Source organism: Erpetoichthys calabaricus, chromosome 3 (genome assembly GCF_900747795.2).
Source record: "Erpetoichthys calabaricus chromosome 3, fErpCal1.3, whole genome shotgun sequence".
Taxonomy (NCBI): domain Eukaryota; kingdom Metazoa; phylum Chordata; class Cladistia; order Polypteriformes; family Polypteridae; genus Erpetoichthys; species Erpetoichthys calabaricus.
In genome coordinates, this window is record NC_041396.2 from 240,695,321 (window position 1) to 240,838,415 (window position 143,095).

A 143,095-nucleotide genomic window follows, 5' to 3' on the forward strand; every position below is an offset into this window, starting at 1 on the left:
TTCTCACATCCAGTCATTTCAAAATTTTAGTTCCATGTGATTTCCGTTTCCTGTTTATGATGTGCACTTATTTTTAGGGAAGAATGTATTTAACAATATTTTAGCACTTATATCATGTATTTTGCATGTTATGGAAAAATGGCTAATTAACTGATATGTGCATCATGCAAGACAAGTAACATGCCATTTTATTTTTTTTCCTTGGATGCCTTTTGTATTGTTTACAGTTGTACAGCATTGGGATTGGTTACATTATGTTGTAAACATTTTTATCTTTGTTCTCCATGAAAAGGCTTTTCTCAATCATCACTCCAAAAAATATAATTTTTGGATGGAGTATTCCTATAATATGATCGCTAGTGAACAGAAGATAGTTATTAATAACAAAGAGAAAGACATGTAAGAAAAAGCAACACAATTTCCTTTCTAGCACCTACTTCCTTTCATTGACTCAATTTTTGTTTTAAATTGCAACTTAATTTTAGAGTTTATAGTCAAATGATGCCATGCCACCCTCTGCTTTCAATCTTTGCAGTGTCATCATTTTATAACGTAATACAGCGTTTCTCATCCTTTAAGTATTTGCGACCCGAGTTTTCATAACAGTTTTAATCACACTCCCTAATGTTTTTTTGAAACCCTAATAAAATTTATTCCTAGATTTTTTGCTGCCGATACACTGCTACAAGTTAAAAATTTCCCTACGAATAGCGAAATTACGCCACATATGGCAACATTCGCGCCCCCTTTTTTGTTACTTCGGGGGCACGCCCCACAGTTTAAGAACTGCTGACGTAATATATGGCCATCTTCCCTTCAATATAAGCAAGTTTGCAGTATATCCAAGTTTGCTTCAAAAAGGATTAGTTAATAAATATTGGAATAGTCTGAAAAAATTAGAGCTTGTGTAGGAAATTCATTTCAACAGTATTTTTTGTCAGACAGCTGAAAAGTTCACCACCTATTAACATCTTGTTTATTACTTCCCATTAAGCTGCCAAAGTTGCTTTTAAAAACATCTCCTTATAAACTTAATCCTCAAATGCTGAAACTGTTCAGAGAATGTCTGCGGAAAAAGGTTCAGTACAGTATGCCGTGGACATGAGTTAATTTGAAAAAGGATGTCTTTATCCAAATGAATTTTAAATCCATCCATCCATCCATCCATCCTCTTCCGCTTATCCGAGGTCGGGTCGCAGGGGCAGAGATGCCCAGACTTCCCTCTCCCCGGCCACTTCTTCTAGCTCTTCCGGGGGAATCCCAAGGCGTTCCCAGGCCAGCCGGGAGACATAGTCCCTCCAGCGTGTCCTGGGTCTTCCCCGGGGCCTCCTCCCGGTTGGACATGCCCGGAACACCTCACCAGGGAGGCGTCCAGGAGGCATCCTGATCAGATGCCCGAGCCACCTCATCTGACTCCTCTCGATGCGGAGGAGCAGCGGCTCTACTCTGAGCCCCTCCTGGATGATTGAGCTTCTCACCCTATCTTTAAGGAAGAGCCCAGACACCCTGTGGAGAAAACTCATTTCAGCCGCTTGTATTCGTGATCTCGTTCTTTCGGTCACTACCCATAGCTCATGACCATAGGTGAGGGTAGGAACATAGATCGACTGGTAAATTGAGAGCTTTGCCTTATGGCTCAGCTCCTTTTTCACCACGACAGACCGATGCAGAGCCCGCATCACTGCGGACTCCGCACCGATCCGCCTGTCAATCTCACGCTCCATTCTTCCCTCACTCGTGAACAAGACCCTGAGATACTTGAACTCCTCCACTTGGGGCAGGGTCTCGCTCCCAACCCTGAGAGGGCACTCCACCCTTTTCCGGCTGAGGACCATGGTCTCGGATTTGGAGGTGCTGATTCCCATCCCAGCCACTTCACACTCAGCTGCGAACCGATCCAGAGAGAGCTGAAGATCACAGCCTGATGAAGCAAACAGGACAACATCATCTGCAAAAAGCAGTGACCCAATCCTGAGTCCACCAAGCCAGACCCCCTCAACACCCTGGCTGCGCCTAGAAATTCTGTCCATAAAAGTTATGAACAGAATCGGTGACAAAGGGCAGCCTTGGCGGAGTCCAACTCTCACTGGAAACGGGTTTGACTTATTGCCGGCAATGCGGACTGAGCTCTGAAATCGATCGTACAGGGACCAAACAGCTCTTATCAGGGGCTCCGGTACCCCATACTCTCGGAGCACCCCCCACAGGATTCCCCGAGGGACACAGTCGAACGCCTTTTCCAAGTCCACAAAACACATGTAGACTGGTTGGGCGAACTCCCATGCACCCTCCAGGATGTAGAGCTGGTCCACTGTTCCGCGACCAGGACGAAAACCACACTGTTCCACCTGAATCCGAGGTTCAACTATCCGACGGACCCTCCTCTCCAGAACCCCTGAATAGTCTTTTCCAGGGAGGCTGAGGAGTGTGATCCCTCTGTAGTTGGAACACACCCTCCGGTCCCCTTTCTTAAAGAGGGGGACGACCACCCCGGTCTGCCAATCCAGAGGCACTGTCCCTGATGTCCATGCGATGTTGCAGAGGCATGTCAACCAAGACAGCCCTACAACATCCAGAACCTTGAGGAACTCTGGGCGTATCTCATCCACCCCTGGGGCCCTGCCACCAAGGAGTTTTTTGACCACCTCGGTGACCTCAGTCCCAGAGATGGGGGAGCCCACCTCTGAGTCCCCAGGCTCTGCTTCCTCATCGGAAGGCATGTTAGTGGGATTGAGGAGGTCTTCGAAGTACTCCCCCCACCGACCCACAACGTCCCGAGTCGAGGTCAGCAGCGCACCATCCCCACCATACACAGTGTTGACACTGCACTGCTTCCCCCTCCTGAGACGCCGGACGGTGGACCAGAATCTCCTCGAAGCCATCCGAAAGTCGTTCTCCATGACCTCCCCAAACTCCTCCCATGCCCGAGTTTTTGCCTCAGCAACCACCGAAGCCGCATTCCGCTTGGCCTGCCGGTACCTATCAGCTGCCTCCAGAGTCCTACAGGACAAAAGGGACCGGTAGGACTCCTTCTTCAGCTTGACGGCATCCTTCACCGCTGGTGTCCACCAACGGGTTCGGAGATTGCCGCCACGACAGGCACGGACTACCTTACGGCCACAGCTCCGGTCAGCCGCCTCAACAATAGAGGCACGGAACATGGCCCATTCGGACTCTATGTCCCCCACCTCCCTCAGGACATGGTCGAAGTTATGCCGGAGGTGGGAGATGAAGCTACTTCTGACAGGGGTCTCTGCCAGATGTTCCCAGCAGATCCTCACAACACGTTTGGGCTTACCAGGCCTGACCGGCATCCTCCCCCACCATCGCAGCCAACTCACCACCAGGTGGTGATCAGCTGACAGCTCCGCCCCGCTCTTCACCCGAGTGTCCAAGATATGTGGCCGCAAGTCCGACGACACGACCACAAAGTCGATCATCGAACTGAGGCCTAGGGTGTCCTGGTGCCAAGCGCACATATGAACACCCCTATGCTTGAACATGGTGTTCGTTATGGACAATCCATGACGAGCACAGAAGTCCAATAACAAAACACCACTCGGGTTCAGATCGGGGGGGCCATTCCTCCCAATCACGCCCTTCCAGGTCTCACTGTCATTGCCCACGTGAGCATTGAAGTCTCCCAGCAGTACGAGGGAGTCTCCAGAAGGTGTGCCCTCCAGCACCCCCTCCAGGGACTCCAAAAAGGGTGGGTACTCCGAACTGCTGTTCGGTGCATACGCACAAACAACAGTTAGGACCCGTCCCCCCACCCAAAGGCGGAGGGAGGCTACCCTCTCGTCCACCGGGGTAAACCCCAATGTACAGGCTCCAAGTTGAGGGGCAATAAGTATGCCCACACCCGCTCGGCGCCTCTCACCGGGGGCAACTCCAGAGTGGTAGAGAGTCCAGCCCCTCTCAAGGAGATTGGTTCCAGAGTCCAAGCTGTGCGTCGAGGTGAGCCCGACTATATCTAGCCGGAACCTCTCGACCTCACGCACTAGCTCAGGCTCCTTCCCCTTCAGAGAGGTGACATTCCATGTCCCAAGAGCCAGCTTCTGTAGCCGAGGATCGGACCGCCAAGGTCCCCACCTTCGGCCACTACCCAACTCACACTGCACCCGACCTCCTCGGCCCCTCCCATAGGTGGTGAGCCCATGGGAAGGGGGACCCACATTGCCTCTTCGGGCTGTGCCTGGCCGAGCCCCATGGGTGCAAGCCCGGCCACCAGGCGCTCGCCATCGAGCCCCACCTCCAGGCCTGGCTCCAGAGGGGGGCCCCGGTGACCCGCGTCTGGGCGAGGGAAAACGCTGTCCAAATTTTGTATTCATCATGGAGGTTTTGATGAACCGCACTTTGTCTCATCCCTCACCTAGGACCCGTTTGCCTTGGGTGGCCCTACCAGGGGCATAAAGCCCCGGACAACAGAGCTCCTAGGATCATTGGGACACGCAAACCCCTCCACCACGATAAGGTGGCGGTTCGAGGAGGGGCAAATTTTTTTTTTTTTTTATAAGAGATGTTATAAAATTCATCTAATTATTAATAAAACTGGCAATGGTATATCTGCATCAATAATGAAAACAATAACAGGTAAGTAGTAATATAAAAATACTAAAAATGTCTAAAAAAACAATAGTAGCTAATAATAATAGCAAATAAGTAAAGAAAAGTGTAACACTGCACAGATATTGCATAATCACCTGTAGCTCGCAAACCGTATGAACTATTGACCTGAAATTTGGTACACATATACTACATGACATGTACTATCCACTTTCATTGTGATGATTGACCTCCAAGGTTATTCCTCTTTTTTATTTTTATTTTATTTTATTGTAGAATCAACTCTCAGCAGCGGCCAGCAGGGCAGTCATACAACGCACATGCACGGTCGCCTTTCTCATCCCTACCACCTTCGCCATCACTTCCCCTACCTCTTCATATCTTAAATCATTTTTGAGGCAGATTGAAGACTTAAGTACCAGCTTAAGTGAGAAATTAGAGAAAGCATACCAAGTAATTAGAATGCAAACACTGACACGCGAAAAGATGCTGACGTAAGAAGGGAAGAAGTGGGCTGCTAGGGTGGAGAAAAGAAGAGCTGCTCAGGAAGCAGCATGCACATCAACCTCTGAGCAAACGAATGCCAAACATACAGAGAAAGAAAGAGTCTGAAAACTAGAAATGTTCAAGTCAAGTGTATTCACTGCACTTTATCATGCAGAACCCCGTTACTGGTTACATATATTTGATGTAATGCATTTGTTAATAACTTATTATCTTAACTTACAGCAAGAGTGTTAAAAATGTTATATTAAAAAAAGAAACAAGGACAAGAAGGATAGAATAATGATAAGAAAATTATTAAGCCCATTGTGCAGGAGTTAGCCAGAAAACTTTGCAATACCCATCCTATTCATCTTGTAATAGGAAATCATGGTCCACTTTCTACTTGTTGGAAGTGAAAGGGTTACTACAAGAGCCATTTCAGTATTGTTGAACCAACAGACTCCAAGAAAAAAACAAATGTTTCAGTACATACCAATTCTGAAGTCTTTGAAACAGGTTCTCAATTGTAAACCTATCGTGAATAAAGCTGTCACCTTTAATGAAAATGCATCAGAAGTGGAAAGTGGAGAGCCAGCGTAAAATTGTTCCTTGATGGCATAATTTTCAAAGAGAGCCCATTACATGCACAAGATTTTGTTGTTTCTTTGATACATTATTTGGACAATTTTGAGATTTGTAATCCAATTGGCACATCAAAGAAAAAACATAAAATTTCTGGCGTTTACTGGTCGCTAGGCAGTCTTACCCTTGGTTGCCATTCATGTTTGTCATCAATATATTTGGCTGCTTTGATTGAAAGTGATGATGTACAGTGTTATGGGTATAACAGAGTGCTGTAATGTTAGAACAGCATGGAATTTATGTTAGCAAGCTGGGGAAAACTGTAAAAGGTACAGTTTAGCTTGTCATTGCAGATAACCTTGCTGCCCATGGTATTGCAGATTTTGTTGGAAACCTCTCTGGAACATATGTGTGTAGATATTGCACAGCAGAAAAGTCAGACATTCAGTTGAAAGAAGTTAGGGGTGGTGCATTCTCTCTTAGGACAGAGGAGATCCATGCAGGACATCTTAAAACAGATAAAGAAAATGCAGTGACCAGCTACTGTGGTGTTAAAAGAATCTGTGTTTTATCCGAGAAGCTCTCCTTTTTCAGTGTAAAAAGGGGTTTTCCACCTGATATAGCACATGGCGTGTTTGAAGGAATTGTTCTAGTAGAACTAGCTCTGTGGGAGATCAAACAAACTGCCCTCATGCTGTTCCTATCAATTTTGCATCCAAAAAAACAGTTGGTAGGAATGCTCATGAAAATTGGTGTCTCCTGAGGTTTTTCGGTTGTAGAGATCCTACTGATGAACCAGCTTGGCAAATACTAACAGACCTAAAATTTATTGTTGACCTAGTGGTAGCTCATGTTCATATTGAAGATTCTATAGCCTATATAGAGTTCAAGATGTCAGAATATATAGTAAGATTTAAAGAGGTGTTTCCAGATTTAGCTATTTTGTCTAAACGCCACCACTTCTTGGAGCACTATCTCCAACTCATTTGTCAGTTTGGTCCACTAGTTGTTCTTTGGACGATTCGTTTTGAGTCAAAGCGTAGCTACTTTAAACAGGTCATGCTGCACATTAAATGGTTTGAAAATGTGCTGCACTCTTTGGCAGAGAGACACCAGTTTCAAATAGGTTATTACTTGCATGAAAGCTCTATCCCCAAACCTTGTTTAGAAATAACAGATATAATCAAACTTTCACTAGATGTCCTAAACAAGGTTATTGCAGAAGCTTTAAGACAGAGCTATCCCGACATATATGATGCATGCTTTTCAAAAAATGTTACTTACAATGGGGAGAACTATAGAACTGGGATGATTTTGGTACCTGGTTCATTAGGAGAACTCCCTGAGTTTTGTGAAATTGTTCAAATGGTTGTTCAACAAGACAAATTTTCTTTTGTTGCAAGGAAATTAAGTGCGTAGTAGTTGGAACCCTACAGAGCCTTTGACCTTTAAACATCACCTGGTAGAGAAGTCCTTCTTGTACAGCCTCATGAGTTAATGGACTCATACACACTTTCAGCCTACTTTGTTTCAGGCATGCGGCTCATAACACTTAAGAGATACATTCATTCATAACAGATACATTTTTGAATACCTACTTTGATAAATTTAGTTTTACCATTCTTTACATTCAATAAAATCTTTTTTTTTTTTCTTAGACTTTGTTGGCATGGTCAAGACTGAGGGGATATGTCTTAGGGTTGTTTTTGGCAAAGATGATGCCAGTAAATTAATCTTACTAGTTTGTGCACGTTCAGTAGACAAATTTGTTGAAGCTGTAAAACAGACCTTCCAGATCAAAGAAACCATAAGATTACAATACTTGGATAATGATTTTGGGGGTTTTGTTAACATAACAGACATCTCAGATATTCAAGATTTTGGAACCTTAAAAGTGATTCAATTGTAAAGTCTAGATTCTGCAACTCTAATGTTCAATTTACTTCAAGACCTTCAAGTGATGATTCCTTTTCTGTGGTGTCAGCTGATTCAGATGAAACTCTGATCCTTCAAAAAATCTGAGTCAATTTCATCTTGAACCTTGCCATGGCCACACATTTTCCCCATCCCTCATTTCTCTTATGAGACTGAGTTTCAATTGGAGAAAGGAAATGCACAATACATGCCCAAAAAATAATGTTGATGAATCCATCCATCCATCCATTTTCCAACCCGCTGAATCCGAACACAGGGTCACGGGGTCTGCTGGAGCCAATCCCAGCCAACACAGGGCACGAACCAATCCTGGGCTGGGTGCCAACCCACCGCAGGACACACACAAACACCAAGCACACACTAGGGCCAATTTAGAATCGCCAATCCACCTAACCTGCATGTCTTTGGTCGGAAACCGGAGCGCTCGGAGGAAACCCACGCAGACATGGGGAGAACATGCAAACTCCACACAGGGAGGACCCGGGAAGCGAACCCAGGTCCCCAGATCTCCCAACTGTGAGGCAGCAGCGCTACCCACTGCGCCACCGTGCCGCCCACAATGTTGATGATCAGCTCAAAAATGAAATTAGCTAAGGAGATTTTCAAATTCAAAGCATATCCATTAGATGCTGACTTCTGTGAGGTTTCAGAAGCCCTAATGCAGTTACATTCCTGTTTAAAGGAACCAGGTTCGTACAATGGTTGCTATGGATGGAAACAGAGACAAATGTAAAATGGGTAACTATAGAACCCAACTTAAGTGCTGAGCTTACTGTCAATTCACTCAAGATCAAAGTTGATGAAGATGCTTATCTTGCCAAGAATATAAAGAAGCAGAGACGGGGTGAAGCAAACTACTACCCTCCTCTACCAAGTGGTAAAACCAAAGAAAGCCTTGAAAAAGAAAGAACATGGCTACTGCAAGGTGTGAAGAAGAGTAACAATGAAAAAGTGATTTGATAAATGATGGCAAAGACTTTTGCCTACAGGAGACAAGAAGTGGTAAATGAACACCCAAGGATTATGGATTTTGTGAAGAGATGGCCTACTCTCTTTCAAAAGAATGAGGTATGTTTTGAATTGATTATATTAGTACATTTTACTCATACTTTCACTTTAGTTTTGCCACAATTCTGTTTTTTGTGTGTGTGTTTCAGATTAATGCAGAGCTTCTTCTAATCACAATTGTTCCCTTTGAGTCCAGTTTTTTCAGATTTAGACAGACACTCCAGCTCATCAATCTCATTGGCAGCAAATGTGGAACCACAAGAGCCAAAACTAGAAACTACATGACTGCTTTAAATCAGGTACAGTGAAATGTGGCCTTATCTGAAAAGCTTCTAAGCTTGTCATGAAACAAACCATGCAAAAACAAGACGGTATTTATTTAAAAAAATTATATATAAATATACATTAAAATCATAGTACTGTTCTCATTTTCATACCAGTGACATCAACACAAGGAGAGAATTTGTGCTTAGATCCCTTATGCTGTATCTTGGTGAAGATGACAAGTTACTAATAAAACACTATCTGGTAAGTACAAATAAACTCATCTTTTCTACAGTAATTAATATTGCTCTATAAAATTTGCCTCCTACTTAATGACAGTGTTATTCATTCTAGTGAAAGTACAGTTCTAACATCTAGGAGTCAAACACTGATGATTTTATCATTCAACGTGCATCCACAATAATTAATATGGCTTAAACATTTGGCATGGACATCTGGGACATAATGAAAAATTCTATTGTTTTTCTAACCAATGTTCTGATCCATTTTCAAGTTATTGGCATTTTTCTGACCAATTTTTGCCTTTGACAAGTTGAAATGTTCAGCAGCAGGGTCGGCTACTACCAGTGTAGTATCACTTGTGCGGTATATGCATATAGTTTACTTTCTTTCTGGAATTATGTCCCACAGGATTGTCAAGTTGAGATGCTGAACAAGACATGAAAAGAATGACCATGGGTATCTTTGTCATCCGGAAGGAGAGAGACTAACTTTTTAATTCACTTGCAGATGTTGGGATCATCATTGAAGGTGTTGAGGTGATGAATGAACTCTCTTCAGTTGCCTCTGCTTGTGCAGCTATGTTTGGACTAATATACACAATAACTTAAGTTACCCAAATGAATTGAAAGTGACATTCGAGGTGTTTCAGAAAATATTCAAGAAACAAGATGTACAGAAAAAGTCATACATCTGTTACTTATTATTATAGTTATTTATACCTATGTCCTGGTCCTAAAATCTTAGTATGCTATTATATTTTGAAGTTGGCACATATCTCACACTGGTAAAGAGCTGTTCATGTTTGAAAGGGTAAAAATCTTCAGGACAGGCTTATATGAACTTTACTTAAATGGAAGAAACAGTTCTTATGATGCAGAAATAGTAGAATTTGTATTAAAAATACATTAGTACCATATGCAGATTATAAAAGCAGCTAACATATGCTATAATTGCTCAAAATTAATATATGTGCATCTAAAAACATTAAAAACAGGATAAAAAAAAATAATACATATTGTGGCGTGATGTCTATATACCTGGAAGGACCTGGGGAGAGAACTTATGCAGGGCATTACTTCCCCTGGAGTGCCAGATGGGTTGCTACGGCACTGTGGATTCTCACAGGACTACATGATAGTTGGACTTTGGTATAGCCCTGTTGGGTTCCGTGGGTGCCACCAGGGGGTGCAGCAGGGGCTGCAGAGCCCTACCTCACTGGGCTTCCACCTCATCCGGAAGTGCTTCTGGACCATGCTAATGGGTCACAGGAAGTGCTCCCGGGTACAACATAAAAGGAGCCAGATGCCACTGACCCAAGAGGAACTGGGACAAAGCTTGCTGAAGGAGGAGTGGAGGCAGAAGAAGAGAGACAGACAGACAGACAGAGAGAGAGAGAGAGACAAGGAGAAGAAAAGACAGAGTGCTTTATTATTGTGCTTGTGCTTTGTACTGGGGCTGTACAAAGGAAACCAAAGGAAAGAGTTTCCCACAGCTGAGTAAAAGCATGTGTTGTGCTTTGTGTTGTGCTTTGTGTCTACCTGTGCTGGGTTTGGGGAAATTGGGTTTGGGGAACTGGTGTGTCCCTGCAGGCCACAGTACAAATAAGAAACACACTATACATAATACACTAATATTGCATGAAAAACAGAAAGCAAGGACCGAGATTATAATTGACTACTGCATGACAAAATTTAACATTTGTCTGTACTAATGCATATATTGTAACCAGTTTATTATGAAGAAATACAGAGGGCCTGTTTATTCACTTATATGCAAGTATATTTGACATGAGCATTGTCAAATTATTTTGTTGTGTTTGCTTATAAATGCATTCAAGCTCACATTCATTTAATAACAGCGAGTAAACAATTTATATATGCAGCAAGGTAATAATCGTAAACTAAAACGAAAACGAACACAAACTATTAATGAAAAAACATTTTCATAAACTGAAATAAAATAAATAACAAATCTGAAAAACTAAAACGATACGAAACGATTACAGTAGCTTAAAAGACTAACTGAAATAAAATAATAATTTCTAAAAAAAAAATCAGTTTTCGTGATCATGTCTGAAAGAACGCGGCAGTATCTATTTTTGCATTTTCATAAACTTCCGGTCCTGCCCTGTAGGAGGTGAAATTCAGTATATAAACTTTATCTGACCAGAGGGTATCAGCGATCAACATGTCCGGAAGAAAACGACACAGCGCCGTATGGGAGTTTTTCGAATATAATGCTGAAAGCAACAACAGTAAGTGCATAGTGTTGGAGCAGGGTGCATTGTGTGCTGTACAGATTAAAGGTAAAAACCCAACAAACCTGAAAGTGCACCTAAATAGCTATCACAAATTAGCCTACGACATATTTCTGGGTAAAGAAAAAGAAAGGCTGAAAAGCGAGTGCAATTTGAGTATACATGCAAGTTGTAGTACATATCATACAAGACAGCAGACATTAACATCATGTTTGCAGAGGACAGCAAATTGGGGAACAAACTCAGCTGAACACCAAAAACGCGAAGATGCCCAAGTAAACTTGTTTATTGAAACTGGCATGTCTACTAGGCTGTGTGACATGCCTTCATTCAGAAAATTTGTTTCCTCTCTTGATCCCAAATTTAGCATGCCACGTGCTGCACGAATAAATGCGCTCATAGTACATAAAATGAATACAGCAACACAGAGTATCAAAGAAATGGTCCAACAAGCTGGAAATTAACCCTTTGTATAGACGGATGGAGTAAAAAGTGTCTGACGGCTTCGTTTTTGGGAATTTCTGCATGCTTTTATCATTCACCAACAAACCAAGCACAGCATGCTTTGTTAAGTTTACGACGCATATGTCATCTGCATACGGGACAAGTTTTGGCAAACGCTATTGACGGTACTCTGGATTAGTGGGACATAACAGAAGACAAGGTTATGATTATAGTGAGAGACAATGGAGCAAACATAGTCAAAGCTATAGATATACTACGGAAAGTGTGGAGGCAAGGAGAATATTCTGCACAGCAGTTCATCGAGCTGGATTCAACTGAATCTGAGTCAGACTCGGATGTAGAGGAAGAAGAGATGAGCGTCTCTGATCAAGGTAAGTTGAAAAATATTGGCTAAGTAGCTTGGTATATTCTGCTTGATACTTTTTGTTTCAAGTAGCAAGATTGTGGCATGTATGATAAATGGTCAGCAAAAAATCCAATATGTATCCATTGTCTCTCTAGGCTGTTATATTTTGTAATAATATAACACATTAGCACATTTATACAGCACATTACATTTTAATTAGACTTGGTAAAATAGTAATAAATTATCATATTTAAAAATTATTTCTTTTGTAGTGTTATACTGTATTTATAGATTAAACTTAACAGATGATTCTGAAGGCTGTGTGTAAAATAAATAATAAAAACTATTATTTATTTCAAATGATTCAATGCAGCTTTAAGTTTTTTACAAGACTGAAAAAAAACAAATATATAAAATTGAATAACATGTAATAAATAATATACATAAAATCAGAAAAGACAAAATTGAACCAAGAAAAAACGTTTCCTAAAACACATTAAGCTGAACTGTGATTTATTTGATTACTTAACAGAATCAACAGACTTCTTTCAAGATGGAGACATATCCAGGTTTTGACGTATGCCTTGTATGGCACACACACTTCAGCTTGCATTGAAAGATGCCATGAAACAATCAGGAGCCAGTTCTGCTGTTAACAAAGCCAGGAACCTTATTCATTCTGTCAGGAATCTTCGGTAGCAAATGAGCAAATGATTAAAAGGTGTGACTTTAGCCTGTTTTATAATACTATCTGACTTGACAACAGGCTTGTCTTTATCTAAAAATCTGAGTTACAATATATTTAGTAAGTAATCCCATAGACAAATTGTTCTCAAACTCAATCCTGGGAACGCCATGTGACTGCAGGTTTTCATTACAGCCATGTTTTGTTTTTAATTAAATTCTTAGCCTAATTGAGCAGTTATTTTCCAGATTTGGTGTCAATATACAAATTATAAAACTACATTTGGAAAAATTTTATTACACTGCATCAGGCATTGGTACATAGTATGGTACACAGTAATAATTTAATTTTTTTTTATCTTGGTTTTTAAGAATTTTATCATTGTCATAATTTTTCATTTCCAGTTTTTCTGGTTATGTATTCCATTATTTACTATTGTTGGAAAAGCTGTGGCAGGCAGACAGCCTTTTAGCATTCAACATTGTTTGCCCCGGTGTCTGCTTATTATCATGGTACAATTATGGGAGTAAACTAGACAGAAAAAGAACAAATTAATTGGAAAATCACAAAGAATTGACCATTTGTACTATAGAAAAAGCCAATATTTCTAAATATTTTATTTTAGAAAATCACACTTTAAAGCTTTTCTGAATATGAGAAGAGAAAATAAGGCCAGCTTATTAAATGAGATCAGTTACAGAGGTAAGATGACTTTTTGACTGTGAAACTGAACAAAACAAAATCCTGCAACCACAGTGGTAATAGTGGCTTTGACCAAAATTATCATTTAGTTATTCTATGATGCACTAGGAATAAGTGATTATTTTGTTTAAACTTCTTACCTTTTCATTAGAATAACATTATTCTCTGTTTGTTTCTAAAGGTATGGCCGAACACTGATTTGTGACTGCCCCACATTGTGGAACAGTACACTTGACATGCTGAAGCGACTTCTGGAAACTAAAGCTACACTTAATGAGGTTCTTGATGAACTCGGGATAGATACACTGTTGACCAGTGATTGGGCCAAGTTGGAAAACCAACTTAAAGTATTGGAGCCATTTGGCATGCACACAGATCAGCTTCAAACAGATAGCCAGTCTCTGTCAGAGGTGATACCTTCCCTGCTAAACCGGGAGGCACATCTCCAGTCAACTAGTGGAGAGAAAAATTTGGCACAAGCTCTTCTCAAGTGTTTGCACCAATGTTTTACATGTCTGTTAGATCCCATTAGTGACCAATTTGATCCAGTCCCTGCAGCCGCATGTCTAATGGATCCAACTGTCTCTCTAATCCTAGTCTCTTGAACTAATATCTTTGAAAAGAACAGCACAGTTATTTGTATTGACTGAGGCAGTGAAACACAATCACACCATAGAAGCACAAGATGAGTCTACACAGACAGTAGCAGTTTCAGCAAACATCACAGTCCTTCAGAAATACAAGTACTTGGCTAATAAAATAATTAGCTTAAACCCTGAAAACCAGCCTTGGCCATCTGAAAGTGCTCCACATGAAATGCAGAAATATCAGGAGGAGGTTAGGCTGGGGGATTTTACTGGAGGGCGGCACGGTGGCGCAGTGGGTAGCGCTGCTGCCTCGCAGTTGAGAGACCTGGGGACCTGGGTTCGCTTCCCGGGTCCTCCCTGCGTGGAGTTTGCATGTTCTCCCCGTGTCTGCGTGGGTTTCCTCTGGGCGCTCCGGTTTCCTCCCACAGTCAAAAGACATGCAGGTTAGGTGGATTGGCGATTCTAAATTGGCCCTAGTGTGTGCTTGGTGTGTGGGTGTGTTTGTGTGTGTCCTGCGGTGGGTTGGCACCCTGCCCGGGATTGGTTCCTGCCTTGTGCCCTGTGTTGGCTGGGATTGGCTCCAGAAAACCCCCGTGACCCTGTGTTCGGATTCTGCAGGCTGGATAATGGATGGATGAATGGATTTTACTGGAAAACCTCTTCAGTTCTGGCAAGCCAGGGTGGCTGTGTATCCTAAACTTAGCCCTGTGGCTTTGGACCTTGTGTGTGCCCCGGCCTCACAAGCATTTGTTGAACGCATGTTCTGAGTTTGTGGACAGTTGTCATCTGGATAGCGAAACAGAATGACCACTTCTCTAGAGCACAGAGTTTTCTTGAAAATTAACAGAAAAATGTATAATTGAATCAGTCAGGCTGTTTTGTATCACTGTTATGGTGGGGCTTTAGTAAATTGTGCAAAGGAGAAAGAAGCATTTGTTGTTTCAATTATACCATTTAAATTAGGATTACTATTTTGCATGCAAAACTTCAGTGTGTTCCACAGTCAGTTCAAATTCAGTATCTGGGTTTATTTTTGTTTGTTTTTTAACAGGACATACCTATAGGTTTCTACTGACATTAAATAAATGTTATTTCCAAAATTATTAAGTCTACAGTTCTCTCATTGTGGCACAAAATTAACCTCCACAAAATTGCTTCAACCATACTATAATTACTAAAACTGATACTAATATATATAAAAATAGAATAAAAATGACCTTGTGAAATATAAACTAAACTAAAACTAAAAATATGGCATGAAGGCTAACTAAAACTAAATTAAAACTAAAATTAAGACCTGAAGTAATATAAAAATAAAAACTAGCAAAAAAAGTCAAAACTATAATAACTCTGATATGCAGAAAGTTTAATATCTTGATGTTGAATAATAATACATTTTTCATTGTATTTTGGTTAAAAAAGTGCACAAATGAAAAAATATATAGGTGTGTATGTGTAGTATTTTTTATTTATTGATTTTTTTTGTATATAAAATATATCATTTCTCTATCCAATGTTTTACATAAAATTTAGCTGAAATGCATTATTAAAAGAAGTATTAGAATTGGCCAAATTATGCTAATTAAATTGCTGTCTGTTTGAAATGTATATGCAAAATGTTATGTACAGTATGTTCATTGTATAAGAATAAAAATTGAGCAAACAAAAATTCCACATGTTCTGGCGAAAACTGTTCTATATGTAAAGTACTAAATCAGCAATTTTGGAGATTTTGATTTGAATAATACTGTCAATTTACATTTGGTAATTATCTTTATTTTTCAATAATATTTCAGCAATAAAATTAACACAACAGAGTGCATGGACCGTTTTCAGTTAACAATGCATTATGTTAAATCATCTCAATTAAATTCAGAAATATAAATCAAATAATTGTAGTTATGCTTCCTACAGAATTTAAATCAATGCAACTTGATTTTGATTGTTTAAATAAATAAAATTAAGTTAAATTAACATATATATTTGCATTGTTGGCACTTACTTTGTTTAGATAAACTATTTAATAATAATAATAATAATTCTTATTTGTATATTCTATTGATTTAACTTAAAAGTGGATTAAATTAAATGAACTCGAAAAGGTCCATGCAAACAGTTGCCTTGATTTTTTTAAGCTATTTTGACACTTCATTTTAAAAATGCATATTAACATTCATAAATTAGGGGTCTGTGGCTTTATTATTATTTCATATGGAAAATGTAAAGCAATATACAAGAACAACCTCAAGGCCAAAGAGGACATAGAGGAAGAAGGGAAGGAAAGAAGGGACTTTGTGCAGAAGGTCACCTAAGAAGACAAACCAGGAAAGAGGTCTCCAATAAAATTAGATCAGTTATTATGGACAAATTTGCACCAATGTACAATACAGTACATACATCGCTAACGTTTGACACTATAGTGGAAATTTTTATGTAGCAATTTTTGTCTGTTAAGCTTTTTAGTTATATTTTATTTTGTTAGCAGGATGAATTCATTTTAGTGTGCAGGGCTTCAAGATTGCTCCAGACTTAGTATGAAGTATCAAGAATCTCTATGTAACCTAATTACAGTTGACCTAATGTTCCATATATGGACCTGTTTGTTATTGATATCACATGTTATCAGCTATATGTTAAATATTCTCTTGTGTATGCATACAGTATAAATCATTTGCATTATAAAGATTAAAGCTATCATATGCAATAATGTACAACCTTAATTTAAAATTGTAAAATGACAACAAAAGTTCAAAGGCAATGTCCCTATGACCAAACAGTGAACTTTGTGAGCTGGAATGTCAAAGGTCTTTATCACGAATTAAAGTGGAAAAAGGTATTCTCTCACCTCTAAACACCAACATAGTATTTTTACAGGAGACTCACTTAATCAAACATTCCACTCCAGCTATACAAAGAAAACTACTATTCAGCTAACCTGCTGGATTTTCTAAAAAATTTTCAATCAAGTTAGCTCACCTTTTATTAGCAAAATTTATAGAAGGCAGAAACAATAAAATTCTAGCTCAAACTTTTCACCAAACATTAATTACTGTTTATCCTTGAAAAATAAGGACTTTTTACAATGTGCAAAATACAAACCAATATCACTCCTGAATAATGATGCTAAGATACTCCAAAGTCCTAGCTAGAAGGATTGAGAAAGTGCTCCCTTCAATATTATCACAAGACCAAAATGGATTTATTAAAGGTAGACATTTGGCTTCCAATCTAATATATTCACCCATGAGGGACAACACTCCAGAGATCTTATTATCTTTGGATGCAAAAAAAGCCTTTGATATATTTGAATGGGATTACCTATACATCACTTTGCATAAATTTGGGTTTGGCTCTAACATATGTGCATGGATCAAACTACTGTATACCAGTCCAGAAGCTTCAATTTGTATTAACAACACAATCTCAGACTACTTCAAACTAGAACGTGGTACTAGACAAGGATGCCCCTTGTCACCACTGCTATTTGCAATCGCCATTGAGCCATTTGCTGTTCACTTTTGAAATGCATCAGAGATAAAAGGGATTTTCAGAGAAGGGCTTGAACAGAAAATATCACTATATGCAGATGTTATGGTACTGTACATATCAGACCCACAAACTTCAGTGCTTGCAGCCCTAACTGTACTAGCAGAATTTCAAAAGATATCTGGACTCAAAATTAATTTAAACAAAAGTGTTCTTTTTCCAGTGAATTCTCTAGCAAACAGCATTAGATTAGACACCTTCCCTTTAATCATTGAAGAACAGTTTAAATATCTAGCAGAAAACATCAAAAGTAAATATAAAGCTCTTTTTCAACAAAATTTTGCTGTTTGAATGAACAAAATTAAACAAGACGTGCACAGATGGTCTACCCTTCATCTTAATTTAACAGGTAGAACTAACACTATCAAGATGGAAATCCTATCTAATACTGTATACTGTATCTATTTCAAAACATCCCCATATATAGTAACATATATTAAATTAGATTCAATCATAACGTCATTTATTTGGAATTTGAAATATCCACGCATCCAAAGGGCGACCCTACAACAACCTACTGTGAATCAGAAGGATTCATGGCTCTACCCAATTTTTAGTTTTATTACTGGGTGGCAAACATACAAGCTATAAAAAACCTGGACACTGACACAAATAGATGAACACATACTAGCTTGGTCTGCAATAGAAGTGAAATCCTGCAGTACCTCTTTATATTCCTTGCTTTGTACACCAGTGAATACAAGGTATCATCAATATATTAACAACACAATCGTCCTTCATTCACTCAGAATATGGAACCAATGTAGGAAGCACTTCAAGTTAGAGAATATTTTACCTGAGGCACCTCTACATGATAACCATCTGTTTCCACCCTCTCAAACTTACAGTTTTTAATGTTTGGAAAATGTATAGGATTAAATCATTTCTATATAAATAATGTATTTACATCCTATGAACAATTATACTCTAAATTTAGTTTCTCATCAACACAATTTTTCCACTATTTCCAAACTAGAAACTTTTCTTAACAAAATCTCATGGGTGGGTGTTGAATTGAATGTAGTTTTGTTGTTTGACTTGATTGTATAGAATGTTGTATGCATTAAATAAATTCAATAAAAGTTATAAATAAATAATTTGCATAACAAAGAATTGTTAGCACAACCCAATTTGTAAGACAAAAGTAACCTGTTTATACTTTTGTGCTCCAAAAGTATCTTTGTTTAAATTTCTTATATATTGCTGAAGTCTGCAGAACCGTGTATGCTCTTTCACTTTCTCCTTTTGCAAATTTAATTTCCTATACTGCACTTTACGGTCTGCAATTTTTTAAGCTGTGTGCTTCTTGAACATGTGAACCCCCAAAAATTACAATTACAGATAAGTGTCATGTCTGCTCATGTAAGAAAAGTTCAGCAATGCAAACATTTATCAGTGCTGACTAATAAAGATAGTTCTGTAATAGCAGGCTATACTGTAAATGGAGTTAGTGTACGTGTTTTGCAGAAGCTGTTTGATTAATTGCATGCACAGCAAAGATTAATACAGGAAAGCTGTTTTGGATTCTGTCTGTATATCAGAACCATTGTAGGACAAAGTGGGCATTACCAATTCTGCTAGGCTTTAGTGGCACAGCTAGTCTGTTAAAATAGCAGAATTAACAGGGATGCAGACTTCCAGTTTCACCTTACTCCTGCTTTTATTCCGAAGTAAGACACTGAACTCTTTATACCAGGAACAATCTGTATTTCATTTGATAACAAAGGTGTAAATCTGTCATGTTCAGCCAGCATTTTTCCCCTGGCTGGAGTTCAAAGTCATGTCTTGTGTCTATTGTGTCTAATTTTATGTCATTTTTGTAGTAATGTTTATTTATTATGTACATTTTTCTTTTTTTAGTAGTAATGTTTTAGGTTATGTCCCTTGTGTTTTGTGGGTGGTCCAACAAGGGGTAGGACCACCTGCCAATCACCTCCAGGAATGGCCCTCCACCCTATTTACAGGAGGACCTTCCATAATTCCTTGAGGTTCATTTTGAACACACTAGGGAGTGAAGATTTTATTTTGAGTATCCATGCCTTTGTTTTGCCTTATGATTTTCTGTATTTTTCAACCTCTGCTTTGTTTCTGAACATGCCCCTGGATTTTGCTTTGTGACTGTGTTAATTGATTTTTTGAACCTCACTCTGTTTTTTGATCATAATTTTTGGATTCTTATTTGGGACTTCTTTGCTGTGTTTGCCTTGCCTCTTCAGGTGTCTTCTTGTACTCTTAAGAGCATTGCGCGTGCATGGCCTTTGTGAAAATAAACCTTTTATTATTTATAAAGATGTGTCTCAGCCCTTTGGGTTTCTAGTCAGGGTTTTTGACGTTTTTTTTTCACTCCTCTAGTGGGCAATTTTTAATAGTGTTTTTGATATCTGTGCTCTTGAGACTCCTGAGTCACGACAATATCAGAGTTGAACTGATAATTTTGCAGAGGCCCCCCTGCAACCTTCTTGAGTCAGATGTCACTAAATACATTCAGGCAAGAACGAAACCCTATAATTTAAGGAATAACAACTGGGATGAACAGAATAATTCAGATATAAGCAGGCCCTGATTTTATAACTGGAAGTGACTTTAATCCAATCATAAGAGGTTCTACCTTTCTTCATAAACTAGTTACACTCATCCCACCTGGGTAGATTCTCTGGACACTCTCATTTAACTGTCTAGTGTTTCGTAAGGCACTCTCTCTGGGGCACTATAACCCAGGAGAAAACTATGCTCTCACATACTCCAAAATGACCTATTGCTGAAACTAGCAAGCTGATGATCCATTTTCTCTCTTTGTGGAGCTAAAAGCTTTGAAAATCTCTTCCTTTTTCTGGATCAGAAAGCTGAGATCCAGCCCTCCAATCCAAGCACAGTACCAGTGGTCTCAGAAGATTGAGAAACAGGTATCACTGCAAGAAGGGAACTTCAGCATCTAAACTCTTGTACCAGTAAGGTTAATGTTTTCCCTATGAAACTGCAGAAGACACAGCAAAGGGTCTAACTGAGGAAAGCACTGCACACTACTGACAAAGAGTCACACAGCAAACAGAAAGAGTTAAATCCTTCCCTTGCACCCAGAGCAGCAACAAAGCAACAGCTCCATGCAACACTGGACATCATCTTTAAAGACTTGGAATCATAAAACTATTTATTTTTGCCAAGATAGCAAGTAAACTTCCAGCCATTTCTGTGTTATATGTTTGTCTGTTTATTCTGTCTGTGTACAGTATTATATATCAATAGCAACATCAAAAGTCAAAGACCGAGTTTCTGAAACCAGAGTGAGCAATACTGGAGCACCACAAGGACCAGTCCTGACTCTATTTCTCTTCAACCTGTACATCGTCCACTATAAATATAGCAGCAGGTCATGTAACTTGCAGAAATTCTGAGATGACTCTTCACTTAATGTGGGGGATGAGACAGAATGCAACTTAACATCCGCAAAGCCTAGAAACTGGTTATTGACTTTCACCATAACAAACAGTCTCTATGTCTGGTCTCAGGAAGTGGATGTAGAGGCAATGCATCCCTTCAAGTACTTATGGGTTCACATTAATTATGGGCTGGACTGATCACTGAGGAATTATGTAAGAAAGGGCCAACAGTCACTTTTTACTTTTTTCCTTTAACGTGGGAAGTGACATCCTTCACATCTTCTACAGCTCTGTGATGGCCAGTGCGATTTTCTACGTTGTGGTAACACATTATTTTAACATGGCCTTCTCATAACTTCACTGTAATTTAATCCTGATACTCTGTATATCTAATTCATTATAATAACTATTCATTCAAAATCTGTACTAACCCCTACTCTCTCTTCTGTTTCCTTTTCCGGTGTCCTGTTCTACCCAAAACACCATGATGTTCCAACAATGATGGATGGATTAAAAGCCAGAAGTCTGTATGACCATCAGCATCAAGTGACTCCGTGAGAACCCTAACTACAAAGAGGACTATTTCATTTATGTTAGGCAGAATGCCCAGAGGGGACTGGGCGGTCTCGTGGCCTGGAACCCCTACAGATTTTATTTTTTTCTCCAGCCTTCTGGAGTTTTTTTTTGTTTTTTCTGTCCACCCTGGCCATCGGACCTTACTCCTTTTCTATGTTAACTAATGTTGTCTTATTTTAATTTTGTATTTTGTCTTTTATTTTTCTTTTCTTCATTATGTAAAGCACTTTGAGCTACGTTTTGTATGAAAATGTGCTATATAAATAAATGTTGTTGTTGTTGTTGTTGTGGTACACTGGATTGGCAACTTCACTTCAAGAGAAGCCCATCAAATCAATAAGCTAATTAAAAGGAAAGCTCAGTTATGGGACACTCTCTGGTCTCCCTGGAGGCAGTTTCAAAGAATTAAAACAAAACTTAGTGTTATTATTAAAGATGCTTTCAGTCAACAAATTATTTAGTATCAGTGTGTCAATAAATGTTACTGGGGTTCCTTTATACTGACAGCGATACACCTACATAATGTCTCACTGTGACTGGGACTCTCAAGTCAGAAGTTTTTCTTTTCATTTTTTTTTCCTTTTTAGTCGTCTTGTGTGTGTTCAAACTGTAGTGTGTATGAATACTTAAAAACCATTCTAGTTTCTGGTTACTTAGTTTTAATTCATTTTTAATGTCAATATATGGTAAACACATTTTATGAACCTTTTGGGACAAGCGGCAGGAAATTATTAAGACAAAAAAAAAAAACAAAACTGAATTGTTCATATGTTTTTATTATTGTGTAAAAAACAAGTGAATATCATCTAATAAAAAAATTAGCCTCATTTTAAATCTAGAGACATTTTCTACATTTGAATAATAATATCTAAACTAATGAACACTTATAACATATAATAAAAAATAACATTAATACAAATAAAACATGAATAATATCAAAGATAATTTATCTGTAAAAGAGAAAGGTGCAATTATTTTGCAGATGATATTGTTGAGGTAGGGTTTTACAACATCCTAATTTTGGATGTTATTGAGAAATACATCATTTGTAAATATATGTAAAATTAATTTGCAAATCTATATTAAAATAATTCCAGTTTGCTTTAAAGTAATATATTAAATGATTTAAATAACAGAGATATATAAGCGTAGAATGTGACAGTTGTAAATAATAATATTTAGCTGGCATTGCATTTACAAAAAATAATGCAACATTATGAAAATGCCATTTATTTGAATTATACCATAATGCTTACAGTTTTGTAATGGTACATCACATTCATTAATTGACAACTTTCATATGTCTATTATACAATACATAAAATGAAAAACACTAAAATACATGTCATATTTTATTAAATAATGAAGCCATCTAATAATTATATAATTACAATTCGATGTCAATGTGTTGCTCATCATTTTTCGGTAAAGTAATTTTTTTAATCTTTTAAACTAAAAGCAATAAAATCATATGAAGTGTTCCTTATTTGTGTGCAATTAATGTAGGGATTCTTAGTATTGATGTTAAATATTTTACAAATATTTTACCGCTTTCTGCTATTAGTATACACAGTGCTATTGGTGGAATAAGTTAATCATTTAAAAGCTTTGTCCTAGAAGAATTGGTTTCAAAAATTTTGCCACTTGTAATTAATTTAAGAGCTTTTCTGAACCAGCTGTAAAAAAAACCATAAATAAAAGGGTTAAATGTTGAGTTCATGTAACTAAACCAGGCTAATAGTTCCATAAATAAAGGTGGCATAGAATGATTTAAAAGGGGATCAATGATGTTGCACAAGAAAAATGGGAACCAGCAAAGAAGGAAAACTCCTACCACAATTGCCAATGTTTTTGTAGCTTTTGTTTCTCTTCTGCTTGTTGCAGCTTGTTTTTTTTCTTCAGTGGTCTGGCTTTGATGTCCTGTTTCTCTTATTGCCCTGGCCTGCCTTCTAGCTACTGTAAAGATTTTTAGATAAATACATATCATAACAAAACCTGGGATATAAAAAGAGAACAATGATGATGCAAGACTCGATGCCTCATTTTGCATCAGATAACAGCTCCCCATACATTTTGTACTTGTATATTGCTCTTCTATTCCTCTTAAGTTTAACTCAAGAAACATAATTACAAAACCAAGAACAGCTGACAGAACCCAGCTAATAAAAATAAAGACAAATGTTAAAACAATAGTAACAATATTTTTGTACCTTAAAGGATGGCACACAGCAAAATAACGATCAACAGATATTAGACACAGATGAATGATTGATCCAGTAGAAAGCATTATATCTAAACTGAGATGAAACTTGCAGAAAAAATCACCAAAATACCAACAGCTTTCAGCAATTCTAGCCATGAGAGGTGGCATTACAAAGCCCCCTAGCAGTAAGTCAATAAGTGCCAAAGAAAGGATGAGATAATTTGTTGGAGTATGAAGCTGTCTGAAGTGTGATATGGAAATCACAACCAAGAGGTTTCCACATACAGTCACAACAATGATGATACACATCATTATATATAATATTAATGAACTATTGACAGAATAGAGTTGTTTTGGACAAGAATTGTTAATTGAATCATAGCAGACTAGTGTATACTTAGGAATCCTGTTTTCATTCAAATTCATTTTTTTGCAGACTGGACTTTGAAGTGTCCTACCCTAAAGAAAAAAATAATAAATTCCACTACATGTAGAATATTAGATCAGCAAAATTAAGTTAATAGTATTTCACACAATAGATAAATTTCAAAAACTTTTAAAACAATAATTCATTTTTTCAGTTGTCAGGCTAATACAACATGTTGTTTATGATAAGGGTCCATGAGGATGACATGGTTTATGCTATAAATCAAGGCTGATAAGACAAATAACATTTGTCATTTTAAGAGCTAAATTGCTGTTATGCTAAAAAAAATTTCATTGCATTACACTGAATGTGATTTTAATCAGTCATCCACTTTATGAACCAAAACATTCCAGTTAACTGCCATGAGCAGTTTCTTAATTGTTTTCTCAAATTAACTGATCTCTTTTGAAGTGCCATTTCCAAAACATGTAACTTAATCTCCCAAAAAGCACATGTTTCTTATATACTGTTAAGTATTGTTTATAAATAATACTGACAGAGCATTTCTACAGACTAAAATGTGTAATTTGTAATATGTATAACTAACACACTACTTGCTGTTTTCTGATAATGGTCATCATTTGTACCTTCACTGAAAAAGACTAATTTATATACAAAATTTTAGGATTTTATAATTATTACTTAAAAACTGGAATTCCAAATTGTGTATTTTGTTAAGCAGTAGTATTACTGAAGCTGAATGAGTTGCATTTTTTTAATTTAAAAAGTAGATTACATGAATAGCTGAACCTCTCTTGTGATATACTGAAAGTAAAACATCATGAATTTATTTTTATGGTTTATCCTTGTAATTATACTTAAGTGCAGTTCAAGTAATGCATGCAAAATAATCACACATATAGCTTACTTCCTACACAAAACCCTACAAGAGTGAAACCAATACACAAAACAGAGAAGACTAGTCACATACCTTAGATCGAACCCTTCTGCTGCTGAAGCACTGCATTTTTTTATGAAAATGTTTATGTACTTTACCACAGCACAGCACTCATTAAAATCGATTACCTACATTTACCTTCTGGATTTATCACAGACATGAAAGCTGCTAATTAAACATGTTCTTATCCTGAGTTACCCAAAGGATTGCTTCATCTCCCTGTGGCCTTCAAAGTTCATCCTAGACAATTAGACAAAAATACAACAAAATACACATTCCTGAAAAATGGCATACATATTTTTCAATGGCACCATTTGTATATACATGTCAAACAAAAACAGAAAATAAACCCCAGTAGACAGTATGCTTGGAAGTATTTTTTCTAAGAATTATTACTGTTGTTGAAATGAAAATATATCTTATCCTATTAACAATATATTACTTTTCTTTTTTATTATTGAAAAATACTATTCTGGAAACATATGCTTTACAACAGAAGAGATAACACAGAAGTTAAAATGCACAATACTGTCACTTCAGTCCAAATTGGGGTCACATCCAGTAAATTATAGAAAAAGTGGGAGCTGACTCTAGAACATCAATGACAATTTCTTGCCAAATTCTAATGAAGTCCATCCATCCATTATCCAACCCGCTATATCCTAAAACAGGGTCACAGGGGTCTGCTGGAGCCAATCCTAGCCAGCACAGGGTACAAGGCACAAACACACCATGGACAGGGTGTTAGTCCATCGCAGGGCAAACATACACACAAACCACACACTAGGGCCAGTTTAGGATTGCCAATGCACCTAACCTGCATGTCTTTGGACTGTGGGAGGAAACCCATGCAGACACAGGGAGAACATACAAACTCCACGCAGGGAGGACCCGGGAAGCAAACCCAGGTCTCCTAACTGCGAGGTAGCAGCGCTACCCACTGCTATTCTAATGAAGCACTTCTAATGAAGTTCTTAAAGAATTTCTTTTCTAGTTTTAGGTAATATAAAATATAATTTTGCCATGGAATAACCGAGGGTGAATCTGAATTCTCCCAGTTGACCAAAATGAGTTGATGTGCTAAAAGTGTAGGAACTCACCATGACTTTATCACTAGATAGTCTAATTCTATCCGACAGTGCTCCATATACTGCTGAAATGACTGTAAATCTGACACTGTCTGATAGATAAATATCTTCAACCAAAAAAGTCTTAAATTGTTAAGTTTCGTATTTTTGAAGTCAGTTATTTTTACAGTGATGATGTATTTTTATTTGACCAATGAAAAAAAGAAATAGTGCTCTAAAGTGAAGCATTTTTTAAAACATTTTTTAAAATATCTAGTCCTCTCTTGCAATTTATAATGGATATGAAGGGTACTCAGGTCTGTGAAAACAAAAGTATTGAAACATATCAAAAATATTTTTTCAAGCCAGCAGTGTTATCAAATACTAATATGCACATTGAGATTGCACACATATTGCTAAATTGTGTGTCCATGTCGTTTTAATGAGGAAAGAATGAAAATCGTTTTTGTGAGGTTCAGCCTGGAGATCAACATGTGCTCATTTTCTTTCCTGATATCCTTTTTAGACCCACAGGCATGTTTTCACCCAAAACTCATCTCCAAGTACTCTTAATGGCATTATTGAATAGTGCTTACCAGATGTTAATCACTAGTAGTAGTTAACCAGACAGATACTGTCAAAGGAATGATTGATGACCTTAACCTGTCAAAGGGATGATCGATTGACATCTTTAAGCCCGCCCCCAAATATGACTTATGAAATATGAAAATATGAAAATATAATTTATAAAAATGACCCCACTCCAAATTATTATTTATGACCTCCTCCCCCCAATAACAGTACTTATAACACAGGGGAATCATTTTATAAACTATTAACATTAAGAAAATATATAGGTTCCTTAATTAAAATATAAACTTGTAATACAACTATACATTTCTAATGCTTGCATGCGTCTTTTTTAAAATTCAAAACAATTATAAACCCCTGCTCACTAATTTGATTAAGAAATATACCCAAGGACTTATCCGCATCATACTAAAAATTAGAATTGTTATAGAATTAAAGCATTTCTCTTGTTTGTAAGCCGGGGGAAAGCTTTTTGTACCACATGCTAAAACATTTAAGAGCGTGAGAGTGGTTCTTTTGACGCCAGGAATGGTGCCGTTAAACATGAAAAACAGTTGTTAAAACTGATTTAGCTTGATTAAATTAAGAAAGTATGTGTATCTTTCTAAAATTAAGAAAATATTAGAATCGTATTTCTTTTAAATTAAGAAAATGATAGAGGTGCATTGAAATATGCGTGTATCCTGTCTGCGTGTATTTTTTAAAATTAAGAAAAAATATAGAAATACGCGTTTAAGCGTTCTACGTGTGTCTTTTAAAAACATCTCTTTTTAAAACTTTTTGTAACACTTGCTAAAACATTTAAGAGCGTTTGAATGGATCCTCTGGCGCCAGGAATGCAGTCATTAAACATAAAAAACAGGCACAAAGGATTTAGCGCTAATTTTCCAGACATCGATCAAAACAGATTATAATCATGCGATTAAACATTAAAGAATAGAGTTATCTCTTAAACCTCATAAGTCCAGGCTCATTAATATTACAAGGAAGTATGCACAGTTTTCTAAAATTAAGAAATTACACATTTCCAAGGATAGCGTGGGTCTCTTTAGAATTCAAAACAAATATAAGCCCCTGTTCACTAATTTGATTAAATTAAGAATTGTCTGTTTCTTACTAAAATCAAGAAAATATGTTATAAGAATGTCTTTTAAAGCTTTTTGTAACACTCAGGAGTGTATGAATGGATCCTTTGGCTCCAAGTCTAAAGTAACAGATAGTTTAGCGCTAATTTCCAGACAAAGCATTGTCTATTTAATGAGAGCTGGGGTGTTATTATGTATCTCGAACAAATTATAATCATATGATTAAACATTAAAGATAGCCAAAACTCGTAAGAAATAAATCTGATAATGTCCGGCTCACTAGGTTGATTAAATTAAGAAAGTATGTGTATCTTTCTAAAATTAAGAAAATATTAGAATCGTATTTCTTTAAAATTAAGAAAATGATAGAAGCTTATTGAATACGTGTTTATCCTGTCTACATGTATCTTTTTAATTTAAGAAAAGCCCTAACATCCTTTTTTTAAAAAATGGTTGGTTGGAGGTTAATCATGGTAATGAATTTTAGACATATAGCAAGGTAAATGTCAAAAAGACTTTTTACATTCAGCTGATCTGAAAACAAAGTTATTAGATGAACTATTTCCTACTAACAAATCTCTCTTATATACTAAAAATACACAGTCAACTTTAAAAGATTGTAAGAAAAGTTATTAAAATACATGTAGCGATCTAAGAAATGGGTTCATACATAAAACGTCTGTGTTTAGCACAACGATTTCTCGGTAAAACAAATGAGATATAGCGGGGAGCTTTTTCTTATTGCTTAGATGTTATGTTTACATAAAGCGTCTGCGTTTAGCACAGTGGTCTCTCTGCAAAACAGATGAGACCAAATGGGGTGCTTTTTCCTATTACTTAGATGTTACTTTTACACACGGTGTAGTTGGAATGAGGATTCTTTGCCGCTACAAAGGAGTCACTGCCCCTTAGAAGAGGGACATCAGCAACTTTTCACCTACGAGGTTTCTACCAAACGTGCAGGGGCGTGTCGCTCTGCCTTCGAAAGACTGGGTCATCAAGACCGGCTGCATAAAGAGCTCTGCTTTAGTGGGCTATCGACACGTTAACTTTTTTCAACATACAAGTGCCTCTGCAATCTTTCCAAAAGGTAGGCAATTTCGCTTTTTTCTTCCACAATGGAAAACAAGGGAAAAAATACTTTTGTTGTTGTTGTTGGTAAGTTTAGATTAACAAAATATGTGTTGTTAATGATTGTCTCTCTTCAAACTGTTGAAATGATTGTTTTTTACAAATCTGTATTCAAATCAGATAGTTCCAGTAATGACGAGCAATCTCCAAGCCACCTCTCACCCGGAGGTAGGTTTTCTTATTTTTAATTGAAATATGAAAGTATTTGTAACGTTTAGATTTATAAATGAAGTATTTCCCTTATTTCAGAAGGTTGCAGTTTCTGGCCTGTTGGCAGCTCAAAAAGTGAGTCAATTGAAATGTTGTTTATAAGCACGTTCAGAATTATAATATTTTTAATGGAAATTTCTTTGCGTGTATATGCTAACTTGTTACTATATATTTTAATTGTAGAAGAATTGGACGCCGACCTGTATTCTTCTTTATTTCTAACTTCTACACAGCTGGAAGATCTAATCTCCACCACAGATAGTCTTTTTGAGACTAAAAATCCTGTCTCAGACAAGAAAGATAAAGATCCCGTAAGTTCTACTTTCACCTGAGGGTTCGGCTGTATGAAAAATATAGCGTTGTGAGTTGAATATATAATTTTTAACAGAAACCTCAACGCTTCCGAAGAGTGGTTATTCTTCCAAAGGTTCCAGCCATCCTCTAGAATCAGCACAAAGGCCCTTGGACAGCCTGTTATTGAACATCTCTTTCACGCAGCCTGGTAAGTTGAACTAATTGTGTGAGTGTGTGGCAAATGTTTGTTTTAAAGAAAACTTTGTCTTGTTTGTTTTTTTTCAGAAACACTGTTGCCAGGATTACTGACACAGATATTTCAGGATTTGCTGCAGTTTGTATCATCACCCAGACTTCTCACCCAAATAGTCCGCAAATCCGAAAGAATTGACGCCAAGGCTAAGGCTGCTGAGTTGAAGGCTGAAATCGATCAAGTTCTGCAGGAATTTCAAAGCGCCTTACCAGACCTTTTACCACTTTCTCCAGATTTACGTGAAAAGCTTATTTTATTGTACACTATTTTAGAAAACTTGTTCCCGAAATAATGACCAGCAATATGAGTTGTGAAGGTAAAAGCAGGAAAAGGTGTTCAAGTGAGGACTTGGAAGCTGGGAGCGGTTCTCAAAATGTTGGGTTATTGCTTGATATGGTGAATGAACTTAGTTACACTATTTGATCCCCAAAAATGCCTACTCCTCCTCCCCGATATTTTAATGAATTGGAATATATTAATTGGCAAAATCAAAACATGACCCAAATGAATAATACAATAGCTACCATGAGAGTTCCTTCACCTGTTACCACTCCCATTGACTTTGACAAGCTTGACTGCCTTTTAGAAACCCTGTGTCCAGTAGCTACACCAGATGAAATGCTGACATTACATAATTTGTTAGAAATGGTTCAGCGGTCTTTGACCAAAAATGTGAATGCTCAAAAGGGTCATGGCTTAACAAACAATTTGGGCTCTGCAAATGCGCCGCCTTTTGTTCCAACCACACAGAACGCTGTTGTCTCTCAGAGCATGGTTACACCAGTTTCAGTCATATCTTTTGTACCCTCTACTTCTGTCTCTTCCTGTGTCTCGGTCACTGTATCCTGTGCTCTTGTCATGCCGGTTGTACCTAACCCCTCAGCCCCTGTTTTATCTTCAGGATTCCCTGCTGCTTCAGTCATTGTAACCTCAGCTCCAGTCCGGCAATCTATACCTAAACCTTCTGCCCCCTCTGCCTCAGTTACTGTATCTTCAGTATTCCCATCTATAGCTAGCCCCTCTGCCCCCTCTGCTTCAGTCCTGCCATCTACAGCTAACCCCACTGTTTCAGTATACCAATCTGTAGCTAACCCCTCTTCCCCCTCTGCTTCAGTATCCCCATCTGTAGCTAACCCCTCTGCTCCAGTCCTGCCATCTATAGCTAACCCTTCTGTTTTAGTATGCCCCTCTGTAGCTAACTCCTCTGTCCCCTCTTCTTCAGTATGCCCCTCTGTAACTAACCCCTCTGTTTCAGCATTCACATGTGTAGCTAACCCCTCTGTCCCTGCTGCTTCAGTCCCTGGATCCTCAGCCCCTGTTGCATTGCCAGTTGCTGCTGTCCCTTCAACGTCCTCAGTCGTACCAGTTATGACTGGTGGTTCTGTTGTGTCTAAACCCTCAACCACTTCTACATCAGGCGTAGCAGTTATGGCCGGTTCCTCTGCTGTCTCTAGTGCTGATATTCAGCTCGACAGGCCATCGTTTAATAACACAGAAATAAGACACCCCTTCAATTTCGCTAATGCCTATGAACTAGAGTCTTATGAGGATGTGTTTAATAGTATTGATGAAACACTGCAAAGAATTCTGGATAGTTTTTTTGGCTACTTTAAATTCAAATGATGTTGTTCAGTTAGAATTGCGTGCTAATTAGTTGCCTATCAGTGTTTTTGTACAGATGACTGGAGCTAACATTAGTGTAGACGAGTTTCTTCAACAGATACAGAATCTTCTTCAGAGTCATGCAAGTGTATTAGCAGATGAGTCTCTGATGCTAGTGATACAGATTGTTCAGTCACCTAGCAGTGCTTGCAAGGTATCCGCTCTACTCAATCATGAAATAGTCAGAAAGAAAATGAGGCATTTAATTATTTCTTATAATTACGGGAATCAGCTCTGTTTTGCCTTTTGCCTGCTTACCCTAATGGAAGACCGGTACAGACAAAATCCGCAGTTATGCATGCGTGAAGCGTACAACCTTCAGAGCAGGGCTGGCTTATCTGAGCATGAAAAAGTGTCCTTTGCGGACGTTCATAAATTTGAAAACTTTCTAGATGTTAAAATTGTTATCTGATACAGATGCCCGAGAAATGAAAAATTTTTAAAATTTGAAAGCTCCCCCGGTAGAAACCCTAAAACATATTTTATGTTTTTGCATGACAACCATTACTACGGCATTTTGAATTTAAACGGTTTTCTGGGTGTGAAATACTTATGTGACTCTTGTTACACAGGCTACTACTCAAACCTTAGCCATCGCTGTGAAGGTCACTGCAACGTCTGTTTCTCCCCCGATTGCAGACCGACCCTATAAGAGCTTATCAAGTGTGTTGATTGCAACCGTTACTGCCAGTCCCAATTTTGTTTTATTCAGCATACGATTCCTAAATTTAATGACAAGACCAATGACATGGAAGCGGCCTGCGACACTGCAAAAATGTGTCCTCTGTGTTACAAAACTTACACATTGAATTCCGCCTCAAAACCCCATAAATGCCATCCTAAGGAATGCCGTGTTTGTAAATAAAAAATTGAAAATGATGCAGAAAACCATCAATGCTTTATAGAAACTTTGAAGTCTGGGGAGCTGTGTGACAAATATGTGTTTTATGATTTTGAAAGTTGGCAAGAAACAGGTGTGCACATTCCGAATTATGTATACTGTAAGTCCTTGCAGGGGAAATCCTGGTTCTGGGCGGATGAAGATTGCGTACACCAATTCTTTGCTAGATACCGTCGCCCCATGTATCAAGGCTATACCATCATGGCTCACAATTCAAAAGGTTACGATGGGTACTTTTTAATGAAGTATTTGATTGAAAACGGAGTGAACCCTCGGGTTACCACTCAAGGAAATAAGTTGATGTATTTCACAGTTGAGGGTTATCAATTACGTTTTATAGATCCTTTGAATTTTTTTACAATGAAATTGAGTGTTATGCCTAAAGCCATGAGGTTTGAAGCTGGAAAAGGCTATTTCGGCCATTTGTTCAATACGGCTGAAAACCAGGAATATATCGGATCATATCCGGAGCCTAAATGCTACGGTGTCCAGAGCATGACAAAAGAAAAAGAAGAATTTTTTACATGGTATGAGAGTGTCAAACATGGTGTTATTAATTTTTTGTAAAAATTATGTCGAAATTCTTAGAACTGCATGCATCAAATTTAGAGACGAGGTAATCAAAATTGGTAATATTGACCTGTTTCAATGTATGACCCTAGCCTCTCTATGCATGGCCATGTACAGGCAAAACTGCATGCCACCAAATCTATCAGTATAATTTATTCTGACCATTACAGCAGCAGTCTGAAAAACTATTCAAATGCATCTATTCAATGGTTATTGTATCTCTGTGATACAGAAAAGGTAAACATTCGGCACGCTCTAAACCATGGGGAAGTAAAGAAGGGCTCCTTTATTCTTGATGGCTATGCCAGAGTTAACAGTATTCCGACCGCATTTGAATTTGGTTGCTTTTACCAAGGCTGTCCAGAATGCTATGATTTAAACAGTACCCATCCTTTAACCAGCCTGCCTTGTGCAGTTATGTACCAAAAGTTTATGTGAAAATTGGAAATACTTAGGACAAAATTTAATCTAGATGTGCGTGTGATCTGGGAACACAATTGGGAGAGGATGAAAAAACACGACCTCAGGCCACAAACATTGCGATTTCCTTCAACTTATAAAGCCGAGGGATTCGTTGTTTGGCGGCCATACCAACGCCATAAAATTGTACCATAAGGTTGGGGGTGGTGAGCAGATTCACTATTATGATTTCACTAGTTTGTACCTGTATGTGAATAAAACAAAAATGTACCCGATTGGTCATCCCACCATCATTTTTCAGCAATTTGGGGATCTCGGTCAATATTTTGGTTAAATTAAAGCCACCGTCCAGCCTCCACGTGGTCTCAATTTTCCAGTCCTGCCTCTCAGGTTTTGCTTGAAATTAATGTTCACCCTCTGTCGCACCTGCGCAGAAACAGAATCTCAGACTGTGGGCTGTCGTCACACAGAGGATGAGAGAGCTTTAACCGGGACTTGGTGTAGTTTGGAAATAGCGAAGGCCATTGACAAAGGTTATAAAGTTTCAAAAGTTCACGAGATTTGGCATTACCCTGAACGTACTTCTGAACTATTCTCAAACTACAGTATATCAAGCTTCATCTAAAAGGCAAGCAGGAGGCATCAGGTTATCCTACCTAGTGTACGGATGATGCTTCCCGTGACCGGTATATTTTAGAATATTATCAGAAGGAAGTTGTACAAATGGATTGCAATAACACCGCCGTAAATCTGGCTAAAAGACAGATTTCAAAGTTGTTTTTAAATTCTCTTTGGGGTAGATTTGGGCAGAAGCCTCTCCATCTCACTACTAGCCTAGTCAAGGATGGCAAGGAATTCTTGCAGTATATTTTCTCCAAACAGTATAATGTTTCTTATTTTGAATTTATCGGCAATGAGATTGCTCAAATAAAATGGAAGTACACCAATGAAAAGTACACGCTACCTGGTAGCGTTAATGTCGTTATTTCTGCTTTCACAACTGCCTATGCCCAGTTAGAGTTGTACTATTTACTGGACAGTCTTGGGGAAAGGGTGTTGTACCACGACTCCGACTCAGTTATTTTTACTTCTCAACCTGGTCAGTACAGTCCTCCTCTGGGTGACTATTTAGGAGAGCTCACCAGTGAGTTAAATCCTGGTGATTATATTATGGAATTTGCATCAGGTAGTCCGAAGACATACAGGTATAAAACAGCACAAGGCAAAACATGTATGAAGGTAAAAGGCATTACCTTTAACCACAAAACCGGTAAAATTGTAAACCTTGAATTACTAACCAATCTAGTTCAGAATTTTGTGATGTCTCATGAAGCTCCTCCTTAAAAGTTACTGGTTCACAGTAGTCAGATCCATAGAAATAAAAAACGCTTCACTTTAGAAAACAGACCACTCTGGAAGAAATTCAGAGTGGTGTATAAGAAGAGGGTTCTCCTAAAAGACTACACCACAAGGCCGTATGGATACTAAAAGAGATTTTGATACACGCCTTCAACACCCCTTCGCTAAAATTATCTTGGGTCTGACAATTTCCGGTAAATCCTATTATGTAAAAAAATTACTGGAACATTCGAATCATGTTGTGTCTCAGCCTTTTCAAAATATAATATGGTTTTATAGTTGCTGGCAGAAAATGTACGATGAGCTTTCGGCTAAATTTCATCAGTTAAAATTTATTGAGGGGATCCCGAAGTCTTTATGTGACAACGAACTTCTCTCTCCTGAGAAAATAAAATTGGTCATTATAGATGATCTGATGGAATCGACTAGCGAAAGCCAGGAAATAGAAAAAGCTTTCACAAAATATACTCATCACCGGAATCTATCTATCATTTACTTGGTTCAAAATGTATTCTTTCAAGGAAAGAAAAGCCGAACGATTAATCTTAACGCCAATTATATTACTCTTTTTAAAAACCCCAGGGACAAATTGCAGATTACTACCTTGGCCCGCCAAATGTATCCAGGCTGTATTAAGTTCTTTTTGGAAGCTTTCGAAGATGGTACAAAATTACCATACAGCTATCTCTTAGTGCATCTGAAAGCACAGACACCCGATGAACTACGATTAAGAACAGGTCTGTTTCTGCCCGATTGGCCGGTTGTGTACACCATGAAAAGATAAAAAATCTGTTCTGAGTCAAAGTTCCATATTCTGTCAGCATGTCGACTAGAATAATCAGAAACTTACAGCCTCCCAAGGCCTTACTCCGTTGCTCTTGTTGTTGCCGTAAAATTCTTATAAATGCATCTTCTGACGATTTAATTAATGCTTTGTCTGAAATAGCCTATAATACTTTAAAAGGCAATATACCTCTTTCACCCAAACAGTTTAAACAACTCAAGAAGCATAAAACATCTGTCCGAAAAATGAGTGACAGAAAACTAACCTTAAAAAAGAAGAAAGCTATTAAACCAGAAAGGAGGTTTTTTGGGGGCTCTTTTAACACTAGAATTACCAGAGCCTACGAAAAAACTCATAGATCCAGCCCACCTTAAATCCGTTCGCACCTGTCCGTCAGTGTCTTTTGTCCTGTAATGTGCCGATAAAGACAAGCAGCAAGCAGCCTGCTATTCCATCACCCCACAGCCGCAGAACGTGCACAAAGTTCTCCCAGCTCCTGCCTTGATTGATTATCTGGGAGTGAAGTGCTGGAGTATTAGAGTGAAAATAATAGATTGTTATTAGGAACACATGCATTTCATGTGTGTTCCGTTTCTACAATAATCTGTGTAAACACATTGTTAAAATAGAAACAATTTTTATATTTTAGTAGTAAATAACAAAATGTTGGCATAAACTATATAATGTGTGAAGCCTGAAGTCCAAAGATCAAGTAAACACTTTCACAAAAGGTTCAAGGAGTAAAACAACAACTTCTGTGACGTAGCGGTAAGATTTGCTGACTTGTAATCAAGAGTCCCCGGTTCAATCCCAGCTGCCTCCTATATTTGCCATTTTCAGTAGTGAGCTGCTCTTATTGTTAATACTATATTATACAGTACACACATACATTGGGTTTGTGTCTGTAACAAACGGTGTACATTTATAGTACTTGTGAAAGTTTTATTTTCACTTTTAGTCTCTCAGTCACGATCATGATACATACTAAGGGATCTGATGCTGATAGTTTTTATTTGAAACTGGGAGTAACTGTAGATGTGAGTGGTGTTTTGAGGCAATGGAACTGGACGTTCTCTGATCTGGAGGGATAAAAGCTGACACATCAATGCTGGTGAATCTACCTTCTTCGTATCTCACCGTCACTTGATTTTTTTTTATTCAGTTTTATTGAGTCTTCCTGCTCACGCTGAATTAGTATGCACCTTATGGTCTATGATGTCAAAGACGCACTGACAAAAAAAAAAAAAAACAGAGACATAGGTATATATGATATTTGGAATTATTCATTTTATGACCTGTATAGTACATTTCGGAAAACATTGTGGCACAGATGCAACATTATTCATATTATTCATATTCATTTGCATAACATCTTGCGCTTGTAATCACAGACCACTTGTTTTTTGTTTTTTTTTTCCAATCTTGCCAGTCTCCACATTGCTGTATGCTGTTTCTTTTGTACTCCAGGATATACAGAGGAAAGAATAGTACAAAGAGGTAAGCTCAGCGCTATATGCAATCATCAAATTCAAATTTTAACAGTTCACACACACGCAAGGACCGTCCTTCCTACATTTATGACATGTGTACCTGTTGCAATGCGTACACTTCTCTCTATGTTTTGGTTCCTATTACACACCTGAAAGAAAGAGACAATATATGTGACATTTTGAAGAAATCGTTTTATGACCTGAATAGTACCAATCAGAAAACATCATCGCACTAATGCAATATTATTTGAAAACGAACAGCATCAGATCGGGTGTGAGTTTATACTGGCGCTGTTAGTTACAGTCAGATCAGGAGGGGCGGGGGGTACAGCGTGATCATGATTGAGAGAATAAAACTGAAAAAAGCTAACTTTTACAAGTACAATAAATTTATACCCAATGTCCCATATATTTGTCTCTTTCTTTTTTTCTCTGTGCTGCGTTGACCAGAATGCGTGAGCTTATTCAGTGCGCACAGGAACATGGATGTGGCCAGTTGCTGTGTACTATAACACGCTTGACCTGGTGGCGATCAACACACATGTACTGTGCAAGGCATGCATGGGGGCAACTGAGAAAAGAAGAGTGTTCATGGCTCACCTTGCAGAGGAACTTCGTCGTCACATCTTACTAGAAAAGGCGATGGAAAAAGAAAAGGAGGATTCAACATCGACAAGCTTCTGTTCCAAGACAGACACTTCCCCCAGAAAAGTAAACTGAGTCAGTGTCAGGTGCCCTTTCAATGTATTAGAAACCACAGCATAGAGAGAAGTGTGCGCATTACAACAGGTACACATGTCGTAAATGTAGGAAGGACGTTGTCCTTGGGTATGTGGGAACTGTTAACATTTGAATTTGATGATTGCATATAGCAATAGAGAACAGAGAACTGATCTCTTGTACTATTCTTTCCTCTGCATGTCCATCCATCCATCCATTTTCCAACCCGCTGAATCCGAACACAGGGTCACGGGGGTCTGCTGGAGCCAATCCCAGCCAACACAGGGCGCAAGGCAGGAACCAATTCCGGGCATACAGTGTCCATTTTAGGACATCCTCCTCCCTCTGAAAAAACTCCATCCTTCCTACTACCTTCAACAAAATATTCCTCTTCCCTGCGAGGAATCCCTCGTCACCCCTCCTCCCTCCTCCCTCCCCTCTCCTCCCACCACCGTCCGCTCTCAGTTCTCCGATGTCCGTTTTCCGTCATCCACCCTCATATCTCCATCATCCGCCTTCAGCTCTCTGTCAAACCCCACACTCCCCCCGCCCCCCATCACGGCATTTTCGTTAATGAAGTGACGTAATACTCCAGCTCCACCTTCTTCACAAGTTCATTCACCGAATTATTTGTCAATTAGATTTCACAGTAAGATTTTACAGCACGGCTCAAACGCAGGAACGAAGGTAAATGACGTTAATTGTTGAGTGTCTTTTAATACTATGTAAGCATACATATTAACACGTGTGCATTAAAACATGTGCATTTACGGGGTGATTTCTCAGGCTTAAAAGCTCACCTTTTATTAAAAGGTAAACACAAACTTTTTTCATTCTGATGGGCACAAACCACGTCGGATTTCAGGACTGTGGGAGGAAACCAGAGTACCCGGACGAAACCCACGCAGACATGGGGAGAACTTGCAAACTCCACGCAGGGAAGCGAACCTGGGTCTCTTAACTGGCACCTTTCACTGCGCCACCATGCCGCCCGCATACAAACTTAAAAGGTTTAAATAAAACAGAAATATATAACTTTTATTTTTACTTCCTCAACTTGTGGAGGGTGTATCCTGTAGCAAAGCTCTAACTTTTTTCATGAAAGCCCTTTTCAGTCAATAAGCCTTAAAAACAGGTGTAAAGATATTGACAACAAGCTACGCAAACCCACCAAAACATGGAATCGTTTAAATCAAGGCGCTGAGCTACCTTCTTCCAGATCGGTCCTAAGTAAGGCGTTTGTATTTTTCCAAAGCAGTTCAGGTTTCCATTTGCATCTGTAGCTGAGTCGAAAAATACCATCCCATACTATTAGTTAACGATTAACACATTTCTATATGTTTTGTAAGCATACAATACAACTGATAATATGTTGTGCTTATTTATCTGGTGTACCAAAATTTTCGCGCGTTTAACGGCTGAAATCCGACGTGGTTTGTGCCCTTCACAATGAAAAAAGTTTGCATTTACCTTTTAATAAAAGGTGAGCTTTTAAGCCTGAGAAATCACCCTGTAAATGCACATGTTTTAATGCACACGTGTTAATATGTATGCTTACATAGTATTAAAAGACATTCAACAATTAACGTCATTTACCTTCGTTCCCGCGTTTGAGTCGTGCTGTAAAATCTTATTGTGAAATCTAATTGACAAATAATTCGGTGAATGAACTTGTGAAGAAGGTGGAGCTGGAGTATTACGTCACTTCATTAACGAAAATGCCGTGATGGGGGGCGGGGGGAGTGTGGGGTTTGATGGAGAGCTGAAGGCGGATGACGGAGATATGAGGGTGGATGACGGAAAACGGACATCAGAGAACTGAGAGCGGACGGTGGTGGAAGGAGGGAGGAGAGGGGAGGGAGGAGGGGAGACGGGGGATTCCTCGCAGGGAGGAGGAATATTTTGTCGAAGGTAGTAGGAAGGATGGAGTTTTTTCGGAGGGAGGAGGATGTCCTAAAATGGACACTGTACGGGCAGGGTGCCAACCCACCGCAGCTCTGCATGTCCTGGAGTACAAAAGAAACACCATACAGCAACATGTGGGGACTGGCAAGACTGGAGAAAAAAAAAAAACACGCAGACATTGATTACAACCGCAAGATGTTATGTGAATGAATATACAGTAAATAATGTTGCATCCGTGCCACAATGTTTTCTGAAATGTACTATACAGGTCATAAAATGAATTATTCCAAATATCATCTATACCTATGTCTCTGTGTTTTTTTGTTTTTTTTTTGTCAGTGTGGCTTTGACATCATGGACCATAAGGTGCATACTAATTCAGCGTGAGCAGGAACACTCAATAAAACTGAATTAAAAAATATCAAGTGACAGTGAGATACGAATAAAGCAGATTCACTAGCATTTGTATGTCAGCTTTTATCCTTCAAGATCAGAGAATGTCCAGTTCCATTGTCTCAATACACCACTCACATCTACAGTTATTCCCAGTTTCAGATAAAAAGTAACAGCGTCAGACCCCTGGGGGGGTGGTAGTATGTATCGTGATCGTGATTGAGACAATAAAAGTGAAAAAAAGCTAACTTTTACAAGTACTATACATTTACAGTGGCTGTTACAGACACAAACCAAACATATGTGTTGTTGCAAAAACCAGACACAAGAGTCATAAAAAGGTTTGGGGCAGCCATCCGTATATTGGTATCCTGGCTGCAAACTTGCAAAAATGTCAGCAGACTATCCAAAAGTATCAGCTGGAGATAAAAGGCAGACGTTTAGTGTCCATGCTGTGCTCCAGCTAAGCTGCTTCATGTTTTCATAACTCTCATAACATTGGGTACGATTGTTGCAAATGTAATTTTAGCCTCATGGATGGAAGTTGCAGATTCTTTGCCTTCTAACTACTGGAAGTGCCCTTTCTATAACTTAGCATTGTTTGAGCTTTCTGTGCAAAGATTTTGGAGCCATTTGGATGTTAGTCTATACGAGAACCATGTAATTGTGTGATATTTCATTTTCAGTTAATATTATTTTCCTTTCTATTTGTGGGCTATCTACACACTAATCTCTCTCTCTGAATGATGTGCACAGCATTGTTTTACTGAAACTCCCAGTGATATTTTCTCACAGCAGAGTGTAAGTGGAGGTGGGTATTTGTGTTGGGGTGTTTCTTGTCTTACTTAAGACATTAAAAAATAGAATGTACTGTTTTCTCATATCTACTTCAATAAAAATGTGATAATGACAAAAATATGAATGCCTTCTATTTTTCAAGGCAGGTAAGTGTTGCAGAGGCCATAGTATTTCCTGGCTGGAACATAGATAAGACAGGAATTAATTGAGGGCAAAACACTAGTCCATCAAAATGTACACACATAGAGATTCATACTTGGATTAATTACAATATATTCATCAGGTAAATTAATACATTTGTGTGAGATGTGGAAGGAAATTCAGAGTACTCAGAAAGACACCAAGCAAGTCCAATACAGGGTTGGAACAATAATTTTTTAATCAAAAATAAGACACAAGGGGAGGAGGGGATAAGAATAGAAGGAACACATAAACAGTGAAGGGAACAAAATAACTAAGACTATGCCCTTTTCAGGACATCCTAAACACAGTCATGACAACTAGAGAACAGCAGCAGGTACTATGTTCTTCCTACCTCTCAGGCTTCTCCTTTCTCAGTATACTAGACTGTTCTTCCTCTTAATCAGACAGGTTCTTGTCTCTGGTCTTTGCCTAACTGCAAACTTCTCTGAAGTTGGAAGCCTTATAAGACTACTTCCCAGAGGACTTCTGGTACCATTTAAGTCCGCCAAGAAACACTTATGAGACAGCATTCTTCTGACACAGGCCCAAGGAAAAATTACTGTATCTAACAGCCTTTGTGGAAAGTTGAGAAACAAATAGTGAGGTATTTCTGCCACCACTAGAAGATTCACATTTTTTTTATTTATTATCTGACCAAAACAAGCAGATGAGGATCCTATCTATGAATAAACCTTCCATCCTGGATATGTCCTCTCACATTTGTTACTGAGGCCAACAGAACTATTAAGATTTCAAATTCACTTCACTTTACTGGGCAATAATAACTAATTCTACTTGTTATCACTGTAAAATAATAAATAAATTATGTTAGATGTTGACTATGCATGAATGTAATATATGGTTATGTGTGCAAATACTCATACATAATTAGAAAAATGAGACAGAAGACTGAAGTGGGCTGAAATTGTCACCTCTGAAAACAACTTTCACAACCTTTATGCTTTTTATACTGTGATCAAAATGATTAATCAACTAAAATTTTAGAGCAGTATGAGGCCACTCCACCCATCTACTGTATTTAACAGGTCCATCACCCATAATATTCTGTCTGTATTTGCAAATCCACAGTCGTAAGCTTTAGAACTCAAGCTACCTGACAGAATCATTTCCTTGATTTTGATAACAGTATTTATGGATTTAAATACCCATACAGCCATCAGCTTCTATGACTCCAGTCTGTCCTCCAAGGTACTTTACTCTTAACAGCAGACCATGAAAGAAATTTTATGTACATTAATTTTATTTATTGTAGTTGTGATTTTTACTTTTGTACTTCTATGACAATTTTGCAGCACCTGGGAGATTCATAACTTTCCTAACTTTATTTGTGGTCTGAACTTTATTTTTAACCTGCATTCCATTTTTAGCAAAAACATCCCAATGAGAAAATACAATCTACCAAATCACATTTTCAAAATCAGGAATACAAGGACAAGTTGGTCAATGGAGATCAAACATATTTCAGATTAAAGTTTAAGGCGGCACGGTGGCGCAGTGGTAGCGTTGCTGCCTTGCAGTTAGGAGACCCGGGTTCGCTTCCCGGGTCCTCCCTGCGTGGAGTTTGCATGTTCTCCCCGTGTCTGCGTGGGTTTCCTCCGGGCGCTCCGGTTTCCTCCCACAGTCCAAAGACATGCAGGTTAGGTGGATTGGTGATTCTAAATTGTCCGTAGTGTATGTTTGGTGTGTGGGTGTGTTTGTGTGTGTCCTGCGGTGGGTTGGCACCCTGCCCAGGATTGGTTCCCTGCCTTGTGCCCTGTGTTGGCTGGGATTGGCTCCAGCAGACCCCCGTGACCCTGTGTTTGGATTCAGCGGGTTGGAAAATGGATGGATGGAAGTTTAAAGCACAAAGTTCAAAAACAATTTAGTCAATAGAAAACAATGTATCATACTTCCCATAATGGCTTTGATCTCAAGCCACTAGTTTATTGTCGAAAGTCTACAGTAATGGTAAAGGATTCTCAATGGAACCATGAACAAAGCTTCGTGGAGAGAAATCCATGACAACAATCTTATAGAGGAGCTACTGTACAGTATGAGTCTACCTTTAACTTTTCCATGTGTTGCACAAAAAAATCAATCATAACCAAAGAGCTCATTATACAATGATTTAGGATGCAAAAGCGCTGATAGATACCTGACTCCTCCGAGAGATAATAGGGAAAGACTGATAAGTTTAGTATACAATTGTCTTTTAAAATTGTGTTAAATTGGTAAATAAAAATTGGTCAGAAACATCACAAGCATTAGGATATGATAAATAGCCCAGCCGAGTTTTTATGGGTGCATAGAATTACTGTCATTCTACATAAATGTCTGTTGCATGTTAATGGATTTTAAAGGCTCATAAAACTGGTGGAATTTATTATATTTTTCATTACAGTCAAGTTTTAGTTTTTTTTGTTTTGTTTGTCTGTGCAACTGTTGCACCCCATGTAATATACTTTTAAAACTGCTTCATCACATATAAACTTAGTATGCACCTTTGACCTTTTTATTAACTGTGATATTCCATAACCCTTGAAAATTTCAAGGAATGAAAGACTTTTGGTCATGGGATGTACAATCAACCCAAGAGCTTGTAAACAACACCAAAGAAACATGTTAATCCTCATTTATTAAAATATCATATCCTTCATTTTCTGAACTTGTTTATCCAGGCGAAGGTTGGGGTGCCAGAAACAATGCAGGGAATATGAAGCACATATCAGCCTGGAACAGGGAAGTTTACACATAAATGTATTGTTTTCTGATACCGAATTTAATGAAAAAGTTAAAAAAAAAAAATCATTATGCAAATCTATGTGAGATTATTTTGGGCTTTCTAAAGTTTTGAATAATTGTATTTTCAATGCACACTTACACTGCTCATATAATTTATTAAGAAAATATTTAATCATTATAGAGTTTTGTTCTGGAAGAATCATTCTGAAAGATCTTTCCATTTGCTATTAACTTAAGAGCTTTTCTAAACCAGCTGTAAAAGAAACCATAGACAAGTGGATTAAATGTTGAGTTCATGTAACCAAAGAAGGCAAGGGTTTCTATAAGAATCTGAGGAGCTGGGTGATTTAAAACAGGATTAATGATATTGCACACAAAAAAAGGAGCCCAGCATAAAAGAAACACCCCCATAACAATGGCTAATGTTTTTGCAGCTTTTCTTTCTCTTGTCCTTGATGCTGCATTTCGCTTTTCCTCGGCTGACTGGTTCTGCAGCACTGTATCTGTAATAGACCTGGCTTGTCTTTGTGCTACACTGAATATTTTCAGATAAATACAAATCATAACAAATCCAGGTAAATAAAAAGTAAAGAGTGATGAAACCAAACCTGATGCCTCATTTTGCAATAAAACACAGCTTCCTGCACACTTAACATTTTGGTAATAAAATTCTTCAATTCCTTTTAAATTTAATTCTAGGTATACAATTCCATATCCAAGTACAGCTGACAGAATCCATGAAAACAAGATCAGGTTAAGCGTTACAGATACAGTAATCTTAGCTTGATACCGTAGAGGGTAGCATATAGCATAATAACGATCAATTGATATAAAAGAAAGATGTATTACAGAAGCTGTGCAAAGCATGATTACTGTACTGAGATAAAATTTGCAGAAGGCATCTCCTAAATACCAGCAAGTTTCAACAAGCTGAACTGTTATAGGTGGCATCACAAATCCCCCTACCAGTAAATCAGTGACTGCCAAAGACAGAACAAGACAATTGGTTGGTGTATGAAGCTGCTTAAAATGTGCAATGGTGATGATGACCAACAAGTTTCCAAAAACAGTGAAGACCACCGTTGCCCAGAGTACTGTGTACAGCAAGATATGACTTTGGAGAGGAAGAACTTGCCTGCGACACGAATTATTTACAGATGGATAACAGTAGTAGACAGTTTGTGAAGTTTTGCTTAGGTTGAAATTCATCCTGCAATAATAAATGCAAAGAAACAATATTAAAGCTTTATATAATTTAATATAGTTCTTGCAAAGAACACTGTTAATTATAACATTATCTTATGTGCTATTTAAAAAAACACTACTACAGCTGAAACATCATAAAAAGTAGTTTTATTTCATTGTCAATCATAAATGCATGATTAATTTGGTGATTGTTTTACAAGAGAAAGTTATTAATTGTATTTGTTGAACTAATTATGAATTATTTTATAATACTATTTTATTAAGTTAATTTACATTTTATTTTATTTCTTTTGCCATCCTAATAAACTGTTATCATCACATCACTTTTACTGTATGGTAACTAAACTAAACTATTTTAAGTAACACTTCTCAGAGCACTTAAAGCTTTTTAAATTTGTACTCTACACTAATTTGATATCACCTTATCACTCTACTATGCATACAAAAAATTGTTGTGTAATTATATGAAGAATTCATTGGAATTAATTTTAATTTAACTGAAAAGTAAATTAGTATTTCCTAAAAAAAAACATTTTTTTACATATTAAAAAGCAAACCGAAGAATTGACCTGTATAAATAATAACTGTAGCTGTTTTACCAGTGTCAATGTAAGACAATATAGTGTGCTAGTTTAGAAATTGAAGTTTACCTTAATAATGGTGTTCTGTAATAGGTGATGTAACAGGTAAGTATTTATCTTAGTAAAACAGTACCTTGCTCACCCCAAAACATTCCTCTTTTTATTGCTATTTGGTTTGCTTTTCTCCTTATATGCTCTTCAAAGGTTCAGCACAAACACAGTGTCCAATTTATCATTTTTGTGCTGTTGTTTAGTTTGTGTGAATGTGAAAAAAGAACAACATTATACATTCATTTACTCTAGGGCTTACTCCTATTGGTAAACAGTTTACCTTCGTCACAGACCAACCAGTCTAAATCTCATGGTATATCACTAAATTGCCCCCTGGGCATAATGATTAGGCTATCTTAATCAAGGAAGCCTAATAGTCCAGCGTCTAAAGGTGACAAATGCTAAAACATGGCATCACAGAACACAGACATATATAGCAAAGACATTTTTGTAAATATTAATAGTATTTGTGAGATTCAGAAAATAAAAAGGAAAGCACTTTAACTTTTAGGTTTTTTTGAACAATTTTCTTTCAAAATAGACTTGAGGCACAGATAAAATTAACACTCTTTATATAGTTTATAGCAATATCTAACATCTTTTGTTTTGTTGGTTTATGTAGCACATAATTTATTGCACTGAATTATTTTTCAGACTAATTTTCTTGAGCAGATTATTTAATCATTGGTTTTCAGCATATATTAGCACTTTGGGCCAAGAAAACTGTGTCATAAATATAATGTATTATTATTATTATTATTTTTATTATTATTAATATTATTATTATTTTAAACCTAAAAAAATGTGCTAACGTCCACTCATATGATGCAGTATTCTCCCCCTTTGAAGCTGTCACATTTTATTATTCTACAACATTGAATCACAGTGGATTTAATTTACCTTTTGTGGCACTGATTATCAAAAAAGACTCATTATTGTAAAATTGTAAACAGATCTTTACAAGGTGATCTAAATTAACTACAAATGTAAAACACACAAAACAAATATCAGTGCTTAATAGATCAAGTAATCAAATAATAAACAAGTGATTCCATGTTGTGTAACAATAAAATGTAAATACTTCCATGGTGTGGAATAATTTTTAATAAGCACTGTATTTGGTAAATTTTACTGCAAGGTCCTGACTATCATTCTACTTATGGCTAGGTAGTCATGAATATTGTATTACCACCTTGGTGCAGTATGTAATGGGATGCACTGTATCCCATTTATATTAGCATTGTCTCTTTTTCTCTCAGAAAAAGTCCCAGCTGAAGCACGTATCGTGTCTCTTTTTGTAATCCCTCTTTGGATCTTCTCATCATCAGTAGGAGCAAGAGATGAAGACTTTAGTAGCCAGGGTCCTGTCTTCCTTGACTCCTTGAATGAGTGATTCAAATTATTTCCTCAGCACATCTGACTGGTAGTATTGGATGTCATTCAAGCCGGCACAGTCGCAATGTCTATAATATAAGACTTCTCAAAAAATCTAACAAGGCCATCCTTGCAATGTCCATACAACAGGTACCAAGGAAACTATATAAAAATATCTTTTGTTTAGAAATTGAAAGTTTCGGGTTCCGCACAAAAGTGTCACCATTAATTTGAATGTTGCAATGGTGAGCAGAGATCGCTAGATGAGCTGAATGGATTTGAGTGAACAGACTGAGAAAGTGGATGTGTGATGCCCATGTTGCTCGCAGCTGGCATTACCTTCTTTAAACCAGAACTTCGATAGTCATGTATCGAGGATTTATGGAGCAATGAGGAAATATACACAGCAAAAGTGGTGAAAGTACACAGTACTTTCATAATTATAGTGTTCCAAAAACACAAAATGCAATGCAGTTTTTTTCAATAAATAAGGTAAAAACAGTGTTCAAGTTCCTGTTCATGTCCCTGCTACCATTACATGCAGGCCCTCTTCTATTCTTCTGCAACAATCCCTTGACATTCAGGTTGGTTGCTCCTGCTCCTTTGGCACTCAATAGGAGTGACCTTGCTCCATGACTGCCATACTCTATGTCTTCTTGGGGCCACACAATCTTCCCTCTTCTTTCTTTCTTTCTTTCTTTCTTTCTTTCTTTCTTTCTTTCTTTCTTTCTTTCTTTCTTTCTTTCTTTCTTTCTTTCTTTTAAACTCTGGGCTCATTCTTTCTTGATTTGTTTCTTGATCTCCTCTCTCTGTCTTACTTGGGCTCCTTTTACGCTTCACTTGCCACAGGTGTCTAATTACGGACCCAGAGCACTAGTCACAAAATCGCCCCTATCAAAACCCCAACACCACTCATCCAATCCACTGCATGCACTTATGCCCCCACATAGCCCAAGTACACTGGTTTTTACAGCAACTGCATACTGCCATGCACCCCTAACGTTCATCACCAAAAGTGGTCAACCGAAAATGGTTTTCTGGCCCTGGCAATGCAGTAGTCAATAAGCTTTACATGTGAGAGAAGGGATAAAACACAACCAGGCTTAGAATATGGTGTTGCCGGCTCAGATTCTGCAACAGAAACCGATGTGGCAGACGACTGTTGGACCCTCTGTAAATGTGCTTTATCTTCTGTAAGATTTTTTTGGCATGCTGAAGGCATCTGAATCTTCTTCAGTGCCACACAGCAGGCATTGTGGTGCAGTGGTTAAGGCTTTGGACCTCAAACCCTGAGATGCTGAGTTAAAATCCCGCCAAAGACAGTATGTGTCCCTGAGCGAGTCACTTCACTCGCTTGTGCTCCAATTGGAAAAAGAAAAGAAATATAACCAGTTTTATCTTAGTGTAAGCATCAAATTGGGAGCCTTGATTAAGCTGACGGAAATTGTTGCAAAATCTCCAACTCCCATCGGGCATAGGCAACATGACTGGACCAGGGGCTTTAACTCTTCTCTATCATACCTATGTCCAGCTTTCACTTAATCTCAAGTACCACTTCTGCCTTTTTTTCATCGAGAGGTCGACAGGGGCATTCCCTGACGATCACCCCGGGTTCAGTAATAATGCCATGCACAATCAGGGAGATCCATCCAGGTTTTTCACTAACCACCTCTTGCATAGACAGGATTACTGTTTCTTGCTCCTGCTTTTGGTTGGGCATCAAATTCCCATCAAAGGGTCTGATTGAACAGCTCCACAAGACCATCAGTTTGAGGATGATATACTGCAGTCTTTAAGTGCTTGATTTTGAGTAATTTGATGATGTTCCCTGGTCTGTTAAGACCTCCTTGGGGATGCCAACACGTGCAAAGACCCCTATAATTCCTGTGGAATATTCTTGGACATAGCTGTTCTCAATGAGATAGCTTCTAGGTAATGAACAGCATAATCAATGAGGATCAAGATGTACCTATGTCCCTGTGCCGAAGGATCAAGGCCTATTACCCTTAGGTGTTCAAAAGGGATGTTAACCAGGGGATTGGGAATCAGTGGAGCACGGCCCTTCCTAGGAATCTGTCGCAATCCGGACATGAAGTACAGAGACAACGGATCTCTTCATTGATTTTATGTACTCTAGGGTTTTGGTGGTACCCAAGTGGGCACCTAGGAGGTGGGTATGTGCAATTTCACAGACGTGGAAAGTCCTTGGGACTAGTAGCAGCAAACTTACGTCCCCCTCGTGCCCAGTTAACCTATATAACAAATCATTCTCAATAACAAAGTGGGGTCCCGATGGCATGGGAAGGTGCGCTGGCCGTTCATGAAGACTACTGCATTTTTGGCAAACTTTAGGGAGTCTGCATTACACTGTTCTCTTTTAAAAGAGTCCAGTGTTTGCCAAAACTGGTAAAGTAATAAAGATAGAGGTGACCTCAATGGGCGGGGTTTCTGATTGCGGTGGCTCAGCATTAATTGATGATGTTCCTGGCTGAGTCATCTCAGTTTCCACCATGTCAAACTGAGCAACCCTGATTCCCTGTGTCCAGCTGTATACACGGCGTGGAGACAGTTTGGGGCATATCAACACCATCCATAACCAGGCCCAAAGATTTCAATAAAGGGGATTGAATTTTACCGCTTTTAATGTTTGACCAGCACAGAGCTGAACTTCTCCTTAGACTTGGTAGGTGATACGTCCCATATGGGCTTGGTGAGCAGACCATTCTGATCACTCAGATTGCTAAGCCGTGCCATGTCTCTCGAGCATTTCCACCAAGGCATCCAAGTTTTTGTACGTCTGTCGGTGGGGGGAAGGGGGGGGAGTTTAATAAAAGGTCGCAGGCTACCTATTCAATAACCTGTTTGTAATATCTGGTCTCCGCCAGCATCCTGCTTTACCCCAGATGTCATAAGCCTGTGGGTGAGATGGCCACTCTGGGTCAAATCTGCATTCCCGATAAAGCCTAGCCTGCTGGTTCTCTGGAACACCGTAGTTCTTCACCTCAGCCTTCAGGGTATCATAGCTCTCAGCGGCTTCCTCCTTTATGTCATAATCAGTCTTCTGAATGTCACCTTGCAAGAATGGTCCCAATATTTTGGCCCATTCCGCATGCTCCTAGTGTTTTTAGGTAGCTGTATGTTCAAAAATGAGAAAATAAGTTTCAATATCATCATTTTCTTGAAGCTTTAATAGTACCTAGGATGGATCCTGTGACCAATCCTGTTGTATGTTGAAGTGTACTTGAGGTCATGCTTCGGATTCCGCCAGTTATGTCCACGTCTCACCTAGTTGCACTTTAAACCTCAGTAGCTTGGTGACTATGTTGTTTTAGGACAATGTTCAGGTCTTGTTCTTCTGACATTTTCGAACAAAAAATCCTGCCGACTATGCCACTATAAAATAAACAGAGCAAACACAAAGGTTTGGGGTAGCCACCCTGTATACTTGGCAGTATAGGTAAATTGAGTAGTCAAATCACAAAGGTCTTTACAGATGTGAGTCCAAAACAGAACTGAGGTATAAATGAAGAACATGGCCATTATATAGATAGATGACAGGAAGAAGAGGGTTCAAAGGGACCAGAAGCAGAAGCGATGTCTTTAGGAGGCTGGTTGAAAGGGACCGGAAGTGGAAGTGGCATCTTTAGGAGGTGGGCTTTTCTTTTTTTTTTCTTTTTTTTTTAAATTTTATTGATTTTATTGTAATTATTCCATACAAATAGATCGATTTTTTACAAAAAACAGGATTGAAAACAAATCAACCCCCACCCCTGAGAAAGAGAGCATGGCCAACGGAATAAAACTTAAAGGTAGTAAAAATAAATAAGTTGATGAGTTTAATAGGCGGAGAAAGATAAATGGAGAAGAAAAAGAAATGGGAAGAGAATCTACTTCCTCAGTGCTTTAAGAGCTAATTCTAAAATATTATTGATTAGATCCTGCCAGGTTTTGAAAAAGTTCTGCACAGATCCTCTAACTGAGAATTAGATTTTTTCCAATTTCAAATAATATAAAACATCAGTTACCCACTGTCTTAAAACAGGAGAGTTAGGATTCTTCCAGTAAAGCAAAATAAATCTGCGTGCCAATAGTGTAGTAAAGGCAATCACAGTTTCTTAGTCCTTCTCCACTTTAAGCCCATCTGGAAGAACACCAAACACAGCTGTTAATGGGTTAGGATGGATTGTGACACCAAGGTTGTCTGAAAGGCACTTAAAAATTTTTGTCCAGAATTATGTTAATTGCAGGCCCAAAACATGTGATCCAGTAAGGCTGGAACTTGATTGCAGCGTTCGCAGGTTGGATCTTGCCCTGGAAACATTTTGGACAATTTTACGCGAGACAGATGTGCTCGATACTGTATATAATTTTGAGTTGAATAATTGTATGCTTTGCGCATATGGAGCTGGAATGAATTCTCTGCATTGCTACCTTCCACTCCTTTTCTAATATGTTGAGTGAGAGATCCTTCTGCTATTGTCCTCTTGGATCTTTGAAAGGGAGGGACTGTAAAATAATTTTATATATTGCAGAAATGCTGTCTGAGTCATCAAAACTGAGCAATATTTTTTCCACCATAGAGGAAGGTGGGAGATGGGGAAAATTGGGCAGGTGCTGTTTAACAAAGTTTCTAATTTGAAGATAGTGAAAGAAATGTGTTGCTGGAAAATTAAATTTAGAATGTAATTGTTCATAGGATGCAAAGATGTTGTCTATATAAAGATCTCTAAGCAATTTAATCCCAAATGATTTCCAGATATTAAAGACTGCATATGTTTGCGAGGGTTGAAAAAGGTGGCTCTCATGCTTTCTACATTGGTTCCATATTCTGAGTGAGTGAAGCACAATTGGGTTATTAGTATATTGGCGATAACTTTCATTTATTAGGCCACAAAGCAGAGTCACTCTTTGGATACGTGGATGTTTTAAGTTCCAAATAAATGAGGTTATGGTTGAATCTAATTGCTTAAAGAATGATTTATTGATGTATTGGAATGTTTTGAAATAAAATGAGAAGCTTAGGAAGTATATTCATCTTAACAACGTTAATTCTTCCAGGTAGAGTGAGATGAAGGGTTGACCATCTATGCAAGTCTTCCTTAATTTTTTCCATACAGATGGCAAAATTTAGTTGATAAAGAGCTTTATGTTTACTTGTGATATTTACCCCTAGGTATTTAAACTGATCTGCAATGATAAAAGGGAAGGTGTCCAATCTAATATTGAATGCTTGAGAATTCACTGGAAAGAGCACACTTTTATTCAAATTAATTCTGAGACCAGAGATCTTTTGCAATTCTGTAAGTGCTGTGCTGTGTAGAGTGCAGGCACAGTATTTTGTGGGTCTGATATATACAAAACCATATCATCTGCATATAGAGAAATTTTCTGTTCAAGTACTTCTCTGATAATCCCCTTTATCTTATAAGCATTTCAACAGTGAACTGCCAAAGGTTCAATGGCGATTGCAAATAGCAGTGGTGACAAGGGGCACCCTTGTCTGGTACCATGTTCTAGTTTAAAGTAGTCTGAACAAAATGTTGTTAATACAAACTGAAGCTTCTGGATTGGTATACAGTAGTTTGATCCATGCACATATGTTCGGGCCAAACCCAAATTTCTCTAATGTAGTGAAAAGGTAGTTCCATTCAATCATATCAAATGCTTTTTCTGCATGACTTTGCAGGAGAATATATTACATTAAACAGGTGTGAGAGATTGGAAGCTAAGTGTCAGCTTTTAATAAATCCAGTTTAATCTTGTGATATTACCGAAGGCAGCACTTTCTCCATCCTTCTAGCTAGGACCTTGGAGAGTATCTTAACATCATTATTCAGAAGTGAAATTGGTCTGTATGATGCACATTGTAATAAATCCTTATTTTGTTTAGGAAAGATGGTGATTAATGCTTGGCGAAAAGTTTGAGGTAGAATTTGATTGTCTCTAGCTTCTGTAAATGTTGCTAATAAGAGGGGAGCTAGCTGAGTGGAGAATTTCTTATAAAATTCGACATCAGGGTAGCCATCAGGGCCTGCTGCTTTCCCACTCTGAAGTGACTTTATAGCATCTAGTAATTCTGATAGCGCCAGAGGTTTATCCAATTCCTCTGCAATAAAAGTTTCTATTTGTGGTATCTGTAATGTATCCAGAAATGCATTAGATTGTGTGTTGTCTTCTTTGAACTCAGTAGAATATAAGGATTTATAGTAGTCTCTAAATGTGTGCATTATATTTTTATGGTCAATGATTTTATCTCCGTTCGTGTTGGTGATTGCTGGGATTGCATTTGCGAACTTCTTGCTTGTGGATTTGTTGAGATAAGAGCTTATTAGCTTTCTCTCCGTGTTCATAATAATGATGTCTTGTTCAGTTTCTTTGGTTGTTAAGAGGTTAAACTCTGAATGCAGAGCCTGTCTTTTGCTATGAAGAGCCTCACTTGGACACCTGGCGTGTTCTGGATCTATTTTAGTAATTTTGCTGGTTAGCTCTGATACCTTCTTGGTTTCTAATTTATTTCTGTGGGAAAGATATGAAATAATCTGTTCTCTTAAGAAGGCCTTTAGAGTTTCCCAGAGTATTCCTGCAGAGACCTCTGAGGATGTATTTTGTCTCTAGGAAGAAACTGATTTGTTTTTATATAAATTCAGTACAGTTCTCGTCTGCTAATGAGTATGTGGGGCATAATGATTTTGGGCTTTTCTAATGGGAAAGAGTTGAAAGAGTTAGAACACAGCGCCAACCCCTGGTCCAACGGAGATTTATTTGAGCATGTAAACTGTCTCCCATGTGCACGTGTGTGACAGCATACAAAAATTAATTAATCAATTGTGTCACTAAAAATATTATTGGAAATTCAGATTGTGTGTTACGCAGGAATTGATTACAGTGAATACTTGTAAAAGACATAATATAGTCTAGACTATAGGCAGAAAAAAGTACCTCTTGGTACACAATGGCAAAATGATATGGTGATTAAAGCTGCTCCAAGATATTGTGTTTTGCAGAAGATGGGTGCCAGCAGTCATGATATGTCATAATTTTGCCATCATCTTTTCTGCCATTGCTTCCAGTGAGTCCAAGATCACTACTGCAATCCAATTGTTCTTCCCAATAAGTCTATTCAGGCATGTGCTATCTCTTCAGCTGGTGTTATTCCCATAGCAGACCATTAGAACTGTACACTAGCCACTTGTGAAACATCCCAAGCAGCTTGTCACCCACATTTAAAGGCCTGAGTTTCCTCAAACTGAAAGAGTTTTTTCTGGCTCTATTAGTCAAGCAGGTCTGAGTTTTCCAAACAGTCCTTCTGTTGTTCAGATGCACTACCTCTGCTTTCTTCCCAATAGTAATAAATTTTTTCACGCGGTCCATGGAAGTACCAAAGGTTCTATCTTTAACTTCTTCATTTTGGTAATGTTCATGTGAATGTGCTTCTCCCTTCAGCATAAAGAAAGTTTTTTCTGTATTTCTCTCCAGCTTACCAAATTTCTTTTTTTTATTTATCTAGTAACCTATAATGAGGAAGTTATCTGTAGATCAACTGGATTTATAAAATCGGTTATGCAGAGGGTAAAGAGAAAGGGAGATGTAATGGTTCTCCGAAATTCTCCTTTGCTGTTGATCTCCATCTTTGATGCATAGTTCTGAAGTCTCACAAACCGTGATGAGGTAAATGATTTGTGTAAAGCTGCATAAATGCAGAAAGAAATACATTTAGACCATGTCTGTAAGGGTTTTCATGTATTAATTCTACATGCATGTCCTTGTCATTTAGCATTTAAATAACTAATGAAAAAATCAACAGAAGTGTGCATATCTTCAACTAGGATATGTGCATCTAAAATGGTGTCACAGAATAGTGTAGTGGCGGCTTTCCATTAAATGAGTTTTCCTCTGCTGAAAAAAGTGGCAGAAATCTGCATAATGGTGCATTTTGGTGTGACTGTGTGTGGACAATATTTTGCATGGCAGTGTTCAAAAAGTGAAGTGCAATAATCTTCAAAAAATTGATTATCCCCATAAAAATAAGTGTAGAAGAAGAGGTTAAAATGTTCAATAAATAAGCCATTAAAATGAGTATAAAACTCAAGGAAGGCTTTCTTTTATAAAAACATGAGCCCCAGAGTGTTTAAAATGTACCCTAGAAGAATTTTTGATACACTCTATTAATCCCTAAGGGAAAATTGTCTTTTTGCATGACGAAAGTATTTATTATTCAGAGAGTGATTAAAATTCACATAATAAGGCAAACATGTTCTTAGAATTTGTATAGTATGGCATGATTTATTCATTATCAATATTCTGCAAATATTTGTTTGGTATCAGAAAGAAAAGAGCAGACTCATATAACTTTGTTCAAAAAGTACTGTAGTTTCTATAAAATAGCTGAACTAACTGTACATTGAAGTTCACATATCACAAAGAACTGGCTATGAATTAACTGTTACATTCCATTGACATCTGCGTAGCAAACTGATTTCAAAGAGGGGATTATATTGTAAGAGGCATGGGAAATGCATTCTCTTCTAAGACCTAACTACATTCTTACTGTGAGTATCCTAAATTCTTTCAAACTAAAAAACAGGATTATAGTGCCATCTATTGGAATACTATTTAAGGAAACTATCAAAAACTATAACAACAGATCTGTATAACAATGCTGACATACTGTAATAACATTTTATTCTCGTACATAAGCTCTCTTGGCATGATGATAGAAAAAGAGATATAACACAGCATTTCAAAAACAGAATTTTAACAATTGCATAAATTTTATTTTGTTTTAGCACATGCTCAATATACCACACATGGTTACAACACTCTATCTATCTATCTATCTATCTATCTATCTATCTATCTATCTATCTATCTATCTATCTATCTATCTATCTATCTATCTAAACATATATGCACACTTAATCTAGTTCAGGGATATAGGGAAAGAGCTCTATCTACACACTTAATTTAATTCAAGGGGATGGGGATCAAAAGCAGCAATGATAAGTCCATAACAGGGCTTATGCTCATCCAACACACTCACATAGGAACCAATATGAAATTTCATCTTGTGAGAATGTGGAGTGCATTTTATATTACACAAGGTACGATGTTAATTCTTTTGTGCATATCATTAGGAGGCTACACATAAAGCCCAATTTGCTTCATTACACTTGAACCCTTGCCCAAGGGGCAAACAACACACTTTGCCATTATAGATGTCCCTAAGCACCATAAAAAATAAATTATTGCTTTTCCCCCAGTAATACGCAGAGTGCCAACTTCAGAATTTCTCAGGGGTTATCAAGAGGGCATCTTCCCTATTTGGTGTTTCATTGAGTTGGGTCCATGAATGTGGGAAAGTGGGATGAATACAATAAAATACTGAAACAATAAAATATGTCATTTGTTTTTTGTATTATTAAGATAGATGTGTCTCCTTTTAGGACTTGGTGAGGATTAGATGATGTCTAAATATTCCAACCCATAGAAAATTGTTTATGTATTTTATTTCACCATTGTATGTACTATGAAGCAGCTCTAGGGGTCTTTTCTGTCCACTGCTATCAGGCATTTCAATGCTTACAGATGGCTCTGTGCTGAACGTTGTCATGTACCATTATGTGGAGCTTCCAGCAACTGTTGAAGAAGGGAGCAGTCCCTACATTATTTGAGTAGAGAAATTCTCTACTTTGAGGACTGGGAGGTTTGGGAGAGGAGTAAACAACTGTCAGAGGATGACACAACAGGCAAGGAGGAGGAGGATGATAAAATCCTTGAGGAACACAACTACCTTTGTCTCCAAATCCAGCAGTTGTCGACCTAGTGCTTGATGAAAACATGTCTCTCAGAGAGGGGATCCTCTAGCTGAGGAAACAAATTGAAACATTTACAATGAAGCAGTGGTTTGGTATTCACTGTTTTGCTGGCTCAGGCAAAGACATTTGCTTTTTTACAAGGTAACATGCCTGGAAGACTCATGTTATTATGTATTGTAGCATTGGTATTCTCTGCTCTTTAAGGTGGCTTGCTATCCTTAAAAGGACTGCTTAACTTTTGCCGTACTAGTTGAAAAATGTATGTGCGACTGTACAGAGTTGCCATTTTTATAGGTGCTCTTGCTATCGATGATGTAAAACCAGCTCATTCTTTTCGTGACTCATCCCTGGCTGATATAACTTGTCATGTGCTGTTGCAGCATTAAGTACATATTCACGGTGCTTAAAGAAGACTAATGTACTCACATATTACATGTAAGTTCATAATAGGCACAAGTTTTAGTACACCCAGATCTTATCTTTGTAATTGTGGATGTAGCTTGAAACATATAGTTTGAAGGCCTTCTCCTTTTTAGCTTCTGATGTTTGGCACAATATTTGAATAATGCAACTTGCATTGTTTACCATAAGTCTGGGCACATGTTGAAGTGACTGGATGAAAAATGCCATAGCTAGTCCATTTTGCTATCAGTGTCAGAACTGCAGCAGCTGGCTGATGTGGAATCCGGAAGAGCTTGTGCATGTAGCCCATTGCTGCACACTTAGTTTTAGTCTCCTGCTGGAATCTGCTAATTATTTACCTTTCAACTACTGGAAGTACTTTTTCCTTAATTTAGCTGTTTTTGAGTTTTCTGCTACAACAAATACATTAGTATTAAGTGCAAATGGTTAGAAGCCATTTAGATGATTGTCTATACCAGAACTATATGACTGATATTCCATTTTCTGTCTTCCTTTCTTTTTCTGGGTTGTCTACACACTGTATTATCTCCTTGAATTGCCTGGACATTGGTAGAGTTGATTTTTACTATTAAATAAATATGATTTTCACTGCTTGATTATATATTGATAATATTGAATGACTTATATCCTTGTTAGCTGTAGCTGTTGACAATTTGTCTTTACTACTCATAGAAGACATTTTGATTAAAGCCTGTTGCTTTGTGAACCTGTCCCACTACTACTTCTCTGCAAGGTTAAGTATTGATAAATGAACCAGTATAATCTAATGTACCAGAATTCTGACTCTGAGGGTCTGTTTATCAGTAACTTGCAAGGACATTAGAAATTAAGCTAAACATGTACTTCTGTAATTAACAAGTGTATTTAGGAAGTGTAACAGCTGCAATTCAGTCATCTCCTTCTTTGTACAGGATGACTCCATGCAGGTGTCAAATGAAAGTATTCTTCTCATCATGAACTGGCTTTGTGAATATGACTTTGACAACATTGTTGTTTTCTTGAAGCACTCAGTGATATGTTTAACAGCACAGTACAAGCGGAAGTGGTTGTTTGCTTTGGGGTGTTTTTTTGTGTTATTTAAGAGGTTAAAATGGTTGTTATTGTTTTTGTTTCTTACCTACTTCAATAATAATATTTTATAATGGCAAAAACATGAACCATAACATAACCTGGCAGCATCGTGGATAACACAGAAACTAGGAGTAGATGGAACACCAGCGAAATAAAATGCACACACACAGATTCATAGTGGATTCATTATAATCATCAGTTACACTAACATAAATGAGTGTGAAATACACATGGACACTTGGGAGAACATGCAAACTAACATTTGGCAGTAACTGAGCTATACTGTAATTTGTACATACTTTCCCAATACTGGAGTGCAGCCCATACCCAGAAAGACACCAGTATAGCCCAGTATATGATGGGAAGAATAATTTATTACTCAAAATGAAAACAGACAAGAGGGGATTAAAATATAAAAAAACAACAAAACTGTGAAGGGAGCAAAATAACTAAAATAACTAAGAATTTGCCCTTTTTGGCCGATCCTAAACACAGTCATGCTAACTAGCGAACGGCAGCACATGTGTTTCTTCCTGCCTCTCAGCCTACATGGTAAAGGTACTATATAAATAGAATGTATTATTATTATTATTACTCCTTTTTCAATATAGATATAAAAATGGGGATAAAGTTCTAATATATACATGTTTAACTGGAATACTGTAAAAGTAAAATTCAGGGCCAATACTAAGAGTGCCAGAGAGCTGGCTAAATTTTGGCTCTCTAATGAAAATGCCATTAACCGACACTTGGACTGGAACCCAGCAAATGCAGGGTTAAAAAAAGAACACTCAAATAATAAAAGACTTTATGACCAACACCTTCCGAACCCCACCTTATTAATCCACTCCCCGATTCACACCCCTTACTTGTTATATATTGCCTGTGATTCCTGTATGTCTAATCATTTTCCTCTGATGATGACACAGGGTATATTGTTGAAAGCTTAAGAATTTAAATTTTAATTTCCGTGACTCATTTTCTCCCTTTATATATATATATATATATATATATATATATATATATATATATATATATATATATATATATATATATATACACATATATATATATAGTGATACCTTGAGATACGAGTTTAATTCGTTCTGTGACCGAGCTCGTAAGTCAAAATGCTCGTATCTCAAATCAATTTTCCCCATTGAAATTAATTGATATGAGATTAATTCGTGCCAGCCCCCAAAAAACCACCCCAATTTTTTGTTAAATGTTTTCAACATAAAAAAAATGTATTTACAATGAACAAATATTGTATACAAACAAAAGAAAACCTAATACATAAAAGAGAATCTAAAGAAATAAACAGATGTTGGTGAAGCCGATCAGTGTATTGTAATGTTCTTGTTCTTTCAATTGACTTTTGCTTAACTTAATTTTCTTCTTCACTAGTTTTTTTTTTTTTTTGCCACGCTTTCATCACTTTCATTCTCAAGGCGTTTCAATAGAAACCTGTCCAAGGAGATTTGTTTAGTCCTCCCCTTTAGAATGTTTCTGAAATGAGTTAGGCAAGTGTCATTAAATAGCGCCGCTGCACGATCAGTTGCAACTGGTGTTTCTTTTCAATAAAGTCAAGAATTAGGAAAGTGTCATTAAATAGCGCCGCTGCACAATCAGTTGCAACTGGTGTTTCTTTTCAATAAAGTCAAGTGTTAGACAAGTGTCATTAAATAGCACCGCTGCACGATCAGTTGCAACTGGTATTTCTTTTCAATAAAGTCAAGTGTTAGGAAAGTGTCATTAAATAGCGCTGCTCCACGATCAGTTGCAACTGGTGTTTCTTTTCAATAAAGCCAAGTGTTAGACAAGTGTCATTAAATAGCGCCATATTTACCATATTTACCTGAGAAATTCAGCCCTGTTGTGGACTCAAACCGACTTTCAACAATATTGCAGCCAGGTAAAATTATATGGGTGGCTGCCCCAAACCTTTGTGTGGCTCCTTGTCTATTCACTTACCTCTCTCTCTCTCTCTCTCTCTCTCTCTCTCTCTCTCTCTCTCTCTCTCTCTCTCTCTCTCTCTCTCTATATATATATATATATATATATATATATACTGTATATACTTCTCAGCCTGCATAATAATTTACTTTCAACAAAAAAGATAACAGTGGTATGTCTTTCATTTCCTAGGAACATCTGACTACGGGGGTGTTTTCCGAACAAAGATTTTTAGTGAAGCAGTATTTACTTGTATGAAATTAAATCAAATGTGAAAAACTTGCTACGCAAAAGTTTAGGTCCCCTTGTAATTTTGCTGATTTGAATACATATAACTACTCAATACTGATTAATTGCAACACCAAATTGGTTGGATTAGCTTGTTAAGCCTTGAACTTCATAGACAAGTGTTTTCAAATCATGAGAAAAGTTATTTAAGGTGGTAATTGCAAGTTCTGCTTCCCTTTGACTCTCCTCTGAAGAGTGACAGCATGGGATTATCAAAGCAACTCTCAAAAGATCTGAAAACAAATATTGTTTAGTATCATGGTTTAGGGAAAGGCTACAAAAAGCTGTCTCAGAGGTTTAAACTGTCAGTTTCAACTGTAAGGAGTGTAATCAGGAAATGGAAGGCCACAGGCACAGTAAATGTTAAACCCAGGTCTGGCAGGCAAAGAAAAATACAGGAGCTGCATATGCATAGGATTGTGAGAATGGTTACAGACAACTCACAGATCACCTCCAAAGACCTGCAAGAACATCTTGCTGCAGATGGTGTATCTGTGCATCGTTCTACAATTCAGCGCAGTTTGCACAAAGAACATCTGTGTGGCAGGGTGATGAGAAAGAAGCCCTTTCTGCACTCACGCCAGAAACAGAGTCACTTGTTGTATGCAAATACTCAATTAGATAAGCCAGATTAATTTTGGAACAAAGTGCTTTGGACTGATGAGACAAAAATTGAGTTATTTGGTCATAACAAAAAGCGCTTTGCATGGCGGAAGAAGAACACCACATTCCAAGAAAAACACCTGCTACCTATTGGTGGAGGTTCCATCATGCTGTGGGGCTGTGTGGCTAGTTCAGGGACTGGGGCCCTTGTTAAAGTTGAGGGTCGGATGAACTCAGCCCAATATCAACAAATTCTTCAGGATAATGTTCAAGCATCAGTCACAAAGTTGAAGTTTCGCAGTGGTTGGATATTCCAACAAGACAATGACCCAAAACACAGTTCGAAATCTACAAAGGTATTCATACAGAGGGAGAAGTACAATGTTCTGGAATGGCCATCACAGTCCCCTGACTTGAATATCATCAAAAATCTATGGGATGATTTGAAGCAGTCTGTCCATGCTGAACTAGAGAGATTTTGTATGGAAGAATGGTCAAAAATACCTCCATTCAGAATCCAGACACTCATCAAAGGCTATAGGAGGCATCTAGAGGCTGTTATATTTGCAAAAGGAGGCTCAATTAAGTATTGATATAATGTCTCTGTTGGGGTGCCCAAATTTATGCACCTGTCTAATTTTGTTATGATGCATATTGCATATTTTCTGTTAATCCAAAAAACTTAATGTCACTGCTGAAATACTACTGTTTCTATAAGTCGTCATATATTAAAAGGAAGTTGCTACTTTGAAAGCTCAGCCAAAGAATTAAGAGGGGTTCCCAAACTTTTTCATATGACTGTATATATACATACAGGTATACATACACTGTGGTCTGGACACACAGCAGAAAATTTCTGACTTGGCAGTCCCAGTGAGGCATTATGCAGACATATTGCTGTTTGAATAAAGGAGCCCCAATAGCATTTTCTTGACACACTTTTGCTGAATAATTCGTTGGTTGAAAGTCCTCAGTGTTAGTGTGTCAGAGAGACAATATGCAGCATTGTTCATAATGGCACACAGTTTTGTTTTAATTCTCCCTTTGCTACTACCTCCAGGGGGTCCAGAGTATGTCCCATAACTGAGCTCATACTTTTAATTAGTTTGTTGACTCAGTAGGTCTCTATTGAAGTGATGTTACTGGCCCAGAATACCACCACATAGAAAATATACTGAGATCCTCCTAAGCAAACAGGCTTTTAGCTCTGTTCTGCTCCCAGCCCCAATCCTGTCTGGCCAAGGATGACTTTATAAGATCACCTGCGAGAGAACTTTTTGTGTCATGTACGCCCTGCAAAAAGCACTTCAAGTCTTACATTCTTCTAACAAAGACCCATGGAAAGATTATACAACTCTACACCACCTGTGGGGAGTTGAAACATGATAGTGAGTTATTTTTTCTGGATTTCTATTTTTAATTCTGAATCCCTGATTAAGAACAAACAGATGAGGCATCCCATTTACTGTAGATATGAACCTTCCAACCTGATGTGTCCTCTTATGCAGATAAACTTGTATTCTGCTCACCATCTCATATGTCACCAAAGCTAACAGAAATATCATAATTTTGAAATACATGGGTAACAATAGGTATTCCATCCATCCATCCATTTTCCAACCCGCTGAATCCGAACACAGGGTCACGGGGGTCTGCTGGAGCCAATCCCAGCCAACACAGGGCACAAGGCAGGAAACAATCCCGGGCAGGGTGCCAACCCACCGCAGACAATAGGTATTTCTATTTGTTATAATTGTAATTACAAAGTAAGTTAGGCTACATGTTGATTCTGCATTAATGTAATATGTGGTTATGAGTTGACAGACACACATATACTGTAAATGATAAGAATGAGATAGAAGACTGTATCTTACAGTGGGCTGTATTTGTCTCCTCTGAAACAGACTTGTACAGAATTTATGCTTTTTAAGCTGTGGCCAAAATGTTTCTAGGGCAGGAGAGACTCCACTCCACCCATCTACCTAACAGGTCCATCACCCATATTATGCTGATTGCATTTCCAGATTCACAGCCACAGGCTTTACAACTAATGCTATCTGACAAAAACCTTTGCACACTTTTAGTGACAAGTTTTAAGGTTTTAATTATTCATAAAATTGTCAGGTTCTATAACTCCATTTTGTGTCACCCAAGATACTGTCTTTCACAGTCAGTATCAGACCAGGAAAGAAACTGTATATACAGTAAATGTATTTGTTGTAGTTGTGATTTCCCCTTGTGTTTCCATGAGAAGTTTGCACCTCCCTGGAGATTTGTTAGCCTACTTATTTCTTCCTAAATTTCTTTGTGAAATTTAACCCATGCTCCTAGAAAAATGACATACGTTCCATTTTTCACAAAAAAATTCTATTAAATCACATTTTCAAACCATGGAATACAAGGGCAATTTAAATCAGTGGAAACTAAAGTTTTTTTTTATATAAAATTGTAAAGCATAGAATTGCAAAAACAATTTAGTCAACAGAAAACAACTTATCATACATCCTATAATGGCTTTGATCTTAAGCCACAAGTTTAAAGTAGACAGGCTACAACAATGGTAATTATCCTCAACAGAACCATGAACAAAGCTTCACAGTGAGAAATCCATGAGAGAAATCTGATAGAGGTAGACACATTATGTGCCTACCTTTTACTGTTCTGTGTGTTACACAAAAGAAGCAGGCATAATCAAAGAGCTCATTGCACATGACACAGAATGCAAAACTGCAGATACACTATGTATATACATGACTTTTCCATAACATAATAGAGAAAGACTGATAAGTTTAGTATACATTTGTAATTTACAAGTATTGAAAAATCAAAATGTATTTTTCAGAAGTTGCTTCTTTTTACAGATTCAAATACCTACCTAGGTTATCAGGCAAAAATCCAAGTAATGTGACAAATTGATGAATAAAAATATGACATGAAGACAAGTAGTAATTAAAGTATTAAATCTTTGATTAAATAGTCCAGCTGAGTATTTTATGGGTATGTAGAATTTCTGACATTTTACAGAAGTGCCTGCTGCATTATAATGTTTTTTTTTAAGATAGATAGACTGACCCCCCCAACTGCTTTTAGGTAAAATGAGAGTAGATTTCAGGGCTGGAAGCTCCTGCTACCCACTCTTCAGTAATAAAAATCACATAGCACATATATATATTCACTTCAGGCACTGAAAACATTATCTACTTGGTAACTAATGCAGACTTATGAAGTATTACAGTATTCCCTGTATCATGACATAACTTGATACACAACAATTTCTCAATTTTTTTTTTTTAGCCTAAAAATGCACAAATTTTTTTTTAATGTTGAAATATTAAATATATATACAATTTTTGTTTTTGTAGCTGGCTTTATGGAGGTCTGGGTGTGGAAATTGTCCAGAAGAAGGTTGAGGAGTGCCAGGGACTATGCAGGCAGCTTGATGATCAGTCCACAGAAAGGGCTATTATTTTTTAACGTAGAATTTAATGAAAAGGTTTAAAAAAAAATCAGTACACAAATCTCATTACCATTATTTTGTTGTGTCTAAAATTTTGAAAAATTATATTTTAAATGCATGTTTATACTGTTTGTATAATTAAAATATTTAATCATTATACAGTTTTGTTCTGGAAGAGTCACGCTGGAAGATTTTTCCATTTGCTATTAATTTAAGAGCTTTTCTGAACCAGCTGTAAAAGAAACCATAGACAAGTGGATTAAATGTTGAGTTCATGTCACCAAAGAAGGCAAGAGCTGTTATGAGAATATCAGGAGCTGGGTGATTTAAAACAGGATTAATGATGTTGCACACAAAGAAAGGAGACCAGCATAAAAGAAACACCCCCATAACAATGGCTAATGTTTTTGCAGCTTTTCTTTCCCTTCTCCTTGATGCTGCATTTCGCTTTTCCTCGGCTGACTGGTTCTGCTGCACTGTATCTGTAATAGACCTGGCTTGTCTTCGTGCTACACTGAATATTTTCAGATAAATACAAATCATAGTAAATCCAGGTAAATAAAAAGTGAAGAGTGATGAAATTAAACCTGATACCTCATTTTGCATTAAAACACAGTTTCCGACACATTTTACATTTTGGTAATAAAATTCTTCAATGCCTTTTAGGTTTAATTCTAGGTATATAATTCCATATCCAAGTACAGCAGAGAGAATCCATGAAAACAAGATAAGGTTTACAGTTACAGACACAGTAATCTTAGCTTGATACCGTAAAGGATAGCATATTGCAAAATAACGATCAATTGATATTAAAGAAAGATGTATTACAGAAGCTGTGCAGAGCATGATTACTGTGCTGAGATACAGTTTGCAGAATGCATCTCCCAGATACCAGCAACTTTCAACAAGCTGAACTGTTAAGGGTGGCATCACAAATCCCCCCAGAAGTAAATCGGTGACTGCCAAAGACAAAACAAGGCAATTGGTTGGTGTATGAAGCTGCTTAAAATGTGAAATGGTGATGATGACCAACAAGTTTCCAGAAACAGTGAAGATCACCGTTGCCCAGAGTACAATGTAGAGCAGGATGTGATTTTGTAGAGAAAGAACTTGCCTGCGACATGAATTGTTTACAGATGGATAACAGTAGTAGATAGCTTGTGGAGTCTTGCTTAGGTTGAAATTCATCTTGAAATAATTTGGCATCCGAGTAGATGTTTCCTAAAAATAGAAATAAATGCACAATTTTACAACTAAACTATTGCAAGTAAAAATTCTCAAAGCTCTAAAAGTTTTTAAAATGTGTACTCCTCCAATTTGATATGACCTTCTCACTGTATTATGCATATAGAAAATACTTGTGTAATATAAAGAATTCATTGGAATCAATTCTATTTTTAACTGAAAAATAAATTAGTATTTTCCCATTTTTTTACATAATATAAACCAAAATGAAGAAATTATCTGTTTAAATGACCAGTTTAATAACTGTAGCTGTTTTACTAGTGTAAATGAAAGACTCCTGATAAAAAATAGCATAACCAAAATTCACAACCAATCACAAATAAAAGGTACAAGTAGATGATATAATTTCTAATTTCTTTTTAAAAATGAAGGTTCTCAATAATAGTGTGCTAGCTTATGATTGAAGTTCACCTTAATAATCTTGTCCTATAACAGTTAAGTATTTATCATAATAAAACAGTACCTTGCAAGATGCTCACCTCAAAACATTCCTGTTTTTTTGCTATTTGGTTTGCTTCTCTCTTTATATGGTCTTCAAAGATTCAGAACAAGCATGGTGTCCAATTCATCATTTTTGTGCTGTTGTTTAGTTTGTGCAAATATGAAAAAAAAAAACAAAAAAAACAAAATCATTATTAATTAATTTTCTCTAGGGCTTACTCCTATTGGTAGACAGATTACCCTCATCAGAGCCAACCAGTCTCAATCTCACAGCATATTATTTAATTGCCCCCCTTGCCTAATGATTGGGCTCTCTTCTTGAAGGACACCTAATAGTGCAGTGTCTAAAGGTGATAAATGCTAACATATTGCAACAGAGTTATAAAACATGGCATCACAGACTTATGTAGCAAAGACACTTTTCTGAATATTAATATTTGTTGAAATCAGAAAATAAAAAGGGAAGCACTTAATTTTTTTTTGAAAGCTATTTATTTTACCAACATGCTTTAGGCACATATAAAATGAACATGCTTTATTGATTTTTTAATATTTAATGCACTGAATTATTTTTCAGACCACTTTTCCTGAGTAGCTTATTTAATCATTGATATTTTCAACCTAATACCTTACTAACTTCAACTCATAACATGTAATGGCTATCAAAAGTATTCACTTCCTTGGTGAAAAGTTTTCACATTTTATTATTCTACAACATTGAATCACAGTGGATTTAATTTGCCTTTGGTGACACACTAATTCTCAAAAAATGACTCTTTAATGTCAAAGTGAAAGCAGACCTCTGTAAAGTGGCCTGAAATTACGGCAAATGTAAACCCTAAAAAAATGATCAGTGATTAATTGATCCAATGATCAAAGGCTCACTTATTAGGCAAGTGATTCAGTGTTGTCCATCCATCCATTATCCAATGCACTATATCCTAACTACAGGGTCACGGGGTTCTGCTGGAGTACTGATTCCCTTCACTACTTTAAAAGCTTCAATCATGTCTCCTCTTAATCTTCTTTTGCTTAAACTGAAAAAGGCTCAGCTCTTTTAATCTTTCTTCATAATTCATCCCCAGTAGCCCTGGAATGAGTCTAGTTGCCCCTCTCTGGACTTTTTGTAAGGCTGCTATGTTCTTTTTGTATCCTGGAGACCAAAGACTAGATGAGTCCTCACCAGTGTGTTATAAAGCTTGAGCAGAACCTCCTTGGACTTGTACTCTACACATCATGCTGTATAACCTAATATTCTGAAGTTGATTGTGTAGAGTATACTACAAGTCCTAAATCCTTCTCATAAGGTGTACTTTCAATTTTCAATTAAACTGAATTAAATTGAACTATTCCAATTTTTTATCTTCATTGCATGCGGTTTTATCTTTAAAGGTATTTAGTTAGAGCATTTAAATTGCGATTAAAATATAAAATGTTTAAATCGGTTTAATATTATTTCTCAAAATGGTACAACATAAATATTTTTGCAAGATACTGGCATTTTGCATACAAATCATGTTTAATAAGCTTTTGCTCTTTTGTGTTTTACAACACAAGTTAAAAGCCAAAATGAAAGGAATTCTTAGGTGCATATCCAAATTTAATAGATAGATAGACAGAATTATATTGCACCAAGTAGAAATATCATATCTTTGAGCAGCAACATGGAACAGAATGTCAATACACACATAATGCAAAACAGTAGAAAGTCAATATATTTTAGAAGTCTGAGACATTGTACTTTGGAGACAATACACTTTGTACATATTTTATATATTGTTCAAAGGCATAGAAAATGATTAATGCATAGTGTCAGTAAAAGTATTGTTGACGTTTCAGTCTCTTATATAGTAACTAATTACCGTAAATACAGGCATGTCAGGCAGAGACATTATATTGTCTAATGGTTATAGACAGAAAAAGTCCTATTAGCACCTCTTAGTTCATGATGGCAAAATGAGCCAGTGATTAAAGCTTCTCCAGGATACTGTGTTATGGAGACTATGGATGCCAGCAGTCATGATATCCCCTCATTTTGCCATTACATTCTTTTCTGTCACTGCTTCCAGTGTGTTCAAGGTCACTCCTGCAATCCAACTGGTCTTCTCCATAAATCTATTCATGCTTCTTTTATCTCTCATAGCAGACCATTGTGTAGAACTGTACACTAGCTACTGGTAAAAAATCCAAAGCAACTTGTCACCCACAATTAAAGGCCCAGGTGTCCTGAAAAAGATGAGTTTTCTTTGGCCTTATTAGTAAATCAGGTCTGTGTTTTCCAACTGGTATCTCTACTTCGATGCACTAGCTGCACTTTCTCCACCATGACAATGAATCATCTCAGACCATCTATGGAAATACCAGAGGTGCACCTGCACTATCGGCAAAATGTTTTAGAACACCTCCTTTTTTCCAGTCAAATTTAATCAGTTAAAATGCAATGAATGACCAAAAATTGTGAAAGGGGGACTTTGTGTTACAAGTTTTACAGAGCGAGTAGCAGTAAGTAAGCCATTTCTTAAAGGACAAAACAGGTGTCTTAGAAATACCACCTGTGGATTACTGCAGACAGGACAAAGTTTCCTCTTCACAGCAGAAACCGAGACTTGGTTTTTTCAATCACTGTTAAGCTGTTGTGCTTTAAGGCGCATATCATGCAAGCTCATGACCCCCAGAAACTTGTGTTATGATTGGGCTGTGACTTTGCCTTTCCCAGAACACTTCATATAAGAGTTTATTTTGGTTTCCTATTGACTTTAGATTGTTTTAGACACCATACTCACTGACACTTTGTTTTTTTCAATTTCTACAAATGAAAGGCCTACATGTTTAAGGGTAATTATCACTGGAATATTGTTCAAGCAGTACTTCAGAGGATATAGTAACACAGTCTGTGCTAACTCTACTTTAAGACAAACAGAGGGATTTTAAGTAATCAACAGAAGTTGGGACACCTGTGCAAATTGTTTGCTTTCACTTGCACTTGCAAGGCTTAATTTACTTTAATTGCTGCAGAACATCTGTAGGTTGTAACTTATTAGTTGTTCCCTGAAGAAGGCCCATTTGTAATATTCTGATATTTCCTTTTTTTCAGATTTTGCTAACCTAAACTTTAAATTTAAACCTCTGGCTGATTATTGCTTACCTTGTCACCGTTTTAGTTCATTCGTTGCATTTCAAGTGATCCAATTTGAAGAAAAACTGGAAAAGCTGAGGTGTTCTAGAACTTGTGACCAGTAGTGTACAACTTCTTCATTTTTGTAATGTTCATGTACCTTTCAACACAAGGAAAGCTTCTTATATTCCTCACTAGCTTAACAATGTTCTATTTTTTTATTTTCTCCATTGAAAAAGTAGCTTACAATGGAGAAGTAATCTGAGATTGTCTGTAGATCAATTGAATTTATACTTAAAATCAGTTGTGAGGAGGGTGAAGAGAAAAGGAGACGGAATGGTTTTCTACTGTTCTCCTGTGCTCCTGATCACCGTACCTGATGCACAATTTTAAAGCCCCGGAAAAAAGAGATAAGGAAATCAATTTGTGTGAAGATGAAATTACAGTGTTGAAACTCAGTGTTTTGCTTTGCAAAAAACAAACCGCAAAATAAACTGCATTTGGCTTCCAGTAAAATGTAATAATACAAAAGAAATGCATTTGGTCCATGTCTCTAAGTGTTTTTGCGCATTAATTCTGCATGTATGTTCTTGTCTTTTAACATTTATATTAAGATTGCTAGAAAAGAATCTGTGGAACTGTGCATATTCTCAAATAGGATATATGGTTACTATGTAATGGCAGGAGAGAGTGGGGGTAGTGATGGCTTTCCATTGAGTGAGTTTTCCATTGCAGAAAACATTGATACTAATATGCATGATGGTACATTTCAGTGTGTTTTTGTGTGAAAAATATTGTAAGAAGGACCAGGAAGGTAGACAAGTCGGAAAAGACAAGAAATGCTTGTTAATCTTCAAAAATACAGATAGCAGTTAGCAGTAGGAGCTCTGTCCTTTTTGTTAGTCAGTCTAGTATCTGAGACCACCTGAACAAGCTTTATATTCTGGGGACTTGTGTAAGATATTAAAACAGATTCCAGCACAACTGTAGTACTATATCTGGGAGTGCAGCTGGATGATAAATTAGACTGGACTGCCAATACTGATGCTCTGTGCAAGAAAGGACAGAGCCGACTATACTTCCTTAGAAGGCTGGCGTCCTTCAACATCTGCAATAAGATGCTGCAGATGTTCTATCAGACAGTTGTGGCGAGCGCCCTCTTCTACGCGGTGGTGTGCTGGGGAGGCAGCATTAAGAAGAAAGACGCCTCACGCCTGGACAAACTGGTGAGGAAGGCAGGCTCTATTGTTGACATGGAGCTGGACAGTTTAACATCTGTGGCAGAGCGACGGGCGCTCAGCAGGCTCCTATCAATTATGGAGAATCCACTGCATCCACTAAACAGTGTCATCTCTAGACAGAGGAGCAGCTTCAGCGACCGACTGCTGTCACTGTCCTGCTCCACTGACAGATTGAGGAGATCGTTCCTCCCCCAAACTATGCGACTCTTCAATTCCACCCGGGGGGTAAACGTTAACATTTAACAGTATACAAAGTTATTGTCTGTTTTTTACCTGCATTATTATCAATCTTTAATTTAATATTGTTTATTGTATCAGTATGCTGCTGCTGGAGAATGTGAATTTCCCATTGGGATTAATAAAGTATCTATCTATCTATCTATCTATCTATCTATCTATCTATCTATCTATCTATCTATCTATCTATCTATCTATCTATCTATCTAGTCTACAAAACACCAAGTCCATTTTGATTGTTCATGACTGAATTTGGGAGCCTTTCATCTGCTATAAGATACAAATTATGATCATGTTGTGTTGATGGGGATTTTAATATACACATTAATACATAAACTGACACTTTCAGCAAATGTTTCACTTATTTGTTAAACTTAGTAGGGCTTTGCCAGATTGTGAATGACCCCACTCATAGTCATAACCACACATTACAACTGATTATTAATTACAGATTTGTGACTCAAAATTTAAATAATTCACCTTTACATGAAGGTATTTCTGACCACTACTTAATTATATTTGACTTGGTTCTGCCCTTACCAGTACACTCGCAAATTAAAACTAGGACAGTGTGACATTTTAAATGTAACTCTGCCTCATCTGTAGATATTTAGAGAAACTCAAACATAACTGTTGAGAACAACTTGGATCAGCTAACAACAAATAATAATGTGACTTTGAAAGGGGTTTTTCATAGCTCCCATTAAAATAAAAGTGATTAAAACACACAGAAGCTCACATTGGTTTAATGAAAGCACTCAAACTCATAAAATAGAATGTAGAGAGAAATAGACTGGAGAGCAACAAAGCTGCAGGTCTTTTAAACTGCTCGATCAGTATAAAATATAAAAAGGTCACTTTTCTGCCCACACAGACTATCATTATAGATAAACAGACAACAACAGTAATAATCCTCGTAAACTGTTTAGAACAGTGGTTAATCTAAAAAATTGAAATACTGAACTACAATGCAAAATACCTACAGAAATTAGCAATACAAAGTTTATGAACTTCTTTAATAACAAAATTGACAGTATAAGACCCCAAGTCTCAGCCTTACCATGCAAACCCAATACTCAATTAACAAACTCTGTCTCTTCTTGTGGATATCACTTTACTAATTTTAATTTGGTAACAGAACAAGAATTCACAAATTTAGTTTAAAAAATTAAATCTACTGCTTGTCCCTTAGACCCATTATCAACTAAACTAGCAAAAAGCTTAATAAATGTTCTGGTAACACCAATTGTTAACCTTATTAACAGTTCATTACTAAATGGCACAGTTCCTGAAGTGTCAGTTATCAAACCATTAATTAAAAAAGCCAGAGATAGACCCACATATGCTTAATATTTATAGTAATTACATAATAATGAAATAATTATTTTGGAGTATTACTATGCTATACTAATGCTTAGGCACACTGTGATCATATTTTTTTTACTTGTGCACACTGATATTTAAATGTATCCATTCTTTTCAATATCTCATCCTGTAAGCTAACTTTTTCCTGTACATTTCTCTGTCTTCCGCCTTCCCTGATTGGTGCCATGTCTTGTTTTCCTTCTTCCTATCCTTTTTCACATCATGCACCTCTTTGTTTCACCATCATGTCTCTTTGTCCCCAGGTGAGATCCTTCCTGTTGTCCTACCCAATACCCCTTCACCTGCTCTTAATACAAATTTGCTGTTCTTCTTCTACCATTCCTCCACACTCTCTAATGACTGTACTTCATTTAAAACTTTCTCCCTAAACCTGTTCTTAAGCCCTTCATTTTTAAATCTCCACTACTTTACCCTTGGTGCTGCTGGCTCTGGTTTTTTCACCTACTGATTCTGATCTCTCAGTCCATCAACCCCACTTTATGCTGCACTTTCCACATGTATGAGCTTACAATTCTATATCTCTTTCAAATTACATCTTCTACACATTAGAAAGCCTATTTGGCTTTCACTTCTCCCTCTATTGTAAGTCATAAGCTGAGTTACTTCCTTTCCAAAAATGTGTTAACTATTACCAAATTAGATGCTGTGGCATAATCTACTATCCTCTCCTCTTCCATATTTCTCTCCCCTACTCCCCAGCCTCCATATACCCTCTCTATCATTTCTCTGTTCTTTCCCACTTGCATCACCTCCAACAATCAACTTTTCTCTCTCTTGTACAGCAATAAGCTTTTCATCCATTTGTGTCCAGAAGAAGTCTTTCTCCTCTTCCTCATAGCCCACCTTAGGCGCATATGCACAAATGACATTATCAAAAGTCTCAGCTAGGCCCATCTTGACATTTATCACCCTATCACTCCTGCTATTCAGACTGAGAAGACTATCTTATAGTTTTTTGGATAGTTCTATATCTACACCATTTCTCCCTTGCTCATTTGCTCCACTGTACAACAACTTAAAGCCTCCTCCCAATTTTCTTGCCTTATTCCTCTTCCATCTAGTTTCCCTCACACACAACACTCCCACTTTCCTTCTTTCCAATTAATCTGCCAACTCCCTTCATTTCCCAGTCATTGTCCCCACTCATACCTCTAACTTTTCCTTTTCTTTACCATCCCCTTTCTTATTCTTCTGCTTCTTCTGGACTAACTTCTTTAGCTGGACCCGCCCTTGACCCAGTTGTCCTTACTCACCTTCCATAGGGGTCGGGCAAGGCCTCTGCGTGTAGTCTACGGGGTAAACCCTAACATTTTCCAAAGCTGATTGAATTGATTACATCATTATGGTTTTACAGTTGGATGTCCTTTCTGACATTAACCCTCTCTATTTATCTGGGCTTGGGGCTGGTTTGACACCCAGGTGGCTAGATTATTTTCATGGGTATGCAATCCTCTGAAGAAAAACACTATGTTTGCTTGTTATGGGAAGAGCAATAGCAGCACGGTAAAATGTTTACTCAACTGTTTGTCTGACTAAAAAAAGAGGGAGTCAAAATATAAGGCCAGTTATCATCTTCCTGAATTTCATTTTATATAAATTCATTTTAATACAAGACCCTTATTTTGTTTATTTTGATCATTTTCCTTCATTCTCTTTTTTCTTTTACAGAGAAAATTAAAAGTGTTTTCAAACCATATTTTTAATGTTACATCTTAATCTGTTTGCAGGCTGTCAAACCTGATGGACAATGAATGTGAAAACTTTCTTAATTGCGAATGTTTTTTTTTGATGCTAGGTTCTTTTGTAGTTAAGGTTAGGTTAACTAGTGTTGACACTTGAATTGGTTTGATGGTTGCTTACTTATAAGGATACGTTTTTATTTGTTTTGGTCATTTTTGGTGATCTAGTCTTATAATGTTGACCTGTTTATGTTGATCTCATTCATGCTCTTCTAAATTAATGTAAAACATGTTCTCACTATTTCTTTGCTGTCAATAAAATTCTGTGCAGGTTTAACAACAAATCCTCAGCTAATGTTCTGGATTGTGCAATTTCAAAATTTTCTAATTGCTCTCAATGGCAATTGATGACTGTATAAACACATGTGTGAAACTTTAAAGAGACGCCCATCCTGTAATGTCATTACATAACTGTTTTATTTTTTATTCTTAGTGTAGTCCTGGCCATGAATGATTTCTCTCTTGGCAAGTATCCTACATTAGTATGTCAGGACAGGATTTAATGGAATCTGTTGAACAGCATGAAGAACATTAAGGTTATTTTCAGACTCCAACCTAATTTCTGCATTCATAAAAGAGTTACTCACCAATTTTTGCACTGTTTCCGACAGTGCAATTGCATGAGGCAACATTGTTTTTTTACAGATTTTCTGTGGTAGTGCATTTGAAATTTTCACTTCCCTTAGTTAATACTTTTCATACATGAAAGAAGAATGTGCCCACAATGTACCCTAATTCACTTCTGGGACATTGTAAGTCATGTGCTGTCTGCTATATGAACTGTGAAACAATCCAGTGTGCATCAGCAATTTGGCCTTGAGAAATCTCTGAGCACAACAAATTGCTAATTCCCTCCACAAGTAAAGCCAGTGGAATGTTGTTTTGCTTAGTAGAATTTCTCCTAAAACTGACACTATGTAATTTAAGAGCAACCTCTGCTACATCTGAGCTTTCTAGTGTTTGTGCTCACAGAGAGGTCATGGCATTCGAGAGAAAGAACTTGGGCATTTTATTGGTAAAAGTTAAGTATTTGTCATCCATGTACCAAAGTACAGGGCCAAGTTCAGTGTATTGGATCTAGCTGTAAGGGGCATACATGCTTGCAAACAACAAGCAACAGGGTGTCAAGTAGTGTGCTGCCATCCCATTTAATAGATCAAATGTTTGGTAGAGCAACAATTGGAGACTTACCTTGCATACCAAAAATCATTTTTACTTCAATTTTATGCTGTCTCTGTTGTTTTGTGACCTTTGTTCAGTGGAAACTCATCAGTACATTCATAAACTCTTACTAATCCATTCCCTTTCCAGACCTGGTCATGAGGGTGAACAAAGTGTCCCCCAATAAACTTCTTCAAGGAACTTGAACATATTAGGCTTTGATGAAACCAAACCACAGCCCACGCAGAAGAATTAAACCTAGACAAAATACCAGTCCATCAAAATGCACACACACAGACTCATACTGGGAATAATTGTAATAATCCATTAAACTAATATAAATGTTTGTGATATGTAGATGAAAATTCCAGTACTGGAGGAAAAATCCACAGACATTTGCGAGAACATGCAAACTAAAATATGAAAGAAACTGGCCCATGCATAGTTTCCGACTACTGGAGCAAACTCCATACCTAGAAAAACACCAGCACAGTCCAGCATAGAGATAGGAGAATAATTCAATACTCAAAATCACACAAAGGAGAATAAGATTAGAAAGAACACCAAAACAGTAAAGGGAAAAATTTAACTAAGACTATGCCCTTTTCAGAGCATTACAAACACAGATACCAAACTAGTGAACTGCAACACTTAGTGTGTTCCTTCCTACCTCTTAGCCTTCTTCTTGGTCAGTATATTAGGATCATCATTAGCAGGCAAACTCTTAGCTCTGTTCTTCTCTCAACTCTTGTCTTACTGAGCAGGCCCTTAAAAGATTACTTGCCAGAGCATTTCTGGTGTCATTTAAGCCCTCCAAGAAGCATTTTCAGACATACAAAGACCCATGGAAAGATTACACAATTCAAGACCCTCTGCAGGAAGTTGAAACATGACAGTGAGTTATTTTTACTTCCACTAGCAGTATTAGAGATTTAAATTTTTTATACTGAATCTCTGATCAAGAACAGGTTATGAACCTTCCCTCCTGGATGTGCCCTGGATGTATGTTTAAACTGGTTTCCACTAACCATCGCCTATGCCACCAAGGCTAACAGGAATATTATAATTTCAAATTCACTTGGGGAGCAATGGGTATTTCTTTTTGGAATTAATAAATACATCATGCAACATATTGAATATCCATTAATTTAATATATGGTTATGAGTACACATACAAACATGCTTTAAACTGAAAAACATAGGCAGAAGAATGTATTTTACAGTGGATTGTATTGGTCACCTCTGAAACAAACGTGCACAGCATTTGAAATTATTAATGCACAAAATTTGTCTAGAGCAGGAGAGAGGCCTAGCAACCCTTCACCAAACAAGTCCAGTACCCATAATATTCTGATTGTATTTCCAAATCCACAGTCACAGGCTTTAGGGCTAATGATACCTGGAGGAATCCTTTGCATGGCATTAGTTATAGGCTTTAAAGTTTTACTTATCCATGATATTGACAGCTTCTATAGATTCATATTGGTAACCCAAGGCATTGTTTTTCCCAAGCAACATCAGACCAGGAAATAACTTTAGATTAGATTAGATTTTAACTCATTTATCCCCAAAGGAAAATTACAATTTTACAGAAGCTCTACAGAGAGTTGCTGCTGTCAATCATGGGTTTGTAGGTGTTAGTATGATGAGGTCAGGTTTATACTAAAAAGCATGAATCTTTGAATACTGCAGAACAGGTCCATATCATAGTGTTCACAAATAAGCTGATAAATATTTGTTTCATTCTCTGAACTCACCATTATTCAGAATGACTCATCATTAAGATGTTAGTACAGAGTGAATAATTTCTGCTGCTGTGTCAGCCAATATGATGTAACTTATTTCCCTGGCAGTGATGTTGATTCATTCAGTCTGTATTTCAACGTCTGGATGACAGATTTAGTTTTAATTATAATTAGTTCACTTTTTTCACCATTGCTTATTTACATAAATCAACAGTCTCCCTCCTTATGAAACTCGACCAGCATTAAAGTAGAACCTGAAATAAGCAATTTAAGCCAGTTCTCTGCAGTAACCAAAATGTCCCATATCAGAACTAGCTGTAACTTGCTATGAGATCCAACAGTTTATACAACTTATGCAAAAGTCAAGGCATATCATATCTAATTATATTTTTAAAGCACTTTTACAAAAGCCCATACTGCTTTACAAGGAAGGCTAAAAACATCACAAAAACTGCAAACAAAAGATACACTCAAAATACAAACACCTGTGCATACATATTTATAATTAGGAATGTGCATGAGCCAAAATATACAAACATAATGTCAACCTCTTGCTTGGTCAAATGTCAGTGAGAATAGATACATTTTTAATGATGCTTTAAAAGTTGCCAATGTTAGTGCAGAGCTAATATAATAAGGCAAGCCATTCAAAAGATGAAGAGCAGCTACCACAACAGCAAATTTATAGTAACAAGGCAGAGGCCAAATCTTAACATAAAAAATCATTGTAAAAAGAAAAAAAAGAGAGAGGGCTTCTGTAAAGGCTATCATATGGTGTGATACCCTGAAGTAGAATAGTAGTACCTTTATTTATTGTAGTTGTGATTTTTACTTATGTATTTTCATGACAAGTTTGCACCACCTGGGAGATTTCTAAGCCCGATTATTGCTTTCAAACTTTTTTTGTTTTGAATTTTTTCTTAATTTTCATTCCTAGAAGAAAGAAGCATGTTTTGTTTTTAAAGAAACATCACAAAGAGAAAAATACAATCTATTTCCCATTGGGATTAATAAAGTATCTATCTATCTATCTATCTATCTATCTATCTATCTATCTATCTATCTATCTATCTATCTATCTATTCAATCACATTTTCAAACTATAGAATACAAGGATAAGTTAGTGGAAAACAAAACATTTCCTATTAAATTATAAAGTACAGAATGCAAAAACAGTTTACTCAACTGAAAACAGCTTATCCATATATCCGATAAAGGCTTTGATCCTAAGTCTTTAGTTTATTGTGGAGAGGTTACAGAGGGAACAGAATCAATGAACAAAGCTTCACAGAGAGATATGAATGCAATCTGATAGAGGAGCCACCAAACAATATGCTTCAACCTTTTATCTTTCTATGTGTTACACAAATGAAGCAGGCATAAGCAAAGAGCTTATTATACACAGACATAGAATGAAAAAGTGCCGATAAGGTAACAGGGAAAGACTGATAAGTTTTGTATACATTTGTAATTTAGAACTATTGAAAAAAGCAAATGTGTTTTCAGATGTTAATTGTTTTTACAGACTAGCATACTTCCCTAGGTTGTCAGGCAAATATCAAAACATTGTGTTAAACTAATAATAAAATATAATTAATAAAGCATTAAATATATGATAAATAGTCTAGATGAATATTTGTGGTTAAATGGAATTACAGCCATTTTGCAGAAGTGTTTACTGTATAATAATGGACTACAGGCACATGAAGCTGGTGAAATGTATTACATTTTTTCTTTACAATCATTTTTTTAACTTTTATTGTTTTGCTGGGCAACTCTAGTATACTTTTAAAATGGCTTCATTTTGAATGTAAATGGAATGAATGTTGAAAATCAGAATGCATTGTAGACATTTTATTAATTGTGATAATTGTGAGAAATAAAAGAAATTTTCACTTTGCAAAGATACATTTGGTTTGTGGATGTACAATTATAAGAACTTTTAAGCAGAACAAAAGCTATGCTGTATAAAATAGTGTTAATATAAACCTCATTTTTGAAAATATGTTATTCTTCATTTTATGAACCTGCTTTTCTAGAAGAATGCAGAGGGGAGCTAGGGAATGTGCAGGCAATGTGACAAATGAAGCATTAATCAAATCTGGACAGGGCAGTTAATTCTATTTTAAATGCATGCTTCTACTGTTCAAATAATTAAGGACATATTTAATCATTATACAGTTTTATTCTGGAAGAATCATTGTGAAAGATCTTTCCATTTGCTATTAACTTAAGAGCTTTTCTAAACCAGCTATAAAAGAAACCATAGACAAGTGGATTAAATGTTGAGTTCATGTAACCAAAGAAGACCAGAGCTCTTATGAGAATCTCAGGAGCTGGGTGATTTAAAACTGGATTAATGATGTTGCACAAAAAGAAAGGAGCCCAGCATACAATAAACACCCCCATAACAATGGCTAATGTTTTTGCAGCTTTTCTTTCTCTTGTCCTTGATGCTGCATTTCGCTTTTCCTCGGCTGACTGGTTCTGCAGCACTGTATCTGTAATAGACCTGGCTTGTATTCGTGCTACACTGAATATTTTTAGATAAATACAAATCATGACAAATCCAGGTAAATAAAAAGTGAAGAGTGATGAAACTAAACTTGATGCCTCATTTTGCATTAAAACACAACTCCCTACACACTTAACATTTTGGTAATAAACTTCTTCAATGACTTTTAAGTTTAATTCTGGGTATACAATTCCATATCCAAGTACAGCTGACAGAATCCATGAAAACAAGATAAGGTTAACAGTTACAGACACAGTAATCTTAACTTGATACTGTAAAGGATAGCATATTGCGAAATAACGATCAATTGATATAAAAGAAAGATGTAATATAGAAGCTGTGCAGAGCATAATAACTGTACTGAGATAACATTTGCAGAAGGCATCTCCTAAATACCAGCAACTTTCAACAAGCTGAACTGTTCTGGGTGGCATCACAAATCCTCCTAGAAGTAAATCGGTGACTGCCAAAGACAGAACAAGAGAATTGGTGGGTGTATGAAGCTGCTTAAAATGTGCAATGGTGATGATGACCAACAAGTTTCCAAAAACAGTGAAGATCACCGTTGCCCAGAGTACTGTGTAGGCCAGGATGTGATTTTGGAGAGGAAGAACTTGCCTGCGACACGAATTGTTTACAGATGGATAACAGTAGTAGATAGCTTGCGGAGTCTTGGTTAGATTGAAATTCATCTTGATATAATTTGTGATTTGAGTTGTTTTCTGAAAAGAGTAATCGTTACACAGAAATAATGTTAAAGTTTCACATAATTTAATAAGTTATAATAAAATAAACAAAAAGTAATAATAATAATAAACAGCTTGTACCTATTTTTATATAACTGTCCCTCATACATGCATGATTGTAAATTGTGATCATTTTATCAAAGAAATGTATTTTTTTGTATTTGTTGAAGTAAGTATTAATAATTTTGTTGTACTGTTTTATTAATGCAACTATCTCTGCTACCTGTGCAAAATAGGTTGAAATTTAAGTTTACCTTGCACTATGTATTGGAATGTATTTTGTAATGCATATAGTAATAAAATGTACTGCAGTTTTCATGTTTAACAAATGATGCATCACAAACATTAGCACTCCTTTTAGGATTCCCATACCAAATTGCATATAACAGCAACATAGCAAATAGAAGGACTTACTGTATAAATTCACAACCCTTTGTCCTTTAATTAAGGTGGATGTAAATTGTTTGTTATTGCATTTGTCTAATGCTTTTACTGTGTCAATAAAATATGAACATTGCATCATTTTCATTATATACTCAACTTTACAACTAAACTGAATTTCTCAAAGCTTTTAAGGCTTTTTTAAATTTATAATCTGCACTAATCTGTGTGATGTGTAGTTTGTCGTTTTTTAAGTAAGTTACAGAATGTATACTTTATGGCCTAAATATTTTTATAGTAAGATTTTTTTTGATGTATATTTGAGTTGAACAATGGCATTCTTCCTTGTTCTTAACAATAATTGATATGGAAACAACCCAAAGTCAAGGGTGCTGTATATTTCTTTCTCCCAGTCAGTATTTTTTTCCCTTCACCGTCTTCTTTCAGAACAGCCAAGAATGTACATTTAGAATGTTATAAAGCAACCTTTTTATTGACCAGAAGACAAAAAGATGTTTTTAAATGGTCTTTACAGAAACATGCAAGGTTGTACTGATCCATACATTTTCTTGACCAGGTAACAGGTAAGCAAGTGGTAGAGGAATCCACAACTTTCCTTGGAAAAAAAAAAAAAACAGGGACCACATTTTCTTCAGAATGCAAATGTGGAAAACTACAAGGAACTAGTTGAGGAGCATGTTTCTTCCTACCTAGGACTATTTTGCTACATTCTCATTTGTATGTTTTCCCTGAGAACATAATGAATATGGACAGGTGTTCCACCAGGACATTGCTCAAATGGAAATGCATTATAGTGGAAAATACAGTGAGTCTGTGTTAGCAGACATCTAATGGTCATTCCACCATAAAACATCTTGAGAGAATTATAAGGAAAAAAAAACTACTGATTAATTTTGTTAATAATAATTTTACTTAAAACAATTATATATATGTACAAGTAATTTTAAAAATATAGTACTTTTTCCTCATAAATAGTATTTTTTCATTTTATACCTTTATCTGTCAAAAACTGCACGGGACAGAGTAATTATATTCCCAGACTTGGATTCAGCACCTTCAAATCTATAAAGAACACCTAAGCTTTTTAATGTAAACCAAAAAAAAGTTTTTTGCAGACTAATGTACTTATATGAAAAATGTAAAAGTCAATTTCATTTTTAACTGAAAAATGAACAACTTTTTTTCAAAAAATAACAGTAGATGTTGCACCAGTGTAAATGTAAGACTCCTGTTAAAATAAAGCATAACCAAAATTCACAACCATTCATAAAAAAGACTACAAATGGTTCATTTAATGGTTTCATTATTTTAATAATATTGTCCTATATCACAGTTAAAAAGTACCTCGCTTACCTGAAAATACTCCCTCTTTTACGGTCATTTGGTTCACCTTTCCTCCTTATCTGCTCTTCAAAGCTTTGTCGCAAACATGGTGTCCAATCAGTTTATGCAAATGTAAAAAAAAAAAAATACTACAAATTGTATTGACTCTAGGGCTTACTCCTGATGGAAAACAAATTACCTATGTCACAAACCAACCAGTCTAAACCTCACACCATATCACTAAATTGCACCCTGAGCCTAATGATTAGGATTTTCAAATGAAGGGCACCTAATGCTGCAGCATCTAAAGGTGGCAAATGATAAAACATTATAATAGAGTTGCAAAACATGGCATCACAGAACATAGATACTGTTTATATAGCAAAGATACTCTTCTGAATAACAGTACTAGATGTGAAATTCAGAAAATTAAAAAGAAAGTACTTTCACTTTTTAAGTTTTTGAAAACTTTTTATTTTGACAACTCACTTTAGGCACACATAAAATTAACATGTTTCATAGAATGAATAGGAATATTTTACATCTGTTTTTTTCTTGGTTTATGTAACAAATTATTTAATGCGTTCAATTAAGTTTGAAATTACTTTTTCAAAGGACCATGTGCTGCAGTCAAAGTTGCACATATGTACCCAACACTTCCTCTAATATTACATCTATCCTTTCTGCAACAAATTGCATAAAACCATTCCTTTCTGTGGATTCTAATAGACAGAACAGTCTTCCTTTGTTCTTGTAGCTTTTTTTAGCTACACTTGGGTGCACATGTTAATTCCTACAGACTCTGACCTTTCTTTTACTACTTCTAGTATGGAACTGTGATTCATCCAATATGAATGAAAAGAGGGGAGTGCTGAAGTACTGCAGCATTAACCTTAATTTTAGTATAAATCAGTAGTAATCTGAAAATTGTTAATCCAGTATAAATTGTACTTGTTATCAGCTGACTCTGCAAAAGCAAGCACAGCACAGGCAAACTTACCTTTGAGATGGCAGTTGGCAAAGAACTGCACAGATATGTAATATGAGAAGAACATGTGATATTTAGTAGATGTGGTAAACGTACTATTCAATGTGTAATGGATTTTGATAGAATTGCGCCAATGTGGCATCGCGTGATAGTGCCACCGTGGCATTGTGTGATGGTAAAGCGTATAAAAGGAAAGATGCTCTAATGAGAAGATAAGACACTTTGGTGTTAAGTCAGAATTCTGTCCAGTGTCTCAATCCTGCATGCAGAATTATAAACACAAAAAAAAAATCTAAAAAAAACAAAACACTGATTTTCAAAGTCAAATTATTAAGCCTGTTGTTTTCCTTCCACATTGTTTATTTAATTATTGGTATTTTCAACTTAAGCCTTGCTAAATTGACCTCATACATTGCAGTGGCTAAAGTAATAACTTTCTTGAAAATTTCACATTGTATTATTAAACAACATTGAATCACAGAAGATGTTTTAATCACAGTGATTTAATTTGATAGCGCTGATCATCAAAAAAAGACTTTTAATGTCAAAGTGAAAACAGATCTCAGCAAAGTAGTCTAAGTTAATTATAAATATAAAACACAAAATAACTGATCAATGATTAACTGATCAAGTGACCAACTCCTCAAATAGTTGATGGGATTCAGTGTTGTATTACAATAAAATGTGTAAAACCTCTGTGGAGTGAATACTTTTTATAAGCACTGTAACATTTTGCTACAATATCCTGGCTATCATTCTGCATATTGCTTTAGTCACAAACTACGTATTACCTTTACAGCATTTGTGGAGAGCAACTAGGTGCAGAATCTAATTTGATGCAGTCCATATTGTTTGTATCAGCATAAACTCTCTCTCAGAATAGGTCCCAGTTGTCAAAGAAGCTGATATTGTGCCCTTTATGGAAGGATATTAGCCAGTTGTTAAGGGATAAATGCCACTGTTGTTGGATCTTCTTATCATAGGCGGGGGTCCAGAGATGAAGATTTTAGTTGTTAGGGTCCTGTCCTCCTTGATTCCTTGAATGAGTGATGCAAACTCTTTCTTCGGCACTTCTGACTAGCAATGTTCAATGTCATTCAAGTCAGCATACATCACCACAGTCATAATGTCTATGATCCAGTACATTTCAAAAAAACTGCCAAGGCCTTCTTTGCAATGTCCGTAAAACATGTTCCAGGTAAACAAGATAAGAACGTCTTGTGTTTAGAAATCGAAAATTTAAAATTCTGGTCAATATACTGTAGATGGTAGAATAGCTGAATGAATTAGGCTGAAAAGGATAATGGTCATCTGGAAATGGTCTTCTCTCCCTGGCAATGCTGTGGCCAATCTGCTTTGCAGGTGAGAGCAGGTAAAAAACACAACCAGGCTTAGAACATGGCATTCGGCAGAAGAGACAGAGGCAGCAGAGGTCTCTTGAACCCTTTATAAGTGTGCTTTATTTCTGCGAAATTCTTATTACATGCCGAAAGCTGTTGAAGCCTGTGGTGAAAACGGTGAAGAGATGGACCAACGAGGCAAAGCTGGAACTACAAGCCTGATTTGACTGTACTGGTTGGAGTGTTTTTGAGTCTGCAGCGACAGACCTGGATGAGCTTACTGACACTGTGACATCCTACGTCAGTTTTTGTGAGGATATGTGTGTGCCCATGAAATCTTTCCGCACATACAACAACAACAAACCCTGGTTTACTACAAAACTCAGGCAGCTTCGTCAGGCTAAGGAGAAGGCCTACAGAAGTGGGGACAGAATCCTGTATAATCAGGCCAGAAACACACTGACAAAGGAGATCAGAGTAGCAAAGAGGTGCTACACTGAAAAGCTGGAAAATAGGTTTACAGCCAACGACCCTGCATCAGTGTGGAGAGGTTTGAAAGACATCACCAACTACAGGAAACCATCCCCCCATACTGAAGAGAACCATCAACTGGCCAACGACCTGAATTTGTTCTACTGCAGGTTTGATAATCCCTCTTTCACACTTCTCACCCACGCCAATCAAAATACACTCCCAGCACTCACTACCAAGCCCCTGCCCCTCCCCACTGACACCATACCTGCACTCAGGATCTGTGAAGGGGACGTGAGTCAGCTCTTCAGGAGACAGAAGATCAGGAAGGCACCAGGTCCAGATGGTGTGTCACCCTCCTGTCTTAAAGTCTGTGCTGATCAGCTGGCCCCCATATTTACACAGATCTTCAACAGATCCCTGGAGCTATGTGAAGTTCCCTCCTGCCTTAAGCGTTCCACAATTATCCCGGTTCCAAAGAAAACCTCCATCGCAGGGTTAAATGACTACAGGCCAGTCGCCCTGACGTCTGTGGTCATGAAATCCTTTGAAAGACTGGTGTTGACCTACCTGAAGGACATTACAGACCCCCTGCTTGACCCCCTACAGTTTGCTTACCGAGCAAACAGGTCAGTGGATGATGCAATCAACATGGGACTGCACTACATCCTGCAACATCTCGACTCTCCAGGGACATATGCTAGGATCCTGTTTGTGGACTTCAGCTCGGCGTTCAATACTATCATTCCAGAAGTCCTCCACACCAAACTCACTTGGCTCACTGTACCAGCTCCCATCTCCCAGTGGATCAAAAACTTCCTGACAGATAGGAAGTAGCAAGTGAGACTGGGAAAAATCACATCCAGCACATGAACAGTGAACTGGCACCCCCCAGGGATGTGTCCTCTCTCCTCTGCTCTTCTCCCTCTACACAAATGACTGCACCTCAAGAGACCCGTCTGTTAAAATCCTGAAGTTCGCAGATGATATGACAGTCATTAGCCTCATCAAGGACAGTGATGAGTCTGTATACAGACAAGAGGTCGAACAGCTGGCCCTCTGGTGCGGTCAAAACAACCTGGAGCTGAACAAGCTTAAAACTGTGGAGATGACAGTGGACTTCAGGAGGAGCCCCCCAGTGCTGCCCCCTCTCACACTACTCAACAGCATTGTGTCTGCTGTGGAAAACTTTAGGTTTCTGGGATCCACAATTTCCCAGGACCTAAAGTGGGAAGTAAACATAAACACAATTGTTAAAAAGGCCCAGCAGAGGTTGTACTTCCTGCGCCAGCTCAGGAAGTTCAACCTGTCTCAGGAGCTGCTCATCCAATTTTACTCTGCAGTAATCCAGTCTGTTCTCTGTTCATCTGTCACAGTCTGGTTTGGCTCAGCCACAAAACAGGACAGGAACAGACTTCAATGGACAGTCAGGATTGCAGAAAAAATCAATGGTGTTGATCTGCCCTCCATTCAAGACTTATACAGATCTCGAGTCAGGAAACGGGCAGAAAACATCATTGCAGACCCATCACATCCTGGTTACAACCTTTTTCAACTTCTTCCCTCTGGTAGGCGCTACAGAGCACTGTACGCCAAAACTACCAGACATGTGAACAGTTTCTTTCCTCAGGCCATCACTCTCATGAACACTTAAGTCAATCTCACAGCATCAGGGACAATACTAGGTAAAACCGGAGTCCAATTCCTTGTATGTGTACATATACTTGGCCAATAAAGCTGATTCTGATTCTGATTCTGAATCATCTTCTATAGGTCTTTGAGGCCTTTCCAGATGCACTGAAGCTTGGAGCAACTGTTTCTCTGCTGTGTGCTTCTGCCATCTTTTAGTATTAGTATAAAAATGTTTCAATAATTTTTGGACCGTTTTATTTGTATTTCTTGTATAATCAGATATGGGGATGGATATTTGAGGAGTAAACCGCAAGACAATACTATAATTTTATATTACAGTATGTACATTAAAGAACCATCAACAACAAATCAAATCAAAATAATAATATATTGAACAATTATTATAAAAGAAAGTTAAATAAATCGGACTTTGCAGCTGCATGAATGAAAGGTAAAGTCCCACTTCCGGTTAACAAAAATAGCCCAAAAGTTTACAGAAATCTATGTTTTGTACCTAATACTTGTATGCAAAATTTGGTTGACTTAAGTGAAAGTGTACTCAAGTTATCGTGTTTACATACACACACACACCAACACATGCACACACACATAATTCCAAAAATGGTATTTCGGACTCAGGGAAGTCTAAAATGTTGAGGTTCATCAAAATCTCGAAATGGAATTTTTGGAGGATTCCAATACTTTCCCCAATACTTTGTATACGAGAAAGTAAAAATATATGTGGGTATATGTTTCTTTCTATGCATTGCCAGAAATGTTTGTTGTTTAGTACTATCTTTTTTGTTTTATTTTCTAACTGTACTGTTTTGTAATTAATGTAGAGCATGCTGAGCTTTTAATTCAAAGTGTACTTCATGAGAATAAACAGAAAATAAATTAGTATGATTTATTTATTTTCATTTTTGCGGATATGTCTTTAAAGGTCTTTGGTTTGAGTATTTAAATTGGGGTTAAAATATAAAATTTTAAAGTCACTGTTGGATTATTCAGAATAGAACAATGTATGAAATGGCTAGATACTTTTGCAAGTATTGTCATTCTGCATACAAAGCCTGTTTGATAAACTTTTGTTCTTTTGTGTGTTACAAGATGTATAGTTAATGGCTTAAATGGAAGTAACTGTGAGATGTGTATTCAGATTTACCAGACAAAGCTTTATTGCAACCCAGGAGAAGCATCATATGTTTCAGCAACAACAGAACAGAAAATCAACAGAGAAATAATGCAAGACAGTAAACACAAAGTGCAAGGTAGTATATTTTACAAGTACGTGACACTGTACTATGGATACAATAGACACAGAGTACATTATTTATATACTGTTCATAGGCATGCAAAAATCAATGTATAGTGTCACTAAAAATATTGTTAGCATTTCACAGTGTCTGTTATACAGTAACTGGTTACAATGAATTTGGGCATGACAGGCAAAGACATTATGTAGACTGACAGCTATAGGCAGAAAAAAGGCCCAATATCACATCTACAAAATGGCACAATACGCCAATGATTAAAACTGCTCCAGATATTGTGTTATGGTGTAATGGTACCCTCTAATTTTGCCATCATTTTCATTTCCGCCACTGCTTCCTGTGAGTCTGAGGTCACTCTTGCAATCCAGTAGGCCTTCTCTATAAATCTGTTATGTCTTCAGCTGCGTTTATTCAAAGAGCAAATCATTGTGTAGAGCAGTGCACTAGCCATTGGTAAAACATCCCAATGAGCTTGTCTCCCACATTTTAAGGCCCGAGCTCTTCACTTCTTGCATCATAAAAACAATTCATGTCAGATGGCCCAAGGAAGTACCAGAGGTCCTCCTTTAAAATATTAATTTTGGTAATGTTGTGCTTCTCCCTTCAGCACAAGAAACTCCTATACTCCTCCTCACCAGCTTAACAAATTTCTATTCTTTTATTTATCTCAATTGAAGAAGTAGCCTACAATGAAGAGGTTTCCTAAGATTATCTGTAGATCAACTAGATTTTTATGTGAAATCATTTGTGCATAGGGTGAAGAGAAAGGCAGATGCAATGGCTCTCTAAAGTTCTCCTGTGCTGCTGAACCCCATCTCTGATGCATAGTTCTAATACTTCACAAATAGAGATGAGGAAAATACTTTGGAAAAAGTTGAATTCACAGGAAATGTAGCATTTTGCTTTGCAAAAAAATGGCAAAATAAGTTGTGTTTTTGCTTCCAGGAAAATTTCTGCCAGCTACACAAAAAAAAAAAGTTTCTTTTTAACAGCACAAAAAGAAATGTGTTTGCTCCCTGTCTGCCTCAATTGTGCATGCATCTCCCTTTCATTTAGAATTTAAATAAAGATGTCTAGTGAAGAAATAAAAAATCAATAAAATGTGCATCTCCTCAGTTAGGTAATGGCGGGAGGGAGCTGGGGTAGGCAGTGGCAACTTTTAATGTAGTGAGTTTTCCTCTGCAGAAAAAATAGGTAGTACTGTAATGTATATGATCATGCATTTTGATGTGTCTTTGTGTGGAAAATATGCAATCTGTCACATTTTTAATAAAAATACTGCAGATTTCCTTGGGAATGTAAACGACAGGTATAAAGCTGTTTAGGTTATCACTAATCACAAACTCACCTGTCAGCACTGCCTTAAGATTTTTTTCAAATTAGAGCGGCTAAAAAGTGTGAAAGGCATTAACAAAATCAAATAATATCATCTTGACTGTAGTGCTGGGTTCATCCGGGGAGAAGAAATTACAGTGGAGAGAAGGTTCCTCTATATATGAGTTGTAGGAAAACTAAAACGGATCAATGTAGTTTGCAACCAGAGGTCATAAGCCTCTCTAAGATTTTCATGATGTGAGAACTGAAAACTAGTGATCTGTAATAATTAATGGATCCAGAGTATCCACTTTTAGGCAGTAGTAATATCCAAGAATATTTAATAGCTTTGGCACTAACTTTGGCTTGACAGAAAAAGACATGGAAATGTCCCACAGTCCTGATTTGTACATATCTTCAGCACCCTTTAGCCAATGCCATCAGACTCAGCTGTATCTCCAGAGTCGGGCTTCGCCACCTCTTTCATTCTCACTTGATGGGCAAAGACATTCAGCCTGGGTAGTTAGTGAAACACTGGAGATTAGGGTGATATTAACAAAGAGCTGATTCCTTCCTGTCCAGCTCACAAAAACACATGGAGTTACAGGATTTGAATTACTGACTGACCGTTAAATTATTTTATGAAAAAGTCCCTCTGTGGACCATAACAACATTTCCATAAATGGCCTCTGTCTGCATTTACCCGCAAGTCATTTACTACTTTAACGAGTGTAGTTTCTGTGCTGTGATTTGTTCTAAACCCTGACTGAAATTTATCAAGAATAGCATGTTTATTGAGATGGTCATTTAACTGCATAATGACTGCCTTCTCTAAAATTTTACTTAAGAAAGGCAGGTTAGAAATGGATCTAAAATTTTCAAAAGCAGAGGGGTCAAGATTATTTTTCTTGAGTAGGGGTTTAACTACAGCAGTCTTAAGACAGTCTGGGAAAACCCCCGTATCTAATGATGAGTTTACAATGTCAAGAATACTATCAATTAGCATGCCCGATACTTCTTTGAAAAAACTTGTTGGTATTGGGTCAAGGACGCAGGTGGAGGGTCTCAATTGAGAAATTATTTTATGTAAATCAGGTAAATCTATCCTGTTGAAAGAATTTAATTTGTTTATAACGGAGTACTGGGGCTTAGGAGGATTTGCAGTGCTGGGGAGATATACTATATTATTTCTAATATCATTAATTTTTTGATTGAAAAATACAGCAATACCCTCACAGGTTTTACTGGAAGTACTTAGGAGGCATTCCTTTGCATTACCTGGGTTTAGCAGACGATCAATCGTAGAGAATAAGACTCTGGGATTACTAGCATTGTTATTTATAATGTTAGAGAAATAGCAGCGCCTCTCAAGATGGACTGTGTTATTGTATTCTGTTATTTTAACCTTCACTATTTCATAGTGGATAGTTAGTTTAGTTTTCCTCCATTTACGCTCAGCTCTACGGCATGTTCTCTTTAAATCAGACACTCTTTGGGCCTTCCATGGTATAACAATGCTAGAAGATTTTTTAACTGTCTTTTTAGTTACAACTATGTCAACAGCAGCTCTCACCTTAATATTAAATTTTTCCACCTTACTATTTACATTATCCTTGCTATTATAGTTAGCACTATAAATGGACTAACTGTAAGAATAACAAGTCCGTAACAGGTCCCATGCTCATACACACATACTGTAGACATATAGGAACCAATATGGAATTGCCAATTAACATCCTGTGGAAATGTAACATGAATACAAGAATAATTGAAACAGATTGATCCAGCCTTGAACCCGATGCTTCCTGGGATAGGCTCCAATATACTCACGACGGTGAACTGGATTTGGAAAATGGATGGATAAATAATATACACTAGGGGATTTCCAGACCCAAATTTCCCTTTCATCAGACCGCCATAAAGCCAGCTACAAAAACAAAAATTGTATATATATTTAATATTTGAACACTAAAAAAATGTGTGCATTTTTAGGCTAAAAAAACTGAGAAATTGTTTTATGTCATGTTACAGGGAACAGACTGGTGGGCACAATAATACTTCATAAGTCTGCATTAATTAGCAAGTAGATAATGTTTTCAGTGCCTGAAGTGAATATATATATATATATATATATATATAATCAGTGGCGGACCGTGCATTTCACACCTAGGCCTTCAGTAGTGCTCCGTCTGAATCAACCCGCCCCTCAAAAACTAATTTATGGTTATAAAAACCATCTTAATATGCAGAAATACAGTATAAAGAGCCATTGCATCACAGATAGATAACTCCTGTAGCCACAATAAATGCCTTTATTGAATAGACAAACCAGGGGTGAACAAGTTCCTTTCTACTGCAGCTACAGCCGCAACACACATAAAAAACATCAATAATAACTCATAAACCTGCAATATTATTTAGGAAAATCGCAACATTTTACTCACCAAAAATTCGGATTATTTGTAAACAAAATCCATCCTCCTCTCTTTCCTCAAAAACAGTTCAATTACTAGCACATTATCCATGCACTTCAGTTCCATCACGAAGTCCCTTTCTATCGCCATCGAAGCTAATGCTGAAAGTCGAACTGCCCTGTCGTATTTCTGGCATAAGTTTTAATTCGTTTTAGGGCTGAAAATGTCCGCTCGACAGAAGCAGTGGACACGGGAATGGTCACCGCCAAACATACCAATGTGTACAGCTGCCCCATGCTCTCTGATGAAAGAAGTCAAGGAGATCAGTGGGAGATTTTCCTGCAAAATCATCCATGGCATACTTACACCATCCTATCCAATCAACGGGTCTGAATACGGTGACGTTGCCGTACGCCTGCTAGAGGGCCCTAGTAACACCAACTCAAAATCTGATTGATTGAAGCAACAGTTTAATCGACATTTATTTTGTGTTAGAGGGCCTGCAGAACGGATTGTGAAGGCCTCCGGGCAGACTTCATTGACTTTGACCCTGCCTGGCAACAAATGATAGCTGAAATGTGATTGGTTAAATGCTTTAATACGAAAATACATGTCTGGAAGCAGCACAACCATCGGAAAAGCTATGAAAGGAAGTAGACAGACTATTTGGAATTATTAAATAAGTATTCATGGACAAAATATAATTAACATCAATTTGTGATTCGGATATTTTTTTAGGCCAGCAGAGAATGCCTTGCAGACCCTGACGGTCTGCCACTGATATATATATATATATATATATATATATATATATATATATATATATATATAAATAGATATGTGCTAGTAATCTGTGTTTTTTACTACTGCAGAGCGGGTAGCAGGAGCTTCCAGCCCTGCAATCTGCTCACATTTGTTGGGGGGTCAGTCCCCCTCAGAGTTTCTAACGACGAGTGGTGGGTGGTTTGTCCCCCTAGACTTTCAAGCAGTGTGCTACAGTGACATTCAGTGATCAAAGAGCAGGGATGCATGGTAGTACCTTTGGAGTTTCACACAGCACAATACAATGACATTCACTTCAAGAATGGGGGGATGGTGACAGGGTATTCGATATGTGAATGCTACTCTATTTGGCCTTTGAGCAAGGCCCTTAACCTGCAACTTCTTCGGGGGCACTGTACAAATAGCTGATGCTGCGCTCTGACCCCAAACTTTGTGTGTCTCTGGAGAATAAGCTGAGGTATGTGAAAAATAACAAATTCCTAATATAGGATATTGTGTATGGCAAATAAAGTAAATTATTATTATTATTATTATCACAATAAGAATATTCAATCTATCAAATTACATTTATAAACAATAGAGTGCAAGAACAACTGAGTCAGTGAAAACCAAAAATATTTCATATTAAATTGTAAAGTGTAGAATGGCTTTGATCCTAAGCCACTAGTCTTTGGTAGAGAGGCTACAACAATGGTAAAGTATCCTCAACAGAACCATGAACAAAGCCTCACAGAGAGAAATTCATGAGAGCCACCTGATAGAGGAGCTACCATGCAGTATGCATCTACCTTTTATTATTCTGTGTGTTACACAAAAGAAGCAGACATAAACAAAGAGCTGATTTTATGCTGACATAGGACACAAAAGTATACATTACATGACATCTTCACAAGATAATAGGAAAAGACTGATAAGTTTAATATTGGTTCAAATCTATGTTTTATTTTGGTGTGTTTACAATTTTGAATAAATGTATCTTCAAGGCAATGCTTATTATACATTAATTAAGAAAATATTTATTAATTATATAGTTTTGTTCTGGAAGAATCATTCTGAAAGATTTTTCCACTTGCTAATAATTTAGGGGCTTTTCTAAACCAGCTATAAAAGAAACCATAGACAAGTGGATTAAATGTTGAGTTCATGTAACCAAAGAAGGCTAGAGCTGTTATTAGAATCTCAGGAGCTAGCTGGTTTAGAACAGAACTAATTATGCTGCACAACAAGCCCAGCCTAAAAGAAACACCCCCATAACAATGGCTAATGTTTTTACAGCTTTTCTTTTTCTACTTCTTGATGCTGCATTTCACTTTTACTTGCCTGACTGGTTCTGCTGCACTGTATCTGTAATAAACCTGTCTTGTCTTTACTTTACACTAAATATATTTAGATAAATACAAATCATGACAAAATCCAGATAAATAAAAAGTGAAGAGTGATGAAACTAAACCTAAACATTTTGTATTAAACCACATTTAACTCATCTTCTTCTTTCTGCTGCTCCCGTTAGGGGTTGCCACAGCAGATCATCTTATTCCATATATTCCTGTCCTCTACATCTTCTTCTGTCACACCCATCACCTGCATGTCCTCTCTCACTACATCCATAAACCTTCTCTTAGGCCTTCCTCCTTACTTGGCAGTTCTGTTGTTAACAACCTTTTCCCAATGTACTCAGCATCTCTCCTCTGTACATGTCCAAACCAATGCAATCTCATCTTTCTGACTTTGTCTCCCAACCACCCAACCTCAGTGGACCCTCTAATGTACTTGTTTCTAATCCTGTCCATCCTCATCACACCCAGTGCAAATCTTAGCATCTTTAACTCTGCCTCCTGCTTTTTGGTCAGTACCACTGTCTCCAAACCATATAACAAAGCTGGTCTCACTACCGTCCTGTAGATCTTCCCTTTCATTCTTGCTGATAACTGTCTGTCACAAATTACTCCTGACACTCTTCTCCACCCATTCCACCCTGCCTGCACTCTCTTTTTCATCTCTCTTCCACAATCCCCATTACTCTGTACTGTTGACCCCAAATATTTAAACTCATCCACCTTCGTCAACTCTACTCCCTGCATCCTCACAATTCCACTGACCTCCCTCTCATTCACACACATGTATTCTGACTTGTTCCTACTGACCTTCATTCCTCTTCTCTGTAGAGCATATCTCCACCTCTCCAGTGTTTCCTCAACCTGCTCCCTACTCTCATTACAGATCACAATGTCATCAGCAAACATCATAGTCTACGGGGACTCCTGTCTAATCTCGTCTGTCAACCTGTCCATCACCATTGCAAATAAGAAAGGGCTCAGAGCTGATCCCTGATGTATTCCCATCTCCACGTTGAATGCATCCGCTACTCCTACAGCAGACCTCACCACTCTCACATTTCCCTAGTACATATCCTGTACCACTTACATACTTCTCTGCCACTCCTGTCTTCCTCATACAATGCCACAACTACTCTTGAAGCACCCTGTCATATGCTTTCTCCAGGCCACAAAGGCACAATGCAATTCTTTCTGTATACAGTAATCCCTCGCTATATCGCGCTTCGCCTTTCGCGGCTTCACTCCATCGCGGATTTTATATGTAAGCATATTTAAATATATATCGCGGATTTTTTGCTGGTTCGCGGATTTCTGCGGACAATGGATCTTTTAATTTCTTGTACATGCTTCCTCAGTTGGTTTGCCCAGTTGATTTCATACAAGGGACGCTATTGGCAGATGGCTGAGAAGCTACCCAGCTTACTTTTCTCTCTCTCTCTCTCTCTCTTGCACTGACTTTTTCTGATCCTGACATAGGGGGATTGAGCAGGGGGGCTGTTCGCACACCTAGACGATACGGACGCTTGTCTAAAAATGCTGAAAGATTATCTTCACGTTGGCTACCTTCTGTGCAGCTGCTTCGTGAATCGACATGCTGCACAGTGCTTCGCATACTTAAAAGCTCAAACGGCACGTATTGATTTTTCAGTTTGTTTTTATCTGTCTCTCTCTCTCTTTCTCTCTCTCTCTCTGCTCCTGACAGAGGGGGTGTGAGCTGCCGCCTTCAACAGCTTTGTGCCGCGGTGCTTCGCATACTTAAAAGCCAAACAGCCCTATTGATTTGTTTGCTTTTGTCTCTGTCTCTGTCTCTGACATGCTCTGCTCCTGACTCGCACTCCTTTGCAGAGGAAGATATGTTTGCATTCTTTTAATTGTGAGACGGAACTGTCATCTCTGTCTTGTCATGGAGCACAGTTTAAACTTTTGAAAAAGAGACAAATGTTTGTTTGCAGTGTTTGAATAACGTTCCTGTCTCTCTACAACCTCCTGTGTTTCTGCGCAAATCTGTGACCCAAGCATGACAATATAAAAATAACCATATAAACATATGGTTTCTACTTCGCGGATTTTCTTATTTCGCGGGTGGCTCTGGAATGCAACCCCCGCGATGGAGGAGGGATTACTGTACTTCTCCATCAACATCCTCAGAGCAAGCATCGCATCACATCTATTATGCTCTTTCTTGGCATGAAACCATACTGCTGCTCACTAATCATCTCCTCCCTTCTTAACCTAGCTTCCAACTCTTTCCCATAACTTCATGCTGTGTATCCCCTTGTAGTTACTATAGCTCAGTACAGCCCCCTTATTCTTAAAAAATTGGTACCAGTACACTTCTTCTTCACTCCTCAGGCATCTTCTCACTTTCCAAGATTACATTAAACAATCTGGTTAAAAACTCCACTGTCATTTCTCCTAAACACCTTCATGCTTCCACAGGTATGTCATCTGGACCAATGACCTTTCCATTCTTCATCCTCTTCATAGCAGTCCTTAATTCCTCCTTGCTAATCCATTGCACTTCCTGATTCAATATGTCCACATCATCCAACCTTCTCTCTCTCTCATTCTCTTCATTCATGAGACTCTCAAAGTACTCTTTCCATCATCTTAACACACCCTCCTCACTTGTGAGTATGTGAGACAAAGCTTTGGTTAAAACTTAAAGAAAATAAAATATTATGAAACTGTAACATATATAAAACCCAGTTCATTATTTATTATTACAAAACAAAGTATATTTTGCTAGTGATAGGATTTAATGTTAACAGACCTGAAAATAAACCATAAATAGAGACATATACGTATATTCATATAAATACAATTTAAATTGAGCACATATTCTTCCACTTAGGAAAATGAAAATTATTAATTACTTTTAATCACTTAACAACAAATCCTCAGTATAAAATGAAGTATAAAATTTACTATTGTGTTGTGGCACTTCTGACATTTATGGGATTCAGACTGGCAGCCTTTTGATTGCTGGCGCAGATCCCTAGACTCAGAGCTTTCATAATTGCTCTGTCCTGGGTGTGATGTTAATCTGCATCTTGGAAAACTTGGCGGTTGGTGGCAGTATTGGCACTTCAGCCACCGTAAAAAAACCAAGCATTCCAGGGTGGTGCTGAGGTGCTCCCAAACTCTTTCTCCTTCTCCATTGTTCTACCTCATGTTAATGGTTCAGTTTTCTCAGTACATTTTTATAATGCCTTTGATGCTTTCAAAAATCTAAAGCTTTTATAAAGTGTAATGTAGTAATGTTAAATGAGATCAATTCATATTTATTGTCATATGTATCAATTATAATGAAACTCTTATTTACATGTTTGACCAACATGTACCTTGTGTTTTGGTTATTATTTTAAACCTCATTATCAGACCTTTGCTGATCTCCTTGGCTTCGGTGATTATATGGGGATGATTCCCCAACCCTTAACGTGTTCTCTCTGTCGCTTTTTCTCCACAGTATATATATATATATACTGTATAGTACTGAGAAAAGCGCTATATAAATGTAATGAATTATTATTATTATTATTATATATATTGTCACACACGTGTGCATTGGAGGCAGTTAAACGGCTTGAATGAGAGCCATTCCGAGCCAGACCAGGATGTGGCAGAGTGTACTGACTGTTTTTCCTCGCTTTTCTACAGACCGTTCACAGGAAATTCTGCCTGACCCTGTTGACGTCACTTTCGGGTCCAAACCTATGGATGAAGACCCTTCCGGTTATGGCCCCTTTGATGTCATTTCCGGGCCTGAGCCCTTTGACATCACTTCCTATACTGGCCTTTAAATGCCTCCACCTTTCCCCTATCCCTTCAGTTCTGTTTTGGACTCCAATTTGTGCACATCAGTGCTATCACTTATTTCAATTTTGCAGCCAGGAAATAATAAACAGGTGGCTGACCCAAACCTTGCCATGGCTAATTGTCACACTGCTACTGAACCTCTTCTTCTCATTAGGAGGCATCCCCCTGTTTGCTAAACCCCACCGTAAAATCACTTTTTTGAAAATTTTGCTGGTTCACCACCACCAAACACTAGGTTGTCAGTAGCCCTGAGTGACAGCTCAGATCAAAGCATATTTGGACACAGCATCATAACTGAACATAGCTGTTTATTTTTGTATAGATTAGTTTAGTTTAGTTTAGTTTAGTTTAGCTTGTATAGTTTAACTATACTTTGTTCTCCTCTCCTGCTAAATGAATCTTAGGCTGGAGAGGTACTATAATTTTTGACATTGGGCTGGACGTGTACATAAACACACCTATACCATTCCCTGAGTAATGCTCAGGACTAATGCTTTTAGTACTTTTATAGCCAGAGTAATCCTCAGATCTACTGCTTATGTAAGACATGTCTATATAGTTGGTTGCCTGAGTTACACTCAGAACTAACGCTTTTAACACTGTTTTCATAGCCAGAGGGACGCTCAGGTCTAACCCTAAGGAGGTTAATTAACTACAATTAAACTATGTTGCTCACAAACATTAATTATTATTGTCTTTCAATATGAAGATCCTGCAATATTTGAATATACTGAGAGTATTATTGTTATGTTCCTTGTCATTCATGCCAAATAATTCTTTAATTCCTTGTTCTTGTGGTAAGTTTTCTCACAGAGTCAAATAGTGTTTTTTTTAGGATATCAAAGCTGAGACAGAATAAGTCTTGTAATTTTGTTTGATTCTCTTAATACTTTGCTGCCATATGTAAAATGATTTTTAATAGTGAAAAATTGTATACTGGAATAAAAGCTTTTAAAAATTTAAAACCAAAGGATATTATTATGATGAAATTGCATGAGGCACATAGCAACTCATTAAAATAATATCACTTGTTTTAACTCCAAAACGAGATACTATCATTCATCATTATCACTTGTCCTAATTAGGATGTTGTTAGTAACATGCTAGACTGGCCTGAGCAGTCAACCCTATCCTCAGCAGCATAGTTCAATACCTCTTGGAGAATTCACAGGGAATCCCAAGCCAGCTGGGAGATATAATCTCTCCAGCACTTCCTGGGTCAGAATCTTGTTCGTTTTACCAGTTGGCCAGGCCTAAAACACCTTTTATGGGTGATGCCAACAGCACATTCTAACTACATGTCCAAACCACCTCAGCTGGCCCATCTCAATTGAGCAATGGTTCTACTCTAAGGTCCTCCATGTTGGCTGAGCTCCCTGCCATATGTCTAGGTGTGGGCTCAAAAAGTTATTTTGGTCACTACCCAGAGTTTGTGAAAATGGATATTTAAATTGGCTGCTACATCAAAGGTTTGCTAGAGGATTTAACTCCTGCTTTATCACCATGGTCTGGTGTAATATTCACAAAACTACTTCTGCATTGATTTCTTGGTCAGTCTCATGACCACCTTTTTCCTCACTTATTAGTTGCAATAGTTGCAATCAATTCTAAACACAGCACTAGTGCATCACAAGGCCTACTCATGCATATAACCATCAGCAGCCTGAATGATTATTATCCAGTAGCACTTACTCCTGTTATCATGAACTGTTTTAAGAAACTGGTCTGAACTCATATCATTTCAAGCCATCCACCCTGGTTAGACACACCAGTATGCTTACAGGGCAAAGAGGTCTACAGAGGACGCCATAGCCACAACTCTCCATACCGTCCTAACCCACCTAGAGCAGCAGGGGAGTTACGCTAGGCTGCTCTTTGTAGACTTTAGCTCTGCATTTAATATCTGGGACTATCTCACTCTGTCTGGTCTGAATTATGTGCTTCCTCACTGATCCCTCCAAGAGTGTAAAAGTAGGCCCCCACATCTCCTCAGCACTGGTTCTCCAGAGGGCTGTGTGCTGAGCCACATTCTCTTCAACTTCTACACCCACGACTGCACCCTCACACACTCCAACAACAGCATCATCAAATTTGTGGATGGAACCACCATGGTCGGGCTCATCTCGTGGGGGAATGAGTCTGCTTATCGGGACAAAGTGGAATGGCTGTCTGGATGGTGCAGAGACAACAATCTGGTTCTTAACACCACCAAAACCAAGGACCTGATTTTCGATTTTAGGCGGAAGTAAACAAATATTCAGCCCCTTCCAGTTCCTGGGAGTACACTTAGAAGAGGAAATGAATAGGAACATTAACACCACAGAGCTAGTAAAGAAGGGACAGCAGAGACTTTACTTCTTGAGGATCCTCAGGAAGAACCACTTCACTCGATGCACTTCTCCTGTTGCTCCATAGAGAGCATACTGTGTTACTGCATTTGTGTGTGGTGTGCCAGCTGCACGTCATCAGAGAGGAAAGCACTCCAGAGGGTTGTCAGCACTGCCCAGAAGATCATCTAATCCCTCTCCCATCCTTGGAAGATCTGTACAGTTCCCAATGCCTGAAAAGAGCCCGGAGCATAATTAAAGATCCATCCCACACTGGTCATTCTTTGTTTGAACTGCTGCCTTTGGGCAGACACTTCAAGAAAATAAAAACACAGACAAATAGGTTAAAAATTGATTCTAATCAAAGGCCACGACTGCACTAAATGATGCACATACTGTGAAACTTTAACGGGAACAAATTAGGCAATGAATACCAGTAGAATGCGAAAAGTGCCTAATTGTGTAATATGAGGTTTATTTTGCTTTTCCACTTTTAGAATCCCTTCTATAAATCTTCATATTTATACGTTTCTGTAATTTTTATAATTTCTTGCTGTTTTGAACAGCATCTGTTTTTAATGTATTGAAATGACAATGAAGATATTCATTCATTCATTCGTTCTTTCATATTCATTCAACCAGATGGGGTCAATTTTTAATCATCAAAGTAACCTGACACCCACATATTTGAAATGCAAGAGATAAGTAGCTTACCTGAAGAAAAACTCATGTAGATATATAGAGGATGTACAATCACCAGCTGTGGAAGTGTGATCAAGCTGTGCCATAAGTAGGTGAATTAAAAAATCAGTAAGTAATTTCCTCATTATATAAGAATCTACTGAAGAGACTTCTGTTTGTTTAGTATATTTAATTATAAAAAAACATATTTCACACTTTACAAAATTAATCTGTAGTATTTTGTAGCATTTACAAAATGTTCCTGTGACAGAAATGAAATTAACAGAATACTGTGAAATATACACTTATTTTCACCTGTATTTACTATAAATAGCTTCATTAACAGCACCACATACTCACATCATCTTTGAAACATATGTTGTATGCCAGATGATTAATATATTTATTGACAACTATTTTCGTGCAAAGTTAAAAAATTCAAACAAAATATTTTTGTTTTCACTACACTATCACATAAAAAGTAAATACCTTGTATCAATAAAACTTGCTTATAGTAGTAAATAGATATCATGACACTATTAAATACAAATACAATTATAATTACTTAGTCTGAGAATAATTTTGTTCTTGAAGAGTCATTTTGGAAGATTTTGCCATTTGCTATTAATTTAAGAGCTTTTCTGAACCAGCTATAAAAGAAACCATAGACAAGTGGGTTAAATGTTGAGTTCATGTAACCAATAAATGCAAGAGTCTCTATTACAAATTGTGGGGCGTTGTGGTTTGTTAAAGGATTAATAACATTGCATAAGAAAAATGGGCTCCAGCAAATAAGAAAGACTCCCAAAACGATAGCAAGGGTCTTTGCAGCTTTTGTTTCTCTTTTCCTTGATGCTAACTTTTTCTTTTCCTCGGCTGACTGATTTTGATGTCCTAAATCTCTAATAGACCTGGCCTGTCTCCTTGCTACAGCAAAAATTTTCAAATAAATGCACACCATAACAAAACCAGGTATATAAAATGAAAAAAGTGAAGAAACCAAGCCTGATGCTTCATTTTGCATTAAAATACAGCTTCCAACACACTTAACTTTTTGATAAACGTCTTCTATGCCCTTTAAATTTAGTTCAAGAAAAATAATTCCAAACCCAACAACAGCAGATAGAGTCCAGCAAAACAAGATCAGATTTAATGTAACAGGCACAGTAATCTTAGTTTTATATGTTAAAGGATGGCAGACTGCGAAATATCGATCAATAGATATGAAAGATAAATGAGAAACTGAAGCTGTGCACAGCATGATTACTGCACCAAGGTACACTTTGCAGTAAATGTCCCCTAAATACCAGCACGTTTCAACTAGCTGAACAGAAATGGGTGGCATTACAATTCCTCCAAGAAGAAAATCAGTGACAGCCAAGGAAAGGACCAGGCAATTTGTTGGCGTATGAAGTTGTCTGAAATGGGCAATAGAGATGATGACAAGTAGGTTTCCAAAAACAGTAACAGCCACTGTAGTCCACAGCACTGTGTATAGTACAATGTGGTTTTGCAGAGGAAGAACTTGTTTGCGGCATGAGTTGTTGACAGATGGATAGCAAAAATGAACTGTTTGTGGGATTCCACTTACATTCATTTTATTTAAGCCTTGGCGCTGAATATTCTTTGTCTAGGAAAATATAAAGAAAAAGCTGTTTACAGAGCAAAACAAAACATGTAAAACACCACACAACCATGGGTCATTATGGTGCTCTTTTTATAATACTAGATATTTCAAATAATTTTTTAGCTTTAAATATTATCTTTAACTTACTGTGAAATTTCAGAACTGTTGCTATCTTACACTATATACTTACTATATATATACAATTATTTGACATTCAATATAAAGTTTTGTGTTTTACGTAAGTGACAAGAAAATAATTAAGCAGAAAGCAATATTGTTATAATGAGGCAAGCAGATATATTCATTTCAATGTAATTTTCATATTATATACATTAACCTGACCCACACCAGGAAAACGGTTTCAGAAGATATGATGAGTTATGCATTATATAATATAACCCACTGGATATTAGTAGTTCCATCAACTGTGGAAGGGATACAGTCAATACATTCTTCATTTAAATGCATCATGTCATTTAGATCTAACTTACTAATGACAAAGTACATTAGAATCAAAAATTGTGAAAAGTGTGACCGAGTCTAATTTTAAGATTTTACCATTTTTCAAGTTTAGGTTGCAGAATCAAAAATAAGTACAATATACATTATAACTGCAATGATCATGGACTACACCTTCAAATTTTTGTCCATTTATTTCTTGTCTTATTTTCATCTTATTTTTTCTGTTTATTCAAACCAATGAATTATAATAAACATGCTGGGGGACAGTTTAAATTGAATGATCTTATGAATAACTTAAAATTATTTCATCATTTCTGCAAAAAAAGACAGCTCTTCATACAACCCCAAAATATATTATACTGCTCTAAGAACTTATTTATTAAGCAAAGCTCATTTGCAAATTGTCTTACAAATTGCTTTATTTCACTAACCAATCTACATTATATATAAATTTGTATTGATTTCACTGTTTTAGTACACCTAAATGTAGTAATGTTTTTAATATTTTGATCTGCTTTTTTTAGCTTATCATTTGAGGTAGACTGTTTATAAAGACATTTATGTTTGGAACAAAGCTGCAACTGTTTTGTTATGGGAATATAGTAGAAAGTATGTCAAAATTAAAATATTTATGATTTTTAAGATAATAATAATAATAATAATAATAATTTGTATTTATATAGTACCTTTCCCATGCTCAAAGTGCTAAAAATGACTTTTTAATTTATAATTATGTTATTTACATAGCAATTCTCTTGAAATAAAACTGGTATTTTACTAATTTAGAGTTTAGATAATAAATCAATATTCAAAGTATATTTGAAAGATGTTATTTTAAATTAATCAGAATGATAGCAATAAATCATAAGCACATACCTTATCTTGAGCTCGGCTTCTGTTTTTTGTCATGACTTTATTCCTTTATATGCTACAGTGATTACCTGCAAAAATTGATCCTGTTAAAGTTTTACAAAATAGATCTCCAATAGAGTTTAGGACAGTAAAAGCTTGTTTTTCTGGTTTACCTTAGGGTACACACATGCCCCAATGGTAAACAAAGGTTAATCACAATCATTAAGTCAGAGTCTCTCAGTAGTATTTCAAACTGTCTTGAGATGCCTTCAGGGAAATAATAAAATAAGATGGCATAATTTTCAACAATAATGAGCCCACAAATCCTATATTTCTTTGAACAAAAATTAACAAAAAGCCTACATTATGCAAAAAATAATGTATTGTTTGAAGAAATGAGTATTGTAGCTAGTCAAATGTATTATTCCAAACCATCGTTAAGTACTATATAAAATTAATGACAGTCCTGCCATTATAAAAGATAAATGTAACAGAATAAAATCTGTAAGAGCTGAACCTCTCTTTAATTAAAGTGAAGAGTGAAGATAATCTCTCTCTCTCTCTGTCTGTATATTTGTATACATAATTATTGTGTTATCATTTTAAGATTTTTCTTGCTTCCTTTCTTAAAAAAAAACATTTTGTTAAAACAACTTTCTCCTAACTAGTGATGAGCGAACTCCAAGGTGCTTGGTTCACCTTGAGTTCGGAGAAATCACAGGAGTGTTTGCATGTTCACGCGAATCTCACCGAACTGGGTGAAATGTATTGAAGTCAATGGGGAAGATTGAACTAGATCTGACAGGACTATAATGGTTCAATCATCTTTAAAGTGTCCTTTGAGAGGTAGGGAAACATCTACCAACTATACTGGACCTATTAATGTGGCCAAAAAGGTGACCTGAGCTGTGTGGTAGCAGTGCCAATCACTGCACCACCGTGCCTCCATGATATCAAAGAAGAAAGTGCACAGTCAGAGACACACAACCATTTATTTCATCAAAACAAAAACAGAAATGCTGATATTGCAGTTGAAAGTCAGAAAAAATACTGCATATAGACCTTTTAAAGGTAGACAATTCAAAGTGGTGTGTCAGGATTGAAGCCAGTGCCTCATTCTGTTTTTTTGAAGTCACGCTGAAGGTTCTCCAAACTGTCTGTGCTGATGCTTTGCACTTTTTACTATCAAAAAGATAGAAGTGTCTTGTAAATACAGGGTGATTCTAATGTATTAGTGACTTAATAATGAAGCAATCCAAACACAATAAAGATCACAGTATTCCTGGATAAATGTATGAACAAGTAAGGCATGGCACCGACTTATTTGTTAATGAGCAGGATGACTATAAGGTCAGTGAAGGTTATTTCTACCAAGATGGGGCATCTTGTGACACTTCAGCTCGCAGCATGGCACAAACTGAATCATTTTTTGGCAATTGGGTCATTTTCAAGGGACTATGGCCACCTCGTTCCCCAGACCTGTCACCTCCAGATTTCTTTCTTTGGGGAGCACTGAAAGGAAAAGTGTACAAGAACAAGTTTTGTACCATGGAGCAATTACAGTGAAACATTGAACAAGAAATTGCTGCCATTACACCTTGAATGCTTGCTGATTCCTTTGCAGGAAGAAGGCAAATATTTCTAACACCAAATGTGATTGGATAGTTTACACATGTATTAAGGAATGCACTGCATTTATTTCATTTCTATCCCTTCATTATTACGTGAGTAACACTTCATAGCTTGGGGCCCCACCAATTAGAATCTTTCTGTAGTAAAAACTCTTTTGTTATTAATATTATTTCATAGAGTCTCCTGTGTGAGGCAAGAGGGAGTGTGTCAGTCCCACCCTTTAGCTTCTTGATGTTTCTGATGTCTCCAAGACATCTGATGTTTGATCTAATGTCTGAGATCCTTTATGAGAGGAGCAAACACAAATAATAGCATTATTTGTTGTTAGAGTGTACACAATATACACTTCCTACTATGTGTTCTTTTCTCATGTGGGGATAACTTAGTTCTGTTCACTAAATGCGAAAGAAGCGCAGTGAATTTCCCCTTGACTTTGCGAAAACCATACTTTAGTTGCATAGCGTATCAAATGTCATCTGAGTTTTATCTATATTTTCGATATCACCAAATCCATACCTATAAAGTTTATGTTATTAAATAATAAAAACTTTAAGTTTTTGGCCAGTATTTAAGAAGTTTTAGTTTGCTGTCTCAAGCAAAGTCCATTTCTATCAATAAATCTGGTACACCAGCCAGCAGAGGAATGAAATTTTGCTGTGGCTTCAGCCCTGTATTTTTCAGACTTTGCCATCTGAAGTGTGCACAGACAAATGTAGACCTGGTGAAGACACTGCCATTTTGTCAACATTCCATTACCAAAAAGTACAGGGGCCTCATGCAAAACGCAGTGTGTAGAATTCACACTAAAACATGGTGTACGGACAAAAGCAGAAATGTGCGTAAGCACAAAAAAATCCTGATGTATAAATCTGTGCTTATGCCAACTTCCACGTTCTTCTGCTACAAAAATCCCAGTCAGTGTGAAATGTAACACTCGTGCACGCACCTGCTGTCCCACCCCTTCTCCTCCCAGAATTACGCCTCTTTGTATATGCAAATCAATATAAATAGCCCTTAAGCTCAGCATTCTGTGAAAAGACAATGGCAAAAGCACGCGGGAAAATAGTAGAATTTCAGCAAATACCAAGTGGAGGCAAAGAAAAACATACTATTTGTTGGTTTAAACAGTGCTATAAACAACACAAGGAAGTTGATCGAGTGACAGAGTGGTGGAGAAACTCGAAAGTTTAAGCTCACAAAGTCACACAGTGCCCGAAAAAAAAGAAGTGGTCAGATATCAAAGTGTTGTAGCCCACTGTCTGAGTGTCATATGGAAGCTTATTAGGGTACAGAGAAAAGAAAAAAATAGGGAGACAGTGGGGAAAAAAAGCTCAAAATTTCCACTTTAATCACGTAGTTTATTTTGTCATTAAAGTAGAACATCATAAACTTAATCTTACAATCGTTTAATGTACTACTTTCCCAAATCCCATCGTAACTAAAGTAGCACGTTAGATGCTTTGTTTTGTATGTGTTCTTCTATGTGCTCTATGTGTGTGAATCACTACATGCTTCTTAAACGGGCTTTCTCTTCCTCTGACAGGACACAGAATCCATTACATTTGTGATATTACAGCTCCCTGAATAATTTAAATACTAAGATGTATACTTGATATCATTTTCATAATGATAGGAATTAAAGCATGTATTAAACATGGGGCCACGGTGGTGCAGTGATAGTAACGAGTTGGCGCCCCGTCCAGAGATTGTTCCTGCATCCCGCAAAATGCTTGCTGCGCCTTGCGCAACCTTCAACAAAATAATATATTGCAGCAGTACTGTCTCTCTGAAATATACTAACCCCTGATTCCTTCCCTTACTTTTCTTTCTCCAAATAACTAATCACCACACAATCAGCGTGGTAATAGATGTCAAGCCATCTGTAAGCTTATAATGCCGAAATATCTTCGTAGTACAGGTTTAATTATTCCATCCAACTATCCATTTGGGGTTGCGCCAATCCCAGCAAGCATACAGTGCGAGGCAGGAACAATCTCTGAATGGGGTGCCAGGTCATCGCTAGCACTGCAACACCGTGTCCTCACATGTTTAATCATTTACAATACAGATTATTTAAACGATGCTAACATTTTATCTGTTTAATGTAATAAACATAATTTGCTGCATTTCATCTTAAAAATGATATCAAGAGCTCCAAGAAGATAGCGCTTGGAAATCTAAATCGACATAGATGCCAGTCGTCATCATATGTAAATATGTGCTTTATAAAGTGGCTCAGGTTGTGCAATATTATAACTGTAGTTCAAGTTTACAGTGAGGTTAATTGTACTTATAATTACAAGCAGTTCTACCAGAAGCATTTGATGGACTAATTGAGTGTGTTTGGAGCTCTTGGGATGAAACTGTTTCTGAACCGCGATGTCCCTACAGGAAAGGCTCTGAAGTGTTTGTCGTATGAGAGCATTTCAATAGACAGTGCACATGGCTGAGGCAGCGTGTGCTTGATGCTGTGTACCGATAATCCTCTTTATGATCACCTGCTGTAGAGCTGTGATTCAACACTCAGATACAGTTGGTTAAATGGGTGCACCGAGAGTTACAATGCTAAAGCAGTGATGGTATTTGAAATAGTTTGGCCATTCCATCCACCGTTATACTGTATATTTATGGGTTGATTACAATCAGGTGTCTTAACATGCGGTTAATTTCAGTGTATCTGATAAAGCTGCGTCAGTTATGTGGATCTAAAAAGAAAGGGAAACCACACCGGAACAGTAGCACTGCTTTGACACTTGGTGTTGCCAGTTTGCAAAACCGGTGGAGAACTTGCGTACGCCAGGGATTGAGTTAGCGTGAAAATATGCATGGCTTTATGCCAAGTTTAGTTTTTATACATCATGATGTGAGTGTGGAAATGGGCGTACGCAACATTTTTGTGTGTATGCACCGTTTATACATAAGGCCCCTGGTTATTTTCTAGAGCTGGGCAGAAAGACACTGCATAATAGAATGCCTTCTTTGATTTTGGCATATCTTCTAAATTTGTTTTACTTTTCTTCCAATCACAAACTTGTTTTGTATATATATTAACCTCTATAGCACCAACAGAATTGTTTGTCTGCTTGGCTATTTTAATAAGTTTCAGCTTGAAAGTTGCATTATATAACCATTAACAATGTCTAATCATAGTCATTGGGCTACCTATTTTTAAAATTAATTCAATGATTTTTCACTGTAGAATTTCATGTATTTTTCTATTAGAAAAGGTAGAGTTAAAGTCACTAACCCAATCAGAAACATAAGTGGTGCAGAGATAGGAAGCACTGGAATGTTATATCATTTATAATTTCTTTTTCCTAGAAATTATTCAATCAAAGTATGTGCAGTTGGCATACGGTGTTGGGGGTAATGCATTAAAAAGTAACGTGCATTAGGTGTACAGATTATTTTTTAAAGTAACTTCTGTATAATATTTTGTAACTTGAATAACATCAATGGGCGGCATGGTGGCGCAGTGGGTAGTGCTGCTGCCTCACAGTTGGGAGATCTGGGGACCTGGGTTCGCGTGGAGTTTGCATGTTCTCCCCGTGTCTGCGTGGGTTTCCTCCGGGCGCTCCGGTTTCCTCCCACAGTCCAAAGACATGCAGGTTAGGTGGATTGGCGATTCTAATTTGGCCCTAGTGTGTGCTTGGTGTGTGGGTGTGTTTGTGTGTGTCCTGCGGTGGGTTGGCACCCTGCCCGGGATTGGTTCCTGCCTTGTGCCCTGTGTTGGCTGAGATTGGCTCCAGCAGACCCCCGTGACCCTGTGTTCAGATTCAGCGGGTTGGAAAATGGATGGAATAACATCAAGAAATTATCCAAACAGAACATAACATAATACTGTATAAAGCATTAACATACGTTTGAAATTAAAATTGATTGTTTATATTGTGCTACAATTCTGACAGCATTTTGTTATAAAAAAAACAAACTTTTTCTTATCTGGCTTCTCACACAAAAATGACTTTTTATGTTTACCTAATGTTTACAAAACATTTTTGAGTGGTACCTTGATCAATACAAGGTCTGCTCAAAAAGAAACCGAACTTCTTAAATAGGGCACCAATGAGCCAACACAGCAGACACATGATAGTGGTGGTGTGTAGTGGTGACTTTGATCTTTAATATCCCAACTTGCTCACATCAATTAGTCATGGAGTACACGCAATAGAGTGAACTTGTCTCCTGTGTCTTTTGTGATTTTTTTGTAAGTTGAAATATGAAGGGTCTTGAAAAGCAATGTGTTTCAATGAAATTCTGTGTTAAATTGCCAAAAACTTTTACTGAGGCTTTTCAAATGTTGCAGCAACCTTATGTAGGGGATTGTTTAAGCCACACACAATGTTATGAATGGTACTCACGTTTCAGATGATTTCATTCAAATTGAGAATAGATACACAAAACTGGGCAGTGATCTTGTTGAGTAAGTGTGTTCTTTGATTCATAAAAATTCTTGTCTAACTATCTGTGAAGCTGCAAAACAAGTAGGCAATAGTAAACTTCTGTGTCACATAATTTTGACTGAAAAACTGCAGATGGATCCTGGAAAATTTTGTTTTGCATCTCTTGACAGATGAGAAAAAAGTGAACAGTGTCACAGTCAGTCAGTAGTTGCAAGATTGTTGAAATACTGATGAAAACATTCTAAACTTATTTCTTCTTATGATATTTATTACTTTATTACTTCTTAGTAACACATAATTTACAAAAGTGTAACAGCATAATCCACACCTTCTGCTTCAGTACTTTTCTGTACTGATTCAGCATGAGTCTCCTACCTGTCTTAAAGACATCAGATCACCTCATCCACCTTAGTGTCTAAGGAATCCCCAGGAGTCAGGGCAATCACCCTCCAGACTGCTCAGCAGAAGATAATCCACCCTGGATCACTGTTCCTCTCACTTCCTTATGGTGCAACTGACAGTCTGCCTTCTCACCACCATGTTGGCTCACACTCCTGATTCTGCCTTTGCTCGTTCTCATGCCTTTGTTTTTCACCACAGTTCTTTTGTATCAATCACCTCAGGCTATTCTTTATATTCCTGTAGGTATTGCTCCTTAAGTACAATCCATGGAGTGATGAAATGGAAAATCAACTTCGAACATCATGATGCAGCCCATCTCCTCAGCTGCTCCTGCACCCACACTGCCCTCAGTCACACTACTTTTTACTGTTAGGTAAGGTCAGGATAGTAGGGGGTGAGGGCGAGGTAGAGCATAAACGTGACCGACAAAATAAAACTGGAAAAAAAAGCTAACTTGTACAAGTACCATAAATTTACATCCGATCTGACACTGTTCGTTTTCAAATAATATTGCATTAGAGTGATGATGTTTTCTAATTGGTACTATTCAGGTCATAAAATGATTTCTTCAAAATGTCACATATATTTGTCTCTTTCTTTTTTTGCCCGGTGCTGCGTTGACATCATGGACTAGAAGGTTTGAGCTTATTCAGTGCGAGCAGGAGCACATGAGTGGCCGGCTGCTTGTGCTGCAACATGCTTGAACTGGTGGCGATGAACGCACATTAACTGTGCAAGGCATGTACGGGTCCACTGAGAAAAGAAGAGTCTTCTTTGCTCCCCTTGCAGAGGAACTTCATTGTCGCTTCTTACAAGAAAAGGCGATGGATAAAGAAAACGAGCATGCAACATTGACAATCTTTTGTTACAAGGCCACTGCTTCACCCCGGAAAGCAAACTCATTCAGTGTCAGGTGCCCCTTCAATTTAATAGGAACCAAAGCATGAGAGAAGTGTGTACATTTTAACAGGTACACATGTCGTAAATGTAGGAAGAAGCGTCCTCGGGTGTGTAAGAACTGTTATCATTTGAATTTGATGATTGTATATAGCGCAGAACTGACCTCTCTGTACTATTTTTTTCCTCTGCATGTACTGGAATACAAAAGAAACACCATCATGCACCAAAATGTGGAGACTTGGCAATATTGGGGGGAAGAAAAAAAATGCGGTTACTGATTATAACTGCAAGATGGCATATGAATAATACTGTATGAATAATGTTGCATCCGTGCCAAAATGTTTTCCAAAATGTACTATACAAGTCAGTAAAAATGAATTATTCCAAATATCATATATACCTATGTCTCTGTTTTTTGTCAGTGCAGCTTTGTCATCATGGACCATAAGGTGCATACTAATTCAGCATGAGCAGGAACACTCAATAAAACTGAATAAAAAAAATTTAAGTGACAATGAGATGGGAAGAAGACAGATTCATCAGCGTTTGTGTGTCAGCTTTTATCCCTCCAGATCAGGGAATTTCCAGTTCCATTGTCTCAAAACACCACTCATATCTATAATTATTCCCAGGTTCAAATAAAAACTAACAGCGTCAGATCCCTGGGTGGAGGGTTGTATCGTGATTGTGACTGAGAGAATAAAAGTGAAAAAAAAAACGCTAGCTTTTACAAGTACTATAAATTTACACCTGCTGTTACAGACGCAAATCAAATTCAGGATCGAACTGGGGGACCCTTGATTACAAGTCAGCAGTCCTTACCACTGCGCCAGGGAAGCTGTTGTATTATACTTGTACCTTTTGTGTTTATTTGATCTTTGGACTTCAGGCTTCACACATTATACAGTTTATGTCTACATTTTATCATATATTACTAAAATATGAAAAATGTTTCTGTGTGCCCATTCTGTGGCGGTGGGGGGGGGGATGGAATAGTAGGTTGCTTGCTGCTTGTCTTGATCGGCACATTTAAAAGACAAAAGACACTGACAGAGAGGTACGAAGGGATTTAAGGTGTGCCATGTTTTTTTGTAGGCTTTGGTAATTCTAGTGTTAAAATAGTACAACTACCTGTAGTGTGCTGCAGACAGAGCACCAAAAAACAATGTGGTAATTTCTTGCTCATTTTGAATGGTTGCATCTATATTTTGTGTTTGAATATTCCACTGTAATATATTTTATAACAGTTCCAATTGATTGATTAAAGACATAGTTATGATTTATGGAGTTATCATCACCAAAATTAGTTGGCTGTGGAACTAGTTTTCACATTCATTTTTGCTTAGGTTGGTGGTGTGGAAGGGCCTTATTTTAGTGAGGCTTGGCTACTTGCAGAGTCATGTGACAGGCACCTTCTGTTATTGTCATGTCTGTCTGACTGTTCTTATTAAAAAATATTTCCCATTGGAATAATTCTGATGAAATCTGGCACAGTTTTCCATCCATTCATCCATTTTCCAACCCGCTGAATCCAAACACAGGGTCACGGGGGTCTGCTGGAGCCAATCCCAGCCAACACAGGGCACAAGGCAGGAACCAATCCCGGACAGGGTGCCAACCAACCGCAGGGCGCAGTTTTTCTTTAAGAAAATGTAGAAAAATTTTATTTGATTGTAATACATTACATTGTAGAAAGTTTTGAAATTTAACAAACTCTCACTGAAAAGCATTAGCCAATTTTCAAACTCTCTGCCTTAACATCAAGAAATATTCTGTGCAACTTTAATAACGGATTAGTTTACTGTTTCAAATTTCCCTCAGGACAGTTTGCTTCAACTTGCATATTTTTGTCTTTTACTAATTTGATACATGTTCTTTTGAAGAAAATAGAGAAACACTTGCAGTCATGTGCTCTACAACTGCTTCTACTTGATATGCTGCCTATAGAAGCAGCTTCTGTGGATACCAAGCCACTTGGAAAAACCTTATTCACAGCGGCTTGCTTCTCCTGTTTCCTGATATTATTGCAGGTAAGTTACATGATGTTTATGACCAGGAAAGTAAAAACACTGGAAACAACTCACCTTCCAATAGGACAATAACTCTAACCACAAAGGAAAGACAACACAAGAGTGCCTTGGGAACAACTCTAGAGATGTCCTTGAGTTCCCCAGCCAGTGCTCAGACGTGAACTTAATCAAACATCTCTGGATATAACTGAAAGTACCTACACGCCAGCAGTTGCCATCCAAGCTGAGTATCTGCAAAGGAGAATATCAGAAAATCTCCAGGCTCAGGTTTGCTTCATACCAAAGAAGACTCTAGCATGCAATCACTGCCAAAGGTGCTTCGTCTGAATTTCATATGTCAATGTGATATTTCAGTTTTTTAAATTTTCAATGAATTTGTAAAAAAAATCTAAAATTGTGTGTTGCTTGATATGGGAAACAATTAATTTAAAGATTTTAGCATAAGGCTGCAACAGAACAAAAGGCAAAACATGAGATGGGTTCTGAATACTATCTGAATCCCAGCATGTATATTGAATTATTCTGTTATTTTTGAATATGACTCCCTCTTACAAAAATATTTAGCAAAAAAATATTATCAATCTTTGATGAAATCACAAGAAAATTTAGAAAAGAACCAACTTTAAAACAGCTAATTAAGTTTCAGAATGCACCTAAATGTTATGCCATGCATAATTTTTACTTGTTAACACTAGAATCCCTGAAGCCTACGAAAATATTCGTAATGCTGCGCCACCTTAAATTCCCTTGCGCCTCATCATTAGCGTCTTGTTTTGCAAATGCGTCAATCAGCACAAGCAGCCTGCTATCCCATCCCTAACCAAGGCAGCTTAAGTCAAGTCAGATGAAAAATTCTCAGAGCTGAAGTCTGAAGGAGTCTGGAGTTGTATAGGGTAAATAATATATCATTACTTGGAATACATACATTTCGTATGTATGTGTATGTGTTCCGTGTCTACAAAAATCTGTGTAAATGTAAGTTGACAGGAAATGCGAAGCAATAAATTTTGAACACATAGCTAAAATAGAAACTTTTTCATATTATAGTAATAATGACAAAATGCTGATATAAAGTGTATAATGTGTGAAGACTGAAGTCCAAATATCAAATAAACACTTTCACAAAAGGAATAACAAAACAAGTGTGCTTTTATTCAAGAATATAACAAAAGAAAAGGAAATTATTCAATTTACATGTTGCTGTCAATGTGTAAAAACTGAAACCCAAATATCAATCAACATAAGCTAGCCATATCTGCTTGCATGATGCAGAGGTAAGAACTGCTGTCTCATAATCAAAAGGTTGTGGGTTCAAGTCCTTCCTGATTTTATTGTTTTCAGTAGTGAGCTGCTATTACTATTATATAATAAAAACATACATTTGATTTGAGTCTGTAACACCTGGTAAAAAATTTTACTGCTTGTAAAAGTTAGTTTTTTTTTATTCAATTTTATTCTCTTCCTCACGTTCACGTGGTAAAACAAACGTGCCTCTTCCTCTATGACCAGATTTGGTGCTGTGGGTGATGCCTAAAGTATTTGTTGTACCAGCAATCAAAGATGTGATGCCCCATGACTGCTATCAGACTATCATGCGGCATTTGTGCTTTGACAATAAAGACACCTGTGCAGAATGTATGAAGAACAACAGATTTGCTGTGATCTCTGACATCGAGCAAGGTTTTGTTGAGAGCTGTGTTTTGAGTTACAACCCAGGGCAACATATTAATGTTGATGTGCAACTGTTTCCAACCAAGTGCAATGATGCGGGTTCTGCTCCATGCTCCCGTCTTGCTTCTGGAAGCTCTGAACCCGACACCGTTGGTAATGTCACCGATGAGCTGGACAGCAATGAAGCAAGGGGATGGTGCAAAAAGTGCAAAGGTGCTTTTATTAAAACAGTCAAAACCAAAAACAAAGTGTTCAAATAAATAGTGCAGTGTCTCAAAAGTCTTCAAATAAATAATCCCATAAAAAAAGTGAAAGGTGGAGGTTAAAATCCAATAGAAATAATCCTTTTAAAAACAACAAGGTTAAAACAATGGCTGGAAGCAGTCTTTTAAAACAAAGCCCGGTGCCTTCTTTTACTAGTTTCTTCCCTGCTTCTCCGATCCAGGCTATGTGCCAGGGGAGTCATCCTACATGCAGCTGACCTTCGTACCTCTACTGATCTGGTGGCCTTTCCGATCTCTGACTCCGGTTCTGCTCACTCATACTGAGACTTGGACACCCCAGCGACCAGGACACTCACACTGGGGCTTCCACTTCCCAAGTCCCTGACTCCCTCTGCCTTCACTGCGGCGAGCCAACCTTTTCCCGGTCACTCCTGCTCCAAACAAGCGCTCAGCAGAAGTGACCTCGGGTGCCAGCCAAACACCCAACTCGGGCTCGGCTCTCCCAGCTGTCTACAATCAGCGCGAGTCTGCGCTAGCTTGCTCGCTTTCTCTCTCTCACCGGTTTTCTTTGTCCTGCTTCCTTCTTCCCCATTAACCTCCCTTCACGTTTTTTTTCTCCCTCTACTTCATCCGCCTCGCGCTTCTATTAAAACTAGAATTGCCAGAGCCTATGAGAAAACTCGTAAATCCAGCCCACCTTAAATCCGGCCCACCTTAAATCTGTTCGCACCTCTCCGTCAGCATCTTTTATCCTGTAAATGTGCCGATTAAGATAAGCAGCAAGCAGCCGGCTATTCCATCTCCCACCGTTGCAGAACGTTCACTAAGTTCTCCCAGCTCATGCCTTGTTTAATTATCTGGGAGTGAACTGCTGGAGTTTTAGAGTGGAAATAATAGATCGTTATTTGGAACACATGCATTTCATTTCTACAGTAATCTGTGTAAACACATTGTTAAAACAGAAACTTTTTCATATTTTAGTAGTAAATGTTACAAAATGCAGGCATAAACTATAGAATGTGTGAAGCCTGAAGTCCAAAGATCAAATAAACACTTTCACAAAAGGTTCACAGATGGTACAACAGCTTTCGTGGCATAGCGGTATGATTTGCTGACTTATAATCAAGAGGCCACCAGTTCGATCCCCACTGCCTCCTATATTTGCCGTTTTCAGTAGTGAGCTGCTCTGGGGCTTCCACTTCCCAAGTCCCCGACTCCCACTGCCTTCACTGCAGCGAGCCAACCTTCTCTCGGTCACTCCTGCACCAAACAACTGCTCAGCAGGAGCGACCACTACCATCGGCCCTTGGGTGCTGGACAAACACCCCACTTGGACTCGTCTCTCCCAGCTGCCTGCAATCAGTGCGAGTATGTGCTTGCTCGTTTTCTCTCTCTCACCGGCTATCTCCGTCCTGCTTTCTTCATCTCCATTAACCTCCCTTCACGTTCTTTTTCTCCCTCTCCTTCATCCACCTCACGCTTCTATTAAATGATCCAGGGACGTGGATTAGGTGTCGCAATTAGCAGCTCCTGGCAACAATTACGGATGTGTCCTCACCTGTGCACTTAAGCGCGGACCGTCCACATCAGGAATCACCCGAGAAACTGCTTCAGCCACACTACCACACCCCCTCTCTAAGCCACGAGTGTGGTGACTATTTATTTAAAAAGTGGCCCTTTTGACTTAAGCTGTGCACCCACTACACCACACCAAGGTCCACTGTCCTTTCTTGCAATACATCTCAACCAATCTTTACAAATTTGGCATACATTTTTGGATTGCGGCACATTTCGAGATATAGCACATGTGCAATGCCACTCCTTATTTTCAAGAAAAGATTCCAGTCGTCTCATGGGAGAAAGACTTTTCAAGACTGTGGTCATAAAGTTTATGGAACCACTTCTGGACAAAGGCAGAACCATAATAACAGCCAACTTCTTCACGTCACTTTCACTGGCTAAATAGACTGCTGCACTGCATCAGAATTCTGATTGGCACCATAAATAAAGTGTAACAGGAACCTCCACCTGCAGCTAAAGTCACTTCAGTATGTGTGCAATTCTCCATGCTAGTGTTTAGATCTTGCAGTACCATACTGATGGTGTATGCTCCCAAAAAGAAGAAGTCTGTCTGTATTTGCAGTACCATGCACCATAACGAGGAGACCGGGCAAGATTGGAAAAAAAAAACATTTTCAAATGACAACTCATACTTAAATGTCATAGCATTTTCAAGTAATGACTTTTTCATGTATGAATGTGTGTGTGTGTGTATGCACGAGATAGGCAGAGACAGATTTGACGTTATTCAAGTGGTTATTGGAATATAAACTAAACACTTTCGCAAACATATAATGAAACAAGTGTGTTTTTATTCAAGAATAAAACTGAATAAAAAAATTGAAGTGACAACAAGGTACCAAGAAGACATGACTCACCAGTGTTTGTGTGTCTCCTTATAGCCCTTCAGCGATATCTTTTACAAGTAGCAAAAACTTATACCAAGTGTTACAGACTCAAATCAATTGTATGTTTTTATTATATAATAGTAATAATAATAGGAGCTCACCACTCAAAATGGTAAAGGCAGGGAGGACCCAGGCTCAAACCCACAATTTTCTGATTAGGAGGCAGCAGTTCTTACCTCTGCACCAGCCAAGCTGATATTTTTAGTTTGTGTCGACTGATATTTGGGTTTCAGTTTTTAACACATTGACAGCAATAAGTAAATTGAATAATTTTTTTCTCTGGTCATATTCTTGAATAAAAGCGCACTTGTTACAACATTTTATGAAAGTGTTGATTTGATATTTGGACTTCAGTCTTGACATATCATACACTTCATGTCAACATTGTTTTCAATACATGAAAAAAGTTTCTGTTTTAGTTATTTGTTCAACATTTCTTGCCTCACATTTCCTGTCATCCTTTACACAGATTGTTGTAGGCACAGAACACACATGAAATGTAGTGTAGTGTATTCCAAATAATGATTTATTATTTACCCTATGCAATTCCAGACACCTAACTACCAAATAAAGATACTTCAGCTCTGAGAATTTTGTGTCTGACTTGATTTCAGCTGCCTCGATGGGGACAGGATAGTAGGTTGCTTGCTACTTGTTCTGATTGACACATTTGCAAATTATGACGGCATTACAAATATTTTCGTAAGCTTCAGGGATTCTAATGTTAATGTGTAACTGTGCTTTGAGATGTATTAATTTCTTTCACTTCCATGAGCATGGGTAGTGGGGAGAGGGAGTGGTTGGTTTTTCAGATGTTCCGTTTATTGTTTAGTTTTTCTTTGACTTTTTCCAACTGCTGGGGGTGGGTCATTGAGTACTGCCCAATGATAATGGTGATATAAGCCACTCTGCTGCTCTACTATTAGTAGCTTGTTTTCTTTTGTTACTTTTTTCTCTCTATTTGCTATGACCATATCTAATTTCTTTGTTACATCTTGGAATGTTCAAGGCCTGAATTCCTAGACCCATTGTTCATACACTTGTCTCAGTCACTACCGGACTGATGTTGTGCTGTTTCAGAAAACACAATTACTAAACAAAAGTTACTAATGTTAGATGCAGCAAAAATAGGTACCACCTTGTTGCTGCCTCTTCAGCAGCTCTTAAGATGAAATGTGTTTATTTTTGTTTGTATGCATTTTCAGGCAAAATTCAATATTTTCAGGGTGGCAAAATATCATAGCTTAATTGATAGCTCTCATTTTATAAATCAGTAAGCTAGATAATACTCTTTCTTTTCTCCACACCATAAATTCCAGTCTGGAATCAATTATATATTCATTCTCCAAACACTGTTGGCACTTATTAAAGATTCCTCCTACCCATCCTTCACTTTATCTGATCATAACAGTGCTGTTCTTAAAATCCATCATCTTCACTTACAGTATAAACTCATTGGTAGTAAACAGTGATTCTAACAATTCTGTGATTAGTTATACATATGACTAAATGCATTTTATAAGATTAATCTTTGCTTTGTTTGGTATCAATGATCCTCTTGGAAGCTGCCAAGGGCTGCATTTAAGGTTTTTCAATCTCTTTTTTTATCACATCTTAAAAGCTCTATAATTTAAATATTGCTGAACTGGAGTCTGTGCTCACTGTATTGATAAAGTCATAATCCTGCAAATAGGTAAAACCCATGAAAATTACATTTTGGGTGGTAGTCGAGTTAAATGTGCTCCTGTTGTAACAGCTTTTACTAAATCTGGATAATTACTTCATCCAGTGATTGTGTTTCAGATTATTTTATTTAATTACTAGCTGAAATACCCAGTGTTGCCCAGGAGAAAAATAAAGTTTTTTTTAATTGCTTGAAAAAAATATAATTAAAAAAAAAACAACTTTAAAAATAAAAATAAATTAACAAACAATGAAGACTCACTAATGTGATTATATTGTTTACTGAAGTGCCTTGTTATATGCAACATTTTTCATTTTTCCTTCTTTAACCAATATCTAAAGGTTTTAAGGACTTCATACCCTTGAACTTGCCACATAAAGTTGACCATGTGAGAAATAGGCTGTTTCCAAATTGATTCCAGCAATTTTCAATGATTATAGAAACGTTCCGAGCGTCAAGTGGATGATAACAGACATATAAGACCAAATCTCCAATTAGTCTCTTCCAACTGAAATTCTTTTATAATCAAACATTAAATATTTTACCTATATAAATAAATATTATAAGTTAAATATCATAGCTATATTTGTTTTATACTTTACCTTCAATTTCAATAAGTTAATTAAATTAGTTTTTTGATTATGAACATATTAAAAAAATTCCTATTTCTTTTTTATGAAAAAATTTTAACACGTTAGTTACAATGTTGCGAAACAAATGACATTTAGTTCATTAATGAATAAACAAAAATCGCAAAGAGAGCCGCTGAATCCACAAAATAAATATAGAATGTTTATGGAAGATAAAAATAAAATTGCTTACTTATCTTATATATAATATAATAGTCTATTTTAATCAAAATATATTGCAGAATACGTTCAAAGTTGTGTAAAAATGATGGGAAAAGTAAAGCCTTTTTAAGGTTTCTTGACAGATTAGTTTTTGTTTTGTGGTGTAGTAATACTGTACGTTTTTACATGCAGAATTTTTGATGACGTAAAAAGATGTCAATTAAATTAATATTATTATTAGGTTGATTTAATTCTATTACCACTACAACACTCTTACAATAAGAATAATGCAAGATGAAAATATAGTTAACAAAAACAAACATTAAATGACAAACAAATAATACTACGGATTTTTCATGATAAAACTGTTGGTTGCTTTTATGGAGCACACCAGAAATGTTCCGAGCATCAACTGGATGATAACATTCATATGAGACCGCAAGATTGTTACAGTCTGCTTTATATATAAGATATATATATATATATATATATATATATATATATATATATATATATATATATATATATATATTGTGGCAGGCGGTCAAGATGCCCCTTTTACATATGTTCTGGGAGAGCAGCCATGGGCTCCTCAGTACCTCCACCAGGACGTTTGGTGGCAGCCTCCATGGCTGATGATGGTGCCTCAGTTTCCCACAGGGCACCATGGGAGACGGAGTTCTCCAAAGCCTTGTTGGGATCTGGGGTGGCCACCAGGGGGTGCTGCATGGTTCTCTGAGCTGGCCCGGACAACTATACAGGCCCACCCGGAAGTACAATTAGAAATAGGTGAGGTGATCAAGCACCTGGAGCACTTCTGGGTGGGCTATAAAAAAGGCCGGCAACCACCACTCAGGAGCCAGAATCGGGAGGAAGAGGACGAGGTTGCCAAGGAGGAGTGGTGTTGCCAAATGGGAGTGCTGTGTTTTTGGATTAAGTGCTTTTGGGACTATGTTATGCCTGTGGGGTTCACAGGGAAGACATGCCCTACAGGTGAAGAAAAATAAAAGTCTCTGTGTTTTTACACGTGCTGCTGTCTGAGTCTGTGCCAGGTCGGGCACTATAAAGCGTCCAATTCACAATATATATATATATATATATATATATATATATATATATATATATATGGCCACTCGAGTCACAAATTCAGAATGAGTCCCAAAAATAGTTGGGATGCCAACTCTATTTAATTTCAAATGCAACAGGGGCACAGTGGTGCTCAAACATGAAGAATGCTGTCCATCACCTCCAGTTCGCCCTCTGGTGGTCATTCCGAGTGTCAACTGGATGACAACATGCATACAAGACAGCACCCAGAAGGCGGTGGGTTAGGGTTGATTTCACCCTACAGTATTTTTAGTCAACCAATGAGAAATCTGTACCAAGTTTCATGAAAATCGCTCCAGCTGTTTGGAAGTGATCCTAGAACATATATACATACATACATACACACACATACATTGACTTTTATATATATAGATGATGATAAACTCTTCACTACAGTGCCTAGCTCTTTGCAATCTGTTATTCATTAACATCTAGATCAAGCAGAATTCAACCACCAAAATGAGATGCTTAGACTCTTTAAGGTAAAAGTGCCCTAAATAACAATAAATAAATAAACAACTAACTAAAACAGGAAAATTTAGTGTTTGAAAACATACTTATGTCAAATCTGATGACTGCAACACATTCAAACTAACTGGGACAGCCGAGTGTGTACGCCTGTTTAGCACAACTAATAACAAGCATTAAGTATTTGGGCACTGAAGACACAAGCTGGTTCCCCACATTCATCTATTATGCAGGTATTCAGCTCCAGAATTGTACAAGACCATCATTGCTATATTTTGCTCTTCATAATATTCCGCAAATTCTAACTCAGAGACAGGTCTGCAGACAGGCCATTATCATACATGCATTCCTTGCTTGTAATCGAAGCAGAATGTGGTTTGCTGTTGTCCTGCTGAAAAATGCAGGGATGTTGCTGGAATAGATGGCGTCTGAATGGCAGTATATGTTGCTTCAAAATTTTCATATATCTTTCTGCCTTAATTCTGCAACTTTTTTTGAATATGTTGCATGCATTGATTTCAGAATAAACATATATATTCAAAAGTAAATGCAATTGATTATGTAAAACATGAAATACCTTGTCTTAATACTGGTTTTGTTTGATTACAAGTCAAATTTAATTTATTTAAATATTATTCCATCTCTGCCAGATTGACATCTTTTTATAAGTTAATTGTTGTCCAGTGCTTTGTCTGTCTTTTCCAGATTGTGTTTTGCTTATATTTGCCTGAATGACATCTTCTGGCAGATCCTAGTTAGGAGTAGTTTTCTACATTAGGGAAAAAATGCTATTACTACTACTGTTAAGAGTGGGACCAATTTTGCATAAGTGTCAGATTTTTGAGGCAGTTAAAACCATTTTCCTTGCAGTTTTTGTGCACCACTATTTTCTTAATAGAAATGAGAGAAGACCAGCCAGTCACCCTGAAGAATAAGCTACTCTCTTTTCTATAGTTTGATTAATCTAGAGCTGACTACATCACAAATTAATGGAATGATCAGTCAATTCATTCAAAACTCATATTCTTCTTCTTTCCTGGTAAAATATTTTATTTGCATAAATGAGTGATGTGCTGGTTCCCATAGTGGACTGGATGTTGGGCACTGTTTGGATTTGTTATTTCTTACATCCGAAATGATACTCTATTTTAAAAGTAGAACCTACACATATGTTAAAACACATCAGTTAAATACATGTATATGAGTACAGTATTTTAAAATGAAATTTAATTTATCTAGGGTGTTTTTATAGTATTAAAAACCTTGTATCTACAAAAGAGGAAAACAGTGTTTTTAAATAAAATATAAAATAAACAGTTAATTGTTATACCCAAAAAGGAACACAAAATCTGGAAAGAGGTGGAAAAATACAGATATCCTCTTAATAATAACAAGAAAGATGAAACATTCAAGCATTTGCAGCCCTTCAATTATCTATAAATGTTAGATATTTTTATTATAATTTATAAAAATTCAATTCAGGTTTCACAATGATTGCTGAAGAGCATCATCCTGCACTGCGGTATTCTGTCAGCATTAAACATATGCAAACAGAGAAAAGAGTGTAAAAAATCTTGTTCTAATTTTACAGGTCACATCATAAAGTAACATAACATATACAGGTATGTGTGTATAACTTATAAATTATATATATTAAAAAAGAAGTGAGATATACTGTAATCAACATTTTAAACATTTCATTTTTCAATCTGAAAATAATTTCATTCTGGATGAATCACTCTGAAAGATTTTGCCATACACAATTAATCTGAGAGCCTTTCTAAACCAGCTGTAGAAGAAACCATAAATAAGAGGATTAAAGGTGGAATTCATATAACCAAACCATGCAAATATGTCAATGAGTAATGGTGGCGTTGAAAAGTTTATTAAAGGATCAATAATGTTACATAAGAAAAATGGGGACCAGCATAGCAAGAATACTCCTACGACTGTTGCTAGTGTTTTTGCAGCTTTTGTTTCTCTTTTTCTTGATGCTACATTTCTCTTTTGTTCTGTAGTTTGGTTAAATTGTGCTGCATCTTGAATAGATCTAGCCTGTCTTTGTGCTACAGTAAAGATTTTTATATAAATAACTATCATAATAAAACCAGGGATATAAAAGGAGAACAAAGAGGATACAAGACCTGATGCTTCATTTTGCAGGAGGAGGCAGCTCCCAACACATTTGCTCTTCTCATAATATAGATTTTCAACCCCTATTAGGTTTAATTCTAAGTATACAATAAGAAATCCCACTGCCACAGATAGAATCCAGCAAAACAAGATTAAGTGTATGGTCAAAGACGTTGTAATCTTACTTTTATATGTTAAAGGATGGCACACTGCATAATAACGGTCAATTGATATGAAGGATAAATGCAAAACAGATGATGTACAAAGTGTAATGACTACACTAAGATAAAATCTGCAGAAAGCTTCTCCTAAATACCAACAGGTTTCGATTAGCTGAACTGCTATAGGTGGCATTACAAAACCCCCTAAAAGAAGATCTGTGACAGCCAGTGAGAATACAAGGAAGTTTGTAGGTGAATGAAGCTGAATGAAGTGTGATATTGAGATGATAACGATTAAGTTTCCAAATACAGTGATAATGATGATTGCCCACATTACTGTATACACAATGGCATATGTATGAATTGAAAGGACATGTTTTTGACAGGAGTTGTTCAGTGACTCATAGCAGAAGTGAATACTTTGGAGACTGCCACTTTCATTAAAATTCATTTTATTCCAGATCACTTTGAAGATACCTATAGGAGAGAGGAAAAAATGTGAATTAGAGACTGATTCTGACCTTTAAAAACATATAATTAAATCCTGAAAACATTTAGCGATGTAGATGACTTTCAGATGCTTACATTTTTGAATCATTGATACAGTAAAAAATATACATTTACTCTTGAAAAGAAAATGTCATTTAATCAGCAAAGATGCCTTAATTTGTACATACAGAAACACATAACACATGTATTATTCATGATTTTCTGTATTCCTCTAGTCCTTTTTGAATGAATATGTTGTATTAATATAATATACATGTTCAGTCTATGACAAATATAGTTGAACCAAAAACAGTGGTCATATTTTCATGCTAGATACTGTATGCAAATGATAGCATTTGTAGGGCCACTGTACACATGAGTGCAATTAAAGGATCACGCATCAGGCTTGCCAAATAAACTGAAAACCAGACTTGGTCAGTGCAGAATGAGCTTAGTGTCCTCAAATTACTGCTACAGCATACACACTACAGAGTGTAGTCATTGGTCTCCATGAGGTCAATTTGTTAGCCCAACAGAATGACTGGTCAAACCAAAGTGAGAGTGTGATGGATGTTCTTGTTGCACAATCTCATCCCTCTTAGGACAAATATAGTAGGTTCAGAACTCAAAACTACTGAAGTACTGGTGGATTTAGGATCATCCCACAAGTAAAACACATTATACAAAAGTCATCTACACAGATGTATTTCCTTTTCTGGATCATGAATCTATAATAAACTATTACATATAGTTAAGCACTATGCTTTTTTGTTTAATGTAGCAGTTCCATCTGCTCATGATCTGACAATGTACTTCTGTTTTCTTACTGTACTGTTCGAGGTCTGTCATATTACAGTGAGGCTCTTGATATTATCCACTTCTCAAATCGTTCCAAAAATTTAGACTAAGCTATTTGTTGGCTAGTCTAAGACAATCACGTTTTTGCTATTTATCCATCACATGATCACATGTTTGTTTTGTCTATGTGCTCATCAACATCTTTATGACAGGTTAGCTTCTTCCCCAACTGAAGCTTTCTACCACAGGACATCAGTTGTTTATGTGTTTATTTTAATCCATCAAGTCATCCTGAAAAATCTTGCAATAACAGCTTAAAAGAAAATCTGTAACAGAATGGCACTTCTTCTGTGCATTATAGCTAGTTTGGCACTGTTTACATAATTTATTGCTCTAAGGTTTTGCATTTCAACCTTTTCATTCTTTCACGACATGATTATGTGCTCTCCAGTGTTGTTTTGCACCATCCCATACAGCCCATCTTTTGACATAAAGCTGTTCATATCTTTTTGAATTTAAATGGTCCTTCAAATGCTATTTGTTGTCTAAGAGAGCAATTGGGAAAGTTTTTTAAAGTAATCAGATTTTTTTTTCATTAAACAAAGAACAGTTGACCATACCACTGTTAATTTCAAATTGCTGGTATTACAAGAATGCATATATTGACAATGTTTATTCAACCAATTTCTCTAGTTTTTTATTTGTATTATTTTTCAGTAAGAATTTGTTCTATATTTGGAGAGTAGGTTTTACAGTTAAAAAGAGTAAGTTTTAAAAAATCCACCATGGCTTCAAGCTTTTAGGCTAAAAGATTAAAAGTTTGAAAGGTTATATACATTTCTACAGGTGCTGTGTAAATAAATTGTAAGAAATGTAAGCAGTAAGGAGAGTTCACTCAATAACTGAATATTTTTTTTTGTCTTTCCTGGCGATTAGAAATAAAGTGCCATTTATATACTGAACATAGTGTGGCAAAATCATTGTATAACTGTAAAATTAAGATTAGTAAATTAACTGTTAAGTTGGTATTTCTTGTGATGGGATGTGGAGTTGTAGTTGGTCTTGCTGAAGCCAGACATACATCAGGAGAGAAACACAAGTGAATTTTGCTTAAAGCTGCAGTAATTTTAAACTGCAAAGATTAGTAGTGCTCTCGGTAACCTGGGAGAGAGCAAATTTATGATTATGATAAACTATCTACCACTGTGTGCAGAGAGTATATTGCACATTTTAGAAATTAACATAACCTGTTGCAAGGGAACAGCACTCATTACAATGTAAAAATTAATTATTAGGCTTCAGTTACATTGTGCTTCTGAGCTCCTAAATTGACAGCAGCAATTTTAGCTTTTTTATTTTCTTTCTGCATCAAGTCTTTTGATCAGTGTCTTTTTGCTCTCTCCCTGAAACCCCAGTGGTTTAAACTTCATGGATTGGATGTGTTGGGGGAGTATGTGTTAGGAGAAAGCCCTCTGGGTGTAGACTTTCCAGGGCAGACTTTTGTCTCTATTCATAACAAACATTTTAATGGATTGTCTTCAGATGTGTATCTGGCCCCACAAGCGTATACTGTAGTAAATAGGTGTATTTGAAATTCCTGGTTTTCATGCTTTCTTGTGAAATCTTTGTTTAAAGATTCCGTGGCATATACTAGTACAAGCAGTATGTCGAACAGTACTTGGTTTCTCTATTTAAATTCTAGGTAAGCCAACTAATGTTTGGATGTGGTCTGTCTTCATGTGAAGTCCCAAATATTTCTGATTCACTCTTAGTACTAGGGTGCTGATCTGTGTTAGCCATTATGAATGTAGTTAAAAGTCAAGCAAAATTACACCTCTTATTGAATAACTAAAAAGATTACAATATACAAACTGGGTGGCATGGTGGCGCAGTGGGTAGCGCTGCTGCCTCTCAGCTAGGAGACCTGGTTTCAATTCCCAGGTCCTCCCTGCGTGGAGTTTGCATGTTCTCCCCGTGTCTGCATGGGTTTCCTCCGGGTACACCGGTTTCCTCCCATAGTCCAAAGACATGCAGGTTAGGTGCATTGGCGATTCTAAATTGTCCCTAGTGTGTGCTTGGTGTTTGTGTGTGTGTGTGCGTGCCCTGTGGTGGGCTGGCGCCCTGCCTGGGGTTTGTTTCCTGCCTTGCGCCCTGTGTTGGCTGGGATTGGCTCCAGCAGACCCCCGTGACCCTGTAGTTAGGATATAGTGGGTTGGATAATGGATGGATATACAAACTTTTGAGGCAACTTAGGCCCCTTCTTAATGCAAGATGTAAGGGGCCCGAGTTGCATCGAAAGCTTGCACGTTGTAATCTTTTTAGTTAGCCAATTAAAGGTGTCATTTTGCTTGATTTCTCACTGATTCACTCTTAGTAAAATACACATATTAGTGAATTCCTGATCTTAACTTTGCTTAAATTTTTTGCTTAAATTTTCCTCAGAATGTTGTTGGAAACTAGTTTGAAATTCTTTACAATATTACCTTCTGTCCATTAGTTTAACTTCTTAATCTATGTCAAGGCTATACATTTTCTGCCTGTTTTTAGGGAATTTACCTTTAAATAATAGCTGAGATCACAGCGACAATGGATCCAAAAGACATCCTTTATTACATTAGATCTGATGGGGCACCTACCATATAAACACTCTTGAGTTCACTTTGACAGACGCTTAGGAATTAAATTTTTGGTTGAGCTTATGAAGGCTGTGATAATTTGCATAACATAGCTGTAAAACACACACTTTATTTCAATCAACACAAAGAGAATAGTATAGGCTATCTTACACACTGTTTTGTATCAATAGAAAAGTAACAAAATATCTGGATAGTTTAAAAATCTTTGAAAAGATAATCTTATCATTCATTAAATAGGACTTTTATATAGAAATACAATTAATGAAAAAATTATATGATCTACTCATCTCCATGGTAAATCAACTGCCAAATGGAGTCTTGGTTACACAGTAAAGAACAGAGAACACAACATAAATGGCAAAAAAAGAAACTGCAATAAATTCCATACCAGTCCTTTTTGAGATATGCATTAACAGAGACCAGGATAATACAACTTCTCCATTGTCTGTTGGAAAAAGAAAACAAAATACATACCGAACATGCTAACACAAACTGTTAGAAAGCAGTTGAACTCTTACTTGAAATAACCATCCACGGGCTGGTGCCCTGTTCAGAGTATGTTCCTGCCTTGCAACTCTGGGTTAGGCTCCAGCACTGCCACAATCTTACTCTGCATTAAGCAGTTTGAAAAATGGATGTATGGATGGATCATTTTATGACATGGCTATGGAAGCTTTACCATAATGACTTATATTTGGTTCTCATCTAAACTTTGACAGTTATTTTTCAGAAGTTTTTCACAAAATGCAAAGAAAGTGAATTTAATTTCTGTACAGTAAAACAGTAGGACATTATTAGAAAATCTGGAATATATAACACTTTATTGAAGCTACATATGTCTAACAATTTTTTCAAATGATTTACCTGCTAATGTGAGGCTTCTTATTAAAAATAATTCATTAATTAAATAATCTTCAGCATAATGCTGTCAAGTGAGGACTTCTTCCCTAGAAATAACTATAAAAATGAAAAAATAAATTATGATTATTATCCACCACAGTAGCTAACATACTTTCAGCATTATAAAACAAAGTATTGAAGTAGCAGTATAAATAGATAAACTGTAAAATATGAACTCTAGGTTACAGTTAACACATATCCTTATAAATTAATAATTATAAGTTAAAGCATTTGCTGATTTTTCTTTTTTTTTAAACAGGGTTCATTTGATTGTTTTATCTTTAACAAAAAGTTGACGTTAATATACTTTTTATCCATCCATATATTAATGACCTGAGTTCAATTTTACTTATTTCAAGAGTCTGCTCAGTCAAAATATGATTCAGGGGATGTGTACTTTCAATTCTTCCATTGACTATTATTTAGACGTGTTTGTAATTATTAGATATCTGACACCTTTGAATAACCTTTTGGTATTTGTGTATTTTTCTTGACTAGCTTCAGTTTTGGAAATCAGGTAAATTAATTTGGAATTGCTGTATCATTACATGCATAATAATCCTCTCTTCTGTTTAAAACTATTCTTTAAAAAAACTCTAACCAATCTAAGAACATTATTTGCACAATCGTCTTATGTCTTGTGCAGTTTAATTCAGTGTATTCTTATATAGGACTCTTCAAAAGTTCAGTATTTCATTTATTTTATTCAATTTTGTACTGCAAAGAACATTAGAAATTTTCAGTTAAGTTAAAAATCTTTTTGCATTATATGATTTATCTGTTTGTAAGTTGGAGATGATCAAATTAAAACAGAATGTTACCATTAAATTAACAATATTATATCTTATATAATATATATCAGCCTCAAACTGTTTAGTTTTTCCACTTTACTTTTCAATATTCTGTGAAAGGATTAATTATACTTTACTGATGAAGCAAGAGTGAGTTTATGCTAAATTTAATAGATCATTTTTGGAAATAATTTAGACCAGCTAGGGATTTTTGACTTACATTTTTTTAGACCTTTTTTGCTATTTATTTATTTATATATAGATTTTTAATGTTAGCTCTGCTATTTGTATTTTTAAAAAATTACTAATCCCATTAACTAGCCTTTATAATAGTAAATCTTGGTTTACTAGGTCTCTTTTCAAAGAAAACTAAAGTACTAACCAAATGTTTTATTTTTAATATATAGCTTAAATTAAGATAATTACATTTACAGTGACATTACATTGCCATTATTTAATCGATTAAACTGTACAAGATAAATGCTAAACAAGCTCACCTCAATTTTACTTCTTTCATGCTGCAGCATATTTTATAACTTAACCTGTAAATCCAAATAGTAGCACAACATATGCCATTATATTATAATATATACCGTGAGGCTTTCTACATTTCCCACTTGTCACCAACCATCATAGTGCTCATTAGCCATGAGAAACTGTCCCTTGTGAATTTTACTTTATCCTCTTTAACTAGTGTACTTAATTAATTGAGGTAAGTGTTGATATAGGAAACCACAGTAGTAAGATTATTCTGAAATGCATTTTTGCATAAACACTGAAAAAACTGTTTTTTTTTAAATTAATAATATTTTTATGGTAAGTGGATACAAGAAATGTATTCATGTAAATCAACAAATATAGACTATAATTGCATTATATTTACTATTTACTTTTCAGCAGTACAGTATAGCATCAGCTCATCTAGTTTAGTACAATTTGTTGTGTGATTGCAATTACTTATACATGTTCAGTTTACTCAGATCTTTGTTGGAGGAAATAATTAAATTAAGCGGAAATATTACACAATGAACCAAGTACTTCAAACTGTATTTAACATTAGCCAAATTAATTACACTAACTGTACTGGAATAACTTAGGTTAACATATTTTTTGTACTTAAATGTATTTGAATTGACAACTGTCAAAAATAATTTGGTTAAACCCAGTAACTGAAAGTTAACTGAACAAAATATACATTTGTGACAACATACATATTGTCACATTACATGACAACCTCATACACCCAAAACACAAATGCTTGTTTTTAGACATGTTATTTCTACATATTAGTTAAGATAGCAAATCATCTGATTATTTGGAGACCAATTGTTCAAACACATCATTATTCAATAAGATTGCCAAACAACCAATTATACCAGATAATGTAATTATATATTACATAGTCACCCATTATAACACATAGAGGTAAATGCTAATCTTCTGATGTATGCAAAGCCAGATTAATGCATAGGCTTATGTGGGCTTAAGCCTAGGGACCCAAGGTGTGTATGTATACACGGCTGTGACTTTAAAAAATATCATGACTTCTTTTAAATACAGTAATCCCTCGCTATATCGCGCTTCGCCCTTCGCGGCTTCACTCCATCGCGGATTTTATATGTAAGCATATTTAAATATATATCGCGGATTTTTCGCTGCTTCGCGGGTTTTTGAGGACAATGGGTCTTTTAATTTCTGGTACATGCTTCCTCAGTTGGTTTGCCCAGTTGATTTCATACAAGGGACGCTATTAGCAGATGGCTGAGAAGCTACCCAGCTTACTTTTCTTTCTCTCTCTCTTGCGCTGACTATCTGTGATCCTGACGTAGGGGGTGTGAGCAGGGGGGCTGTTCGCACACCTAGACGATACGGACGCTCGTCTAAAAATGCTGAAAGATTATCTTCACTTTGCTACCTTCTGTGTGCAGCTTTTAAGTATGCTGCACGGTGCTTCGCATACTTAAAAGCTCAAATGGCACGTATTGATTTTTTTTATCTGTCTCTCTCTCTCTCTCTCTCTGCTCCTGACGGAGGGGGTGTGAGCTGCCGCCTTCAACAGCTTTGTGCCGCGGTGCTTCGCATACTTAAAAGCAAACAGCCCTATTGATTTATTTGCTCCTTTGAAGAGGAAGATATGTTTGCATTCTTTTAATTGTGAGACTGAACTGTCATCTCTGTCTTGTCATGGAGCACAGTTTAAACTTTTGAAAAAGAGACAAATGTTTGTTTGCAATGTTTGAATAACGTTCCTGTCTCTCTACAACCTCCTGTGTTTCTGCGCAAATCTGTGACCCAAGCATGACAATATAAAAATAACCATATAAACATATGGTTTCTACTTCGCGGATTTTCTTATTTCGCGGGTGGCTCTGGAACGCAACCCCCGCGATGGAGGAGGGATTACTGTATTCTCATTTAGTTCAGAGTACTTAAAATAAACAATTAAAACAAAAAGCATACAACATTCATTTAAAATAACCAATAAAAATATCTGGAATTTGTCTAACTCAGTGGTTCACAAGGTAGGGTATTAACGGGAAATTCTAGGGAATTGGAAGTGGCTCCACTCTTTTGAAAAGGTGTATGTAGTAATGGCATATACAGCACCTCATTGTATAAACAGTTTTATTTTGCCATCTTGTAGATAACAATGTTACATTCACTATAGTTTCCTCCAATTCCTGGTATTATTCATCGGTGTATCTTATTAAAAGATAAATAAATAAATAAATAAATAGACAAGTTATGTTGAAAAGACAGATCTAATAGATTGATCGGAATGCTTTGCTCAACAAGAAAATAATAAACATAAGACAATGAGCAAGTACTTATTAGTAATGGAAATGAAACAGCACAAATATAAAACTGATAACTTCAAAATTAACACATATTACTGAAGTTAAGCCCCTATCCACTGTGTTTTGTGTTCTTTGCCTATGGCAGTTTAAAATCGTAAAGACATTAATAAACAAGTCGTCACACATAGCAAAAGTGTGCACTCTATGGTGAGTGAGTTACATGGTTAGTCGGAAATCTAAACTAAAGACAATACATTTTCTTATCAAGCACAAGCAAAATGCCATGAATTTCAAATCTGCAAGAGCCTCGCTCATCCAGGTGCAATTGCAGCGAGTAAAGTCATACAAAGTTACTAGCCAGCTTGAAAAAGCCCCTCTTCTTGTGATACATTTACATTTTGGGTCCATTGAAGGTCATGCAGAGTGAAAAATGTGCACTCCAGTAACTCAGCTGGTATAAGTGGGTCTGCTCAGCTACTTGTATTTGCGAAATAGTGCTTTGATAAACACACACCTATTAAAAGAGATGGCATATAATTGTGGATTAATACTGACACATATCTTTCATGTTACAAAAGTTTATGGAAGAAGAAAGTTTGAGCACCACTGATTGAACTGATCAACTTAAGGAGAGTTTTAAAAGGAGTTCTAAGTTTTAGTTTTCCTTTACAGGAAGATGTCATGTTCTTCCTCTGTACATACTGTAAAAATTTTTTAGTGACTTCAACTAAAAAAAAGTCAACATTCTGCATACAAAATGTTGAGTAAAGTCAACTTCAGTACAAAATGTTACATCAACTCAAAATATCACTTTTTACAATAAGTATAATAAACTTAAAGTGTGTTACATACACTAAATATTATGTCTCCTGTACTGTATAACTTAAGTTGACCAACCCAGTTCACTGTAAATCCGAACAAGTTAGCAAAACTAAAAAAAATGAGGCAATAAGTTGCCACAAAAAAATTAAATAACTTAAAATGTTAATTTTTTCAAACCTATTTTTTTTTGAGTAAGTGACTTGTAATATTTAACTCAGTTTAAATTAAATGATTGCATATTTATACTCAAATATTTTAGTAATATGTATGTGGTAAGCAGCCTGAACACAGACAGGCAGACATCATTTTGTCACCCAACACACGTTTATTTACAAGTATTTACAGATAATGCTCACGCACAACCAAGTGCCGCAGCACCAATCACCCCAAAAGTCCAGTCCCTTTCACAATGCCTTCTCTCTCAGGACCATCTCCACTCCTCTCCTTCGACTTCTGTCCTCTTTCACCCGACTCCAGCCTTGAATGAAGGGAGATGGCCCTTTTTATGTTCCCCCGGATGTGCTCCAGGTGTGTTCTGGCAATCTTCCACCGACACGCCCCAGTGTGGCGGAAGTGCCGGCTGCATCCCTGGAAGCACTCCGGGTGTCCCTGCTTCTCTTCCTGCCAGCCCAACTGGTGTGGCAGAAGTACTGAGGTCCAAGGCTGCCAAGGCATCCGGGCGCCCCCTGCTGGTGACCACGGGCCCCTACAGGGTTGAGCTTCAAAGCTCTGTACCTGTGGCCCCTAAAGCAACCAGGGTGGTCGCCCCCTTGTGGTCCGGAGGAGGCGCAAGCCCTCCTCCGGTCCTCCTGGGCGTCCCAGCTGGGTACCACCCCCAGCCATGTGCCACAATGTAATAATAATTAAAAATGTTATTCTCAGATGAAATTAAGAAAGTGTAACTTCAAAATTTTAAGTTAAAAGCATTGCGTATTTCGAGTTATCTAAAGACAAAATGTATTAGTTGTAATTACACCTTTAATTAAATAAAACTCAGGCATGTACTGTTGTCATTCAAATTTTTATTTGAACATTATTTACTGCAACATTAATAAAATGCTATAATAAAAATACAAAACATACATAGACATAGTGCAACAGGTTACATAAAATAACATAACCTTCTTTAAATTTTAACCCTTTCTACTTCTTATGGCTACCTCTCAGTGTCAGGTCAAATGCTCTGGATTACAGGATTTTAATTTTCAGACTGAAGGACAATTTAATATGTGTACATCTTAGACTTCCTCTCATCTCATTAAGAATATTGGGATTTGAAATTGTCTTTTCAAGTTAAGAAACTGTAAAATGACACCAACAAAGCACAAGTCTATAGGCAGCCATGAAGTAGTGCATGTTATTTGTAAAACTCAATAGAAATTGCTACATTACATATTAAATGAACATATTGTTTATGAACATATTAAATTCTTTCAAGTTGAACAAAAAAGTGAGCTCAGTACACTGGTTCAAACTCAAAATTTGTGGCAAGTGAAACAGGCAACATTTAACAACTATTGTGACTCAGTATATTATATATCAAACTAAGTGCCAAAAGTGCAATTCTTCAATACAATTCTCTAAAGGCTAGACATCAATATTGTTTACACTTTCTCAAATCAGTTTCTCTGTATATACCATCAAATCATTCTTGACAGTCTGCAGTCTGGGTGACAATTTGCCATCTTCCAAACTAAGCAAAATCTTTTGAAAGAATTCAAAAGTGTTTGTCAGTCCTTTGGGATAACTAAGATGTAGAGCATATATGAGACTGAACATTACCACAAGGGCATCCACAAACCTGGGAAGGGTAATTACAACTTCACTTTCACTTCACTTTGGTAGCGAACTGGACTGCTGGTGTTGTCACTGTTCACTGTAATAAGGGCCATAGGTGCATCCACAAGCTCTGCCTCATCAATATCCTGAAAGAAATGGAAACACAGCTCTTTCACAATCAATAACTTAAAAGAATGCACAACCACAAGCAGGAAGTTTAAAGTCTAAAATGTGTGATATAAGTTTATAACCAACCTTGCATGTTCTCAAACATCCAGACCAATCCTCTCGCAGAAACACAGGAAGTGCATGGAGAACAGTTGTACGTTTTGTGTGTATATCCTGTAATTCCTAAGGAGAACAGAATTGTAGACAGAATTGCATTTTATTGTATAAATTAAGTTCATAAAATAAACACTAGCTAAAACTATCTAAAGTGAAAGTATAATATAAACTAAACTGAACTAAATAACAATTAGGCTGTCTTAGTTTTTCATTCAAACTGTTTCTAAAATATGGTGACTAAACCAAACATCAAACCCTACATTGTGATCCAAACAATATTACCCCCTTAGCAGCAGCAAATAAACGTGTGGTCAATGCCCTAACCCCGAAACATCCTAAGCATTATGTTGGCCTTGAAATACACATGTAGTGATATTCTATAAAAAGACAAGTAGCCAATGATTTAGCACTTTACTCAAAATAAGATACATACCGGAACAGCATTCCACAACAGTATCTAATAACACACATACAAGTTTGCTAATTAAAAAGCTCATATTTCACTTCTGTAACTTTGAAATAGGCAGTGTAGTACCTGTTCCTCATGGACTTTCAAAATGCCAGCCAAAGAATCGGCACTCTTTCCAGTTTTGGATGCCTTCTGCCTAAACAAGGTCAGCGTGGGATGTGACGATCAAGCTCTACATAGAATATGTTGTGCAGGTTCTGGTTTGTGATCCACTGGAATTCTGGATACACCTAAGTAAACAGTAATAGAACATCAGTACATAGCAATTTAATATAAATATTATTTACACAGAATGGGACATATAAGCATTGGAGCATCATTGAAACAACAGATAAACCACTTTAACTGAGACTCTATGCGTAGAGCAGGCCAGAGTTCCAGGATCTCTTTCACTGGTGGGCTGGATTGGATGATGGTCTGTCGTCTCAGGGCAAATGTGGTCTGCATCATCCTTCCAATCAGAGGTAGATTTCTCTCAGTCTTCTTTAGCTCTTCAACGATCTGTTCCCTCAAGCATTCGAGATGTAGAATTTTCTCTCTTGGGAAAGTTGGGCAGAAAGTTAACCTCTGCATGCTTGGGTCTTTTAATACCAGAGTGTGCAGATTCATTATCAGGATTATTTTGGCTTCTTTTGCCAGCATTTACAGAGACTTCAATGCATCCTGCCCTTCTCATCTTGTTCCTGTAATTGCCCATTTTAAACAGCAGGCTGTTCTTCCAGCCATTCCACCCAGTGTTAGACCCTGCTTCTTTTAAACACAGATGTTTTGTGACAAGTGCTTCAGCTACAAATGCAATCTGTTTGCCACTTGGGTAGGCAGAGAGGCCATAGATAGTAGATGCAAGTTTATCCAAGATATCATGTTTTTGGTCTCTTGTCAGTTTAAGAGGTCTTCCAGTCTTCTCAAACTCTGCATTCCCTTCTCTAAGTTTTAACTCAACATCAAAAGAAAACATAGGAACTGGAAACGAACCCAAAGGCCATCTAGTTAAACGTTCAGGGCTTGATACATCTGACAGTATTTCAATAGATGCAACAGAACTGGAAGAACTGAAATTTTCTTCAAATGTTATATGCAAAACTGATTTTTTGGCAATTATTTGATGTCAACCAGGGAGGTAAGCCTTCCATCAAAGTATGGATCTTCATATCGTAAGGTGAACTGAAGATCCAATTCCATTTGTTCTTTTATAATCTTAATCAGTGCATCGACAGAGGCTGGCTGTGAGCTAAGCTTTAATTTCCGTGCAGTCTTTTTCAACTATCCTAAGAATCATCGTTTGTGAGTCTTCGGCTGCCATTGTACTATAATGTATCAAAGAAAAAATAAAATAATAATTGAAAGAGTATTTGATAGTTTTTAAAAATGTCCTACAGGCACAAATTATTAGTCCAATCTCTATATAGCCGAAAATGGCATAATTTACATTATCATCCACCATGGAATATCTCTCACTTCCACATTAGTTTTTCATTATAGTATCAAAAACTAATCATCCAAATACCAACACTAAAAAGATAATGTGACAAGGAGCAAAGCGTCAGGAAACAAACATGCATATGGCAGAGCAAGAGCTGGTGAGAAGAATCTGATCAACTCTACATTGGCAAATGCCAAGTTATTGTGTGTTGTATTGTATTTATAGAGTACATTACCAAATATATGTCATGAGCCCCTTCATTAGTGAGGTTAAGGTCAAAAACTGACAAAGTATAGCTTTTAAAGATTAAGATAACTGCAAAAAAAAAACTTGAATATAACTCAGTATAACAAAATATAATGCAGGTATATAGAATATACACTGACCACATTAGAATTGACCAAACAAAAGTTGCAATTACTTACTATTTAAGGTTCCTAATCTTGCTTGACAGGTATGAATCTTTCAATTTTGTATCCAGAGAAGGTGACTGTATCATTGAGATCAGAGAGCAGGTGAACAGACAAGCCTGTGGGTGTGGCTGACAGCTCATAACAGTGAAAATGTTCTGAATGAAAATCATGACAAAGAAAACAAACTATGTGGTTCACTATGTAGATCTCAACAATTTTGGTAAATTTCGGCTGTCCCCCATTGAAATCAGCAGATACAAACATTCCACAGGAGTAGTCTGTGCCATCAATTGTCACCATTCTGGTACTGTATACTGTGTCACTATCTGTTTCATCTCTTACATGTATCTGAGCTATCTGGGGTAGTGATGACACCAAAACCGAGTCAACTCTTGATGTCTGTACCTTTAGCTTGAAAAATGACGGTGCAGGAAGATGATATGCCATCATGTTTTGTTGTCTAACTGCAAGTGTCTTCAAAATGTTTATAAAATTGTAATTTATAATGCTTAGCCTCAAACCTCATGGTCCAAACATGCACATGTGGTCCAAAGCACTTTATTAGATCTGGATAGTGCTCCAAATAGTGATGTTTAGGAAGCAGCCTACAGTTAGGGACGGCCTCTTGCAATGCCTGTCTATGATCACTGATTTTGCATTGAAAGCAATCTAACATTTCATCGGTGAATGATGGGCACAATGCCAGTTCCACCACCTCCTTCAGATCCATCAAAACTGCCCATATAGCACTACCTTCTGGCACAGCACTACCTACAAACAGTGGAAGCAATCTTAGTAGAGTGGCATTTTGATGTCCATTACCTCCAATTTTTCTTCGAGAGAGAAATGTTTTGGGAATTGGATGAGGTTTGTCCAATTTATCAGTGTGCTGGTATGGGAAGGATATAATCTTTTGGTTTAAATACTCTAAAGTGAAGTACTTCAACAGGATCATCTTTTTTATACAAAGAGAAACTTCAAAGGGAACAATTTCCTCCAAAAAATCATGTAGTACATCCGGAGGAGACCCTGTGATAGGATGGAAGTACTGTAACGACTCACGCAGGACACATTTTCCTTTCACACCAAAATGGCTTCCTAATCTGTCATTCTGAAACACAGTCTGTACGTCAAGGTCATGACTGCCCTTGTTTATTGCGGTAAACTGACCTTTTTTGACTGCTGTGTTTTGAAACTGTTCACTTGTGGTCATACAAAACCTTGAAACATATTCTGATCTGAATGACTGTAGAAATCAACCTAAAACATGGGCAGCTAGATTGTCAGCACAAACACATGATATGGTGCCCTTTATATTTTGACCAAGAGATTCAATAAAGACACCATCCTCTTCCAAATTGCGAATATCACGGACCAATGGTGCAAGTGCTGCTGAGTAACCATACTTCTGGAGGTCTAACACTTTTACTAGCAAAGCTAGTTGTATAGTGTGCAATGCTGACCTGTATTTTGGGGGCAAATTGGCTAGGACCCAGTATATTGCACAAAGTTTGTGAATTTTACGAGATGTCCCAAGATGTTAGCAATTTCAAGATCATCAATATAAAGCTGAAGGGAAAAGCTGAACTCTTCTTTTGAAAGTATGACGTTGTCACAAAAATATGAGCCATCTTGGTATGTCTTATAATGGTTAAGGTCAGTGTTATGTTCTCTGATCTTGCTGAGAATTTTTTTTAAACAACTCCTGAAGCATTGGAAGAACTGGAACATAAATTATTGTATGACCAGGTTTCTCTAGCTGATACTCAACTGGCCTTACAAATGGGTATCTATTCTCAATAAATGTTCTCCTTCGTTTAGAAGACGACAGTTCTGCACCTTCTAAAGTAGAACTAAATAGAATGTTTGAATCCATGACTGCTTTGACTACTTCATTCAGAGTGGATTCTGTAACATTATGACCACACCTCAGAAAAATGTCATTAACTGACAACTTTATCAAGGGCTGGGACAATGAAAAAAATTGATTCAAGTGGTCGACTATTTCTTGAGTACCTATGTCTGAGACATGAAGTACAGACTGCATCTTTAAAAATAAAGAAGCTAAATTAAGCTTCAGTTGATTTCTTAGTTTGTCATAATTATCCTGTATTTCTGTGCTCTGGGAAGACATCTCCTCCTCCAAAGCACATGACTGTTCAATGCTGATGATGCCACTGCAGAAATCAGATGCAAGGTTATGTCAATGTACTCTACTCTTATGAGAATTGAAGAATACACATTTGTACTATATTTACATATGGACATACCACTGTTTCATGGTTTTTTAAATGTCTTCTGTAGTGACAGAGTAATGAAGATTTAGAAAAAGGTTGCTGAAATGTGCACAAAGGACAGCTGAATACTGCACGCTCATTGTGTGTGTAACTGCTGTGTTCATGATATCTTGACAAATGAGTTTTCAAAGCGTTTAGTGTCTAATATGTGCACATGCAATTATCATACAGGCATGGTAGTGGGCTAACTCTTGAAAAATGACTGTACTTCAGTCTATAATGTTTAAATAATTGGGGTCTGGAGCTCAAAACATCTGAACACAATTTACAGCCCCAAGCCATTCTAGACACCTCAGCCTGAAAACATATTACTTTTAAAATGTATCAATGTAATCAAATTATCAAACCTGTTCATGGAAGCACTGGCCGCTCTGTGACTCAGCTGAACACGAGTTGATTCTGTTTAAATGATTTTTAAAACAGTTTTTGCCAATGTTTTCAACTGCATCTCACTGAAATACATAAAATATTGAAATTTCCTCAGTACAGCATTCAATCCATACCTTTAAATACCATTACTGCTGTAATAGCCACACCTTCATTTCAGATCTTAAAAATACATAAACAGTTAGCAGGATCCACTTCAGTTCGCATCGGAACTTCTCAAAATGCACGCTCCACTTCCAACAAGTATTTAGAAACAGTAGAAAAAAAGAAGAAAATCAACGAGCTTTCGCACTTTCAAGAACGACACCACACCACCTCGCCACTAACATCTAATGCATGTCATTAAGAAGTATATCTTTGAAAGTCACAGCGTGTTGCTGGTAATAAACCACTTATCGATAACCATAAAGAAACTTTGAACTACTAGTTGCATTAGCGTTATAGCGTAACTTACGTGATACCGTTAAAATGACAGAGTAATTTAGCAAGAGCCAAAAATTAGCGGAGTTTGTTGGCTGCTCATCCACGCTTCTTCAGTTTTGTCTTTTTCTACCACAGAAATAACACGGACCTATTGTAATGACAAGGTCGTCGAATAAAGACACATAAATTCAGTTTTACACACAGCACTCATACTTATCAACAAACTAACAAGACTGTGGTTATTTTTTAGTTTAGATTATATATTATTACGATAAATACTTACTCAGCATTTTTCCATCTTTCTTTCCCGCATCGCAGTGGTGGAGGCGCATTGACAGACGTAATAATGCAGACACATTAACGTCATAACTCAAGAATTCACAGTGACAGTGACTTTATAATTCTGAGTATCAGGTACTTAATCCAATATTAAGTTGTACATCATAAAATAAATTAAGTTTACAAAACTCAAAATTATATTGCCAGTTAGAACAACATAAATTTTTTAAGTTAGTGGAACTTTTAAGAAAGATTTACAGTTTACACAACTTAAGAGAATTAAGTTATTTGGACTGCAGGGTTTACAGTGTTGCATTAGCTCAAAACTCAATGTTTTAAATTCTGTATAATTATACATTTAAGTTACTGTAACTTATGAATTTGTGATGTGGAGTGAATGTTTATCTTGTACTAATTGGCTTAGTACAGTAAAATCACACAAAGCACTTAAAGTTTCACATTATTTATTAAAAAAACATTAAAACCCCACATTATAAAATTATCATCAATTTTTTTAAGTAAAAGTAAATTCTTAACAGTACTACTTACAACAGCATACAATATGCAAATAAACCATGCAATTATGCAAACACATAAACAATGCACAAACAAAACCTGCGTGAAAATAGCGCCCCATACATTTAGAAAATTCATAAAACTAAACACTTGTTTAGCAGGGATTGTTTTATTTTGGTAAAGCACTGATGTAATATGGCAGGAGAACACTGGTCATAACATTCAATCCTAGTTCTTAAACTGGTACCATCTCTGCTTTGTATACAGCCTTGGAGGCAAATGTTTAACAAATATAAATGTAATGGCTTGTTAAATGGATACATACAGTATAACACAGTAACAGAGAGACTTACACACACTGCAGAGGAAGAAGTTTTTTCGTTTGAGAGCACCATGTATTTCTTAGAAAAAAGGCGTTACAGCCAATCACTGCATGTGTATCTCAGACAAACATTTGCTCATTGGTCTTTTCTTCATTGTGTTTTACAATTATTCCCAGGCATTGCACGAGTCACATGCACAAAAATCCAAACTTTGTATTCAGTCAGTTATTTTTTTTCCTTATCTTTCCAAACACATGTAAATCAGTAATTTATTACACAACAAAGTATAATATTCATTAAATTGGTTTGTTGTAGCTCAGTTTTTCTCAATATTCTGATTGTGAGCAGCTGCCAGTGAGTCACAAGTTGCCATTGTTTGTATTTCCTGGGCAGAACCCCGAAAAACACACAAACATGGTCTGATGTTTGTGCTCGATTAATGAAGGGGACACCCGGGAAAAACTAGGTTGAAAACACACTCTCAGCACACGTTGCAGAGTTTACTCACGTGGGGCTACTGTGTGCATGTTTGTGGGATTATTCATTCATCACGACAGAAACAGATTGAAACCATGTCAAACTGACAACTAACATAATATTTTTTATAGTAACCATGTTTAATCAAATATTTTCAGTGATACATTGTAAAATAACAGCTCAAACTCAGAATGCGCTCCAATTAGCGGTGCAGATTCCCTGAACTTGCCTGGACAAATTCCAAAAACTGCATCTCAACTGAGCATGTGCAGCTTTTATGTACCCTTTTAATTGTGTATTTGAGTTTTCTCAACTTGATATTTTAAGTAATGTAGCAAAATGGAACAGTACAATGAATTCTGAGTCATGTGAACTATCATGTTATATTTTCTGCAGTTAACTAACTTATTTAAATTTAGTTAACTTTTTTTTACAGTGTCTGAAATTCGCATGTCTACATGTAACATGCAAAGTGGATTATATTCTGTTTTGTTTTAGGTTTTGGCATGACAATTTATGCGTTTCAGTGACATATGTGATATCACTGTTATTCTCCTGACAGTTTTTTTTCACCATTTTACATATTTGTTCCCCACTTTTGGGGTGTTTTACCAAACAGAAGCCAAGGGTAGAGTGTACAGAGATTTTATAAATCATGGGTACCCAAATTAGCTAATCCAGCCAATAGGTTTGAAAGATTAGCTGAATTAAACTGTTGCAATAAACAAGACAGAGATGCATAAAGGTTTGGGGTTTACAGCCCCATATACTGTAACAAAAAATCGTCAATGGTTTTCCAAACTCAAAAGACACAGAAGGATAGGTAGACAGACAGTTTATAGGGTTGGACCAGATATTAAACAGTGGGATGCTGGGTAAACCATGGTGGTGGATGGGTGGCTGATGTCATCAATCGGGGACCAGAGGAAATAAAGGAACCCGGAAGTGCTGCGGCTCTTTGAGTTGTCCAGGCGGTATTATGGTGCCGGTGCCTCGTTCTTTCTGAGGAAATAAGAAGAGAGAGGTTAGTACGCTGCTGTTGTTTCCTGGCACGACTTGTTGAGGTGCGTGTTGGGTCCTTAAGCTGCTCCCCATGCGCTTGTGTGTGACATGACCCCCCCCCCCCCCCCTTCAGCCCAGACCCGTTGGGTCGGGCGGCCCAAACCGAGAGGTCATGAACCCGTGTGAGAGCGTCAGCGTTGGCTTGGAGGTTACCTCGGCGATAAGTGACGGTGAACTTATATGGCTGCAAGTCCAAAAACCACCTGGTAATCCGAGGATTCGAGTCCCTGTGAAGGGATGATCCGTCACCAGGGTGAACTCCTGGCCCAGCAGGTAGTACCGCAGGTGAGTTACTGCTCACTTGATGGCCAAGGCTTCCCGTTCCTGCGGCATACCTCGTCTCCTGATCCAACAGTTTCCGGCTCAGGTAGATCACGGGGTGTTCGACACCATCAATGCTTTGGCTCAGCATGGCACCAAGACCTGTGTCAGAAGCATCGGTCTGGAGGAGAAAAGGAAGCGAAAAATTAGGTGTTCTCAAAACAGGTGCCATTTGTGAGG

At 37.1% G+C, this 143,095-nt stretch overlaps 6 protein-coding genes and 1 long non-coding RNA gene across 7 annotated transcripts; 1 reads left to right on the forward strand and 6 right to left on the reverse strand.

Annotated features, from left to right (window-relative positions):
• The first annotated feature begins 11,003 nt into the window (after window positions 1-11,003).
• On the forward strand, window positions 11,004-11,716 carry LOC127526971 (uncharacterized). Its single transcript, XR_007934337.1, has 2 exons — window positions 11,004-11,140; window positions 11,517-11,716. It is a non-coding gene; the product is annotated as an uncharacterized LOC127526971 (long non-coding RNA).
• An 11,348-nt stretch (window positions 11,717-23,064) lies between these two features.
• On the reverse strand, window positions 23,065-24,527 carry LOC114649510 (trace amine-associated receptor 1-like). The gene has a single exon (XM_028799002.2). It carries the CDS (start codon window positions 24,252-24,254, stop codon window positions 23,217-23,219), a length of 1,038 nt encoding a protein of 345 aa, XP_028654835.2. The 5' UTR covers window positions 24,255-24,527; the 3' UTR covers window positions 23,065-23,216.
• A 19,135-nt stretch (window positions 24,528-43,662) lies between these two features.
• LOC114649511 (trace amine-associated receptor 1-like) lies at window positions 43,663-57,450 on the reverse strand. Its single transcript, XM_028799003.2, has 3 exons — window positions 57,324-57,450; window positions 49,782-49,995; window positions 43,663-44,921 (listed from the first exon to the last, which is right to left on the reverse strand). Exons 1-3 carry the CDS (start codon window positions 57,448-57,450, stop codon window positions 43,880-43,882), a joined length of 1,383 nt encoding a protein of 460 aa, XP_028654836.1. The 3' UTR covers window positions 43,663-43,879.
• A 7,050-nt stretch (window positions 57,451-64,500) lies between these two features.
• Window positions 64,501-66,346, reverse strand: LOC114649512 (trace amine-associated receptor 1-like). The gene is made up of 2 exons (XM_028799004.2): window positions 66,261-66,346; window positions 64,501-65,757 (listed from the first exon to the last, which is right to left on the reverse strand). The coding sequence occupies exon 2, from the start codon at window positions 65,740-65,742 to the stop codon at window positions 64,684-64,686; it is 1,059 nt and encodes a 352-aa protein (XP_028654837.2). The 5' UTR covers window positions 65,743-65,757; window positions 66,261-66,346; the 3' UTR covers window positions 64,501-64,683.
• A 12,435-nt stretch (window positions 66,347-78,781) lies between these two features.
• Window positions 78,782-80,104, reverse strand: LOC114649513 (trace amine-associated receptor 1-like). Its single transcript, XM_028799005.2, has one exon. It carries the CDS (start codon window positions 80,051-80,053, stop codon window positions 79,013-79,015), a length of 1,041 nt encoding a protein of 346 aa, XP_028654838.2. The 5' UTR covers window positions 80,054-80,104; the 3' UTR covers window positions 78,782-79,012.
• Window positions 80,105-100,448: 20,344 nt separating this feature from the next.
• LOC114649514 (trace amine-associated receptor 1-like) lies at window positions 100,449-101,838 on the reverse strand. Its single transcript, XM_028799006.2, has one exon. The coding sequence runs from the start codon at window positions 101,807-101,809 to the stop codon at window positions 100,778-100,780; it is 1,032 nt and encodes a 343-aa protein (XP_028654839.1). The 5' UTR covers window positions 101,810-101,838; the 3' UTR covers window positions 100,449-100,777.
• Window positions 101,839-122,625: 20,787 nt separating this feature from the next.
• Window positions 122,626-128,075, reverse strand: LOC114649515 (trace amine-associated receptor 1-like). Its single transcript, XM_051924163.1, has 2 exons — window positions 128,015-128,075; window positions 122,626-123,704 (listed from the first exon to the last, which is right to left on the reverse strand). The coding sequence occupies exon 2, from the start codon at window positions 123,676-123,678 to the stop codon at window positions 122,638-122,640; it is 1,041 nt and encodes a 346-aa protein (XP_051780123.1). The 5' UTR covers window positions 123,679-123,704; window positions 128,015-128,075; the 3' UTR covers window positions 122,626-122,637.
• Window positions 128,076-143,095: the final 15,020 nt, after the last annotated feature.

What these genes read in the sequence shown, in the direction of transcription:
- LOC114649512 (XM_028799004.2), bottom strand. Translation starts at nt 65,742, where the DNA reads ATGCCAAATTATTTCAAGATGAATTTCAACCTAAGCAAGACTCCACAA.
- LOC114649514 (XM_028799006.2), bottom strand. Translation starts at nt 101,809, where the DNA reads ATGAATGTAAGTGGAATCCCACAAACAGTTCATTTTTGCTATCCATCT.
- LOC114649515 (XM_051924163.1), bottom strand. Translation starts at nt 123,678, where the DNA reads ATGAATTTTAATGAAAGTGGCAGTCTCCAAAGTATTCACTTCTGCTAT.
- LOC114649513 (XM_028799005.2), bottom strand. Translation starts at nt 80,053, where the DNA reads ATGAATTTCAATCTAACCAAGACTCCGCAAGCTATCTACTACTGTTAT.
- LOC114649511 (XM_028799003.2), bottom strand. Translation starts at nt 57,450, where the DNA reads ATGGGCTACATGCACAAGCTCTTCCGGATTCCACATCAGCCAGCTGCT. An exon ending in AACATGTGCCCAGACTTATG is followed by an intron (nt 49,996 to 57,323) that starts GTAAACAATGCA and finishes CATTCTTGCAAG; the next exon opens with GTGACATTCAGAAGACTGAT. An exon ending in AGACCAGATATTACAAACAG is followed by an intron (nt 44,922 to 49,781) that starts GTTATTGAATAG and finishes TTATTATTGCAG; the next exon opens with GATGAATTTCAACCTAAGCA.
- LOC114649510 (XM_028799002.2), bottom strand. Translation starts at nt 24,254, where the DNA reads ATGAATTTGAATGAAAACAGGATTCCTAAGTATACACTAGTCTGCTAT.